Source organism: Macaca fascicularis, chromosome 19 (assembly GCF_037993035.2).
Source record: "Macaca fascicularis isolate 582-1 chromosome 19, T2T-MFA8v1.1".
NCBI classification, from domain to species: domain Eukaryota; kingdom Metazoa; phylum Chordata; class Mammalia; order Primates; family Cercopithecidae; genus Macaca; species Macaca fascicularis.
Window position 1 is genome coordinate 41,257,029 of NC_088393.1, and position 144,179 is coordinate 41,401,207.

Below are 144,179 nucleotides of genomic sequence, written 5' to 3' on the forward strand. Positions count from 1 at the left end.
TGGGTGACAGAGCAAGACCCTGTCTCAGTAAGTAAGTAAATAAATAAATAAATAAATAAGCAAGCACAAGATAATACTCAATCAGCCTGCTGCAGAATATCTGTTCTCGCAGGTAGAAATTCCCCAGGGCCTAAAAGTCACCTCAGACCATGCCAGCTCTGCCCAGGGATGGTTCATATTCTTAGGACAGAGCTTTTCTGGTGCTGTTAGGGACCAGGTCAGTTGCTATCAACCTCTTGCATGCAGCATTCCCTGGTAGAAAGTCTGGCATGGGGTGTGTTTGTTTCCTAGGGCTGAAGTCCCACAGACTGGGCAACTTGAACAACAAGGTATTGCCTCCTGGTTTGGCTCCTCGTAGGCAGCTGCAAGTCCAAGACCAAGTTGTCGGCAGGGTGGGTTCCTTCTGAGCGCTGTGAGAAAGTGAAAGATCTTGCATGCCTGTCTCCTTGCTCTTGGTAGCCTCAGGTGTTCTGTGGCTTTTGATGGCTTTCTTCCTGGTCTTTAAGTGCTCTTCCCTGTGTACCTGACTGTCTTCATGTCCAAATTTCCCCTTTGTTTTCTTTCTTTCTTTTTTTCTTTCTTTCTTTTTTCTTTTAAAGACAGGGTCTTGCTCTGTCACCCAGGCTGGAGTACAGTGGTGTGATCAAAGCTCACTGTAGCCTCAAGCTCCTAGGCTCAAGTGATCCTCCTACCTCAGCCTCCCAAGTAGCTGGGACTGCAGGTGCATGCCACCTTGCCTAGCTAATTTTATTTTTATTTTTTTGTAGAGACAGGATGTTGCTGTGCTGCCCAGGCTGTCCTAGATTGCTGGACTCAAGCAATCTTCCTTCCTCAGCCTCCCCAAATGCTGGGGTTACAGGCATGAGCTCCAGCGCCTGGCCAAAATCCCCCCTTTCTATAAGGACAGCAGTCAAATTGACTTAGGACCCACCCTAATGAGCTCATCTTAACTTGATCATCTGCAAAGATCCTATTTCCAAACAAGGTCACCTTCAAAATATATTCTTTTGGAAGACAATATCTTTTGGAAGACACAGTTCAACCCATAATACAAGAAAAACTCTGCCCATAGTCATTTGTTTACAAGCAAACTCTCCAAGGTTCTGGCTGGGCAGGGAGCTGCCCTGCTCAGGGTGACCAAAGCCTGTGGCTGGTGTGCTGTCACCACTCACCCATCCTCCTCCTCTCTGATTTCTCCACACACACAATAAAAAATAGGCTTGGCCCATGATCAATAACACACATCTCCATTTAAATAAATGATCTCGGAATAAGAAAGTATTAATTGCATTGATGTGCTCCAAGTTAGTAAACCACTTTAAAATCAGCATTCAAAATGGGGAGTGGAGACCTTGGAAATAAATAACTGCAAATTTCTTACTAAATAGGAAATGATCCCCGAATTTAACCTCTGTTTACTCCGTGTCTTAATAAGAGGGAACATTTTGATCTTTACCGTTTTGCTGAATACAATTAACACCTTATTCCCACTTTGAAGTTCAGACTAATTTCCCGTTTCTACCTCTCACACCTCCCTCAGCCTAGTTGACTTGTCTGACACATTCACCAGATACTAGGAGGACTGCCAAAGAGGGATTTGCTACCCTTACCTTTTGGGGACAGTAATAGATTTTTCACGAGGCTTGACATGTGTTTAGAATCTTTGGCAAAGAAAGAGATGTGAAAAGTGCTCAAAGTAGAATTATCACTAGTTTTAATTAAATTTTTTTTTTTTTTTTTGAGACGGAGTCTCGCTCTGTCACCCAGGCTGGAGTACAGTGGCAGATCTCGCTCTGTCACCCAGGCTGGAGTACAGTGGCACGATCTCACCTCACTGCAGCGTCCACCTCCTGGGTTCAAGCAATTCTCATGCCTCAGCCTCCCGAGTAGCTGGGATTACAGATGTGCACGACCACGCCTGGCTACTTTTTGTATTTTTAGTTGAGACAGGGTTTTCCCATGTTGGCCAGGCTTTTCCCGAACTCCTGACCTCAAGTGATCCACCTGCCTCAGCCTCCCAAAGTGGTGGGATTACAGACATAAGCCACCACACCCAGCCAAAAAGGAATATCTTAAGATCCCACAGATATTGGTACATTTGAAGGTTTAAAAAAAGTGTGTCTATGATGTTTGTGTGGAACAGCAGAAACTGCACGAAAGATAAAGATCCCTTCATCCTGCCCCAAATAAAGAATTCTATGCCCAAGACAAAAGATTCAGAGCTAAGCATTAGCCTCAGCAACGAAAATTGAGAATCCAGGGGGATCCCACTTGCGAAGGGGCCAACAAAGGACTCTGAAATCAACCAAAAGGCCTGGGCAGAGGTTAAGAGAACGGGGCTTGCGAGTCACGCAGCCCTTGGTGTGAACTCCAGCGTCTGCCTTCCCCAATTAGTGCTTCCTAATTACTTTCACCTTCAGTTTTCTCATCTGCAAAATGGGACTAATGATAGTGCTAGTGGAGGAATTAAATGAGGCAATGCATCCGGAGTGCTCAGTGTGGTTGCCTGGCCCACAGTAAATGTGCAAAAGTCTTTGGTCACCATCAATTGCATCATGAAAGATATTAATATGTTCTGTTTGTCTGTAATGGTCAAAGTCAACTGCAGTGAACAAATCCCAGGACACTGGCCTGGGCCTTGCTCTCTGGCTGTGGGGCCCAAGACTCAGGCCAGCAGGGCCTTGTCTCTGTGTGAATGTTTTAATTTTTTTTTTTTTTTTAGATGGGGTTTCACTCTGTCGCCCAGGCTGGAGTGCAGTGGCATGATCTTGGCTCGCTGCAACCCCTACCTCGCGAGTTCAAGTGATCCTCCCACCTCAACTTCCCAAGTAGCTGGGATTACAGGTACCCACCACCACACCAGGCTAATTTTTATATTTGTATAGAGACAGTGTTTCACCATGTTGTCCAGGGTGGTCTTGAACTCCTGAGCTTAAGTGATCCGCATGCCTCAGCCTCCTGAAGTGCTGGGATTACAGGTGTGAGCCAACATGCCTGGCCAATTTTTAAAATTAATTTATTTTATATATGCATTTTTAGAGACAGGGTCTTGCTCTGTCGCCCAGGATGGAGTGCAACAGCACAATCATGGCCCACTGCAGCCTCCAACTGCTGAGCTCAAGCAATCCTCCTGCCTCAGCCTCCCAAAGTGTTGGGATTACAGACATGAGCCACCAGCCACTGTGTGAACTTTTAAACTTTCTCTGTCTTTCCTGCTTCTCTGACTTTCTCATATCCCTCCATTCTGTTATATAAATGCTACATTCCTACCCACATCTCCATTGCATGTGTAATAGTCAAGTCAAGTCAAAATGAACAGGTCTGAGGCCAAGTCCCTGAAATTATCTCTCTAACCTTGTCTGCTCACAACTTCTCCATTTCACTTAAAGGCAACTCTCTTCTTCCGGTTGCTCAGCTGGAAAAGCTTGGAGCCACTCTCAATTCTTCGTTACCTCGCACTCCATGTCCATCAACAAACACCGTCCACTTGGCCTTCAAAATATATCCAGAATTCTGTCCAGGCATGGTGGCTCATGCCTGTAATCCCAGCACATTGGGAGGCCCAGGTGGGTGGATCACTTGAGGTCAGGAGTTCGAGACCAGCCTGCCCAATATGGTGAAACCCCATCTCTGCTGAAAATACAAAAATGAGCCGGGTGTGGTGACACGTGCCTGTAGTCCCAGCTACTGAGGAGGCTGAGGTGGGAGAATATTTGCTTGAATGTGGGGGGGCAGAGGTTGCAGTGAGCCGAGATCGCACCATTTGCACTCCAGCCTGGGTGACAGAGTGAGACTCCATCTCAAAGCAAAGCAAAACAAAACAAGAATCCAGAATTCGACCACTTCTCCCTCCACCGCACCACTTCCAGCAAGTGCAAGCTGCCATCTTCTGCCCCCAGGTAAGTGCAAGGGCCCCTGATCAGCCTCTCACCTTCCACCCTGACCTCTATGGTCTGTTCTCCACTCAGCAGCCTGAACGGGCTGGTGATCAATTGGGTCAGGTCTTGACCACTCTATGACTCAGACCCCTCCAGTGATTCCCCATCCTACTCAGAGAAAAATCTGTCCATGTCCAAGTCTTAGATGTGTTTTTTATGTTGTTACTGTTTTCAGCTCTCTGCTATGTTTTGTGAGAGGTGGCTTGGACTGAATGGCAGTGGTAAGGATGGAGAGGGGATGAAACAGGAAAAGGGGGAAAAAAGCAGGTAGTCACATCTAACACAAATTTTCATTTTAATAGTTTTTCCACCACTTCTTAGCTTAGAAAGTCTCCCTTTCTCTAGAGATTTGATGCATAGTCAGTTAAAATTTTCATGTGCTTCTTTCTTACAGAGTGAACTTTTTTCTTTTTTTTTTTTCTTTTTTTTATTTTGGCCTGCTGTTATCACCCCTAAGCTGCAAAGATCTTAGGAACTTTTGCTTCTGTTGAATGAAATGGCTTTGGAGAAGACAGGAGAGCAAGAATGAGTGCGGGTCATTTCCTTCTTTCCTTTTTTTCCTTTTTTTTTTTTTTTTTCCTAGACAGGATCTCACTCTGTCACCCAGGCTGGAGTGTAGTGGCACGATCTTGACTCACTGCAATCTCCATCTCTCGGGTTCAAGCAATTCTCCTTCCTCAGCCTTCCGAGTAGCTGGGACTACAGGCATGTGCCACCACGCCTGGCTAATTTTTGTATTTTTAGTAAAGACAGGGTTTCACTGTGTTGGCCAGGCTGGTCTCGAACTCCTGTCCTCAAAAGATCTACCTGCCTCAGCCTCCCAAAGTGCTGGGATTACAGGCATGAGCCATGACGTCGGCCTCATTTCCCCTTTTTGATGCCAACTCACTTTTGTGTGCTCAAATAAATCCTATTACACTATCAACTGGCTTTTTCTTTACATTTATATGGAATCAAAAAATACAATTAGTGAATATTTATTAATCAATAGAATTATCTTCCTTTAGCCAGAGTCAAGATAAACACTCTATAACTATCAATGACTTTTAGAAAGATATTCAGCAATATTCAAATTTATCAGTTCATTTTGAACATCTCCAGTATCTGATCACTAGAAAGACTGATCATATTTTAACTACTTTATAAGTCTCACAGAAAAATCCTAATTTAGTTAGTAGACCCTCTCGAATATGTAAGAAAAATTCCCTTCCAACTCTCGTAAGTTACAAACTCACTCACTATTAAGAAAGACAGCTTTACATAAGAATGGAAATAATGGCACTAATTTCTGTTTAAGAAATGTAACTAGGCCAGGTGCGGTGGCTCATGCCTGTAATCCCAACATTTTGGAAGGCTGAGGCAGGTGAATCACTTGAGGTCAGGAGTTCAAGACCACCCTGGCCAACATGGCAAAATCCCGTCTCTACCAAAAGTACAAAAATTAGCCAGGCATGGTGGTGCGAACCTGTAATCCAGCTACTTGGGAGACTGAGGCACAAGAATGGCTTGAACCCTGGAGGCAGAGGCTGCAGTGAGCCAAGATTACACCACTGCACTCCAGCCTGGCCAAGGAAGGAAGGAAAGAATGGAGGGAGGGAGGGAGGGAGAGGGGGAGAGAGAGAGACATGTCCCTAGAGGGATAATGTGGTTTGGCTCTGTGTCCCTGCCTAAATCTCCTATCGAATTGTAATCTTCAATGTTGGAGGAGAATCCTGGAAGGAGGTGATTGGATCATGAGGGTGGACTTTCCCCTTGCTGATCTCATGATAGTGAGTGAGTTCTCAGGAGATCTGTAAATGTGTGTAGCGCTTCCCCGCTCCACTTTCTCTCCCCTACTCAGCTATGTGAAGACGCGCCTGCTTCCCCTTTGCCTTTCGCCATGATTGTAAGTTTCCTGAGGCCTCCCCAGCCATGCTTCCTGTACAGTCTGTGGAAATGAGTCAATGAAACCTCTTTTATTCATCAATTACCCAGTCTCAGGTAGTTCCTTATAGCAATGTGAGAACAGACTAACACAAAAGGGGGAGCACATTTTTGAACAACATGCTAAGCATCATCTCATTGTTCAATTGCAATGACATCCTTGTAAATCAGAAAGCTCTTTAATAAGCTGAAAGATAAGGTATTTCCCATGCAAGGTATTCCCATGCAAAGATATTCCCATGCAAGGTATTCCCATGCAAAGAAAGGTATTTCCTATTTTTAATAGGAAGTTAAAAATAGATCTTCAAACAAGGCTGGTCTCAAACTCCTGGCCTCAAGTGATCTGCTTACCTCAGCCTCCCAAAGTGCTGGGATTACAGCTATGAGCCACCGTGTCCGGCGGCTTCTCTTAAATATTCATATTCTATATTCAAGGAACATGAACTTTGGAACCACAGGTTCAGCAACCCTCATCAGATGTCCTTGAAGCTTTGCCTTGTCTGTTCCAGGCCTGCCACGCGAGCTGTCTTCCCTCAGTATCTGCCAAATGCAAGTCGCCCCTCAGCTAGTGCTCCCAGCTTGGTCCTTGATGGCACGCCAGCCTGGGACGACTGATAAGAGCCAGACCTGCATCCCTTTGGTGGGCCAGCATCACTCAGACCCCACTTGGGAGAGTTCAGGTGACTCTCCTCTTGCCCACCCATTCTTGGCCTTCTCCACAACCCAGTGAAACCAGCCTGAAATCTCACACCTGTGAAGGGCTTGGTATCCTTTTCAAGTCTAATTTCCCGTGCTCTGTGACCTCCAGATTATGGATAAAGATGTCCAACAAGGGTGAGTCTCCTGTAGTTCCGAAGAATCTAATATCAGTAAGGTTCCAGGTCATTCATCTCTATCCTGACGTTTCTTTCAGCCCTCTGTGCACACATTCCAACCATCATCCCTCACCCACAATGGAGCTACCTTTTTTTTTTTTTTTTTTTTGAGACAGAGTTTCGCTGTCTTCCAGGCTGCAGTGTAGTGACACGATCTTGGCTCACTGCAAGCTTCGCCTCCCGAGTTCACACCATTCTCCTGCCTCAGCCTCCTGAGTAGCTGGGACTACAGGCGCCCGCCACCACGCCCGGTTAATTTTTTGTATTTTTAGTAGAGACGGGGTTTCACTGTGCTAGCCAGGGTGGTCTCAATCTCCTGACCTCATGATCCGCCCACCTTGGCCTCCCAAAGTGCTGGGATTATAGGCTTGAACCACCGTGCCAGGCCTGGAGCTACTTTTTAAAAAGCATCTTCTATATGAAATGTTGTCAGTGTCCCCACCGTTAGCCCTGCAGATGCTTATGACACTTAGGGACATCACTGGGTCTGATTTCTTCTTTTCCTCCATCGCTCCATCCCTCTTCCTTTTTTTTTTTTTTTTTTTTTCCCAATGCTTTTCATGCATTGGGAACTGTTACATACTTTATTATTTTATTTTATTTTATTTTATTTTATTTTATTTTATTTTATTTTATTTTGAGACAAGGTCTTGCTCTGACACCTAGGCTGGAGTGCAGTGGCACAATCTCAGCTCACTGCAGCCTCAACCTCGCAGGCTCAAGCAATCCTCCCACCTCAGCCTCCTGAGTTACTGAGACCACAGGCATGCACCATGGTGCCCGGGTAATTTTTTTGTATTTGCAGAGATGGAGTCTCATTATGTTGCCCAGGCTGGTCTCAAGCTCCTGAGCTTAAGTAATTTGCCCACCTTGGCCTCCCAAAGTGCTGGAATTATACGAGTGTGCCACTGCACCCAGCCTCTTATATGCTTTGTTTAATTAAATTTTTAACTTAACAAAAACGTTAGCATTATTCCATATTTGTTTTAGGTTTATCTTTTGCTTTTGTTGTGTAAGAAATAAAACATTCCACTGGAGGTGAAGACCCCATTTCTTTCCTCTGTCCCACAGCTTACCCCCTAGAAGTAACTGAAAGTTGGTGTGTATTCTTTCCATAAAGATGTTGTTATATCTTTACAGCCTCTGTATGCATCTTAAAAGAAGTGATAGTATTGTTTTCCTTAGTTTTAAGCTTTGGGCCAAGCACAGTGGCTCACACCTGTAATCCCAGCACTTTGGGAGGCCAAGGCAGACGGATCACTTGAGCTCAGGAGTTTGAGACCAGCCTGGCCAACATGGTGAAACCCTGTCTCTACAAAAATACAAAAAATTTGCTGGGCATGGTAGCATGTGCCTGTGGTCCCAGCTACTTGGGAGGCTGAGGTGGGAGGATCACCTGACCTCGGGAGGCGGAGGTTGCAGTGAGCAGAAATCGTGCCACTGCACTCCAGCCTGAGCAACACAGCAAGACCCTGTCTCAAAAAAAAAACCCCACAACTTTGCATTATGTCATACTGTACTGTACATGTCACCACTCAACATGTTCTTTTCCCATTAATATGGTCTCAAGATTTATCCATGTTGATGCACATAGATCTAGTTCAATAATTTTTGCTGCTCTTTGTTAATTCATAATATAAATGTATCTCAGTTGTCTTAATCCATTTTCCTATTGATGGACACACAGGTTGTTTCTCTTTTTTTTTTTTTTTGTCATCACTATAGTGCCGTAATAAAGACTCTATAGAAGTCTCCTTTGTACACATTCAAGAGTATCTCAAGGATATATAAGTAAGTTTGGAATGACTGGATCAAAAAGAATGCATATAGTCAACTTTCAGTAGATACTGCCATCTGAAGCACAATTGGCTGTTCTAATTTACACTCTGGCTTACATGGTGGCTTCCTGGTTCTCCAATCGGTTTCAAACACTTGTCAGGTTTTTTTTTTTTTTTTAATTTTGGCAGTAGAATGGGCATGAAACATGTCATTGTTTTAATTTTGAGTTCCCTAACTACTAGAGAGTTGGGCATCTTTTCATATGCTTATTGATTACTAAAACATCCTCTTCAGATCATTGTCTGTATCTTTAGCCATTTTTATTGAGTTGTTTGTGTATTATGTTTGTTCCTTTCTCTTTTTTCTTTTTTTTTTTCTTTATTCTGGATACAAATATTTGGTCAATTATAGATATTTTTGAAAAATCTTTTCCCAAATAGGCTTACATTTTAATTTTAGTGTTGATGACTATTGTCATTAAGAACTTTTACATTCTATTCTGGCCTAATTTATCAATTATTTCCCCTAGATATGCTGTGTGACTACTTCTATCTTAAGAATGTCAAGATAGGATATTCTATTTTCTTATAAAGTTTTCTTATTTAAGCCTTTAATTTATGTGGAATGTATTATTGTATATGAAGCAGGTAGGAATTCAATTTTCTTTTTTCAAGACAAGTCAATTTTGGAAAAACAAGAACAAAACAAGCACTTCTACTTTGAGTAATGCAGAACCAGTTTCCACCAACCCTACAACTAAAAACAATTAGAGAACCTGGAAAAAAAGTAAAATCTGCTTGGAAGCACCAGAGAAGTCCACCATGATAGTGAAGGATTACCAGGCTAGGATCTGGGAAAGGATGGAGACCCCAGGCGTAGAGAATAGCATTTGGGGCCACTTTCCCCAAGAAGGCATCTGCCGATTCTGAGGTGGGAAGTCTGAGAAGCCAAAAGTTTAAGCTACAATGTTGACATCCTTGAGGGTGAAAGGGATTGGTATTCAGGCCTGCCAAGTAGGGAGATGACTAGTGAGCCCCCAACAATTTTGCATAGAGCCACAAGTCTGTATCCTGGGAATAAGGAACCACAAGTAGGCTCTTGCAGGGACTGCAACTCAGTTACAAATCATCTCAAGCCCCAACACTGCATTAAAGTAGTGCTGGATGGCTAATGTCCTCAGCTGCTTGGCAGAAGCAAAAAATCTATTCTCCAGGAAGCTAAATGATCCCAGGCCTCAAGACTTTCTGTGAACAATATTGTACATACAATGTCCAAGGCACAATAAAAACCAACCAGTCCACCAGAAAATATGAATTAAAATCAACAGAAGTAACAGTCAATAGACACATACACACAGAGGCACCAGATAGTAAAGCTATAAGACACATACTTTAAAACAACTACACTTGCTGTGCTCAAGAGATGAAAGATTATATCGGGGAATTTCAGCACTGATCTGGAAACTAAAAACATAAAGAAATAAAACCCAACTAGGTGGAAATTCAAAAAGTGAAAAAAATCAATCACCCAAATTAAGAACTCAGTGCTTTTTTTTTTTTTTTTCCCAGCAGGCTATACACAGATGAAAAGATAATTAATACACTGGAAGATAAAGCAGAAGAAAATATTCAAAAGTAAGATAAAGTGATAACAGGCTGGAAAATTTTGAAGAGAGGATTAGAGATATGGAAAATAGAAGAAGAAGGTCTAACATACCAGTGATTGAAGTCCCGGAAAAAAAGAGAGAGAATGATGACAGTGACTGAGAATTTATCAAACTGTTGAAAAACATTAACCCATCAACTCTGTGTCACTTCAACCTGGGAGGTAGAGGTTGCAGTGAGCCAAGATTGTGCCACTGCACTCCAGCCTGGGCAATAGAGCAAGACTCTCAAAAAAAAAATAATACATTTAAAGCAAATTTTGACAGACATCAAACAACAGAAACCATAGATGTTAATTTATTACAGTGTAATCAGGCTATTAATAAGAAGAACTAATAAATTCCTATGTATTTGAAAATTAAAAACCCATAAGTCATAGGAGAAATTACATTGTAAATTATAAAATCTTTTGATTAATGAAAATATTACACACCAATGTAGTGGGGTACACATGAAACCATGTTTAGAAGAAAATTTTATTTAAATGCATGTATTAAAGAAATGATATCTAAAAGTGAATGAACTAAGCATTCACTTGAAGAAGATAGAAAAAATTAAACCAAAAAAAGTCAAAGGAAATAAACAATAAGAAAAAGTGTAGAAAATAAGGAAATATAGAGCAAACATGCAATAAAAAAATCAACAAAGGTAAAAGTTGTTATTTGAAAAGACTAATAAAATGGAAAACCCCTAACAAGACAAAAAAGAGGGAAAGTGAGTGAAAGTGGCACATTACTATAGATCCTACATTTTAAAGAGGATATTAATACAATGTGAATAATTAAATTTCTAAAATTATGGAAATTCTTCTAGTTATCCTTTTAAAAAATTGAGTTCTAGCTTAATTGCACTGTGTCTCTAAATGAAGTGAATCCCTTGAAATTTATGGTCAAGTTTCAACATATTGCAAGTATGCTTGAAAAGAATGGTTATTCTGTAGCTGCTGGTGCAAGGTTTTATATAGGCCAATTAGGTCAAGTGTATCAATCCTATTTCATATCCTTGTTGATATTTTTGTTTACTGTTCTATTAGATACTAAGAAAGATACCTTAAAATCTCCCGTTATGAATTAGGATTTATATATTTGTACTCATAGTTTTGTCAATTTTTGCTTTATAGATTTTAAGTCTGTGTTATTAAATACATATATGTTAGAATTGTCATGTCTTGATGAATTAAAACTTTTGTCACTAGGAAGTGGTCCTCTTTGGCTCTGTTTCCTTAAAGTCTATTTTATCTGATGTTAACGTATGGCTGTGCTTTCTTTCTTTTAGCGTTTGTATGGCATTTTTTAAAAATCCAGTGTTTGTGTGACATTTTTTAATCCACCTTTTGTAAAAACATTTTTTCATAATTTTTTGTTAATACATAAAGCTTGTACATATTTCTCAGGTACATGTGATATTTTCATACATGCATACAGTGTGTAGTGACCAAATCAGGGTAATTGAGCTATTCATCACTTCAAACATTTATTATTTCTTTGTATGAGGAACATTCCAAATCTTTCTTGTAGCTATTTTGAAACACACAATAAGCTATTAAGTATAGTCACAATAGGGTGACTATACTTAATAACCAATAGCTAATGAGCACTAAAGCTTATTCCTTCTAACTGAATTTTAGTACTCATTAACCAACCCCTCTTCATCTCCTCCTTGCTACCCCTTCAGCCTCTGATAATCACCATTCTACTATCTCCATGAGCTCAATATTTTTGGCTCGCACATATATGAGTAAGAACATGCAATATTCATCATTCTGTGCCTGGCTTATTACACTTAACATAATGTCCTCTGGATTCATCCATGATACTGCAAATGACAAGATTTTATTATGTTTTATGGTTGAATAATATTCCATTATGTATATATACCACATTTTCTTTATCAATTCATTCATTGATGGGCACTTAGGTTGATTCCATATCTTGACTATTATGAATAGTGCTGCAATAAACATGTGAGTGTCAATATCTCTTTGATATATCGATTTCTTTTCTTTTGAATATTATACTCAGCAGTGGTATTGCTGGGTCATATTGCTGGTAGTTCTGTTTTTAGTTTTTTGAGGAACCTCCATACTGTTTTCCATAGTGGCTGTAGTAATTTACACTCCCACCAGTAGTGTATGAGAGTTCACCTTTCTCCACATCCTCACAAGCATCTGGTTTTTTGTTTGTTTGTTTTGTTTTGTTTTGTTGTTGTCTTTTTGATAAGAGCCATTTTAGCTTGGGTAAGATAATATCTCATTGTGGTTTTAATTTACATTTCCTTGTCATTCTTTTATTTTTAACCTTTATGTTCCTTTATATTTTAAACATGTCTCTTGTAAACATCATATAGATAGATTTAAAAATCCATATTCACAGCATTTAGATTTTAGTTGGAACACATTTCATTAACATTTAGTGTATTTATTGATACATTTGGGCTTAAATCTAAAATAGAATATTTGGCTCACGTGTTGTATATTCTTTCCTTTCTTGCCTTCATTTGAATTGACACACACACACACTTTTTTCTTTCTTTTATTAGCTTAAAAATTATACAATCTTAAAACTCTTTTAGTGATTACCCTAGAGATCAAAATAAGCATCCTTGATTTATCAAGTTCTATATTAATTTATATTAAATTAGCACTTTTACTTCTTTCCATATAATTCAAGAACCTTGGAAAACTTTAACTGCCTCCATCCTTCTCTAGACTTATGTGTTATTCTTGACATGTACTTTATTTCTCTTTATATTTTAAACCTTAGGAGACATTATTATAATTGTTTAATACAGGTAAAGTTTATTTATATTTACTCTCATATTAGTCCCTTTTTGTTGTTGTTCTTCATTACTTCCTGAATGACCAAGTTTCCATCTGGGGCAATTTTTTTCTTTTAGCATGTCCTTTAGTGAAAGTCAGTTAGTATTTAATTCTCTCCATTTTTTGTTTATGTAAAAACATCTTCAATTAATCTTTATTCTTGAAGGAAATTCTAACTGTGTATAAAATTCCAGGTTGACAGTTTTTTTTCTCCCCAGCATTTTGAAGATATCATTCTAGCCCAGTTCAATTTTTTTTCATTCCATGATTGACAAGTCAACCACTAGTCTAAGTGTCACTCCTTTGAAAGTAATCTTTATTTTTTTCTAGAGCTCCTTTTAAGATTTTCTCTGTCTTTAGTTTTTAACAGATTAGATAGATAGATAGATAGATAGATAGATAGATAGATAGATAGATAGATAGATAGACAGACACATAGATAGATAGATAAATCAGAGGGTGTAGTTTTAGTCATATTTTCCTTTCTTAAAGTTTCAGACTTCATGAATCTGTGGCTTGATGTCTTTTTGACCAATTCTTACCTATTATCTTTTCATATATTATTTCTATCATATTATTTCTCTCCTTTCCTTGGAATCTAATTACATATATGTTGAACTTTCTTACTATATCCACATTATCTCTTACCCTTTCTTCTGTCTGTCCCATTCTCTTGTTTTTATAATTCATTTTGGATATTTTATCCTGGCTTAACTTCTAGCATCTTGCTATTCAGATGGTCTATGACAATATTGGCATATCTGGGAGCTTGTTTGAAATGCAGCATCCTAGCCCCACCAAAGCCTACTGAATCTTTGATAAAGGAATATTAAAGTCTCCTACCATATTGCAGATTTTGTCTATTTCTTCTTGCAGTTCTATCATCTTATGTTTCATGTATTTTGAAGCTTTGTTATTGGGTGCATAAACACTTAGAATAGTTATTTATTCTATCATATTTATCATTGATAAATGAAAATGATAATGATAATCCCTGTTTTTCTAAAATCTATTTAATCTGATGTTAATATAACAACTAACTTTCTTTTGACTAAAGTTAGCATAGTAAATCTTTTTCCATTCTTTTACTGTTAACCCATTTGTCTCTTTATATTTAAAGTGTGTTTGTAGTAAACAGCGTATAGTCAGGTCTTGCTTTTTTAGCCAATCTCGGAATCTCTGCCTTTTAATTGAGGTGTATAGACCATTTACATTTAATGTCATAATTGATGTGGTTAGATTTAAGTCTATTATCTTGCTGCTTGTTTTTCACTTGTTTCTTCTGTTCTTTGTTCCTCTTTTTCTAACTTCTTTTACATTAATTGAATTTTTATTCCATTTTTTTGGCTTATTAGACACAACTCTTTGTTTTATTATTTTCACAGTGGTTTTTGAGTTTATAATACATCTTTAACATATCACAATCTACATTTAAATAATATTGTACCACTTCACATATAGTATAAGAGCCTTACAATAGTATATTCCCATTTTTCCCATCAAGGCCTTTATGATGTTGTTGTCATACATTTTATACAAGTTTATATTACTCTGTAATATTTGCTTCTTTTATTCTGTAATGTATTTTTCTGCTGGTTCTTTCTCATGATGCTTTGAGTGTGTATGTATTTTTTTGTATGTTTTTATTTATTCATTTTTATCCATGTGCTCCTTTTTTTAGAACTTTATCCAGGCAAATTCTTGAGATTGTAATGAAGGTGGGTTCCTTTAGAAAGAGAATTTCCATTTGTTTCTGTCTATTGCACTGGAGTACTACCAGTATGGCAATACTTTATATTAAAACTTCAGATTAAGATTTTTTTGGACCATCTAGACAGTGTGAATTTTGGGTGCAAACTAGCATGAGAATCTGTTTGTTATGGCAAATTTTCAAAGGAGACTGAACCCTGCCCCAATCCTATACTAGCACCATTCATATTTTTTCATAAAATTCCCTGAGGATAGCAGGACCAGTTTATTTCTAGTTTGTCCTTGCTTTAAGGATATAATCTTGAAGTCTCAGCTTTATGATGGATGTCTTCCATTAGACTCTGTTTTGGATAGGCCCCAAGCTTTGTGTCCTGCATTCCACAGCCCAGAAGGAAATAAAACCCAACTTCAAGTTCATCTTATCTGGTAAATACTCTCAAGGTAAAGAGGCAGCATCTATGCTTCCTTTTCTGAGTTCCAGTCTTCACTCGATTTTTGGTTTGAGTGCTTCTTACTTCCTTGCCAGATCATTGATTCATTTAATAATTTATTAAACGTTTTTTTCTTCATCTGGCATTTCTAGTTGTTTTCCACTGGGGATGTTGGCCAGGGTCCCTCATCCACTGAACTGCCAATAATGGAAGTCCTTCATAGCAATGTTTCTGAGACGCCAACCAGATCACTTAATTTTACTCCTTATACATCTTTAGTAGCTCCCCAATGCTCGCGCAATCACACGGAAACTCCTTAGCTTGATACCCAAACCTTTCTGATCTGGCCTCTGCTTGCCTCTCTAGCCTCTCTGAAAGTCATTAAGAGACACATTGTACCCTGCACTGCATTCTCACACCTCGTTGCCTTTGTGTGCATACTCTTTTGTCTACTGCAACTTTATGGCTCAGCTTAGGTACCATTCCTCAAGGAATCTACCCACAACTCAGTCTGGGTTTGTGCAGTCATGGTCTGTTCACATACACTACCATGCTTACCCTTACTGCGCTGCAAACCAATTAAGTGCTAGATCAGCCCCTACAGAAACCACATAGGCTAGCCCATAATAGGTATTGCTCTATTTTGAAGGTTTGTCCCCTAAACCTCTTGTGGAAATTTGACCCCCAGTGTTGAAGGTGGGGTAATGGAAGGTGTTTGGGTCATGGGGGCAAATGCTTCACAAATGACTTGGTGCCATCTGCGTGGCGGTGACTGAGTTCTCACTGTATTAGCTCCCATGGGAGCTGGCTGTTTAAAAGAGCCTAGGACCTTCTTCCCCCTCCCCTGATTCTCCCCTCTCTCCTGCTTCTCTCATCATGTGGTCTCTGCACACACTGCCTCCCTTTCCTCTTCCACTACAAGTGCAAGCAGCCCGAGGCCTCACCAGGAGCAGATGCTGGCACCATGCTTATTGTACAGCCTGCAGAACTGTGAGCCAAATAAACCTATTTTCTATCTCAATTACATAGTCTCTGGTTTTCCTTTTAGCAGCACAAACAGACTAAGACAGGTATTTAACAAATATTTCTTGAATGAATGAAGAAATGAATGAATGAACAAACAAACCATTATTGCCATGGTACAGATGATACTGAGTGTTAGAGTGGACTAAGAAGAGTTTATAAAGGATAGGGGATTTGGGCCAGAAAACTTTATAATATTTAAACTTAAAGAAGCTGTAGGTAACCTTAACTAGATACTAATTTTCAAAGAAGTTCGATGTCTTAAAATTTCTCACCAGTCATATGTTCTGAACCCCGTCTGCAGGAAAACCTTAGGCAGTTAAATTGAAGAAGCATTGTCTTCACAGGCTGCCATCTTCCTAACAAAATTCTGAGTAGCACAGGATGCCCATTTCTGACTTGCTTAAGAAAACAATACATGCAAGTCAGGTCTTACCAAGCACAGCAAAAATGAAACAAGAATTGCTGTTGGGGAATAGGGTGGAATTGGGACAAGTAGGAGGAGATTTGGCCCTTTTTCATAAATAAGGTGGTTGATTTTGTACTGGAACTGACCTGAATATAATGCCGTTAGTAGTGTTGATCTTTACTCACATTGGCTGCAGAGAACTGTCGTTGCTCTTTCTTTCACCTCACAGAACTGTCTACCAGCTGGACTTTTACCATCCAAAACAGTCCAATCTGGAATATAAACCCAGGAAATGTGAAAACATCAACTGGGACAAGAAATCATATGCAAAGACATTAATTTTCACTTTTATTGATCCAGCTGTTTTATTGTTAATTGATACAACCTATTTATTCATAAATAAATGTATTCACAACAAAAATCTAGATAATCAAACCTGATATAACCATCTGCCTCAAGATTTAAATTTCTTCAACCTTAGAAAATTCTTAAATGTAATGATTATTCAGTGGCTGGAAAGGACTCCTCTTAGCTTATAGTACTTTCTGCAGTTTGGTGAAGATAAGATTTTTTAATTTGGTAATTTGGAGTAGATTAGTGTGTTTTCATAATGTCAAGCTGAAGGGTCACAATTAATTAAGGATACAAAGTATTATTTAATTATTATGCTAACACATGTATCTGGTGAGTACTATGAAGAAAAAAAAAAGCTCCATACATTTGATGGCATTTGCAATTTTGTATATTAAAGCTTATGGTTAGTTACTATGTTGCTACTTACTAAAAACCAATAGCAAATAAAGCAATCTCAATATTCAAGAAATGAGCATGATAAAATGATGTGATTAAAGCTAAATGGAGGCCAGGTGCGGTGGCCCACACCTGTAATCGCAGCACTTCGGGAGGCCGAGGTGGGCAGATCACCTGAGGCCAGGAGTTTGAGACCAGCTTGGCTAGCATGGAGAAACCCTGTCTCTGCTAAAGATATAAAAATTAGCTGGGCTTGGTGGTGTACATCTGTAATCCCAGCTACTTGGGAGACTGAGGCAGAGGAATTGCTTGAACCCGGAGGCAGAGATTGCAGGGAGAAAAATCGTGCCGCTGTACTACTGGGCGACAGAGCGAGAGTCCATCTCAAAATAAAGAAATTCACAAATGAGTAGAAACTTACAAATGTATAAAATAAATGTTAGTTAAATGCTCCAGTTATGTTTGGTTGCATAACAAATTACCCCAAAATTTAGGAGATTAAAACAACAAACATTTGTTATCTCCTACAGGTTCTGAGGATGAAGACCCTAGAAGCAGCTTAGCTGGACAGTTCCAGCTCAGAGTTACTCATGAGGTTGCACTCAAGCTGTTGCCTGGGGCTGCAGTCATCCCGAGGCTTGACTGAGGCTGGAGAATCCACTTCTGAGCTCACTCACATTCTGTTGTTAGGCTTCAGTTTCTCACTTGCTGTTGGCTAGAGGCTTCCTCTTGGCGTAATACTCTGCTTAGGACTGCCCACAACACGGCAACTGGCTTCCTTTGGCCTAAGCCGAGAGACAGCCCCCAAGGTGAAGCCCACAGTGTCTTCTATGAACTAATGTTGGAGGTGATACAACATCGCTCCACCAAACGTCACTGGCCACACGGACTAATGCCAGTACAATATGAGAGACGACTACACAGGGTGTGAATACTGGGAGTAGGCGTCATTGGGAACCCTCTTGGAGGCTATCACATCAAATGAATAAATACATCCTTTAGGAAACTTGTGTAGCCTATTTATCTGGTTCCCCTGAGGAATTTCCCCCCAAGATACTCCTGGCCCCTTACCCCTTCTCCCACCCTTTACTACTCAAGGGGTACCTGGATACTGGGTCATAGGCACTGGTCCATATTTCTTGCCTGGGTGGAGGTCATCTATTAAAATTTATGAGTAAAACTACCTTCTTCTCTCTGAGCTAGTTCACAACAGAAATCTTGGTTAAGTGAATCCACTTTGCAGACCAAACTTGCCTTCAGATGGAGAGTTCCAAGGTCTAAACTGCCTACAGAAAGTCAGAGAAGCCATCGGCCAGGATGTCTGGCCAATCTTTTCAATATATTGTTGTGATGGAGATGATATTTAATCTCCAATCATCTGATTCTCATTTCTTCCCTTGGTTGGTTCTGAACTCAGCTAGGGAACAAAGGCATTCTTTATCAGCAACTCAGACCCCAACTACAAAGAATGCCTTGACAGAATGAGAAGACATCATCCAATGGCACTGGGACATTTTATATAATTGCAGTTGACTAGATTCAATCATCAGCTTAGGAATTTTTTTCATTGATTGTCCTTACTGACATGGAGGAAATTTTTAATATATTAATTAGGCTAACTTTTTTTCTGGAGATTTAAATCCTTAAAATTGTCCTTTATTTTTGTAGAGGTGCTTTCTCCCTACGGGATGCAAAATTGGAAATGAAGCCATGGCATTGTAATGCATGCAGTTTTAGTTATTTGCACTCCAATTGCCATGGAATAATCAAGAGGTGCAAAAGGATTGTTACTTTATAATATTCAGTCACTTCTGCTTCTGTTTTTGCATAACACTGGACTCCAGCTGAACCTACCTTTGTGATCTGTTTCGTGGGTTCCTGTAAGATGTTAATGTAATTCCTCAATTTAAAATACATTTCCTCCTACCTCTTAATGTTTCTGGGATCAAGATGTCAAAAGAAACTTGCCAGTGCTTTGTTTCACTATTAGAGGTAGGATGTATTCTAAAACTAGTGATGTTTTGGAATCAAAGAAATGTAAATGTAAGGCACCTGGGCTGATGGCAATCTTGCAGCTTGAACTGTCTAAGTGAGAGTTGTTCAACAATAACATTTGGTATGTTTTATCTGACGGTTTTTGATATGTAACGTGGCTGTATCTCCTGACAATCTTGATTGGCTTTTATTTCTAGGAGGGTTGGGGGTTTCTTGGGAAATTTGGAGAATACTAAATCGAGAACTTGTCTAGCTGGATAGGCCATTCTCACAGACATGGGTGGGAAATTCATTGGAGGACAACATGATACCTTTGGTTCCTAGGCTGTCCTAATTCCTGCAGGGGCTATCTAAAGAGTGGGCCTTTCATTTTGTGTCTCTGAGCCCTCAAACTTGACCTTACTGTACTTCCTGCTAAGTGACATAGAACCAGGACCCCCCAGAAAAGTGTTAGAGGGAAGAAGTTGCTTAGGATATCTAAAGCCTAGAAACACAGCCTGGAGGAGGGCCTTTGGTTGGAAAAATGGAATATGCTGTAATATGTCTAATAAAGCAGCAGTGAGAGATCCTACCTGTGAAACAGGATGGAAAATGAAAAGTTGCAGCCCTTAGGAATTAAGCATAGTATGTATGTCGGAGGCATTTGAACCAGAGAAACTCCATCTTTAATAGGAGCTGGGTAAAATGAGGCTGAGACCTACTGGACTGCATTCCCAGACGGTCAGGCATTCTAAGCCACAGCGTGAGATAGGAGGTCGGCACAAGATACAGGTCATAAAGACCTTGCTGATAAAACAGTTTACAGTAAAGAAGCTGGCCAAAACCCCAAGATGGCCACAAGAGTGACCTCTGGCCATCTTCACTGCCCCATGACAGTTTGCAAATGCCATGGCAACGTCAGGAAGTTACCCTATACGGTCTAAAAAGGGGAGGCATGAATAATTCACCCCTGGTTTAGCATATCATCAAGAAATAACTGTAAAAATGGGCAACAGCAGTCCTCAAGGCTGCTGTGTCTATGGACTAGCCGTTCTTTTATTCCTTTACTTTCTTAATAAACTTGCTTTCATTTTATTCTATGGGCTTGCCCTGAATTCTTTTTTGTGCGAGATCCAAGAACCCTTTCTTGGGGTCTGGATTGGGACCCCTTTCCTGTAACATGTATACATTTGTGTATAAAATAGGGAATGAGGCAGAAGCAAGCAGGTGACATTCCCAACTGCACCAAGCATTACTACACCAATGCAAGAAAAGGAAAAAGTCAGAAAAGAAAAAGGGTGGGGGAGAAGATTGGATTCACCCTGGAAGAACAGTATTCATAGCTTTATGTTGCTGGCTAGGAAATATGCTCCCCTCATTGGAAAGTATTTATATTCAAAAGAATTTCTGTATTGGATTTATCTAGAAGCCCAGGCAGAGGTGAAGGTGAATATAAATTAGAGACAAAGAGTCTGCTATAAGCCATAACATGACCCAAGGCAGAGCAAAGGATTCACTAGCAATAAGACAGCACCACCAAGCACAGGGAAGGGCACAACCCCAGGCCAAATATTCTCATGGCAATTTACAGAAGCTTTAATTTGGATGCGCAATGTAAGGGCAGTTATTCTGAGCAGCTCTATTGTCGCATGCGTAAAATGATCCCTTACGTGGCCTGTGTAGATTTATGTTATTCCTGCATAATCAGATAGCATAAAGAAAATACCCACTCCATCTTTTGGAGTGTTACCCACACCCAGTATAAAGGTGATTCCCTACCAGCCATGTTTATATCACATGATCGGGCTCTCTGGCCACAGCTGGCTGGACCAGGAGCAGACAAGTGTCTGGCTGAGCCGCTCTGATAATGAGAATGACGATCTGTGATAAAGAAGAAAACAACTTGCCGGGCGCGGTGGCTCACGCCTGTAATCCCAGCACTTTGGGAGGCCGAGACGGGCGGATCACGAGGTCAGGAGATCGAGACCATCCTGGCTAACACAGTGAAACCCCGTCTCTACTAAAGCGACAAAAAATTAGCTGGGCGCGGTGGCGGGCACCTGTAGTCCCAGCTACTCGGGAGGCTGAGGCAGGAGAATGGCATAAACCCGGGAGGCGGAGCTTGCAGTGAGTGGAGATCGCACCACTGCACTCCAGCCTGGGCGACAGAGCGAGACTCCGTCTCAAAAAAAAAGAAAACAACTAATATGCTTTTTTTTTTTTTTTTTTTTTTGCCTTATTCTCATACTCAACAATCAACACAGGATACTTTTGTGACTAGGTACATGGGGGTATTTCCCCACACACCAAGCAGCCAATTTTGCAGATTCTCCAGCTGACACCAGCTGGTTGTCCTCTAATTCAGTTCAATTCCATCCCAACTCTATCTACCTAGAGATAGCATCAGATCCTACAGGGTGAGGACTCAGTCCCACATGACAGTCATAGCCAGGAAGATACCAGTCACAAGCACGGGCTGTGCCCTGTGCTTCTCACCAATGAGCTATAAGTCAGAGCTCCCACAACTCTCTTATGGGATTTGATTAATTTGCTAGAGTGGCCCACCAAACTCAGAGAAACACCTTCCTTACTTTTACCAGTTTACTAATAAAGGACACAGGCGAACAGCCAAATGGACAATGCCTTTCCATAAGGCAAGGTACAGAAGGACAGACATGGAGCTTCCATGTCCTCTACAGATGTACCACCCTCCAGGAGCCTCAGGTGTTCCACTATCTGCAAACCCATCTGAACCCTGTCCTTTTAGGGCTGTATGGAGACTTTATTACATAGGCATGATTGATCACATTGTTGGCCATTGGTGATTAACTCAACAACCTTCAGCCCCTTTCCTATCCCCAGAGGCTGGGGGTAGGGCTGAAAGTCACAGCTCTCTAATAGCGCCTTGGCCTACCCAGCGACCAGCCACCATCCTGAAGCTACCTAGTGGCCCCCAGCCACCAATCATCACATTAGCATACAGAAGATACCCTTATCATGCTGAAGATTCCATGAGTCTTAGGAATCCTGTGTCAGGAAACAGGAAGAAGACCAATATATATAGATTGTATAATTCCCGATATCACAAAGGAACCACTTCTACCTGAATTGTCTCCTTAAATGACAAGACATGAGGCCAGGCATGGTGGCTCATGCCTATAATCCCAGCACTTTGGGAGGCCGAGGTGGGAGGATCACTTGAGTCCAGGACTTTGAGACCAGCCTGGGCATCATAGTAGACCCCATCTCTATATAAAGAAATTTAAAAATTAGCCAGGCATGGTGGCACACACCTGTGGTCTCAGCTACTCTGGAGGCTGAGGATGTTAAGCCCGGGAGGTGAAGGCTGCACCGAGCCATGATCACACCACTGCACTCCAGTCTGGGTGACAGATCGAGACCCTGTCTCAAAAAAACAACAAAAAAGACAAGACATAAACTTGGAACTTGGGGTGTGTCTATCTCAGCCTCTGCGGCAGGAAGAGAGGAATGACCACACTCTCCAGGGGAAGTAGAGGCTAGAGACCTAGAGAGGGGGAAAGAACACAGGTAGGAAGGGTCCTGGTGGATCCTGGCTCCAGTCCTTTCTGAAGCTGCATGGCCATCCCTGGACTCTCTTAGATGACCTCACATCTGTACAATGGACGTAGTTCCCGCATTTACTTATGCTAGCTTTAACTTGTCTATGTTACTTGTCACCAAGAGACTAAGATTCTTAACTAAGACAGGCCACAGGACTTACTATAACTTAATACACCTCATATTCTCCTTGTCTAACTTCGATCCACATGTTCCTTCCTTTCTTCCCCTTACTCCTCTCCTAGTCCAGAGTGGGTCAGCAGGATGAAAGAATGGTAGATTCAGTGTTAATATAGAAACGGATCTTGTAGGCCGGGCGGTGGCTCATGCCTGTAATCCCAGCACTTTGGGAGGCCAAGGCACGCAGCTCACCTGAGGCCAGGAGTTCAAGACCAGCCTGGCCAACATGGTGAAACCTCGTCTTTATTAAAAATACAAAAATTAGCCAGATGTGGTGGTGTGCACCTGTAATCCCAGCTATTTGGGAGGCTGAGGCATGAGAACTGCTTGAACCCAGGAGGCAGAGGTTGCAGTAAGCCAAGATCACACCATTGCACTACAGCCTGGGTGACAGAGTGAGACCTTGTCTCAAAAAAAAAAAAAAAAAAAAAAAGATCTTGTAGTAGAAAAGAAAGATAGCTTTCAATATAAGAGAAAACTAGTATGACCTCATTTCCTGCTAGCTATATTTCAGCTTCAGAGCAATCACTTATACATAGTGGTACTACTAAATATTTATTCAACTGAATTTAATGTGACTGAATTTAATGTCTCAAACTAATGTCCAAAGCTGAGCAACATATTTCATAGGATAACATTAGAGGCATTCTCAGTGAATAAGGAGAGAGAAAAGAATAGTCATTATTCCCATTATTTAATGCTGTCCCAGAAGCACCATTTAGTACACTAAGCAAGGAAAAGATTTGAAGTAAAATACTGTATAAAGTTTCAGAAAGATGGAGTAGATGTACTTTTCCTTACTTCTTCAGCTAACTACAACTAAAAACCCATGACATAATATATAAAATGAACAGAAGAAAACTCCAAAAGGTGGAGAGAGAAAAAATAGACTCTCTAGGGACCTCAGGACCCAAGGAATAATATAGTAACGTGTTCTTTGAATTTTGTTTTACCTTAAATATCCTAGACATGTAGCTAAAGAACCCAAAATCCAGAAACACCAAAATGCACACACACACACACACACACACAAAAAGTTCCAACAAAACATCTGCTTTTTCTAGCCAAAGGACCAGGAAAGAGACAGCCTAGCCAGACAGAAAACTTTTAGACAAGAACTGCTCTACTCCAGCCACATACCACAGAAAAAGCCTGACACTGCCTGGCCAGCAAAGTGTGAAGGAGAGCCTAGACCTCCACCACCACCAGGCTGTAATGGGGTGCCCCAAACCACCTGCCAGGGTGATATTAAAGAAGACTGAGTAGGGAGCTGATATTTTCATCCCCATCTGGCAGTAATGAGGCACTTCTCAGTCTCCCCACTGGAGTGGTATCAGACAAGACCTAAAGAAGAGTCAAGACTTTCAAGACTGCCCAGCAGTAATGAGGCCACCTCAACCTTTCTCTCATGGTGTCAGAAGAGGTCACATGAAGAGCAGTAATGAGACACCTTTATCCTTCCCCAGCTCGTGAGAAACTTGAACTCTCATCCCCAACCAACAGTAATGAGGAGTCTCTCTATCCTTGGGTGTCAACAGAGGTCACATAGAAACCTGCACTTTGACCAATTTTTGGTAGTAATGAGGCAGCATCCCCTTTCTCCTGCTGGAGTGTTGTCAAAAGGGACTGTCTAAAATAGAAGGTTTAAATAAGACCCAGATTCTCATAACATAATACTCAAAATATGCAGGTCTCAATCAAAAATCACTCTTACCAAGAACCAGGAAAATCTCAACTTAATGATAAAAAGACAATACGTAGATGCCAACACTAAGAAGACAGATGTTGAAATTATTTGACAATCGTTTTAAAGCAGCCATCATAAAATGTTTCAACAAGCAATTATGAACAAGTTTGAAATAAATGAGAAAATAGAAAATCTCAACAAATAAATAGAAGATATAAAGAAGAAGCAAATGGAAATTTTAGAACTGAAAAATACAATAACTGAAATTTAAAAATTCAATGGATGGTCTCAACATGAAGGGGACAGAGGAAAAGGGATACAAGAAGGAATCAGTGAACTTGAAGTTAGAACAACACAAATTACCCACACTAAACAATGCAGATAAAACAGACCAAAAGAAGAAAAAAAGACCAGAGACTTAGGGACTTTTGGGACCCTAACAAAGATCTAACATTCATGTCATCAGACTCTCAAAAGGAGGGGAGAAAGAGGGTGAGACTAAAAAGTAGTCAAATAAATAATGGCCAAAAATTCCAAATTTGGCAAATAGCATATGCCTGTAAATTCAAGAAGCTGAGCAAACACCAAACAGAACAAACTCAAAGAAATCCACACCAAGATACATACCAGTCAAACTTCTGAAAGCTAAATGCAAAGAATGTATCTTCAAAGCGGTGAGAAAGGACAACTTACCTATAGGGGAATAACAATTTGAATGACTGCAGATTTCTCCTCAGAAACAATGGAGGTCAAAAGAAAATAACACGACAATTTTCAAGTGCTGAAAGACAGGGACTGTTAACTCAGAATTCTATATCCAGTGAAAATATCCTTTAGGAATGAAGGAGAAATCTGGACATTTTCAGATGAGGAAAAGCTGAGAGGATGTCTTGCTAGCAGGCTAATATGAAAGAATGGCTAAAGAAAAATTTCCAAGTAGAAATGATACGATAAAATAATGAGTCTTGGAATATCAGGAAGGAATAAAGAAAAAAGTAAAGAGTGAAAATCTGGATCAACACAATACATTTCCCTCACCTCTTGAGTTTTCTAAATTCTGTTTGATGGTCGTATAAGAAATGTAACATTGTCTAATGTTATAACTGAGATGAGAGTTCCAGTTCCCCACTGCTTTTAAATGTGTGTACAGCAATATTTAAGACAATTACAAATAAGAGAGGGCAAAGGGACATAAAAGAAGATAAGGTTTCTATGCTTCACTTGAACTGTTAAAATGTCAACACCAGTAGACTGTGCTAAGTTCTGTCTATATCATGTAATACCTAGAGCAACCACTAAGAAAGCTACACAAAGAAACATCCTGAAAAATCACTATAGATTAATCAAAATGAAATTTGAAAAAATTCCACAGGAATACAGGGGCAAAAAAGAGAGAAAGGAAAAAACAGAAGGAACAAACAGAAATTAAAATAGCAGACTTAAGTTCTAATATGTCAATAATTACAATTAATGTAAGTGACCTAAACATACCAATGAAAAGAAAGAGATCAGCAGAATGGGTTGAAAAATATGGCCCAACTATATGCTGTCTACTAGAAACTTACTTCAAGTATAATAATGTAGGTAGGTTGAAAGTAAAAGGACATAAAAAGATATATACCATCCGAACATTACTCAAAAGAAAAAAGGAATGTGTATAATCATATCAGAAAAAGTAGACTTCAGAGCAAAGAAAATAACCAGAGATAGAGAGGTACAATTACATATTGATAAAAGGGTCAATCCACCAAAAGGACATAGCAATCATGATCATGTATGCACCACACAAAAGAGCTGTAAAACATGTGAAGCAAGAATTTATAGAACTGAAAGGAGAGATACAAAAATTCCCAATTATAGTTGGAGATTTCAACACTTCCCTCTCAACAATTGATAGAAAAACTAGACAGAAAATCAGCAAGGATATGGGAGAACTGAACAATGCAATCAACCAACAGAACCCAGACAACATTTACAGAACACGTAACAACAGCAGAATACACATTCTCTTCAAGTGTCCATGGAACATATTCAAGATAGACTATATCTTGGACCATAAAGCAAACTTTAACAAACTTAGAAGAACTGAAATCTTACAGAGTATATTTTCTGGCCACGATGGGATCAAACTAGAAATTAACAATGGAAAGATAATAGGAAAATCTCCAAACACTTGGAAACTAAACAACAAACTTCTAAATCATCAGTGGGTCAAAGAAGTCTCAAGATAAATCAGAATGCACTAAAAAATAACTGTTAGAATGGATAACAACGGCCGGGCATGGAGGTCATGCCTGTAATCCTAGCACTCTAGGAGGCCAAAGTGGGCAGATCACTTAAGGTCAGGAGTTCGAGACCAGCCAGGCCAACATGGTGAAACCCTGTCTCTTCTAAAAATACAAAAATTAGCCAGGTATGGTGGTGGGCACCTGTAATCCCAGCTACTCAGGAGGCTGAGGCAGGAGAATTGCTTGAACTTGGGAGGCAGAGGTTGAAGTGAGCCAAGATCGTGCCACTGTACTCCAGCCTGAGCAACAGAGCAAGACTTTGTCTCAAAAAAAAAGAACTGATAACAAAATTTTGCAAGGTAATCAGTTACAAAATAAATACAGAAAAAGTGATGGCTCACACCTGTAAGCCCAGCACTTTGGGAGGCCAAGGTGGGTGGATCACTTGAGGTCAGGAGTTCAAGACCAGCCTGGCCAATATCGTGAACCCTCATCTCTACTAAAAATACAAAAAATTAGCCAGGCATGGTGGCACAGACCTATAATCCCAGCTACTCAGGAGGTTGAGGCAGGAGAATCGCTGGAACATGGGAGAATCACTGGAACCTGGCAGGCAGAGGTTTCAGTGAGCAGAGATGACACCACTGCACTGCAGCCTGGGAGACAGAGCGTGACTCAGTCTCAAAAAGAAAAAAAAAAAGAAAATATGAAGGCACAACAATCCTAGTTACATCTTCTGTATAGCTATAGTACCAAGTCTGTATAGTATTTTCTATATTCTTGAATAGTAAATGTAATATGGGAAGAAATCCATTAATCCTCAGATAAATCTGTAAATATAAAGCAATTCCAATTAAATCCTTACGGAATTCACCTGGAAAAGAAACACCTGATTCAGGCATGAACATTATGCAAAATGGGGTTAGAGTCACCATATCAGATATAGACATGACATAAAGTTTCAATAATTAAAGTATTTTGCTGAGAAAGGATTGAACAGACAGGCCAGTGGAACAGATTAGAAAACCTAGAATCAGGTCCATGCATATGTATGAATCTAGTATGCATTTAACTACATAAATGTTTCATATATTTTGACTGGTTTTCTAGTTATTCATAGCAGAAGGGTAAATCGGGCCTCTTTATCTCCCTTAGGCCAGGAACAGACATCCCTGGCTGCTTTCAGAGAGTAGACTGTAGAGGGCCTGGCACATAAAGGGGAGACCGCCTGTGGGGCTCTGTGGGGATTCAGGGGAGAGTTGACCATGGTTTGGAACAGGAGAGTAACAGGTTTCAACAAAAAGTGCTTAGATTCCAAGTGAGTTTGGAAGACAGAAAAGACAGAGCTTGCTGATGAATTACATAGATATGGGGGTGAGAGAGAAACCGTGGGTTCCAGTGCAACAGAACTACTGGAAGAATAGAGGCATCTAGTCCTGAGATGGGCAAGTCTTAGGGTGATTCAGGCCAGCACCTATTAGACATCCAAACGAAGACATGGGGTAGGCAGAAAACACAGAGCATGCAGATGAGCAGGCACATCTGTTTTTCCAACTTTCCATCATGCATTATTCCATTTTCATATGATTTTATTATTTGAAAAAGTTACCCAAAAAGCCATTGTCTATATTTCACTGAATTCAGAACTTCAGGATTATCCTCATTTCTCAAGTTAGCAGATTTGCCCTTTAACAGTTCGAAAGAGATTGAGAATGGCTCATGCCTGTAATACCAGCACTTTGGGAAGCTGAGGCGGGTGGATTGCCTGAGCTCAGGAGTTCAAGACCAGCCTGGGGAACATGGCGAAACTCCATCTCTATGAAAAATACAAAAGATTAGCCGGGCATGGTGGCAGGCACCTGTAATCCCAGCTACTCGGGAGGCTGAGGTGGGAGGATCACTTGAACCCAAAAGGCAGAGGTTGCAGTGAGCCGAGATCATGCCACTGCACTTCAGCCTGGGTGACAAAGTAAGACTCCATCTCCAGAGAGAGAGAGAGAGAGAAAGAGAGAGAAATGCATGTGAATGTATGTGAGGAGGCAGACTCAGAGTTCAGAGTCCTGGAGAAAACCCTCCCTGGGAGCAAGTGGGGACAACGTAACACATCTGACAGGCCCACACTCCCACTAAGGAAGACCCCCACTCTCCCAAGTTTTCCTTTTTCTCCTTCTTTAAGTGCAGAACCCAAAGAGGGAGAAAGACTTTCCCTCATCTGCTCACAAAGACAAAATGGCGGCTTAAACATGGAAGAGACCTGGTTAGACCAAACATTCCAGACAAGGAAGTGGGTTGAATTTCACAAACATTTCTTGAGCCCTTGCTACTTGCCAGGTATAGGAGCTACAAATAGGAATATAACAAGGAATTTGTAGTGCAGTGGGGAGAAAAATTACAATCATGAGCAAGAAGGGGAAAGGATTTGCAACTTTATCAAATGTGTAGCTTTTAACTATCACCACTATTGAGAACCAAAACTTCTTCATTAACAAGGTTATCTCATGCCTCCTCTTTAGAGCCACATCCTAACCCTTGATAACCACTAAGCTGTTTTGTTATTTCAAGAATGTTATACGAATAGAATGATACCGTATGTAACCTTCTGAGACTGGATCTTTACATTTACCATAGTTCCCCTGACATCCACCCAAGTTCCAAGTTGTTGCATTAACAAAGGTTTCTTTTTTAAAAAAAATTTCTATCTGTATTTTAGATACAGGGTACATGTGCAAGTTTGTCATATGAGTATATTGTGTGATGCTGAGGTTTAGGGTACAGATCCCATCACCCAGGTAGTGAGCGTAGTACCCAATAGGTAGTTTTTCATCCAGCGCTCTAGTAGCATCCAGTGTCTATCATTCCCATGTTTACGTCCAGGTATGCTCAATGTTTAGCTCCCACTTACAAGTGAGTGCATATGGTATTTGGTTTTCTGTTCTGCATTAATTCACTTAGGATAATGGTCTCCAGGTGCATCCATATTGCTGCAAAGGACATGATTTTGTCCTTTTTCGGGGCTGCATGGGATTCCATGGTGTATGGGTGCCATATTTCCTTTATCCAATCCACCATTGATGGGCACCTGCATTGATTCATGTCTTTGCTATTGTGAATAGCACAGGGATGAACATACAAACACATATGTCTTTGGCAGAATGTCTGTGTCTTTTAATTACTGAGTCTCTCACTCGGCCTTATGCCCCTCGAATGAATTCTTTCCTTCAAGGAGGCAAGAATCAAGTTGCTACAGACCTGTACGGATTTGCTGCTGCTAACAGTAGGAGTATGCCTGGATAATTCAGATTTAACTCAGTGTTAACTACAGCGTCTCATATTGGGAACCCCGCTCTCTAAAGGCCTCCAAACTCACAAATATTGTGAAATTATAGGGAAACTCCAAGATCCCCTAAATAACGGGGAAGCACAGTGGCAATAGAGGATTAGGACCTAAAAGTTTCACATGAGCTGCAAAAGACAAAAACAGTCTACATGAAAAAAAACTATCTGCTTTAAGAACTACCTAAGATTCCTGTGCCCAATATAGTGGACCAGGCAGTTATGATTTATGTTCTCTTTGCCTTAGCCAGAGATCCAGAAGGAAATGGAAAGATACTCAAATTGAATCACTCAAGGAGAGTTTAATAAAGGAATTACTTACAAAGATGTGGGCAGGGTATGGAGAAACATAAAGCATGGGCAGTACCCCAGGGCCAGAGAAAGCAGGGGCCCTTTGCCATGACTGGCCTGGAAAGGTGAGGCTGCTGCCATCTCAAGCCTGAAGGCTGTGTGAAGAGGCCACCATGAAAAATCCGTGGCCCTTAGTAAGGGACTCAACCAGCCTGAGACAACCTCACAGGGAGGTTGCTGAAGGCATAAATGCCCTGGCCTCACTATTTCCTCTGTCTGACCTTCTGCGGGGACTCCCCATTGGCTGAATCCAACCAGAAGGCAAAGGGAAGGAAGCTGGTTAATGTGTCTATATGGTCAGCCTCCTTAAAGATAACGGTGGGAAAGGATGAAGAAGAGATGGGAGGAGCAGCAAATGGAAGACACCTGGCATACCCTTCCTCCTGACACCCAGAGGAAATGATGGTAAAAGAATAGAAAACATTCACTCCCACACTATGAGAACAGGAAAGGGATCACTGGTGGGTCACTGAGTTTCCCCAAAGATTTAGTTGAAAGGTATAGACAGGTGTGAATTAACTGGAGAGGGAAGGCAGAGAAAGCCACAGCTTGAACACAGGTGAGGGTCTGCATCTGAGAGTAGGAAACTGTACATGAGAGGTTCTAGTTTCAGAATTGTCAAGCTTGACAACCACAAAGTGAGCAGTGGGGCTGGAAATAGGGGAAATAATTAAAGGGTCTGTATTCTGAATTATCAACCCTGCCATATGCCTCCTCAATTCCAAATGCTAAAAAGGCCAGCAGCCAGGTAGTAATTCTGCCCTTGGCAAATGGGCATAACATCAATCTTCAAGGTAACAGGGGCTCTCTGATATCAAAGGCTGGGCAAGCTGAATGTAGAAGGTCCAACCTGAATTCACCATTGTGAAATTTCAGAATACCAAGGAAAGACTCCTGAAAGAAAAAGTCAGCTATGCAAAATAAAAGAATCAGAGTCAGGTTACATTTCCTGTGAGCAATACTAGATGCTAGAGGACAATGTAGTGTGGCCTTCAGATTTCTGAAGGAATTTATTTTATACCTAGAATTCTATACCCAACCAAATTATCCACCAAGTTCAAGGAAAAAATAACAGTAGTTTTCAGACATGCCAATACTCAGAAAATTTCTCTCTCACATAACTCTTCTGGAAGGGTTACTTAAGGATTTAGTCTTGCTTCACAAAGATCTAGCTGGCATGGAAGAGGATAAGAAACTTGGAGAGCAGGGAGGAACCCAAATGTCAGTTGTATGGCAGCCAGAGGAGCCACCAGCCCTGCCTGGAGCAGCAAAACAACAGGCTTCAGATGGGAGATGTCCAAGGGAAAAAGTGAGTGAATTCCATGGGAGCCTATGACTAGGCTTTGTAACAGTTGAAAATGTGAAAAATGCATAGAATGCAAGGCAAAAAGAAAGAAAGAAAGAAAAAAGAAAGAAAGAAAGAAAAAAGAAAGAAAGAAAGAAAGAAAGAAAAAGAAAGAAAGAAAGAAAGAAAGAGAGAGAGAGAAAGAAAAAGAGAAAAAGAAAAGATAGCTAGAGTCTCTAGGAAAATCTAATAGATGCACAATAAAGTTGTAACAAAATATTATGAAATCAGGACAGATTTGAGCAGAAGTCAGTGGAGTTGAAAAAAGAATACAATACCAGTAAATATGGAATTTACTGGTAATAGGAAAAAAAACCTGGAAGGTATTAGTGACACAATGGAAAAAAAACCCGTTTCTTCCCTCATCAAGAGCAAAGAAGGGTGACCAGCAAAGGGGATGGGGGAAATTATACAAGAAAGGTGTCATCTAAACATGATGTAGAAAACATATCATGAATGTGAGCAATTAATCAGGTGTAAGAACAAATTCTTTTGGACATTCTTCTGCGCGTAGCACGGAAGTGGGAATATTGAGATAGCTGGGAAGAATGTAGTCATCCATTCTTCTTGGTTCTGGAGCAAACAATACTGTTTATAAAATATATGTACTTCAATGGCCCACCAGTGATCCCTCTTCTGTTCTGGGAGTGAATCTTTTCTATTCTTTTACCATCATTTCCTTCTGATGTCAGGAGGAAGGGTATGCCACATATCTTCCATTTGCTGCTCCTTCCATCTTCTCCTCATCCTTTCCCATCATTATCCTTGTTCCAGGAGGCTGACCATATAGACACATTAACCAGCTTCCTTGCTGTGTGCCTTCTGGTTGGATTCACCCAATGGAGAGCCCCAGCAGATGATCAGAGAGTGAGACCAGGGCATTTACTTGCAGCCTGGAACTCTCCCCAGATATCCTCATGTCTTATTCCCTTACCTTTTTCAGGGCTTTCCTCAAATATCACCTTTTAGAGAGAGCTTTTCTGACTATTCTATACAAATTGTCACACACACACACATTCCCTATACCCCTTATAGCTTAATGTTTTTCTAAGCGCAGCCAGTATACTACATATTTTGCTTCTTCATCTTGTTTTTTGTCTCCCCCATTAGAAAGTAGGTTCCATAAGGACAGATATGTTCTACTCTTACGTTTATTGTGATTTCTCCACCACCAGGGACAGGGACTTGCTCATGGTAGGAACTCAATAAATACTTGTTGAATTAACAAATGTTGAATAAAGTTATAGGCAAGTTACATAAGGCAATTTGGGTTTATGTGACAGAAAGTAAATGTCATTACACTTGGCAATGTAAAGGTAAAAGCATAGCCGGGCATGGTGACTCACGCATGTAATCCTAGCACTTTGGAGGCTGAGGTGGGCAGATCACCTGAGGGCAGGAGTTCAACACCAGCCTGGGCAACATGGTGAAACCCGGTCTACTAAAAGTACAAAAATTAGCCAGGCATGGAGGTGCACGTCCACAGTTCCAGCTACTCGGGAGGCTGAGGCACAAAAATCACTTGAACTCGGGAGGCGGAGGTTGCTGTGAGCCAACATCATGCCACTGCACTCAAGTCTGGGCAACAGAGTGAGATTCTGTCTCAAAAAAATAAGATAAAATATAATAAAAGAAAGTCACAGCTCACAGAAGTTGGGGGATGGGAAGGCAAAAAATGCAAAAGGAAGAAGGTTAGAAGTGCTAATACTCTCAATTTATTATGTGGACAATCAAGATACTGTTGATGAAATAAAAAGTAGAGATTTAATAAGGTTACTGAACCTTATTAATAATCTTATAAAGGTAGCAATTAAAATATTCAAACCTAATAATGTAATCTTATTGGTATGACTGAGCTAGAGAAGGTGAAAGACATAAATCGAGTTAAGTTTTATCCAAATTTCAATACAACATAGCGAAAAATTACTAGCTAATTTTTAAGTTGAGACATCCAGAAGTATAAGCATAAAAGTAGTATTTAGAGTATGGTAATGATCTTAACAACCTTATACTAGAAATAGTTAAACACAGTTAAGCTGTGATATGGTGGTTTTAGTAATGATAGACTACATTTTATCAAACTAATACTTCTATAGATAATAATTATAAACTCTGTACAAAATGTAAAAACACTATCTGAAGGCATTAGAAAGTGACCCAAAGCACATATAAAAATGGGAACTGCAATAGTGAAGATCAATGTCCTTAAATTTTCCCTGAAGGCACTCCCTAGTCTGCAAGAGGTAGAGAAGCTAAAAATGAAACAGAAAGCCTGAGCAGCAAGAGACGCTGAAAATTGAGGGGGAGAAAACCCAGAGAAAAAAAAAAGAATCCAAATAAAGAGTCCCTAAATTTGCATATAAACTCCTCTCAAATCCTTAGCTGAACTGTGCACATTCAGGGAAACTCTAGGAAGCCTGCTGAAAGGCAACAGCTGGGAGACTGAAAAACTTGAGCAGAGATTTCAGTTGTCACCCACTACAGGAGAGACAGTTTGGATTTGGAATCCTACCAAGTTAGAGGGACTTAGTAAACACTCAGGCTTTCCATCAAAGCCACAGAAGGGCTATGATTTAGAAGGTAGAATATGCCCCAAGACTGAGGGCTTATCCAGAGACTAAGAGGAAAATGGAAAAACACTTACCTAACGAAGTCTGAAATGAAGAATCTTCAAGTTTATTGTGACAGGCCACTAATTAGACTGCTTGATAGAACAAAAAGAAACAACCTTCAGAGAAGTATAAAAGAATCTAGAGTTTCTACAGTGTGTCATGCAAAATATCCAGTATACAATTTTTTAAAAAAAGACATATAAAAACAGGAAAATGTGGCCAATAGTCAGAGGAAAAACCTTACTCAATAAAAATAGATAATCTTGTTAAAATGGGTAGACAAAGATGTTAAAGCGAAGATGTTAAATATTCAAAGAATTAAAGGAAATTTCAGCAGAGAAATGTAAAATGCAGAAATTTTAGAACTGAAAAGTATAATATCCAAAATAAAAAATTTACTGAATAATTTTAACAATAAATTAGATACAGCAGAAGTGAGAATAAGTATAGTTTAAAATGGATCAGCAGAAATTATCCAGTATGAAAAACAGAGATAAAAAGTTGAAAGAAGAAAAAACACTAAAGTCTCAATGAATTCTAAGACAATATCAAGTGGTCTGACAACATGTGAAATTCAAGTCCAAGAAGGAAAGGGCAAGGAGCAAAGAAAATTTGAAAAAATAATGCCCCAAATCTCTCAAATTTGGTAAAACAAAAAAACAAACACACAAACAAAGCTTATAAATTCAAGAAGCTCAGTATGTACCAAAAAGAACAGATACAAAGAAAATCACACTTAGTCACTTCATAATCAAACCACCAAAGCTAAACATAAAAAGAAAGGGTTGAAAGCAGCCAGAGGAGGAAAAAAGACACATTATACACAGGGTACAAAGATAAGAATAATCACTGGTGCCTCGTAAGAAATAATGAAGTCCAGTTGACAATGGAATGACATCTCTCAAGTGTTGAAGAAAAATGTCAACACTGGGTTCTATATTCAGTGAAATAGAGATGGAATAAAGTCTATCTGAAAATATCTTTATTCCATCCCCAAAATGAGATTGAGTAAAGATATTTTCAGATAAACACAAGTTAAAAGAATTTGTCACCACTAGACTTGTACTACAAGAAATGCTAAAGGAAGTTCTTCAGGCTAAAGGAAAATGATACCAGATGGGAACTTGAATCTATGGGAATAAAGAGCACTAAAAATGGTAAACAACTGGGTAAACATACCCAGACTTTTTCCTTCCCATAACTTGCTTTTAAAAATGATGATTTAAAGCCAAATAATAGCACTGTAAGGTGGGGCTTATAAAGCACGTGGAAATAAAGGACATGACAACAAGAGAATAAAAGATGGCATAAAAGACTAGATAAATAAAATGAATCTATTGTAATGTTACTATATTTGTGAAGTGTGAGATATGAACTCTGAAGTGGGGATGGTAAGGTATGAAATGAGAAGTGGTAGCTGTGAAATTTTCAGTGAGAAATGATACAATATAAATCTAAATTGGCTTTGGCAAGAATGCACATTGCTAGTTTTAGAGTAAATATTTAAAAATAAAAACAGCTTTAAAAACTGTAGCTTAAAAAAACAGCAAAGGAAATAAAATTCAATTCAGAAAACGTTCAATTAATCCAAAAGAAGGAAGACTAAAATGATCAAGAACAGAGGAAGAAAACAAAACAAATAACAAGATGCTAGACTTACACTCAACTACCCCAGTAATTGCATTAAATGTAAATGACATATTTATTTCAATTAAAAGGCAAAGAATGTCAGATTGTATACAAAAGCAATATCCTATATATATATATCCTATATATGCTACCTATATAAGATGAACTTTAAATATAAAAATAAAGTGTGGCTAAAAATATAAGTGTAGAAAAATATATTCCATGTACATGGTAAACATTAAAAGGCTACCATGCCTATTTTAACATCAAAAAAGTAGACTTCAAGACAACAAGCATTACTAGAGACAAAGTGGCATAATTCATAACAATAAAAGAGTAATTCATTAAGATAGTATAATTGTACTAAATGTGTGTGTACCTAATAACAGAACTTCAAAACAGATGAAGTAAAACCTATCAGAAGTAAAGGGGAAATCAGTGTATCAAAAAGATATTTGTACTCCCATGTTTGTTGCAGCACTGTTCACAATAGCCAAGATTTGGAAGATTTTAAGTGTCCATCAACAGATGAATAGATAAAGAAAATGTGGATATATATGATGGAGCACTATTCAGTCATAAAAAAGAATGAGATCCTGTCATTTGCAATGACATGAAGGGAACTAGAGATCATTATGTTAAGTGAAATAAGCCAGGCACAGAAATGTTATATTGGGTAGCTAGTCTGGTATGAGCAGGGAAGGAGGAGCCTCCCCACAAAACACACATACCAGGAGTGTTAAGCAACTATCGGGTGATGGTCAGGTGGTTGTTAACTGGTCTCTTTAAAGTAATAATTGGTCACAGACAGTGCCAGGAAAAGGCAGTCTCCTAATAGATTTAAAAAAAAAAAAAAAAAAAAAAACACCTGAAAGGTAATCAGCAGCTTCCCGATAAGATCTCAGTAGTTTGGCGAGTGGGGAGAAGTAACATAAGACTCTAGAAGTATGCCAATGTATAAAGTCAAAACGTGGAGCTGTACACTTGCCTTTCAAGTTGCTCACTTGGCCCTCTTCCAAGTAGCCAAGTACTTTTCTTCCTTTCATTCCTGTTCCAAAGCTTTTAATAAATTTTCACTCTTGCTCCAAAACTTGCCTTGGTCTCTCCTTCTGCCTTATGCCACTCAGTCAAATTCTTTCTTCTGAGGAGGCAAGAACTGAGGTTGCTGCAGAACCCCACAAATATGGATTCACCACTGGTAACATATTTTGGTGCTGTGTGATCCAGATACCTTCCACTAGTAACATAAAGACAAACATCACATATTTTCACTTATTTGTGGGAGCTAAAAATCAAAACAATTGAACTCATGGACACAGTGTAAAAGGTTGGTTACCAGAGGCTGGGAAGGTAGTGGGGCAGAGTGGAAAGGAGGTGGGGATGGTTAGTAGGTACAAAAAAAGAAATAGAAAGAAGGAATAAGACCTATGATTTGATAGCACAACAGGATGACTATAGTCAATAATAACTCATTTGTACATTTTAAAATAACTGAAAGAGTGTAACTGGATTGTTTGTAACACAAAAAATAAATGCTCATACCTCATTGTATGAGTCCATTTTTACACTGCTGATAAAGACATACCCAAGACTTGGTAATTTGCAAAGAAAAAGAGGTTTGATGGACTCACAGTTCCATGTGGCTGGTGAGGTCTCACAATCATGGTGGAAGGTGAAAGGCATGTCTTACATGGCAGCAGGCAAGAGAGAATGAGAGCCAAGCAAAAGGGGTTTCCCCTTATGAAACCGTCAGCTCTAGTGAGACTTATTCACTACCACGAGACTTATTCACTACCCCTCCCCGTGGGGAAACTGCCCTCATGATTCACTTATCTCCCACCACGTCCCTCCCACAACACATGGGAATTATGGGAGCTACAATTCAAGATGAGATTTGGGTGGGGACACAGCCAAACCATATCACTCATTCTCCATGATGTGATTTTTATGCAGTGCTTGCCTGTATCAAAACATCTCACGTACCCCATAAATATATACATTTACCATATACCCACAAAAATTGAAAATTAAAACAAAAATTTTGAGAAAAGAAGTAAAGGGTAAAGTCAACAGCCTCTGACAATCGGAGTTGGCTATATTAACACCCTTCTCTTCGTTACTGATAGAACACATAAACTGAAAATCTAAAGAACACTATCAAATAATTTTATCTAATTAACATTTACTGACCACCGTTCTCACCAAATTCAGAATGTACACTGTTTTCAAATGCATGTGCAACATTCACCAAGATAGGACCATATTCTGGGCCTTAAAGCAAGTCTCAATGAATGTCAAAGAGAGGATAGTCTTACCACACAGAATACAATTACGTCTTACAATTACGTCAATAACTGTAAGATATCTAGGAAATCTCCAAATGTTTAAACAGCGTACTTCCAAACAAACTATAGCTCAAAGAAGAAACACAATGGAAATTATAAAGTATTTAAAAGTGAATGATAATTCAAACAACACACAAAGTTAGAAAACATAGAAGAGAGCAATTTACAATGTAAATGTCTATGTTAGGAAAGAATTAATTAAAATCAACATTTAAAGTTAGTATTTTAAGAAACCGGTTAAAGAAGAACAAATACAAAACAGACAAAAAGAAACAAATAACAAATCCAAAAGTTAGTGCCCTGAAGTGATTAATAAATTGATAAAAAATAAGTAGGACTAATCAAGAAAAAAGAGAGAAGACACAAAGTACCAACATCAGAAATGAAAGAGAAAGGTCGGTTATGTTGGCACATGCCTGTAATCCCAGCACTTTGGGAGGCTGAGGCAGGATTGCTTGAGCCCAGGAGTTTAAGACCAGCCTGGGCAATATAGTGAGACATCATTTCTTATATATATATAAAAAAATTTTTAATTAGCTTGTCATGGTGGTGCATGCCTGTAGTCCCAGCTAGTTGGGAGGCTGAGGTGGGAAGATGGCTCCAGCCCAATTAAGTAAAAGGACAATTAAGTAGTGGATAAGTTTCTTTAAAAACACAATTTACTAAGGGACATTTAAGAAGAAATAGAAAATCTGAATTGACTTCTATCTATAAAGGAAATTGAGCTCATAATCAAAAATCTTCCCACAAAATCTCCAGGCCCATGTAAATTTCACTGGTAAATTTTATCAATAACTTCAAAGGAAAAAATAATACCAATTTCACAGAAACCTTTTCAGAAAATGGAGAAGGAGAGAATGCTTTCAAACTCACTTTATGAGGCCAGCATAACTTTTACGTATTTGTAGCCTTGGTAAATATAAGTTCATTTTTCAATAAAGATGCAAATGTTATTCAATGAAGTAAATAAAATAATAATCTTTTCAATAAATGATATGATACAACTGGATTTCTATATCTACATGTCTTTATTTATAAATATGGTTATGGCTTTTTTTGTTGTTGTTTTTTGTTTTTTTAGACAGACACTTGCTCTGTCACCCAGGCTGGAGTACAGTGGCTCAATCTCGGCTCACTGCAACCTCCATCTCCTGGGTTCAAGCCATTCTCCCTCAGCCTCCCGAGTAGCTAGGACTACAGGTGCCCGCCACCACGCCTGGCTAATTTTTGTATTTTTTAGTAGAGATGGGGTTTCACTATGTTGGCCAGGTTGGTCTCCAACTCCTGACCTCAGGTGATCCACCCACCTCGGCCTCCCAAAGTGCTGGAATTACAGTTATGAGCCACTGTACCCAGCCGGTTATGGATTTTTAAAGAGAACTTCACTTACTTCCTCACACATATGCAAAAATTAATTTGAAATGTATCATAGACCTAAACTTATAAGATAAATTACAAAACTTGTATGAAAAATAAAAAAAGTTCATAATCTTGAAGTAGGCAAAGATTTCTTAGAACACAAAAAGCACTAACTGTAAGGGGAAAAAAATTGATAAGTTGAACTTCATCAAAATTTTACACCTCTACTAAGCAAAAGATTGCCAACAAGACAAAGATGCCGACTTTTATAACTTCACTTCAGCGTTGTACTGGAGGTTCTCGCCAGGGAAGTTAGGCAAGCAAAAGAAACACAAGACACCCAGACTCAAAAGTCCGAAATAGAACTATTTTTATTTTCAGACAACAAAATCTCATATACAGAAAATCCTTTTAAGAATCTATTTTTGGCCGGGCGCGGTGGCTCAAGCCTGTAATCCCAGCACTTTGGGAGGCCGAGTCGGGCGGATCACGAGGTCAGGAGATCGAGACCATCCTGGCTAACACGGTGAAACCCCGTCTCTACTAAAAAAAATACAAAAAATCTAGCCGGGCGAGGTGGCGGGTGCCTGTAGTCCCAGCTACTCGGGAGGCTGAGGCAGGAGAATGGTGTGAACCCGGGAGGCGGAGCTTGTAGTGAGCTGAGATCCGGCCACTGCACTCCAGCCTGGGCTGCGGAGCTTGCAGTGAGCTGAGATCCGGCCACTGCACTCCAGCCTGGGCTCCGTCTCCAAAAAAAAAAAAAAAAGAATCTATTTTTAAAAGATGACTAATAAATGAATTCAGCAAGGTGGCAGGATAAATCAGCATAGAGAAATCAATTGTATTTCTATACATTAACAATGGACAATCTAAAATGAAATTAAGAAAGCAGTTCCATTCACAATATGGAATCAAAAAGAATAAAATATTTAGGAACAAATTTAACAAAAGAAGTGCAAAGCTTACACTCTGAAAACTACAAAACTTTGTTGAAAGAAATTAAGAAGATCTAAATAAATGGAGAGAGACATTACAATTCAAAGGCTGGAAGACTTGGTATTATTAGGATAACAATTCCCCACAAATTGATCTAAGACTCAATGCAATCCTTATTAAAACCTCAGTTGGCTATTTTTGCAGAAATTGACAAACTGATCTAAAATTTATATAGAAATGCAAAATCCACAGAATAGCAAAAACAATCTGGAAATGAAAAACAAAGTTGGAGGACTTATTCACCCTGATTTCAAAGCTTAATACAATACTCCTATATTCAAGACAGTGTGGTGCTGACATAAGGAGAGACATTTAGATCAATGGAAGAGAATTAAGAGTCCAGAAATAACCCTTTACAGTCATCATCAATTGCTTTCAATTGCTTTCAACAAGGGTACCCAAACAATCCAATGGGGGAAAGAATAATCTTTTCAACAAACAATGCTGGGAAAACTGTACAGCCACATGTAAAAGTATGTGTGGACCCTTCCCTCACACCATACACAAAATTAAACCCGAAATGGATCATGGACTATAATATAAGAGCTAAAACTGTGAAACTCTTAGAAGAAAGCATGAGAGTAAATCTTAGTGATCTTAGGTTTCTTGAATAATGATATCAAAAATACAAGAGATAAAAGAAAAAAAATTGATCAATTGGACTTTATTACTCCCTCTAGGGGATCCAAAATATAACCATATTTATAACTATTTCATATTTTAAAAACAATTGTAAAAGATATTTCCATAACAATTCTTCTACTCAATGGTCATTTTCATGGTCATTATGGTGAATTACTTTTGCTTTCCTGTATAGCATGACCAAAGGGCATGAAGGTATTTTCAGGGGTGATAGAAATGATCTGTATCTTGAACGTGGTGGTAGTTACACCACTGCACCAATTTTTATCAAAACCACTTGGCTTGAAGACTTAAAGTCTGTGTACGTATTTCACCATATGTAAATTTTACCTCAATAAAAATTTCATTTTACAAAGTGATCGCTCTGAGGAGTGGAAGATGAGCTTTTCACTACAAGCCTTTCAGTACTTCTTAAAATTTTTAAAAGTGCGTGTATAAATTACCTTAAGCTCTTTAAGTTTTGAAAAATAAAACATGTTTCAATTTGAAGCTTCTTATTATCCTTGCTTCACAGAAAACAGAAGATGAGAAGAACTCTCCTGTTTGAGAGGGTATCATTTAGCATCAATAACGAGGTTTTCCTCTCTTCCTTCCCTGGCGTTCCCCCAGAGTCACAGCACTGGTCCAGGGAGACCACGGGGAGGTCCGGGAGCAGGTTCTGAGTCAGAAGGCTTGCTCTTAAAAGCTGTGATGGAAACGAAGTTGTAATCATTTATTCCCTGTCGTGGAGCTACTGTACCAAACACAGAATCTCTAGGAAATGAAAGTCAGAATCTCAAAAGCTTCAGTTTTTGAATGCTAAAGCTTATTTGCATATCAATATTGCCTCAGGACAATAAGCAGAATTAGAAAATTAAGGAACTACATTAGAAGGGAGAGAAAGAAGTAGGACAAATGCGTGGAAGTATAGAGCTCCCCTCTGTCATCTAGTAAGAGTTGTAAATAAAAAGCCACACTCAACTCCATGGCTGTTGAATTTTGATAATACTATTACCAAAATTTTATTTACGAACTCAATGACAAACAAATTTTTTTCATTAAAAAATACATATCTGTACAGCATTACTCCCTCTAGTGGATCTAAAAAAATAACCATATTGATAAGAATTTCATCCATCTTTTGGGGAACAATAGTAAAAGAAATTTTGATAATAATCATTATGCTGATCAGTGTTTATTTTAATGGTTAATCTGAATTAATTTTTCTTTTCTGTGTAGTATACTTTTTCTTTCCATACACTGTCCTGTAAAAAAAGGTACTTAACATTTACCAGAATAATTAATTACTCATAAATTAGAATATGACAGACATTTCAAACATTACTTACAAGGATAAAAATTTGAAAACGATTGAAGGTAGTATTATACTCAACATAAATCATAAATATTCAATGAATTTCGCAGTCACTTTCAAGTAATGTGCAACTGAGAGGGTCATTGTAATAGCCTATCCAACTGTTCAAAATTGGGTTAGTGATCATTTTTAACCCATTTATGCCAGAGGTTGCAATTTTTTGAATTTTTGCATAAGTGAAAAATCAGACCTTGGCGCTGACCTTGAGCAGTAGGATATAAATAACTCCCACAGGCTTGGTGTTCCAACAATGGAACACTAGGCATAAAATAGTAAGTAATCATTCAAGTTTCATGTCTACTTACTTTATAAAGTAAATTTTCAAATATAATGCAAGTATTCATTAGACCCTCAAGTCTCATTTGTTGCTTAGGGGGTTCTTGTGAACATTTTTTTCATGCCTTCACTATATCTTATATTCAGGAGCAGAGAGGTAACATATAAATAAAAAGATGACGCATGTGTGTTGGCTTAACTTTTGAGTTTGTCACAACTCAGTCACAGATGTTGCTACTAGGGAACAGACACCTATAAAGGGGTAAAAAAAAATGACATTCAGTTCAGCTGATCTCTGCAACCTAATCCAAGTGAAATTTTAATAACTAGACAGCAATCCCTGCTGTTAGATGATCTGGGACTGGTTTTACTATGGCAAATAACTGAATGGAGTTTCACATATCTTTTTAAAATGAAGAATTTGAAATGACAACACCATCTTAGAGGTGTGGGGCTCTCGCAGAAGTGAATTTAGGTAAAAGACTGATGACAAGGTTTCGTTATGTCTGGGAAGTAACATTTAACGGCAGGCAAAGAGATACGTTTCCCACCAAAATTGAATGCCACTACCATCTGCAACCCCACAGAGGCTCAGCTACCTAAAATGGAAATGAAAATATAATGTATGGAAATATTCTCTTAGAAAAACTCCTTAAGGCTTCACATGTATTAATGTATTAGTTTGCAAACATTAAGATCAAAGCCAAAGCAACAAATACATCCTAAAAAGTTTTTCGTCAGATTTTTATTAACGATATACAAGTAGCAGGGCATAAAAAATTAATAGGTCCAAGCCTTGAAATGTCAAACCCAATGATCTCTTCCATGCTCACCTCTTTTGCTTTTTTGTTTCAGTCTTGCTGGCACTGGGTCTTCTTGCCTTGAGCGACTCTACACGGTTAAAAAAAGGAGAAAGAAAGGTTAACAGATGGTTTAAGAGCCCCTCATCTGTTGCAGTAAGTTAAAAAATAGCAAAGGAAGGAGAATAGGATCCAAGGTGTCAAAAACGCTAGGCCTAAATTCATAGACGTGTAATTTCAAGCCTTTAGGCTTACCCAATAAACAGTTAAATATTCAGTTTTAAATAAAATCTACTGTAGGTTTCTTTAAAAAAAAAAAAAAACACCAATTTGCTTATAATATTGCTAACTCAAGTTTAAAATTCAGTTTCTCTTCCTTTTTAAGCCTTTAAAATGCTGTACATTGTCCTTCTACCCTCATTAGCCTGTCTATGCAATTCCATGCACCCAAATCTTTTATTTCCAAGAAGCCTAACTAATCTGTTGGAGCAGCCACCACAAAGCAGAGATAGAAATGTGGTACTCACGTCTGTACTCCCAGCACTTTGGGAGGCCAAGGTGGGCAGATCACTTGAGCCCAGGAGTTCGAGACCTGTCTGGCCAACATGGTGAAACCCTATCTCTATTAAAAATACAAAGAAAATGAGCCAGGCATGGTGGTGTGTGCCTGTAATCTGTGCTACTCAGTAAGCTGAGGCAGGAGAATCACTTGAACCCGGGAGGTGGAGGTTGCAGTGAACCAAGATTGTACCACTGCACTCCAGCCTGGGCGACAGAGCAAGACTCCATCTCAAAAAAAAAAAAAAAAGAAAAGAAAAGAAAAAGGAAAAAAAAAAGTGCCTAACACACACTTCCCACTTCCTGGATTCCAAAATATCCCATGGTGCCAAACTTTTAGTCCCTAAATCACTTAAACAATGAAATCAAACCCCAATTGCTAACAGTTCTTTGCACAACATCTGTCTCAGATATTAGCCAGCAACACGAGGCCGGACTTCCTCCTTCCACGCTGTTTAGCATGTGCTGATATAGGAACGGCCTAAAGAACTATGTGAATGCCGGGCGTGGTGGCTCAGCCTATAATTCCAGCACTTCGGGAGGCCGAGGCAGCCGGATCACTTGAAGTCAGGAGTTTGAGACCAGCCTGGCCAACATGGTGAAACCCCATCTCTACTAAAAATACAAAAATGAGCCAGGCGTGGTGGTGCATGCCTATAGTCCCAACTACTCGGGAGGCTGAGGCAGGAGAATCGCTTGAATCCGGGAGGCAGAGGCTGCAGTGAGCAGAGATCACACCACTGCACTCCAGCCTGGGTGACAGAGCAAGACTCCATCTCAAAATAAATACATTTTGACTTGAAATTCTGGAAGAAAAATTTTGCCTGTCTCTAATCTATATTGATTGCAGTATATTGTAAACAGATCGAATGAAGAATGACCATACTAAAGCCGAAACACTCTGCTTAAAGAGAGAACAATGGTAGACACCATCATCAGAGGGACCTGGATGAGGACACTGACCCCAGCAGGGAGCTGTGACGGGAGAGGAGACAGCTTCACCGTGTGCAGAAGAATAAGCTTCCCCCTACTGGACTGGGGGTGGCTCCCATCCCTGGGACCAGTGTCTGTCTCCGGTCCTGAGCCAATCAAGGTAGAGACACTGAGTATGCCTAGGATTGGATGGTCTGAATAATTCCAGCTGTTTTGGGGCTATAGGAAAGATCCCTGGTTATCCTGTACCTGGCCCTGGGGTGACTTAGTACATGGGGAATATTGGCTTGGTGTGTGAGAGTTTGATAAAGGAGATGGTTGTGGGTTGGGCTCCGGGTTGGTTAGTTTGCACGTTAAAGGCATGCTTGCAGGGGAGTCCTTGGCTATCTCCAGGAATTAGCTAGTGCCGGAAGAGGCAGTCTCTCCAGGATCAAGACCCCCAAATGCTAGAGCATCAAGAATCTAGAAAATGAGAAAATAGAGTCAATACAGAGTAGAAATGGTAAGTCTATCTAACTCTTGAGAAATTTTGTCATAAAGGGGAGCAGGGAAACATGGTTATAGAAGGGGCAGACATGATACAAGAAGTGCTTTTTTTTTTGAGATGGTGTCTCACTGTCACCCAGGCTAGAGTGCAGCGGCATGATCTCAACTCACTGCAACCTCTGCCTTCTAGGTTCAAGCAATTCTCCTGCCTTGGCCTCCTGAGTAGCTGGGATTACAGGCATGCACCACCACACCCCGCTAATTTTTGTTTTTTGTGGTTTTTTTTTTTGGTTTTTTTTTGAGACGGACTCTCCCTCTGTCACCCAGGCTGGAGTGCAGTAGCCGGATCTCAGTTCACTGCAAGCTCCACCTCCCAGGTTTACGCTATTCTCCTGCCTCAGCCTCCCGAGTAGCTGGGACTACAGGCGCCCGCCACCTTGCCCGGCTAGTTTTTGTATTTTTTAGTAGAGACGAGGTTTCACCATGTTAGCCAGGATGATCTCGATCTCCTGACCTCGTGATCCACCCGTCTCAGCCTCCCAATTTTTGTATTTTTAATAGAGACATGGTTTCTCCATGTTGGTCAGGCTGGTCTCGAACTCTTGACCTCAAGTGATCTGCCCACCTCGGCCTCCCAAAGTGCTGGGATTACAGGCATGAGCCACCGTGCCTGGCCAAGAAGTGCTTTTAAGAAGAGAGAGAGAGTATAACATGCTTTTATGCTGCTGGGAAGCAAGGAGTAGAGAGAAAAAGGGATGAGTGGGAGAATGAAGCGATGAGCCACTAAGCGGGAAGAGGGATGGGGCGCAGTGCATGAGCAGGGGCTGCTTGCAGCACCAGGAGAGCCAGGGTGGGAACAGAGGCAGGGAGGCTGGTGTTTTTCATAAGATGGCTGGGTGATGAGACAGTTCTCATTTTACTGCTTCTTGTTTCTCAGTGAAATAGACAAGGTTATCTACTGAAAGGCGAGGAAGGGAAAGGGTGTTGATGACTGAGGGAGATGGCATGAAACAGCGATTTTGGAGAGTGGCAGAGTGAGCCAACTGGGGAGATGGATTTGTGTTGCTGAGCCGTGCTACGGGCCCACGTGTGGTCGGTCTGTGGTCCTAAAGTTAAAGTTGGGCTAAGTTAGGATGGTATTGGTTGAGGGAGTTCTGAGTACTCTAATAAGAGGGTATAGCTCTAAGTATTCTAAGAAGAGGGTAGAACTGTCTACACACATATAGCTAGTTATATTTCTAGCTACCTAAAGAGGACCAGAATGATTTGGCTCAAACGAGAAAAGAAATTGTCTCCATGAAATGAAATTATGGGTAGTCTTTCTTAACCTCTTTACATGTTTCAGAATTTTCATAACATGCTCCAAATAGTATATATTTCAATATATAAACAGATGAAAATAATAAAGCTATTTCAAAAATCAGGGAAAAAAATTTAAAACCCAGCAAAATGAGGTTTCGCTGGGAAAGAAAGCAGCTAACCTAATTTCCTGTAGAAAAACCGCTATCCTAAATGTGAATGCTTTCTTGACTATTAATTTGGATATAATTATAACCCTCTACAACAGGAGAAAGACTAATGAATCACAGGGGAAAAAAATGAAGGAAAAGCACAATACGGGAAAAACACACCAAAGACAAAACTGCAAAGCTACTGAAAACATAAAAGGATGTCTTAACAGGACACTCATGTTCTCTTGGGAGACTTCCAGGTGAATTGATTGAAGATGATTTTTCCAGCCATTCCTGGAAGGTGGGGTAAAGAAAGAGGAAAAATTCCCTGCCAGGTCAGTCTATGAAATAATATAGTGAAATATGAGGGGAATCTTGGACCGGCTGATACGAAGTCAGAAACCCATGTGAGGGTTGCAGTCTGTTTCCTGTTTTCTCTGCAGTCCTACTCTGTTCTGTGATGGCGGGGACAGATGGGGCCCCACAGCCCCTTCCCTGTCACACGGCAGACTGAGCAAAGGGGACTGATTTGGGAGGGAATGGGGCGCCTCCAGCTTTCTGGGCACTGCAGGCCAGCGGGTTATGGAAGGTCTTGCTTGCCCTGGGCAGCCATGCCAGCTGGTGGCTGGTGCTTTGGAAAGGTCCTCACTGTCAGCCACAGTTGCTTCATCTAAAAACCCAATCTTCTGAAAGTGTCAGTGCTGTTGGAGCTCAACGTTTCTAAGCTTGGCCAAATATGTCAAGAAGGACCGACCTGTGGGCTTAGGGGGAAAAAAAAGCAAATGCCTGCTAAGTTTACACAGACAGATCACGTTTTAGTTTAATCTTAGCCTTTCGTTTTGTTGGAAGACATGGAGAAGGCGCACGATGGAAAGACCCTTCACCTCCTCCCACTTTAAATTTTAGGGATGATAAATTACCGTGAAATTAATTTAGCTTTGCTATTACACTTTTACCATGAGTCCCGAGCCAAGGACATTTTTATGTTAAAAGTCTTTGTAGATGTAACATTTTTGTATGCCTGAAATACCTCTGTGTATAATATTGATATTGGAAAAATCTATTAATATTTTATAAAATGATATGTCTGGTACGGCATTTGGCTTCTTCTGGGGGAAAAGAACATAATTCTGCAAAATGTTAGAAATTCTACTAGAGAGGCTGCGCAAGCATGACAGATACAGTAATTCCGGTAAGTGTAGGTAGAGATCTTCTTGAATGGGGAACTACATTTGAAAAGATCATTTCTGATATAATTGGAAACTGGGGGGATTCTTAAAGACTCTCCAAAAAAAAATCCCACTTTTCCTGAGTACTTTGCTTCTTAGGCAGAAAAATAATTAACTCCTAAAGCCATCCCATTGGCACAAAGAGAGTCAGGGGTTCTCTCTGGAATTTTGTTATAATAGGGCTCGGCACATTCTAGCGTGATTGTTGGTTTCAGACACTTGCCACCTGTGTGTGAAAGTAAGAGGAATGCTACTTTGCCTGACCTCATTTAAGAACAAGAACGCACATTCTTTTAGAGTTTAAAACTCAGGACTCATGTTTAATCTTTCAATCTCCCATCTTCCCAGGGCGCCTTCAGCTTTCATCAGTGCTTTTCTCATAGTCATGCCTCTTATAGTTTTATAATTTTTAAAAGGCAATACTAGATGAGTTTAAGGCCCTGGTATCCATTTTCCATTAAATAAAGTGTCAAAACTCCTGATGCTGTACTGTACAGTCACCGCCATGCCAACAGTTTTAATTTTAAACCCATTTTCCCCATTCTGATGATATGAGAACTTCACCCATGGCACTACTACCTTATAACTTTCATTTTTAATTAAAGAAGTTAAATTGGCAACAGAAAACACTTTGCTTTCACATTAGCTTTGTTAATAAAAAGTGAAAGTTTAAAGCAGTGTACTTGTGGATGAAATCAAGTTCCAAGTTCCAGTTTCCCATTTATCTCATGAAAGCATCAAGCTAAAGGTCTATGCTTATGACAATCTTAAAACAAAAGGAACAAGGAAAGATGAAAATATTTAAAACCCAACTATTTTCAGCTGATGGCAAGTCAAAAAACTACACTAGATATTTTAATACAGCAAAGATTCCATCCTTCTAGACACTTTGCAAAATCATATTAGATAACTAGTCATGAGGGGCAGCGAAAATCTCAAAGAAAGTGAAATAAAAATAATTATAATTAAAGCCCAGGCGTGGTGGCTCACGTCTGTATTCCCAGCATTTTTGGGAGGCTGAGGTAGGCAGATTACTTCAGGTCAGGAGTTCGAGACCAGCCCGGCCAATATGGTAAAACCCCGTCTCTACTAAAAATACAGAAATTATCCAGATGTGGTGGCGGGTGCCTGTAGTCCCAGCTACTCAGGAGGTTGAGGCACCAGAATCGCTTGAACCTGGGAGGCAGAGGTTGCAGTGAGCCGAGACCGTGCCACTACACTTCAGTCTGGGTGACAGAGCAAGACTCTGTCTCAAAATAATAATAATAATAATAATAGAAACATGTTAGATATTGGTACATAAGAAGGAAAACCTACAATTATCATCTAATTAAAGAAGTAACATTGAGGCAATAACGAACAATATACAGAGGTAAAGCATTTCCATTATCATAGTAGAAACAAATTAAAATACTTTTGGTTTGGTTAGCTTAAAGGGAGGAAAACAATCTGGATGTCTTTTTTTACCAGCTTATTATTATTAAAGCATGAATACTTGGGGTTTATGTAAACTGGTAAAGAAAATATTCAAATTCCCTCTATATATATCTAAAGATATTTATGTATATTACATATATTCATTATATATTATCACATATTACTATCACTAATATATTATGTATGTATTCATTCATTCTAAAATTGGAAAAATGCTCTATTTCTAATTGAGCTAGAAAAACAAAATACAAGATTTCAAATTATTCCTCTAAACTTCTTCCACTTTTTAAAATAGATACCCTTGTTTATTAAAAAAAAAAATAAAAAGCTTTAAAGCTTGAAATGATACTAAAAACACAACCATCATAATAACCAAGAAAAAATAGTCAAAATTATCTTGACACAATTTTATTAGACTTCATGAAGGAAAACTGGAGGATTGACCATGTGGTCATCTCCCCTCTCTCTCTCCCTCTTAAAACCATGCTAAAATTGTAAGGAACTCTAAACAAATGTGTAAGTTCATGAAGATGAAGAGAACCGAAAAGAAGTACATACCTGTAGATAGATGTGTCAAGTGTGGGCCGGATGTGGTGGTTCATGCCTGTAACCCCAGTGCTTTGGGAGGCCAAGGATCTCTTGAGTCTCAGAGTTTGAGACCAGCCTGGGCAACGTAGTAAGACCCCATCTCTACAAAAAAAAAAAAAAATAGAAATTAGTTGGGTGGGGTGGCATGCACCTGTAGTCCCAGCTACTCAGGAGGCTGAGGCTGGAGGATGGAAACATGGTAGATGTGGATGCAGAAGGAAAATCTACAATTAGGCTGAACTACAGTTAGGTTGAGCCTCCTAGGCTTGAGCCCAGGAGTTGGAGACTGCAATGTGCTATGATCACACCACTGTACTGTAGCCTTGGTGACAGAGGAAGACCCTACCTTTTTTTTCTTTTTTTTTTATACTTTAAGTTCTAGGGTACATGTGCACAACGTGCAGGTTTGTTACATATGTATACATGTGCCATGTTGGTGTGCTGCACCCATTAACTCATCATTTATATTAGGTATATCTCCTAATGCTATCCCTCCCCCACCCCCCACTCCCCACAATAGACCCTGGTGTGTGATGTTCCCCTTCCTGTGTCCAAGTGATCTCATTGTTCAGTTCCCACCTATGAGTGAGAACATGTGGTGTTTGGTTTTCTGTTCTTGCGATAGTTTGCTGAGAATGATGGTTTCCAGCTGCATCCATGTCCCTACAAAGGACACGAACTCATCCTTTTTTATGGCTGCATAGTATTCCATGGTGTGTATGTGCCACATTTTCTTAATCTAGTCTGTCACTGATGGACATTTGAGTTGGTTCCAAGTCTGCTATTGTGAATAGTGCTGCAATAAACATACATGTGCATGCGTCTTTATAGCAGCATGATTTATAATCCTTTGGATATATACCCAGTAATGGGATGGCTGGAAGACCCTATCTTTAAAAAAAAAAAAATTAAAATAATTAAAAAAAGACAGAGAGAGAAAGAAAGAAAAAGTGGATGAAGGAGTTCCAGTTCTACTGTTGAGATGGAGAAAGAACATGCTAGCGTATCCCTCCCACTGAACGGAGCTATAAAACATACACAGAATGCATGGATTAGTTCTTTGAGGATTCCAAAGGGAACATGATAAATTGAAGAAAAATAACATAATTTGAAGTATCATCAAATCTTTTTTTTTCCCCCTCCGGTATCCCCCAGCCTGGATGCGACATAGCTGGAGCCTGGAATGGACACGGAGCAGACAGAGAGCTTTGGGACACACCCCCTCGTTCTGGCTTGAAGAGAGGAAAGGCATCTGCCAACACTCCGAGTTAAGTAGGAGAAATATTGCCCACACCCCATCATCAAATTTTTTGTCATTCATTCCCTCACAGCTCAGCCCAGAGCTACCCATAGGTGCCTAAAATTCTGAGGGAGAGGAAATTTCCTCTCTAATCAGGAGATGTCCCAACAGGAAGGGACAAACCCTGTGTCTACTTGTTCTTCCTTTCTTCTCTTCTACCTTCCCATCTGTCTCTCTTACTCTCTCCTCTCCCTCCCCTTGGCCATGGGAAGTGCATGGCAGAGCGTGATAAATAAAGCCTCCACTTTCTGACCTGAGAACTGAAAATGGAGCACCCAGAGAACATAAAAATACCTGAGAGATTGTGAAGAAATAGGAGTTGGAGACGACCACCCCATAAAGTCATTTATGAACTCCTGGGCAAGCTCCTGAGCTGCAAATGCGTGGATCTAATCCAAAACCACTCACCATAGACTTTGTGAACTGAACAACAGAATAAAGCACAGCCCAGATCCCAGACTGACCACTGGTGGAGCACATCTGGGACAGATCTGATAGCACTGCAAAGACTTTGAAAATCCAATTCACATTGACCTAAACCTTTACATCTGGTTGGAACATGCAGCCTGAATCCAACTAGGTAGGTAAAGGTTTGATATTTAAAAATAACTATAACATAAAGGGCGGGGGCAAGGAAAGTAATTGTAGGACCTATGTGGTGGTTAGGTTTCTTCTCCATTGCTTCTGGCATAGTAAAATATTGATTCTAAATAGACAGAAAAGTTAAGTATGTTTATTGGAATCCCTAGAGCAATGAAACCATACTAAGAAATAGATATCGAAAACAAAATAGATACATTAAAATGGAATATTTAAAACCTTTAAATATGACACAAATATTTGTAGCAATTTTTTTTAGTAGCCAAAAACAGGAATCAGCCTAGATGTTCTTAAATAGTTGAATGGATATCTTAGTCCATTTTGTACTGCTATTACAGAAGACTTGAGATCAGGTAATTTCTAATGAACAGAAATACGTGTCTCACAATTCTGGAGACTGAGAAGTCCAAGATCAAAGGGCCAGCATCTGGCGATCTGGTGGAGGCCTTTTTGCTGCATCATCTCATGGCAGAAAGGCAAAGAGAGAGGGAGAAAGGGAGGAAGAGGGAGCAGAACTTTTCCTTTTATGAGAAACCCACTCCCTTGATAAAACCATTAATGCATTCATGAGGATGGTGTCCCCGTGACTGAAACATCTTTCATTAGGCCTCACCTCCCAACAGCACCACATTGGAGATTGAGCTTCCAACATGTGAACTCTGGGGGGACACATTTAAACCAGTGCAATGGGTAAGCAATCTGTGGTATGTATCTACCATAAAATATTACCCAGCAATAAAAAGAAACAAACTATTGATACACACAACTTAAATGAATCTTCAGAAATTATGCTGAGTGTAAAAAGCCTATCCCAAAAGATTACCAAATATATTATTTCACTTATACAACATTTTTATTTGTTTGGTTATTTATTTATTTAATTTATTACCTTACTTATTTTAGAGACACGGTTTCACACTCTGTCACCCAGGCTAAAGTGCAGTGGCATGATCGTAGCTCACTGCAACCTTGTACTCCTGGGCTCAATTCATCCTCCAGCCTCAGCCTCCCAAGTAGTTGAGACTACAGGTGCACACCATCGTGCCTATTAGAGACAAGGTCTCACTATGTTGCCCAGGCTGGGCTTGAACTCCTGGCCTCCAGGGATGCTCTTGCCTTGGCCTCCTGAAATGCTGAGATTACAGGATTAAGCTACCATACCTGGCAAACATTTTTGAAATGAGAAAATTTTAGGAAAGGAATGAAAGATTAATGGTTGCCAGCAGTTCAGAATGGGGAAACCAGAAGAAAGTGGGTATGGTTTTAAAAAGAAAGTACAAGAGCTTCTCAGGTTCTTTGTGGTATTGGAACTGTTCAGAATCTTGAGAAGGTGATGGGAACACAAACATATACAGGTGATTAAATTGTACAGAACTGAATGCACACAAATAAACACAAATAAAACTGGGAAAATCTGAATAAGATTACTGGATTGTACTAATGTCGAATTCCTGGTTGTGACGTTATATTATAGTTTTCCAAAATGTTATCACTGAGGAAAACTGAGAAAACTGTACGAGAGATCTCTTTGAATTATTTGTTACACCTTCATGTAAAACTATAATTAATTTAATAAAATGTTCAAATAAAAAATTTAAAAATGTTTTAAAAGCCCAAAAGAAGGCAGGAAGAAGTAAACAAAGGAAATAAAAAGAGAGGGAATAAACAGAAAAAAGTTAAATGGTGGGCCAATTAACATATATTTATAATTGATTAAATGTAAACAGTTTAGATACACCAATTAAAAGACAGATACTGTAGAATAGATAAGAGTGGTCGAACTATATGCTGTTTACAAGAAACTTACTTTCAATATAATAGCATAGATAAGTTAAAAGTAAAAGGATGGAAAACGATATACCATAATAATACTAATCAAAAGAAAGCTCAAGTAGCTATATCAAAATTAGACAAAGTAGCTAGTAAGCCAAAAAGCTGGTCCAAAAAACAGAAAGACATTACTTTTTTTTTTTTTGAGACAATTTCACTGGGTCACCTAGGCTGGAGTGCAGTGGTCCAATCTGGCTCACTGCAACCCCTGCCCAGAAAGACATTACTTAATGATTAAAGGATCAATTTACTAAGAAAATATAGCAATCCAAAATATGTATGGAACTAACAATAGAGCTTCAAAATACATGAAGCAAAAACTGAACTCTTGGAAATTTAAAATATAATTATTAAAATAAAAAATTCAATCTATCCCAAAATCTGGAAGTTTAAATCAAAGAAGTTTGATATACTTACAGAAAAATGAAGGAAAGGAGGAAAGAAATTAAAAGAAAGAAAATAGGAGAGAAATTTTAAAAGAATTAGATCAACTAGGGTCGGAAACTATCAAAGAAACAATGCAAGAACAAATTCCAAAACCAGAGACAATGAGTTGCCAAGTCAAAATGTCTCCCTGAGAGATCAGCACAATTAATGAAACAATATTTACTCCAAGGTTCATCTCTGTAAAATTTCAGAATTCCAAGGATTAAAAGAAAATTCTAAGAAAAACAGGTAACATACACAGAAAAAGCTGAATGGTATTAGACTTCTTAATAGCACCATTGGCTTCCATTACTGCTATTGAGAAGTCAGCTGTCAATCTAAATTATGTTGTTTTTATGTAATCTGCCTTTACTCCCTAGATATTTTTAAGATTTTAAAGATCTCTTCACATTGAATTATCTGTTATTTTATCATGAAAGGTCTCAAGGGGAGTTTTATTTTGTTTTGTCCTGTTCTCTATCCTACTTGAGATCATTATGATTCCTGAATGTGAGGTTTCATTTTTTTCATGAGTTCTAGAAAATTCTAGTATATCGCTCTGCCATTTTTCTTTTGGATACTCTTCTTTTTCATTCTATTTATTCTCTTTTTCTAGAATTCCAATGAAATGTATATTAGGCATTCTTACCCTATCCTTTATGTCTTTTAGCCTGTCCTTCATATTTCCTATGTCCTTGTTTCTCTGTACTGGATTCTGGATAGCCGAGCTCTGCCTTCCTGTTTGCTAGTTCTCTCTTCAGCTATGTCTAATCTGCTGTTTAACCATGAGCTTCTTATTTCAATGTTTTTTTTTTTTTTCATTTTTAGAAGTTCTATTTGAATATTTTTCAAAACTACCTGATCTTTTTTCTGAGTTTACAGTTTTGTTTTCTTCTTTTATTTCTTTAGACATGATAGCACATTTATTTTATATTCTATGTCTTAAAATTTATAGTAGCTGAAGTCTTTGGGGACCTAATTTCTACTCTTTGTTGTTTCTGCTAACTTTCATTTGCAATGGCATGTTTGCTTGTGTTTTTCTTGATTTTTCAATATCAGCTTATGTTTATCAGGACTTGTCTGTGGAGATTTCATGAGGCCTGGCTTGGGAGTGCATGCCTCCAGAGAAGATCTGCATTTGCTTATTTCAGGTACCTGAAGATATTCCCAATACAGGACCACTTTACATTACTTTATTGGCTCAAGGATTATGGACTGTGCCAGTGCCATAAATTAGAATGTCACACCTTATGAAGGCTGGCCTGAATTCTAAATTATCAGGGGAAGTTTCTTTTTCTAATTCTGCCCAGGGTCCAAGCTGAGAAAACCATGTTTCCTTACTGGATCATCTCTTTTAACTGCACAGATGTGTCTCTAGATCAACACTGTTCAACCCTCTAAACTTTCACAGGCCAAGGCCCTTGGACCCAGCAGGTAAAACTCAAGACTCCAGATGGTGGGAAATTATCAGGCAACCTTAGATGGCCATTTTGTGACAAAAATATTTTGGGATATCTAGTCTATCATATTGTGAGAAATGGAAATAACCAGTCCTTCTTTTCACTTCCTCTAGATTTTGAGAGTAGAACTTCTGAGTAACCGTAAGTGAGACAAAATCCTCTTCCCACACAGGAAAATACAATTTGGCATTTGAGAAAAGGAATTTGGGCCACCATCTTTTTCTTAGAGGAATCTAATTAAACTACTATCTCTTGTATTCAAGAAACATTTACCTGAAGTTCAATAATTTCTATCATTTCATTTTGTTGTATTTTGAACATTACATTCAAAGAAAATTAAACATATGGCCCATAATTTTTAAAAACAAACTTTATTTTTTAGAACAGCTTTATGTTCATAGCAAAATTGAGAGGAAGGTACAGACATTTCCCGTATACCCTCTACCCCCACCCATGCACAGCCTCCCCTATTGTCAACATCTCCTACCAATGTGGTATGTTTGCTATAACTGATGAACCCACATTGAAACAGTATTGTTGCCTAGAGTCCATACTTTACATTAGGGTTCATTGTTGGTCTTATACATTCTATAAGTTTGGGCAAATGTATAATGACATAAATCCACAATTGTTGTATTATACTAAATAGTTTCATGGCCCTAAAAATCCTCTGTGCTCTCCCTATTCATCTTTTTGTCCCTACTAATCCCTGGAAACCACTGACTTGTTTACTGTCTCCATAGTTTTGCCCTTTACAAAATGTCGTGTAGTTGGAATCACATAGTGTGTAGCCTTTTCAGATTGGCTTATTTTACTTAGTAATATGCATTTAAGCTTCCTCCATGTCTATTCATGGGTTGGTAGCTCATTTCTCTTTCGTGCTGAATAATATTCCATTCTCTGGATGTACTAGTCTATAAAGACTGAAAGAGGTGCCTACTTCTTCAAATGCACAGACACCAACACAAGCCCACAAGGAGCATGAGTAATCAGGGAAACATAGTACCACCAAAGTAACAACATAAAGCATCAGTAACCAATCTTTAAAAAATGGAGATCTATGAACTGCCTGATAAACAATTCAAAATAATCACTTAAAGAAACTCAGTAAGCTACAGAGAATACAGAGAGACAACGAAACAAAATCAGAAAAATAGACTTAGTCGCTTAACAAATAGAATAAAAGCCATCAAAAAGAACCAATAAGAAATTCTGGGCCTAAAGAACACATGACTGAATTGAGAAACTTCATATAAAGTTTTAACAGCAGACTTGGTCAAGTAGAAGAACATATGCAAATCAATAAATGTAATACACACATTAACAGAATACAGGATAAAATCACATGATTATATCAACAAATGCAGAAAAAGCATTTGGCAAAATTCAACATCATTTCATAATTAAAAACTCTTAACAGATTAGGTGAAGAAGGAATATACCTCAACATGATAAAAACCATATGTGCCAAGCCCACAGTTAACAACATACTCAATGGCAAAAAGCTAAAAGCTTTTCTTCTGAGATAAGACAACGATGCCAATTCAATTTAATAAAGGCATTCAAATAAGAAAGGAAGAAGAAAAATTGCCTCTGTTTGAAGAGGTTGCATATAGAAAACTCTAAAGACTCCACCAAAACATGTTCAGGACTAATAAAGGAGTTCAGTGAGGTTGTGGGATACAAAATCAACACAGAACAAGCAGAAGTATTTATATACACTAACAACAAACTATCCAAAAAGAAATCAAGAAAACAATCCCATTTATCATAGCAATAAAAACATAAGATTCTTTATTTATTTATTTATTTATTTTTTTGGTACGGAGCCTTGCTGTGTCGCCCAGCAATATTGGCTCACCGAAACCTCTGCCTTCCGAGTTCAAGCAATTCTCCTGCCTCAGCCTCCTGAGTAGCTGGGATTACAGGCATGAGCCACCATGCCCAACTAATTTTTTTATTTTTAATAGAGACAGGGTTTCACCATGTTGGCCAGGCTGGTCTCAAACTCCTGACCTCAGGTGATCCACCTGCCTTGGCCTCCCAAAGTGCTAGGATTACAAGCATGAGCCACAGTGCCTGGCCAAAAAACATAAGATTCTTAAGAATAAATTTAACTAAGGAGGTGAAACATCTGTACACTGAAAGTGATAAAACATTGATTAAAGAAATTGAAGAAGAAACAAACAAGTGAAAAGATATCCTATGTTCAATAATTGGAACAATTAATATTGTTACAATGTCCATAATACCCAAAGCTGTCTACAGATTCAGTGCAATTCCTATCAAAATTCCATTGGCAATTTTCAAAGAGAAAAAAATACTAAAATTCATATAGAACTGCAAAAAAAACCCAAATAGACAAAGCAATCTTGAGGCAAAAGGAGCAGAGCTAGAGCAAGAACACTACCTGACTTCCAAATATACTACAAAGCTACAGTAATTAAAACAGTATGACACTGGCATCAAAACAGACACACAGACACATAGGAACAGAATAGAGAGCTCAGAAATAAACCTACACATTTATGGTCAGGGGTAGGGTGAGGCAGGGGGATGAGGACATATCAGTCAAAGACTACAAAGTTTTAGCTAGACAGGATGAATAAACACTGGAGAGTTAATGTAAGAATGGTGACTACAGTTAACAGTAATGGATTGTATACTTGAAAATCACTAAAAGCATAGATCTTAAATGTTTTCACCACGAAAAAATCACATCATAACTAAGTGAAAATGAATATGTTAATTAGCTGATTGTGTTAATCATTTCTCAATGTGTGTGTATATGTATTTATTTAAATATCATGTTGTATACTGTAAATATACACAATTTTTGTCAATTATACCTCAACAAAGCTGGAAGGATCCTGGCTAGTAGAGAAACCCCATCTCTACTAATAATACAAAAAATTAGCCAGGCATGGTGGCAGGCGCCTGTAGTCCCAGCTACTCGGGAGGCTGAGGCAGGAGAATGGTGTAAACTTGGGAGGCGGAGCTTGCAGTGAGCCAAGATTGTGCCACTGCACTCCAGCCTGGGCAATAGAGCAAGACTCTGTCTCAAAAAAATTTTAAAAAATAATAATAATAACATCTCCTCTTGCCTGGCATGGTGGTTCACACCTAAAATCCTAGCACTTTGGGAGTCCAAGACAGGAGGATTGCTTGAGACCAGGAGTTCAAGACCAGCCTGGGCAACATGGCAAAACCCTGTCTCTACAAAAAATACAAAAATCAGCCAGGTGTGGTGTTGCACTCCTGTAGTCCCAGCTACTCAGGAGGTTGAGGTGGGAGGATTGCCTGAGCCCAGGAGGCAGAGATTGCAATGAGCCAAGATCGCACCACTGCATTCCAGCCTGGAGGATAGAGCAAGACTCTCTCTCAAAAAAAAAAAAAAATCTTAAAAATAATAGTTTGTACCTATGTATCTACCTTCACTTTATTCCTAAACCTCACTAAAATTATAGTAAAGTTATTTTCTCAAAAAAATAAATATCACCATAAACCTTCAAGAAGAGAAAAAAAACAACACCACCACATTTTTAGAAACTGGAAAGCAGGTGAAGAATGACTTTGCAGATACTAGAATCCAAGTCTTGACCCGAGAACTTACCTAATGTACACCACGCTGCCCTCCAAATCCTTCCATCTGTGCAAATCCCATTCACAAAGTCGTCCTCATTTTCAACATTAGCAAGATTCCAGTCCAACCTCAATTCATTTAAAAATCCTGCCTCCATGACCCCAATAATAATAACAAACCATTACCTATAGAACATTTGCAAAGTGCCCCCATGTAATGACGTAATGACAAGCCTTTAAAAAAACAAAAAACAAAAACAGGATCTCACTGTGTTGCCCAGGCTGGAGTGCAGTGGCATGATCTCGGCTGACTGCAACCTCTGCCTCCCGGGCTCAAGCAATCCTCCCACGTCAGCTTCCTGAGTAGCTAGGACTACAGGTGCATGCCACCACACCCAGCTAATTTTTTTTTTTTTTTTTTTTTAGAGACAGGGTTTTGCCATTTTGGCCAAGCTGGTCTTGAACTCCTGGGCTCAAGCAACCCTCCCCGCTCGGCCTCCCAAAGTGCTGGGATTATAGATGTGAGTCACCATGCCTGTCTTATTTGTTTCTTGACTTTGGTGGTGGTGACTTTTAAATAATTTTTTTTAAATAAAAAAGATGAAAAAAGAGAAAACAATAATGATAAAATGACCAAAATATACCCACAATTTAAATTTATATACTGATTTTGTTCTATTAAGATCCCACGTTGGGGGTTTTCTGAGGTCTAGTCAGATCCATGGCCCCAAATCAGCCATACTTAGCACGACTTACTCACTCTTCCATGCGCTCACCTCTTTACCTCCTTCTGCCATCTAAGGACAACCTGGTGACACAGCCGACGTTCCACCTTTATCAGGTTTCCAGGGGAACAGGACTAAAAAGTTAACCCAAGGTCAAATTTGTTCATAAAGAAAGTGAAGAAGTTTTTATCTCTTTGTGTGCTTTTTAAATCCATTACCCACACCTTCTAAGGATGAGAAGAATAGCATTTATTTGCACAACACCTTTGAGATACTTCATGCATAGAAAATGGCAAGTAAATAAGGTATCAAGTTCTCCTTCAGCACTGATGATATTTGGTACTTGAGGTAAAAGTGTATTAACTTCCTTATTTATATGAAGATGATATGAAACAGAGATGTTTAGTGGTATTCTCTAGGTCACACAGAGGGCTGGATGCTCCTGTGGGCCACCCAGTAAAATTTTCTTTTCCTTTTTTTTTTTTGGAGATAGGGTCTTGCTCTGTTGCCCAGGCTGGAGTGCAATGCCGCGATCTTGGCTCACTGCAGGCTTGAACTCCCTGGATTAAGCCATCCTCCCACCTCAGCCTCCTGAGTAGCTGGGACCACAGGCACGAGCCACCATGCCTGGCTAAATTTTTTGTATTTTTTATAGAGACTAGGTCTCACCATGTTGCCCAGGCTGGTCTTGAACTCCTGGGTTCAAGCCAATCTGCCTGCCTTGGCCTCACAAAGTGCTGGGATTACCGGCATGAGCCACCATGCCTGGCCCAATGAAATTTCTTGCCAGTACAATTCCACTGTTTGCTTTGTTTTCAATGCCATCTTTAGAAATGTGTTTTATTTTAAATTTTCCCTTCTGTTGCCTTTCTCCCTTGGCTTTTTGGCCAGGACCAGAGAAGGAGTACATTGTTTCTGAATTATAGCAATTAACAGTATATTCTGAATGGCGTGTTCTCTCGTTTAAGTTCCTCCCCCCGCCCAAAACCAGAAGAGATTTTGACAGAACTAGGACATGGGAAGCAAAAAAGTCAATTAAAGTGCTTTTTTTCAAGAGCCACATAAACATTATAAAAGTGCCACATACTTGAGCCATTTTAGCAGTTTTCCATCTGGTTTTGTTGTCTCAAAAAGCAGGAAGTTTTTTCTGACATTGCTGTGAATTGTTCTAAGTCGCTTTTAGATCATCACAAGGAGTCGGGTGGTCCTAAATCTCAACGCTTCACTCTGGTGCTGAAGTTCAGAGCGGCATGAACTCATTCATTTGGTTATGTGTGCTCCCTTTTGGCATGAAAGGGAAAAGAGTGTGGACTCTTCCTCAGCAAAGCGGAATAGCACTGTGGATTGTCCTTCAAATACATTTTCCACAGTCACTGATCTCTTCTTGGGCAGAAACAGGCTGAACATCCAGACATTCAGGAGATTATAAATCGAATCTTTCATCTTCTGCTAATACGGCTTTTGGCAATAAAGCCATTATCATGAAGTGCCATAAAAGGCAATTTTTTTTTTTCGTCTGTTGCCTACTCAGCATGGAGTTTATTGCTATAAAAAGTCTGATTGCTAAATGCTAAACCAGGCAGGTCACCCTGCAATATGTGGAAAGATGGGTCTCTGATATGCCACCTGCTGTCATACAGGACAAATGGCACATTTTTTTGGAGGCAAGGCCTAAAAATGGCTACAGAGATTCGCTCCTGTTATTTTTGACCGCTAATTGGACACTAGTTAGTTGCCTGTAATGATTATCAGTAGGTGCATCTTCTAGGAACTGCGGGTACTTACTGATTACCTCTTTGGAGTCTGTTGCTGTGAAAACATTTTAGTACTGGATAAAATAGAAATTCATTTCTTAAGACATTTATGCTCAAACTGGAGAAATGATATTGAACAATAAGAAACAATTTGAGAACCGTCAAATGGTCTATGGCCACACCACCCTGAATGCACCCGATCTTGTCTGAGAACCATCAATGCTAAAGCCAATCCATTAAAAAAAGGATTGATGGCTAGGTATAGTGGCTCACACCTGTAATCCTAGCACTTTGGGAGGCCAAGGATGGAGGATCGCTTGAGCCTGTAGTCCCAGCTACTCAGGAGGCTGAGGTGGGAGAATCACTTGAGCCCAGCAAGTCGAGACTGCAGTGAGCGAAGACTGCACCACTGCGCTCCAGCCTGGGCAGCGGAGTGAAACTCTGCAAAAGAAGGAAAGAAAGAAAGAAAGAGAGAGAGAGAGAGAGAGAAGATGAAACAGTTAAACCAGCCCACCCCAAAATCCCTCCATGTTCCTTGTCCCATTGTCAACACCTCCCACTCCCCTAAAGGAATGAAAGAAATGTCCATCCTGGCTTTTTATAATGATCACTTCCTTGCTTTTCTAGGGAAGAAGGGGGTGATTTTCTCCCTAGGTATGCATCCTAGACACTATAGTCTTGCCATTTTTTAAAATGTTGATGTGTATTTTAGGTGTCTCATCATTTTGCAGGATCCCTCCATCCCTTTCTTTTTACTGTAATTTATCTGTTGAAAACGCTGGGACCTTTGACCTGTAGTTATTCAGTCTGGTTTGATGATTGATACTATTAGTATAATTCAACGTATTCCTCTGTATTTCTTGCAAATTGGCAGCTGGATCCAGAGGCTGGATCAGACTCAGGTTCAGTCCATTTAGAAATACCATAGATGGTGGTGAGTTCTTTCACTAGGAAATAAACAAAATCTGACGATTTTCTTTTTGTGACGTGAGCAGCTGTTAACGCACAATGCCTAAATCCATTAACACGTGGTATTCCAATTCTGTCATTTCTTCTTTATTCATTAGTTGGAATATTTTTATAATTAAATACATCCCCTCTTCTACCTCTGGTTGCTATTGGCCCAGATCACCTAGGAAAGACAGGATGAATGCTTGAATCTTTCCCTTTATTTACTAATTTTAAGATCATGGAAGCTCACACCTGTAATCCAGAACTTTGGGAGGCCAAAGTGGGCAGATCACTTGAGCCCAGCGGTAGAGGACCAGCCTGAGCAACATGGTGAAACCTCATCACTACAAAAAATACAAAAATTAGCCAGGTGTGGTGGTGTGCACACATTGTCCCAGCTACTCGGGAGGCTGAGGTGGGAGAATCCCTTGAGCCCATGAGGTGAAGGCTGCAGTGAGCTGAGATTGCACCACTGCACTTCAGCCTGGGTGACAGAGTGAGACCCCATCTCAAAAAAGAGATCATATATTGGATTCCTATTGTCCTCTGAAGGAGACTAATCCAGTTTTACTTTAAAATCATAATAATCTGTGGATTTAAACGTATTTTGATGTTTTGACATATTACAAATATTTCTCTTACTTTAGCTCGCATGGCCAATTTTAGCTCTCTTTGGCCAATAGAGATCTTTTTCAAATTAACTCCTGAGTCCTTTTGACATGATCTTAAAGTCTCTGCTAACTTCCTCACTATTTAGTATAATAAAATGTTCCTGTTTTATTTTGTACATCTTTCTTTCTTTTCCTTTCTTTCTTTTCTTTTCCTTTTTCTTTTCCCTTCCTTCCTTCCTTTTTCTTTCTTTCTTTCTTTTCTTTCTCTCTCTCTCTCTTTCTTTTCTCTTTCTTTCTTTCTTTCTTTCTTTCTTTCTTTCTTTCTTTCTCTTTCTTTCTGTTTTTGTTTTTGCTTTTTTTAGACAGGGTCTCACTGTGTCATCCAGGCTGGAGTGCAGTGGTGTGATCACAGCTCACTGCAGCCTTGACTCACTGGGCTCAAGACATCCTCCCACCTCAGCCTCCTGAGTAGCTGGGACTACAGGGCACATGCCATCACACCTGGCTAAACCTTTTTTTTTCTGTAGAGATGGGTTCTCACTGTGTTGCCCAGGCTGGTCTCAAACTCCTGGGCTCAAGGGATCCTCTCACCCCAGCCTCCCAAAGTGCTGGGATCACAGGTGTGAGCCCCCCTGACTGGCCCCATTTTGGACATTTTCTACCCCAGATCTGGAATCAGCCATTTATCCAAGAGCTCTGATTTCTTTTAGTGGGAAATGATATTTTAAAACTAAAATCTGGGCACAAGAGGTGCTCATTTCTAGGTCTTTTCATTAGTCAGAACCAGAAATATACATACACACAAACATACACATACATACACATAATATTTTTAAAATAAAATGCCTCGAGTTATATTGATAACTTCTCATTTAAATCAAAGTTTTTAACATCTCTTCTGAATTACATCTATATTTCTTTTCTGCCAGACTGGGAGCTCCAGTTCTCTAAAACACAAAAGATAATATAGTTAGAATATCTCATAATTTTCTTGGATGCAACAGTTTAATGATATTAATACAACCACCTCCAATCTCAAGGGGGTGCTAACCTGGGAACAATTGGTGTAATCACTGACAGAGAGAGGCACCCTGGATGTTTTGACATGGTTCACATGAAAGATGCCAACAGCAACAGCTTTGCCACCCAGCTTTCCAACATTTTTGTTATTGGCAAGGGCAGCAAACCACGGATTTCTCTTCCCCAAGGAAAGGGTGTCTGCCTCACCATTGCTAAAGGGGGAGACAAGAGACTGTGGCCAAACAAAGCAGTGGGTGAAATGGTCTCTGGGTGACATATCTTTGTACATAATTAAAAATAACATGGCATGATTAATTTTTTAAAAGGCTTTAACTGAAAACAGTTAAAAATGTTTTTGTATATGACTGCTCCTGTCTCCCCCTATTTTTTTAAAGCTGTGCTAAATTTACAGTGTCAGAACATATAGCCAGCATACAGCCATTATAAGCCATACTCTTTCTTTTTTCCTCTCATTTAGTCCAAGGTCTATAAGTAACTTATCTTGTTGTCTTTCTAGTCTTTTGGGTTGTCTGAAGCTTTTTTTTCTTGTAGATTCCTCAAGAAAGGTTCATGGAAGCACTATTTTCTGAGTTTCTGCAGATTGGTAATAGTAATCTTTAAACTTAAAAATCAGTTTTCCTGGATATGACATCTTTGCCTCCCACTTTCTTCCCTTGAGTATCTTAAACATATTTCTCCATATTTTTTTTCTAGCATAAAATATTTCTGTGAAAAAAAAATCTGAAAATAATTTAATTGACTTTCTCTTCTAAGTCACTTGTTCATCTTGCTGCAATAAGCAAATGATTTTTTTCTTTCTAGTTCAATTATTTGACTAGAATATGTCTTAGTGTTATTCATTTTGAGTTATCAATTCCGGATCAATATTCTCAAGTCCATGGTGAGCTCTTTCTTTCTTTTTTTTTATTAATCATTCCATGTTATTTTTAATTACATACAGAAATCTAACATGTTACCCAGAGACCACTTCACCATTGCTCTGTTTTACCCACCGTTTCACCCACCACTGCTCTCTCGGCTCTCCCTTCAGCAATGGTGGGGTGGATACCCTTTCCTTGGGGAAAGAAATCCGTGGTTTGTTGCTCTTGCCAGTAACAAAAATGTTGGAAAGCCAAGTGGCAAAGCTGTTGCCATTGGCATCTTTCACATGAACCACATCAAAAGATCCACAGTGCTTCTTTCCGTTGGTGATCACACCAATTCTTCCCAGGTTAGCATCTCCAATCACCATAAACAGGTTACCAGTGTCAAACTTGATGAAATCAGTGATCTTGCCAGTCTCCAAATCAATCTAAACGGTATCATTCACCTTGACGAGGGAATCAGGGCAGTGGATGGTGTGAGCATCGTGAAACCAGGTGAGGGATTCCTTTTGTGCCCACAAAGATTTTTCTTACTTTGCACAACTTGTACTTGGCCTCCTCCAGTATAACACGATGTACAGCAAAGCGACCATTGATGCCACAGATCAGAGAGAAATTCTCTCCCATCTTGTCAATGCTGGTGATGTCTATGAATCCAGCAGAGTAGATTATATCAGTTCGGACCTTGCCATCCATCTTAATGAACCACTGCATGCAAATCTTTACTTCGTCTCCTATCAGGGCGTATTAAAGTATGTTCCTTAGGAAATTATTAGGGGAGACACTCTCTCAGCTTGTGGGAACCAGTGGATGGACAAGGAGCAAACACACTGGTCAATTTATCCAGCATCCAATGCTGTGAAGCTGCTACCTGCTTTAGATGCTTCCTAAGACCATGAGCCATGACTGTATTAGGCACAGAAATAGCATGGTGAGCTCTTTCAACATACAATTCCAAATATTTTTCACTTCAGAAAACTTTTCTGAAACTATAGTTTTCAGTGTTTGTTTTCTATCCTTGCCTTAGTTTTCTTCTTCAGGGACTCTTATTACGTAGGTGTTGGATCTTCTTTGCCTATCTGCAAAACATTTGTAACTTCTTATAGAATTTCATCTCTTTCCTCCTTTATTTTTTAACATTTTTCTCCTTTCAGCTATTTTAAAGACATTATCTATTGTTCTATTTGCATTTGTATTCCTCCTAGTTTAGTCTTCATTTCTGAAATTTTTTTTCTTCTATTTTTAGGGGTTTTTCTCAGTTCCATAAGCTTTCCTGCTGGTCTAATTCTGACTTATGTTTTTCTTGCATTTCTTATATAATTTTCTCAGTGTCTTTTACCTTATTTTGGATGAGAGGATTACAGTGTTGATTTGGTTTGTGAGCATGTTTTGCCATGTGTTTTCTCTGTCTGAAGGAATGTTATTCTGCTCTTTCATCTCTTTTTAAAAATAATAACTTGGTATGGGATTTGACCTCAATTGCTTGCTCATTTTTATGTAAAATTAATTTTCCTGAAATTTTAGAAGGAGGAGTGCCTCCAGGTAGCTTTTCTCATTTCACAGAACCCCCACTTCACTTATGCTGTCTCCTCCAAAATTTGGAGGTTTGCTTTTTGAGATGTGCTGGCTCTGTGCCCCTCCAGCTTTTTCATCTGGACCTTCTTCCTTCATGTTTATTGGCCCCACTCTGCTCACTTCAATTTCTATTCCCAGCAGTTGCTTCTCAGTGTGGGACCCTACCCTGAAAGGGACAATTTCAGAGAGTCCATGGGAGTCTCCTCCAGCCCCTTGAGACCTCACCCCAGGCAGCTTGTGCTCGTCCATGATAAGAGAGGACAAAACCCCTCCCGATTTCAGTGACCATTCCCAAATTAGTCCACTGCACTTTCCAGTTAACACCTGTTTGCTCTTTGAGGATGCTCCTATTCTCTAGTCCGTCAAATACCCCATTAGTTCCCTCTGCATTCTTCCACATAGACACTGATACTCTAAAAGTCTTGTGGCTGTTGTCGGTTTGTCTTTGCCATTTGTGTTTTGAGGTTTCTGGGGATACCTTGTAATTAGTTTTGTTGTAAATGTCATCCATGTGTTTTTGGTTGGCCACTAGTGCTCTATTTTATTTATGATTTTGTAAAAAGTAGAAAGCTCTGCTGTCATCTTCCCAGAATTCCTTGTTTTTATTTTTAATTTAATATGACCATGTAAACAGCTAATAAGAATGCCAGGTAACAGGATGAACACTTAGCATTGTGTTACAATTGCTTACAGTATTCAGTGCAGTAACAGGCTTTGTAGCCTAGGAGAATAGACTAAGCCATGTAGCCTAGGTATGTAGTAGGCTGTACCACCTAGGTTTGTGTAAGTATGCTCTATGATGTTCACTCAATGACAAAATTTATGGTACCATAAATTTATGCATTTATGGTATCAACACAAGAAGTTAGAGTGAACCTAAAATCCCCAGGTATTATAATAGGTATCTAAAAACTGTTCTGACAATTTAATAAAAAACTTAATGTGTGTTTTTTCATGCACTTAATTTCTAGATTTTCTTCAGTGTCCCTGTGAGAGGCTCACATTTATCTTTCCTTTATGCCTTAACTTCATTTCCTGTGTAATGAGGATAATATTTTTAATATTAGAAAGATACAATTTTTATTCCCGTGTAGTCATATTCCACCAAATAGGTAAAGCCGAGATTCGGAGTACTGGGCAAGGAATCAGTCACAGCCAAGAACAGATGGATCCCTATTCAGCTTTCCATCTCAAAACAGGCTTGTTGGAGGCCACGACAAGACCAACACCCTGAAGGCTGAGTTTTCTTGAAAAAGAAAGGCCCCCCCCATCTCCAATCCCAAAGTTTTTCTATAAATATTCATAATCCAAGCTGGGAGGAGGACTTATCCTAGGGAAGACTACCTCCTTGACAGAGAAGACTCAACCTGTGACACAAGGGACATTTCCACTGGATAAGAAAGAAAGAGTTCTTGGCACTAGGGATGTAAGAGAAATTCAGAAGGGACCCATCTTGATCCAGGTTCACATGAACGCACAGCCTGTGGCAGATGTTCATCTATGATCACAGCTGGCAGATGTGCAGGCAGGTTGGCCATCACCTCAGATGCATGGCTCAGTCCTATGGGAACACCCAAGGAGCTTGATGAAATGTGTCTTGGAACCACATGTCACCACCACCACAGGGAAGAAAGGGATGGCATTTACCCATCAGCCTCCATGAGTTAAGGGTTTCCCTAGGGATATTACCTCCCCTACATTTCCAGGTTGCACATGTGTGAGTGCTGAATGGGGACACATGGGAATCCCATGTCCCAGCATCAGAGGTCCCAAGGCAGGAATCAGGAGGCTGCAGGGAGGTACTGACAGGTTTCCCCTGCGCAGTACTGGTCACTGCTACAGCAATGTCTAAAAGAAGAGTTGAGTACACAGGCACTACCCAATATAGGACCCAGTGAAGTTCTTATAATAGAGAAAGCAAACATTTTAATCAGATGTTCTACCTTTCATTACAATATGATTGTGATGGTCAATATTGAGCGTCAACTTGATTGGACTGAAAGATGCAAAGTATTGTTCTTGGGTGTGTCTGTGAGGGTGTTGCCAAAGGAGATTAACATTTTCATCAGTGGACTGGGAAAGGCAGACACACCCCCTATCTGGGTGGGCACAATCTAATCAGTTGCCAGCGTGGCCAAAATAAAAAGCAGGTGGAAGAACATGGAAAGACTAGACTAGCTGAGTCTTCTGGCCTCCATCTTTCTCCTGTGCTGAACGCGTCCTGCCCTCGAACATCAGACTCCAAGTTCTTCAGCTTCTGGTCTCTTGGACCATCGGCCACAGATTGAAGGCTGCACTGTTGACTTCCCTACTTTGGAGGTTTTGGGACTCAGACTGGCTTCCTTGCTCCTCAGCTTGCAGACGGTCTATTGTGGGACCTCATCTTGTGATCACATGAGTCAACACTCCATAATAAACTCCTCTTTATATACACATCTATCCTATTAGTTCTGTCCCTCTAGAGAACCCTGACTAATACAGTGATTAATCACTTTCTGCAAGAAGTGAAGGTATGTACAGAGGCTGACACCAGATTTTCATTCATTACACATGCAACAAAGAACGCATAAAGTCCTGTAGAGATGTAAAAGAATACTTTATTAGTCACCGCTGCAAAGAATAAACCTGTCCCTGCTCTGATGGGAGATTCACATCCCCAGATGATACGTGATCCACACATTCACTTCAGTGTTTTACCTTCAGAGCACTTAGTGAGCTCTGCTGCAGACTAAGTGAACACAGACCAAATTCAGCTGCTCCCCACCTGGCCAAGCAAATGAAGAGCAATTCTTCTTGTTAGATGGCACTGGGCTCACCAAAAACCAGGGAGGCCCCAAACTGCTGCCTTTCACATATAGACAGCTTCTCCCAAGACCAATTCAGGAGCCATTCTTTTCTTTTCTTTTCTTTTCTTTTTTGTTTGTTTGGTTTGTTTGTTTGTTTTAGGAGAGAGAGTCTTGCTCTGTCGCCCAGGCTGGAGTTCCGTGGCACAATCTCCACTCACTGCAACCTCTACCTCCTGGATTCAAGTGATTCCCCACCTCAGCCTCTTGAGTAGCTGGGACCACAGGCATGTACCACCATGCCTGGCTAATTTTTGTATTTTTAGTAGAGACAGTGTTTCACCATGTTGGCCAGGCTGGCCTTGAACGCCTGACCTGAAGTAATCCACCTGCCTTGGCCTCTCAAAGTACTGGGATTACTGTAGGCATGAACCATGGCATCTGACCTCATATCCCTTTTCAATGAATCAACAATGTCATAACTGAATCTTTATGGCTTAATGTAAGTTTTTCATATCTTTTCATATTTCATAAGTTTTCAATATCCTTCAATATCCTCTTCAACCTGGATAATGTTCTTCCAATACTGCTTATCCACCTTGGCACTTTGCTGAATATAATGAAAAGATATACATCATGCACTTGGTAATAATGTATCAGCCAATGACGGATCACATATATGATGGTGGTCTCATGAGATTACAACACCATATTTTAACTGCACCTTTTCTATGTTTAGACACACAAATGCCTACCATTGTGTTCAACTGCCTGCAGTATTCAGTACAGGTATGTGCTGTACAGGTCAGTAGCCTAGGAGCAATAGACTATACCATACAGCCTAGGTGTGGAGTGGGCTACACCAGGGACCATGGGCCGGGCCGTGACCTGTTAGGAACTGAGCCGCACATCAGGAGGTGATGGGCAGGCCAGTGAGTATCACTGCCTGAGCTCTACCTCCTGTCAGATCAGCGGCAGCATGAGACTCTCATAGGAGCACGAACCCTATTCCCTATTGTGAACTGTGCATGTGAGGGATCTAGGTGGCAATCCTTATGAGGATCTAATGCCTGATGATCTGAAGTGAAACAGATTCATCTCAAAACCATCCCACCTCCCTGTCCATGGAAAAATTTTCTTCCATGAAACCGGTCCCTGGTGACAAATAGGTTGGGGACCACTGGGCCATACCATCTAGGTTTAAGTACACTCTATCACACGAGCACAACACCAGAATCACCTAACGACACATTTCCCAGAACACAGCCCGTCGTTAATCATCGTTAATCAACACACAACTGTATCTCCCTGGCTCTAAGTCCTGAGGTCAACCACGCCTTAGTCATCTCTGCACCTCCAGGATGTAGCACATAAAATCACCCAATCAATTTTAGTTAAACTGAAATCTGATTTAATTTTAGCCCTCTTGTCTTAGAAATATCTGAAGCATGGGCTTGGCACGGTGGTTCATGTCTGTAACCATGGAACTTTGGGAGGCCAAGGTGGGTGGATCATCTGAGGTCAGGAGTTCGAGACCAGCCTGGCCAATATGATGAAACCCTATCTCTACTGAAAAAACACAAAACAAAACAAAAATTAGCTGGCCATGGTGGTGTGTGCCTGTAATCCCAGCTACCTGGGAGGCTGAGGCAGAAGAATCGCTGGAACCTGGGAGGTGGAGGCTGCAGTGAGCCGAGATTGTGCCACGGCACTCCAGCTTGGCCACAGAGCAAGACTCCATCTCAAAAAAAAGAAAAGAAAAGAAAAGAAATTTCTGAAGTATGGTTATTGATATGGTTTGGTTGTGTCTCCACCCAAATCTGTAGCTCCCGCAATTCCCACGTGTTGGGGTAGGGACCCTGTGGGAGATAATTGAATCATGGGAGTGGTTTCCCCCATACTGTTCTATACTGTTCTCATGGTAGTGACTAAGTCTCACAAGATCTGATGGTTTTATTTGGGGTTTCCCTTTTCGCTTGGCTCTCATTCTCTCTCTTGCCTGATGCCATGTGAATCGTGTCTTTTGCCTTCCACCATGATTGTGTGGCCTCCCCAGCCATGTGGAACGGTGAGTATATTAAACCTCTTTTTCTTTATAAATTATCCAGTCTCAGGTATGCCTTTAACAGCAGTGTGAAAAAGATACAGTTATCTTTCTTTTTTTTTTTTGAGACAGAGTTTCACTGTGTCGCCTAGGCTGGAGCGCAGTGGCGCAATCTCGGCTCACTGCAAGCTCCGCCTCCCGTTTCACACCACTCTGCTGCCTCAGCCTCCCGAGTAGCTGGGACTACAGGCGCCCGCCACAATGCCCAGCTAATATTTTGTATTTTTAGTAGAGACGGGGTTTCACCATGTTAGCCAGGATGGTCTCCATCTCCTGACCTTGTGAACCGCCCTCCTCGGCCTCCCAAAGTGCTGGGATTACAGGCATGAGCCACCGTGCCCAGCTTTATAATACAGTTATCTTTTGGTAACTGCACATTTAAGGTGTTAATTTCATCCTTCAATTGACAGTCTGGGGTCTTTGGCTTGGTTCATCATTGCTCTAAGTCATCACTGGCCTTGGAGTCAGGAGGCTCATGCCGGGCTCTAAATGGCAAGTACTTACTGGGTACTGGACAGCGCTCTATGTCCTTGATGTGTTTAATTCATTTAATGCCCCTCTCAACCCTATGAGGTAGGTACAATAGCTATCTCCATTGTCCAGATGAGGAAATTGCATAAGTTAAACAACATTAAGCAGCTTACTCAGGTCCCACAGCTAAAGTGGCATCTTTATTTCCAGTACTTAAAATGTATCTTGGCCATTCTTGCTTTTAAGGCTGACTGATATATCTGCCATAACACTTTGTGCTTCTCTTTAATGCTGTCTTCTTTCCTCCCTAAACTTTCCATGATTTCTAACATTCCCCTTTCCGCAACAGACCCTGACTCCTATCTGAGAAATTAGAGCCATTAAACAAAAATAACTACTGTTATTGCTAATTTAACCAAGGATGTGTCCCATTGTCTCATGCAAAGGGTGGTTCCTTCTAGGTCCATGGAGGGGCTGTGCTGGTATTGGGTGTTCACGGCCACTCCTGAGCTCTCACTGAATGCAGAACATGGTGCTCTGCACCAGGTGCTCTGGGAGCTTGGGAAGAAACCATAAACACATGAACACACAGATAATACCAGCCCACAAATGAGCACACCAGCAGAGTTCAGGAAGGGAGAAAGCACGGAGCTGAATGGGAGGGCTTTCTAGATAACATTTGGACAGATGGAAAAGAGAGGAGGCAGCATTTCCAGCAGGGAGACCAACTTCAGAAGAGGCACAGAAGTGGGAATGCAACTGCAATTGCTATTTCTGATTCTAGGCTTGGTGGGAAAAAAAACGCTGGCAGAGACTGCCACTAGGGCTAGGAAAAATATGCAACAGTATAGACCGGCAATCAGCAAAGTGTGGCCTTCATGTTGCTTTTTTCTCAAATATAGTTTTTTCTTTAACTACCATGTCTATTCATTTTCAATCTTCTGTGCCCGCCACTAAATAAGACCTAAGGGAGGCATTGTTTTGAACTGAACCCCAACAGAGGCCCCAACAGACCAAACCAAAATGGAGTCACTTGTGTTAAGTGCCACATCATCAAACTGAAACTTTAAGGAAGCAGGATAATTCCCAAACAGATCAGTTTTCCCCGAAAACCAGGAGATTTGCAGCAACCAATCAGAAAGGGCAGTTAACTCTGCCCTTTAACTTTGCTTTAACCCTTACAAGGAAAGTAACCTTAAAGTAACCCTGTCTTGGCCGGGTGCGGTGGCTTATGCCTATAATCCCAGCACTTTGGGAGGCCAAGGTGGGCAGAACAAGGTCAGGAGATCGAGACCATCCTGGCTCACAGGGTGAAACCTTGTCTCTACTAAAAATACAAAAAACTAGCTGGGCGTGCTGGTGGGCGCCTGTAGTCCCAGCTACTCGGGAGGCTGAGGCAGGAGAATGGCATGAACCTGGGAGGCAGATCTTGCAGTGAGCCGAGATGGCACCACTGCACTCCAGCCTGAGTGACAGAGCGAGACTCCATCTCAAATAATAATAATAATAATACTTTTTTTTTTTTTTTGAAACAGAATCTCGCTCTGTCACCCAGGTTGGAGTGCAGTGGTGCGATTTCCTCTCACTGCAACCTCCGCCTCCTGGATTCAAGTGATTCTCCTGCCTCAGCCTCCCAAGTACCTGGGACTACAGGCTCACTTCACCATATCCAACTAATTTTTTTTTGTTTTTAGTAGAGATGGGGTTTTGCCATGTTAACCAGATTCGTCTCACACTCCTGACCTCAAGTGATCCACCCAGCTCGGCCTCCCAAAGTGCTGGGATTACAGGTGTGAGCCACCAAGCCCGGCCCCTATCCTCTTTTTTGTATTAAGCTGTTCCCTTGTTCCTGCTCAAGCTACTTTACAAAAATAAATTGTCCTGCCACACCTAATGCAGCACCTTCTATTTTTAAATGGGATGCTGCCCAATTCATGAGTTGATGGTAAAAGCCAATTCGATTATTAAAATCAATTTAATGAAGTTTTTATTGACACTGCTTTCCCATTACTACAGGAGAGCTGAGTGAGAGACCATATGACCCACAAAGTCTACCTAGCCTTACAGAAAAGGCTTGCTGGCCCCTGGTCTAGAATATTAACGTTCCGAAAGAAAAGCTGCCAAAGCCAACCAGTTGGCACTATGGGTGTAAATTACTCACACCCATTTATCCTAAGTTTAAATGAAATTCAAGATACCCAAGCTAATTGCATTCTCAGAAAAAGTTATCAAAGAAGATAAATTGTAAAAAAACAAAAAAACAAAAAAACCTGACACTACACATTCAAATGTAACTACTTTCCATATTTCAAAAGATTCTGGAGCACACTCCAATCTGGACAGATTCTACAGGTAGGGACTGAGACTCCCAAAGGAGTTGGGATTGTAACAAGCCAATTCTCTCCTTCATTCATAGCAATAAATACAAAAATGTTCAAAGAGCATCTGTATTGTATTTGTTAAGAACATGTTAAATAAAAGAAAATATACACAATCCATTAATGTGAAATAACTTGAAACAAAAATTCAGTTAAAGAAGTGGTTTTATAGGGATAAAGACCACCAAGTTAAAATACATTAACTCCAAGATCATTTTACCAAAAGTATCACTGAGCAAGATGATTCCCCATCTCCCAAAATGATAATTAAAGGAGAATGTGGATGTCCGTGTATGCTTAGATATTTATAGGAATGGGGGAAAGACGTGATGGACACACAGATCAGAGGCATGGTAGGAAAAGCCCAGCATTGAAAGACACAGGCCTTGGCCAGGCGCAATGGCTCATACCTGTAATCCCAGCATTTGGGGAGGCCGAGGCAGGTGGATCACCTGAAGTCAGGAGTTCAAGACCAACCTGGCCAACATGGTGAAATCCCATCTCTTCTTAAAATACAAAAATTAGCTGGCAGTGGTGTCTTGAGCCTGTAATCCCAGCCACTCAGGAGGCTAAGGCAGGAGAATTGCTTGAACTGTAGAGATTGTAGTAAGCTGAGATCACAATACTGCACTCCAGCCTAGCCAACAGAACGAGACTCTACCGCAAAAAAAAAAAAAAAAAAAGAAAAAGGAAAAAGAAAAAGAAAGACACAGCCTTAGTCATAACTGCCGGGAATGAGTCGTGTGTCCAAACACAAGACACTTAGCCACCCTGGGACTCCCCTGCTCCAGTGAAGGAATCCTGCTGGATTATTTCTAGGGGCTTTTTCCATTTTGAGATTCATAAAAATTAACAGAACATAAGAGTCTATTTTTGAGCAAGAGAAAATTGATTAATTTAATGAACGTAAACAAATAGAATCCTTTCACAGCTTTCTGATATCTTGTGTTTACAGTATTTAAATAGACTTTGTATACTTGAAAGAATACGATTACTTCATGTAAGACCTCATACTATCTAGGCTTCTAAGAACCTTAATGTGTTGGACGTCTCAGATCAGAAAGAAAACTGTAGAGAACAAGCAAGGAATAAACACAGAAATCCCCTGAGAAGAGTAACGCGGTTAAGAAACAGCCTGTGGCCTTGAGCAGCTGTGTGATCACCCACTAACGGTGCTCACTTTAAGAGTGTGGCACAGAAACGAGGGGACCGCACACATCAACACCCCCTTCTAGCACTCATCAACAGCAGTAATGAAGGCCGCCCTCCAGGGAGAATTAGAATGAGATTTGGGAAATGGCACCAGGCACATAAGAAAAGAACAGGAAACATGTTCAAGAACAGCTCAATGTTGCCAAAAGAGCAAAGATCATAAAAGTGGGGTGGGGAGCAGAGAGGGAAGACTGTTTCCTGACTTTCTCCTAACAGAGGAAAACATTCTGGGGACACAGATCCTGGGGAATAATAGGAACAAAAACACCCGGGGCTGGTGAGTGTGTGAGGAAGGTGATGGACCCCATGGGTGTTCAACCAGAAAGCTGGGAGCATGTTCCTACGTGGCCACAAAGCTGGGCCAGGAGTCAGACCCCTCCAGGGGCTGTCGGAGAGAGCGATCAGGAGCTCGGAGATGTGGACAGGGATGCTATTCAGGCAGCCGCACGCGTAGGAGCAGGTGCAGGAGATCACCCAGAGAGAAGGTGAAGGCTGGGGCCTGGCTGCCTTGAGGGAGAGGAGGCTGCCAAAGATCACAGGGAGAACAAATGCCAGGCCTGGGAGTGACATAGGAGGCAGGACTGGACTCAGGAGGTGGGGCTCAGACATATAACCAAATGGAAGACTAGCTAAAACAGGGCTGTGTGCAAAAGCACCTTTCCGTAAGACACACCCACCAGTGCACCATGTCAGTTTACCATTGTCATGGCAACACCCGCTAGTTACCGCCCTTTCCATAGCAACAACCCACTGACCCAGAAGTTACCACCCTATTTCTAGAAATTTCTGCCTAATCCACCCCTTAATTTGCATATACTTAAAAGTACATATAGCCAGGCACGGTGGCTCACGCCTGTAATCCCAGCACTTTGGGAGGCCAAGGCGGGTGGACCACAAGGTCAGGAGATCGAGACCATCCTGGCTAACACGGTGAAACCCCGTCTCTACCAAAAATACAAAAAATTACCCGGGCGTGGTGGCGGGCGCCTGTAGTCCCAGCTACTCGGGAGGCTGAGGCAGGAGAATGGCGTGAACCCGGGAGGCGGAGCTTGCAGTGAGCCAAGATCGGGCTACTGCACCCCAGCCTGGGCGACAGAGTGAGACTCTGTCTCAAAAAAAAAAAAAAAATGTACATATACATGTGACTGCAGCACTGCCTCTGAGCTGTTCCTCGGGGCACACTGTCTATGGGGTGGCCCCGCTCTACAAGGAGCAGCCTCTGCTGCTGCTGTACACGGCCATTTCAAGGAAAGTTGCTGTCTAACACCACCAGCTCACCCTTGAATTCTTTCCTGGGCAAAGCCAAGAATCCTCCCCAGTTAAGCTCCAATTTGGGGGCTCACCTGCCCTGCGTCAGGAACACACAACTGAGCTGAATGCTGCAGAAAGAACCGGGAAGAAGGGGCCTGAAACCAACCACCAGAATTAATGACAAGGTTGTCATTTGTGACCAAAGCAAGAGCTGTGCCAGGGCGGGGCTGTCCCAGAAGCCAGGCAGGGCTGAGTGAATGGAAAGGAGATGGAGCGAGGAGGACAAGGAACGATGTGTGTAGACAGCTGTTCCCACAATGTGGCTGTGAAGCAGGGTGGGGGTGGGGTTTGGCTGGAGAGGGTTTATTTGAAAAGCCAGACAGATGTGAGCTAGTTTAGCTTGATAAGAGAAGGGTCCAACTTAAAGAAAAAAGTAGAATATGCAAGAAAAAGAAGGGATAGTCTGCAACCGTATTTTATCAAATTGTGAGTCAGGATCTACTAGTGCTTTGTATTGTCAATTTATTAGCCAGTGTTTTGTTGTTGTTGTCATCATTGTTATTGTTGCTGTTGTTGTTTGAGACAGGGTCTCACTCTGTCACCCAGGCTGGAGTACAATGGCACGATCATAGCTCATTGCAGCCTCAACTCCTGGGCTCAAACGATCCTCCCGCCTCAGCCTCCCAAATAGTTGGGATGACAGGTGAGTACCACCACATCCAGCTAATTTTCTTTATTTTTTGTAGAGACAGGGTCTCATTATGTTGCCCAGGCTGGTCTCAAAATCCTGGGCTCAAGTGATCCTCCCACCTCAGCCTCTCAAAGTGCTGGGATTACAGGCGTGAGCCACCATGCCCAGTCTATTGGCCAGCATCTTAAAAATTAAGTGGAATAAATAGGAAATAGAATACCACAGAACACAATAGAAGATACCAGAGAACATCCAAATAATAAGTATTGCTTCCAGAAACATGTAAGATACGTGTGTCTGTGACCTGGAATGCGATAGGAAATGCAGGTCTCAATTTCACTAGGAAATTGAGTGGTGAAGTACATCAAAAAGTGGGGAAGTCACGACACAAAGGAGAGGCTGGAGAGGATGCAGGAGGCAGGGCTGGGGTGTGGGTGAAAGAGTGTCAGAAAGAGTAACAGGAACAAAGGAGGAGAGGATAGGGTATTCTCATGGGGTCTTGCTATGCTGCCCAGACTGAACTCCTCTGTTCAAGCAATCCTTCCACGTAGCTGAGACTATAGGCATGCCACCGCTGGCCAGGAGGCGCATTCTTATAAGCAATGAATCAAACACTTGGAATTCCTCCAGATTCAGTCCCTCCTTTTTTTTTTTTTTTTTTTTTTGAGACTGAGTCTCTCTCTGTCACCCAGCCTGGAGTGCAGTAGCACCATCTCGGCTCACTGCAGCCTCCACCTCCCCAGTTCAAGTGATTCTTCTGCCTCAGCCTCCCAAGTAGCTGGGATTACAGGCATCCGCCACCATGCCTAGCTAATTTTTGTAATTATAGTAGAGACGGGGTTTCACCATGTTGGCCAGGCTGGTCTCAAACTCCTGACCTCAAGTGATCCACCTGCCTCGGCCTCCCAAAGTGCTGAGATTACAGGTGTGAGTCACATCACCTGACATCATTCCCTACTCTCTTTCTCTTCCTCTCTGTCACTCCCTACCCCTTACATCCGCTCCATCATGAAGGATTGGCCACTAGGCTGCAAGTGAGGAAAATACAATTCAGAATACGAAATAGAAAGTCAAACATCAGCCCCTTCTAGTTCCAAGGAATTGGAGGGTGAGAGTATGCGAAGGAAAGGAGGGGACTGAAAGATGAGGAGAAAGCCGGGTAGTCAATGGCCTGGAGGATGCAATCAAGGAACGACACTGGCAGGGGCAGCTTCGCCAGAAGGGCGTGAGGTTGCATGCAGGATGTAACGTCCACAGAAGTCAACAGGTCCCAGTGATGACCAGGCTAAGGTGCATTGGCTAAAGTAGGTAAGGGACAGGTGCATTGGCTAATGTAGGTAAGGGACAAGGTCAATGAAACTTCAAGGTCAAGGTGCTGCACAGGTTGTACACGTGCATCCCAAAGTCCTCCAAGGTGGTTGCAAGGCTAGATGTGCAGAGAGATCATGAACCAAGTCCTGGGTGAACAAGGCTGTCAGTGGTCATCTCCCTAATAACAAAATTGCTGCCCTCTGTTGATACGGAACGAGGGCGGGCCTCCGGGAATGCAGAGGCGAACTGAGGGTCTGGGGCTCTAACTGGCCCTTAGTACATAGCTTTTCACATAATTTTCCTATTTTTAGACCCACCTTCAACTTCAGTCTGTCTATTCCTAAGTCTTTTGGGGATTTTGTCAAATAAATTGGGATGCTTTTTGGCTTTTCTCCCAGCAGCTTGGAATACAGCTTTCTTGTGTCTGCTAAGTCAGCTACCTCTCACTCAAGTGCTTTCTAGCTTCCAAAATGTTGTCACTATTTTTCTTCTTTCTTCTCCTTTTTGTTCTAATGGATTTTTCTTTTTAAAAGATCCTTTTACTCTTGCTTTGGTTGGGTTTCAGGAAGGACCAAAAGTAAACACATGTTGAATCCACCATCTTTACTCTTGAGCTACTTTTATGACTGTAAAAAACAACAGTACTATATTCAGGCCAGGCACGACAGCTCATGCCTATAATCCCAGCACTTTGGGAAGCCAAAATGGGCGGATTGCTTGAGCCCAGGAGTTTGAGCCTGAGCAACAGGGTGAAACATTATCTCTACAAAATACCAAAAAATTAGCCGGACATGATAGCATGTACCTGTAGTCCAAGGTACTGAGGGGGCCAAGAGAAGAGGATCACTTGAGCCTGGAGACATTGAGGCTGCAGTGAACTGTGATTGTGCCATTATACTCCAGCCTGGGCAATACAGCAAGACCCTGTCTCTCTCTTTCTCTCTCTCTCTCTCTGTCTCACACACACACACACACACACACGCACATGCACAAAACCAATAATACTATATTCATTTTCACCCACAAAAGTATGTGCTACCTTTGATGTGTGAACAAGATACCCCAGCCTCCTGCCTCAGGGCAGCCTGATGGAGTTGGCTAAGGGGTGTTCAGTCACACAGGCAATTTACCCTGAGCCAAGCGCATCCTCCCAGCCAGACCCCTACCACCCATGGGACTGTGTCTCTCAATGACAGTTACCAACCCACTGGGAAGAAAATCACCAAACCGTTCTCTATGAGCCTTGGGGTAGGGTGGAATCGTCATCCATGTAAATCAAAAGTTTTAAAACATCCCTTCACTGTAATGTACACATATGGAACCCAGATATATGATTTAAGAAAATCGTTTCGTAAGAAAATATAATTTCTTCATGATTAAATACAATGCCATCTAGTTACTCTTTCCTAAAGCTTTGATTGCAAAGAGTAGTTTCAGATGTTTCACCATTATATTCAAAAAACCAGGAGTGAATTAAGACAGGCAATCACAGAACTGAAGGGCTTCAGAGGTAGAAAGAGCCTTAGCTACACGGTCAAACAGCCAGCTCTAACCAGGAAAACATGCCACCCAAGGCTTTATAGAAATGTGTGTGTTGGGGCCATGCCCAGACCTTAGGGACCAACACACCAAGGACAGGGCCCAGGCATGTATACATTTATGAAACATTCTAGATGACTCTGCCAGGTACCAGGCACCCCCAGGAAACCACGCCTCCTCTATCCTCATATCCCTCCATGCACAGGGGCTGAACAATGGCTCTGAGAATTTGTGCAATGCACCAATTCTCCTGGCAGAAGAGACACTGAAAGCCAGGCTGACACATGTTCTGGGCATTTTTACGACCTGCTTTATTCTTTCATTTGCTCATTTATTCTTTCAACAGCAATGCATCACGATCTTCTATGTCCTAATTATAGCAATATTTATTGAGTGCTTACAATCCGCCTGGCGCGGTTACCACTTTACAGGGGTTATCTCATTTAATCCTTACGTTACCAGAAAGGGGTCCCGAACCCGACCTCCAGAGAGGATTCTCAGATCTTGCCTAAGAAAGAATTCAGGCACTTTGGGAAGCCAAGACGGGCGGATCACGAGGTCAGGAGATCGAGACCATCCTGGCTAACATGGTGAAACCCCGTCTCTACTAAAAAATACAAAAACCTAGCCGGGCAAGGTGGCGGGCGCCTGTAGTCCCAGCTACTCGGGAGGCTGAGGCAGGAGAATGGCGTGAACCCAGGAGGCGGAGCTTGCAGTGAGCTGAGATCCGGCCACTGCACTCCAGCCCGGGCGACAGAGCAGATCCCTGTCTCTTCAAAAAAAATTTTTTTTAAAAAAGAAGGATGACTGGGCTAGGAAAGTACAAGATGAACCTGAGAAACTTAGAATATCATATTCCAGAAGGTAAGTGTGTACTCCAAGAAGGATGGAGACAAAGTAATGCCTGAGGGCAGTTTGGAGGTTGAAGGTGAGATAGGGGTTGGTTAGATCGGATCTCTTTCACTGTCGTAATTTTCTCACTGTTATCATTTTTGCAAAGGCAGTTTCAGATGCACAGCCAGTAAGTGGTGGTACTCAAATACAACTCCAGAACCTGGGCTCCTTCCTAACTGCTAGGATCAAATGCCTCTCAGGTGCTCTGTTTCCAGGTATCCCGTTCGTTAAGAGGCGTAGAGAGAAGGAGAGATGAGTGAGCAGTATTACAATCCAACCATCAGTAGGGCAGAGGTGGTCACCCGGGGCCATCAAAAGATAGAGGGTGTTCTTGCCTCAGAGGTTGGGGCCAGTGAGCTGAGTCTTGAATGACTGAACATAGGAGGGGATGAGGGTGAAGGAGGAGGTCAGGCAGCAGAAATCACAGAGGAATACCATTGGGAATACCACAGTAGTGTAACAGATCCAAATTTCAGTGCCTGCACTCAGGTAGCAAGACAAACCATTTCCTCTTTTCTTTGAGACCTTAATGTCTATTAGGATCCCCCATTCCTTTGGGTGTCAGAAATAGTTTAATTCAGAGGCAGGGTCCACCTTTGCCCTCAGACCATGTCCTCAACTGGGGGCTCCATGGAGCCATGCACAAATCTATCCTTACTCATCATCCATCCACAGTGTTCCTACTGAGGCTGCCCACATGGGGTCCTTGACCAAGAGGTCTGTGGTTTGTCCCATCAGAATACCTACTTGCCTTAGTGAACTCCAGCCCTCCTGTCCCTCTCTAGCGAGAGTCCTCTGTCTCTCTTCCTTCACTGACATGCTTCTCCAAAGATTCTCATCACCAGGTCTCCATGTCTTCACCTCTCAGCCTTCATTCACTACTCAATACCTGGTCAGAAGAATTCTGTTCCCACAACCCATCCACATCGTTCTGCCAAGATCGCCTATGGGCTCCATGTTGCTAAATCTAGCAGTAGGTCTTCTCTTCATCTTGGCTGACTTCTCAGCTATACTCACATTCCATGATAGCACAGTCTCCTGCGTTCCCTGCTCCTACTTTAACCACACCTGAGCATAACCTTGATTTTTCTCGTATTGTCTTGATTTTACCTTCAGCCTCCCCCAGCGCCAAACGTTTAATCCATCAATACGTTCTATCAATTCTATTGTCAACAAATATAGGTCAAGTCCATGGACTTCTCTTCGGTGCCACTGTTAATACCCTGACACGAGCTCCTTTTCTCTCTCACCTGGATTCATGAAACAACCTCTTTACTTGGTCTCTCTGCTTGTACGAAATGCAGTCCCCACAAAGCAGTCAAAGTGATCTTCGCACACACACATCTGATTATGGCCAGCCAGGTGCAGTGGCTCACATCTGTAATCCCAGCACTTTGGGAGGCCGAGTCAGGTGGATAATTTGAACCCAGAAGTTCAAGACCAGCCTGGGCAACATGGTGAAACCTTATCTCTACCAAAAAAAAATAATAATAATACAAAAATAAGCCAGGCATGCTGGCACGCACCTGTAGTCCCAACTACTCGAAGGCTGAGGAAGGAGGATTGCTTGGGTCCAGGAGGTCAAGGCTTCAGTGAGCCATGATTGCACCACTGCACTCCAGCCTGGGTGACGGAGCAAGACTCTCTCTCTAAAAAAAAAGAAAAAAAAAGAAAAGAAAAAAAGAGTCAGTATAATGTTTCATCACACTTGAATACTTTACTGTACAGTTCTACAAAAAAGATTATTCTCACATAAAACCACAGGACAAATATCAAAGACAGAAAATTAACACTGATATATTATTCCCATTAAATCCTTAGACCTCATTTACGCTTTGTCCAATAATATCCCTTGTAACAAATAACGTCAAAATTACCTGTTGTACCAGGTTGTCATGTCTCTTTAGCCTCTTGCAGCTTGGATCAGTTTCTTAGTCTTCCCTTGACATCCATGAAGATTACAGGCAAGGCCAATTTGAATTCCTTGAGCCCAGGAATTCAAAACCAGCCTGGGCAACATAGCAAGACTCCGTCTCTACAAGTAATAATAAAAAATTAGGCTGGGTGCGGTAGCTCATGCCTGTAATCCCAGCACTTTGGGAGGCCGAAGTGGGTGGATCACCTGAGGTCAGGAGTTCGGGACCAGCCTGGCCAACATGATGAAACCCGGTCTCTACTACAAATACAAAAAATTAGCCAGGCTTTTTGGCGCACACCTGTAATCCCAGCTGCTTGGGAGGCTGAGGCAGGAGGCTCTCTTTAACCCGGGAGGTGGAGGTTGCAGTGAGCTGGGATTGTGCCATCACACTCCAGCTTGGGTGACAAAGCAAGACTCTGTCTCAAAAAAAAAAAAAAAAGAAAAAGAAAAGAAAAGAAATTAACTGGGCGTGGTGGCATGCACCTGCGGTCCCAGCTACTCAGGAGGCTGAGGTGGTAGAATCACTGGAGCCCAGGTGGTTAAGGCTGCAGTAAGCTGAGATTGCACCCCTGCACTCCAGCCTAGACAACAGAGCAAGACCCCATCTCAAAAAAAAAAAAAAAAAAAAAATCACAGGCAAGTTAAACTGTAGGCTGTCCATCAATGGGTTTGACTTTTCAGATTCAGGTAATGCATCCTTGGCATACAGTTATTTCATGGCATCTTATTAAGTAACACATAATTTCGGTTTGCCCCTTTGCTGATGATGCTCAGTTTGGTCACTTGATTAAGGGCTGGGGTGAGGGGAGGTCTTCCGGACTTCTCTACTGTAAAGAGACTTTTTTCCCTTTATAATTATTGAGTATTTTGTATGGATGTACTTTAAGACTATGTAAACAATCCTACTCCTCATCAAACTTTCAGTTCATTCATTCATTCACTTACTCATTTAACCAACGTGATCCATGGATTTCTATCTTTTTCAGTCCATTATTCTCATTAATCGAATGCTTCGGTTATCCCAGTTTGGGCCAGTGGAAACCATTTCAAGATGGCTTCTGTGTCTTGTTTATTTGTCTCCATCCTTCTTGGATCACACACTTCCCTTCTGGAATATGATGTTCTAGGTTCTTCAGGTTCATCTTGTACTTTCCTAGCCCCGTCATCCTCCTTTTTAAACAAGATTTTTTTGAAGAGATAGGGGTCTGCTCTGTTGCCCAGGTTGAAGTGCAGCAGCACAATCACTGCTCACTGCAGCCTCGCACTCCTGGACTCAAGCGATCCTCCTACCTCAGCCTCCCGAGTAGCCAGGACTACAGGTGTGCACCACTACCTGGCAAATTTTTTTTTTTTAATTATGTAGCTGTGTTGCACAGGCTGGTCTTGAACTCCTGACCTCAAGCAATCCTTCCCCATTGGCCTCCCGAAATGTGGGGATTACAGGTGGAAGCCACCAGGCCCATGCCTAGCCCCCAGCCATCCTTCTGCCACTCATATTTTGACACACCATGCCAGGTGGCACTTCCACCCCCACATTCACTCTGCCCAGGATCTGACACCTCCACCCCACATACCGGGCCACCCACCATGTGTGGATGCCCTCTTTACCCTGGTAGAACTCTAACACCCCATGCCAGGCGGCGCTCCTAGGTGGATGCCTGCCTCACCTTGCTTGAATTTTTTTTTTTTTTTTGAGGTAGATTCTCACTCTGTCACCCAGGCTGGAATGCAGTGGCACAATCTTGGCTCACTGCAACCTCCGCCTCCCAGGCTCAAGTGATTCTCCCACTTCAGCCTCCCGAGTAGCTGAGACTACAGGTGCCCGCCACCACTCCCAGCTAATTTTTGTATTTTTAGTAAAGACGGGGTTTCACCATGTTGGCCAGGCTGGTCTCCAACTCCTGATCCACCCGCCTCAGCCTCCTAAAGTGCTGGGACTGCAGGTGTGAGCCACCGCGCCCGACCTCTTGCTTGAATTCTGATACCCGCTGCATGGATGCTCTCACCTGGTCAGGCTCTGATGCCTCACATAGGGTTGTCCTCTTATGCGGAGCACTTCTTTACCTCCTCATGATCAGACACCCCACACTGGCTGTCATCCTACACGAATGCTTTCCACACTCCAATGCTCCGATACTCCAAGCTGGGCTGGCCATCAGCAGGGAGGCCCTCTTATCCAACTCAGGTTCCAATGCTGTGCATCAGTCACCAAACCTCACCCTGGCTATCTCTGACATCCCAGGCTAGGCCATCCCCACCCCTCCCACGTGGATGCCCTCCTCACCTGCTTCGGGATGGCAGGGCTTCCCTGCTGCTCTGTGTGGATGTCCGCCTTGCTTGGTCCCACCCAATGACTTTTAAATGGATTTGTTCAGGAAGAGAAAGAAACGGAAGAAGTGGGGAAAGAGAAAGAAATAAGGAAGACTCTTATTTTAGAATCAAGGGGTGAACGTGCAGGTTTGTTACAAGCCTTCCATGATGCTATGGTTTGGGGTATGAATGGTCCTGTCATCCAGGTAGTAAGTATGGTACCCAATAGGAAGTTTCTCAGCCCTTGCCTCCCCACCTTTCTCCCCTCTCTGGTAGTTTGCATTGTCTATTTTTCCCAGCTTTATGTCCATGTGTACCAAATGCTTAGCTCCCACTTACAAGTGAGAACCTGCATTATTTGGTTTTCTCTTTCTTGGTCAGTTGGCTTAGGATAATGTCCTCCAGCATTTTTTTTTAATGCTGCATAGTATTCCATGGTGTGTATGTACCACATTTTCTTTTTTTTTTTTTTGAGACGGAGTCTCACTCTGTCGCCCAGGCTGGGGTGCAGTGGCACGGTCCCAGCTCACTGCAAGCTCTGCCTCCCAGGTTCACACCATTCTCCCACCTCAGCCTCCTAAGTAGCTGGGACTACAGGCACCTGCCACCATGCCCAGATAATTTTTTTTTTTTTTTTTTTTTGTATTTTTAGTAGAGACAGGGTTTCACCGTGTTAGCCAGGATGGTCTCCATCTCCTGACCTTGTGATCCACGAAGTGCTCGGCCTCCCAAAGTGCTGGGATTACAGGCATGAGCCAGGCACCTGGCACATTTTCTTTATCCAGCCCACCACTGATGGGCACCTGGAAAAGCCCATTTTCTTATAAACCCATTCTAATCAGACTTTGTCCCATCCCTCCACCAAAACTGCTCCCAGCAAGTTAACTATGACCTCCGCAATGGTTGATTATCACAGCTCACTCAACAGAGCTCTTCCTCCTATGCCCGGTTCACTTGGGTTTGAGGATACACATTCTCCTGGTTTCCTTCCTGCCTCGTGGAACTGCCTAAGTAGAGAAGCCACCTGCCCGTTAACCTAAGACACTAAAATCCTGAAGTGTGTGGACTGCATTCCTGAATTAAAGGCTACCAAAAATGTCACTGTCATGACATACCCACCCCAGATATATACAAAGCGGTTAGATGGGAACAAAATTAAAGGGATAATTATTCGTTATAAAACTACTACCTTCACCAGAGGCCAAGGTTAAAATAATCATCTAAACACTAATCTGGTTCTTAGTTTTAATTAATTTTCTTTAAGATGCTCGTCACCATTTAGAAACCTTCACAAATGAATGTTAATTCATATCACTGAAGTGAAAGAGAAAGGGGCTTTTTTGTTTTAAATGTTTTTCTGTTTTTTTTTTTAAATTAACACTCCTAACCTATTTCATGTTTAAAATCTTCTCTGCTGAGGCCCAGGTTAGGTTTCCCAATGGAACAAGAATACAGCTCCTGGGAATTAGGGCAAAATGGCTTGTTAAATGAACAAAGACAGAAGCTGAAATACAAATATTTTGTGAAGTGTTCATATTTTATCAGCCAAAGTGAGCTATAGCAAATCATCACATGTCTAAAAAATGTAGAGATTACTGGGAGCTGCTCGTTTTACATCGAGTCGACCTTCTGTTGCTTTAATGACCTGATCTGAAATAACCTGGCAGGCTCAGCATCAGCCCCAGGGTCCGTGTCAGCAAAGGGACCCACTCTGTCCGTCACTGACAGGACGCACGCGCCTGGCTGCCACTCACCAGCAGGGGGCACTGCGCTGGGGCCTTTCTGTAGGCAAAAGCACTCAAAAGCTGAAGATTGAGAAACACGTATTCCGGGAGACTGAAAAATGTGCGTCACTGTCACCATCTCTGACAAACTCATTGCCACACAATCGACAGGACATCTTCATGTGTGCCTTCATAACAATATCCACTGTAGGGTGTTCTGAGGCCCACAGCCTATCCCAGAATTACAAATAAAATAGCATCATAGTGAAGCCGCAAATATTGAGTCTATCTGAAACCCTTTCAGTGAACATGATTTTTATTTTATTTTATTTTATTTTATTTTATTTTATTGTACTTTATTGTATTTTATATTTTGAGATAGGGTCTGTCTCTGCCACTCAGCCGGGAGTGCAGTGGCACAATGATAGCTGACTGCAGACTTGAACTCCCAGGACTCAAGTGATCCTCCCACCTCAGCTTCCTGAGTAGCTAGGACTATGGCATGCACCTCCATGCTCAGCTGAATTTTTTTTTTATTTTATTTTTTGTAGAGACAGGGTCTCACTTTGTTGCCTAGGCTGGTCTGGAACTCCTGACCTCAAGCAGTCTTCCTACCTCAGCCTCCCAAAGTGCTTGGATTACAGGCGTGAGTCACTGCTCCCGGTCAACATCTACATTTCATATTTGGGGAAAGTGGGGCCCATACATTACGTATTTTGTGATATATGAGAGACAAAATAAGAATTTTAATTGCATTGAATATTTAAAAGACTGTAATGGCTGACCCATAAAACAGGATTTTATCAATTATTTCCTCTCTAGTGAGCCACTCCTATCAGCACAAATTTTCCCCATGTCAAAAAAAAAAATAAGTTTTGGCTAGGTGCAGTGGCTCATGCCTATAATCCCAGCAGTTTGGGAGGCCAAGGTGGGAGGATCACTTGAGGCCAAGACTTGAAGACTTATCTGAGCAACATAATGAGACTCCTGTCTCCACCAAAAGAAAATTAAAAAATCAGCTGGACATGGTGGCATGCACCTGTAGTCCCAGCTACTAGGGAGGCTAAAGGGGGAGGATCACTTGAGCCCAGGAGTTTGAGGCTGCAATAAGCTGTGATTGCATCACATCACTCCACTCCACTCCCTGTCTCCAAAAAAAAGAAAAAAAAAAGTTTTATCCTTTCTTTCCCTTCTCATCACTACCCCATTTCTCTCTCTTTCCCCATATAGGGAAGTTGTGTGGTAAACACACTCTAAGATGAGTATTCACATCCTTGAATAAACTCCTCCCCTTGAAGGAGGACATATTTTGCTTGAGTGTGAGCAAAGCTGTGACTTGCTTCTAACCAACTGTATACAGCAAAATCAATAGGATGTCATTCCCAAGATTACTTTACATACTATTAAGACTCCATCTTGCTATCAAACTCACTCTAACACTGTCTCTCAAGATAGTTCTGAAGAAATGAGCAGCCAAGATGGGAGGCCAATCTACCAAGAAGCTAAAGACAACCTGTAAGAGCTGAAAGCAGCCAGCAAGAAGCCAGGACCCTCAGTCCCACAACCACAAGGAAATGAGTTCTATCACCAACCTGAGTGAGCTTGAAAGAACCTTCTTCCCCAGCTGAGCCTCCAGATTAGAACACATTCAAGCCAATCCCTTGACAGCAGCCCTGTGAGACCCTAAGAAGAGGATCCAGTTAATCTGTGCCCAGACCCTTGTGAGATAATAAATGCATGTTTTCTTTTAAGTCACTAAGTTTTTGGTAATTTTTTATGCAGCTGTGTTCAGGGATTTCCCAATACCACTCTCAGCTTCAGTGATCACTAGAAGGACTCATAGAATTCAGCAGAGCCATTACACTCATGGTTACAGATTATCACAATGAGCAGATATAGATTAAAATCGTCAATGAAAAAAAGATGCATAGGGCAGAGTCGGGAGAGACCAGGCATCAGTTTCTAGTTGTTCTCTCACCGTGGAGTCATGTAGATAGCACTTAATTCTCTCAGCAATGATGAATGACAGCTCCCACAGAGTATTACCAAACAGGGAAACTCACTGAAGTCTTTATGTCCAGGGCTTTTATTGAAGGTTGGTTACCTAGGCATGGCTGACTGCCTGCATGGCTGACTCTGGTCTCCAGCACCTCCAGAGATTGAGATCATACTGGGTAGTACAAGGCCCCTGCCATCAATCACATTGTTAACATGAACTATCTTACATGGCTCAAGGCCTCAGATAAACAAAGACACTCCTAACAGACAGGAGATTCCAGGAGATTAGAGGTTGTCTCCCAGTAGCCAGGCAAGGACCAAACCTTTCTTTGGAATGTGGAAGAATCAGACTACCTAAACCTGCTGAATCCTTTATAGCACAGCAGAAATAGATAACTAATAAGGATTTTGGTACCTAGAAATAGGGTGCTGCTGTGGAAGTGGTTTTGGAATAAGGTAGTGGGTGGAGGCTAGAAGAATTGTGATGAGCATCATAGAAAAAGTATAAATTGCTTTAAACAAGCCATTAATAGAAATCTGGACTTGGAGAATGCTACCGGTGACAGTTCAGAAGGAAGTGAGGACCATGTTATTAGAAAATGAAGGAAGGAAAGGCTGGGTGCAGTGACTCATGACTGTAATCCCAGTACTTTGGGAGGCCAAGGCAGGTGGATCACTTGAGGTCAGGAGTTCGAGACCACCCTGGGCAAAATGATGAAACCCCATCTCTACCAAAAAAAAAAAAAAGAAGAAGAAGAACAAGAAGAAAAAAAAAGAAAAAAAATACAAAAATTAGCCAGGCATGGTGGCGGGTGCCTGTAATCCCAGCTACTCAGGAGGCTGAGCCAAAGGAATCATCTGAACCCAGGAGGTGGAGGTTGCAGTGAGCCAAGGTCGTGCCTCTGCACTCCAGCCTGAGTGACAGAGTGAGACACTGTCAGGAAAGAGAGAGAAGAAAGAAAAGAGAAGAGAAGAAGAAGAGGAAGAAGAAGAAGAGGAAGAAGAAGAAGAAGAAGAAGAAGAAGAAGAAGAAGAAGAAGAAGAAGAAGAAGAAGAAGAAGGAGGAGGAGGAGGAGGAGGAGGAGGAGGAGGAGGAGGAGGAGGAGGAGGAGGAGGAGGAGGAGAAGAAGGAGGAGGAGGAGGAGCAGGAGGAGGAGGAAAGAAAGAGGAAGGGAGGAAGGAAGGAAGGAAGGCAGGCAGGAAGGAAAGGGAAGAAAGGAAAGGGAAGGAAGGGAAGGAAAGAAGGAAGGAAGAGAGAGAGAGGAAGGAAGGAACAGCAACAGTAAATAAAGTAGAAATCAGGAGACATTCATGGGACTGGGGCCAATCAGACATCAACATGGTGGATTAGCATCCAAGATGGAGCAATATTTGTCTCCACAGGAAGAGGTGTGAATCACTGGGGATTAGACTGTGGTATACAGACTGTAAGATCATCCTTAATAATCCCCAAATTCTAGTATTAATACACATTTAGAATCCCCTTCCCTTGAGTATGGGCAGGATCTGTAACTTGCCTTAACCAATAGAACAGGACAAAGGTGATGTGACATCATTCCCAGTACCATGTTACATTACACCATGGTACCACGTTACATTGAATAAGATTCCATCTTGCTAGCAGACTCACCCTTGGAACTCTCTCCCTTGCTAGCCATGAGGAAACAGATGACTATGTTAGAGAATCGTTAAGTTTCAAGAAACTGCAGGTGTCTTCTATTAGCTGAGGATGCCTCACAGTGTCCAGATGTTTAGTCAAACATTGTTCTGGTTACTTCTATGAAGGTGTTTTTGTGTGAGATTAATGTTGAAATCGATGGACTTTGAGCAAAGCAGATTGCCCTCCATAATGTGAGTGTGCCTCATCCAATCAGTTGAAGGCCTAAATAGAACAAAAATACTGACCTCCCCCAAGCAAGAAGGAATTCTGCAGCAGATGCCTTGACTTGAATTGAAATGTTAGCTCCCTCTAGGGCAGGGGGGTCCAATCTTTTGGCTTCCCTGGGACACATTGGAAGAAGAACAATTGTCTTGGGCCACATATAAAATACATGAATGCTAAGGACAACTGACAACCTAAAAATAAAAATCACACAAAAAAAACTCAAAATGTTTTAAGAAAGTTTATGAATTTGTGTTGGGCCTCACTCAAAGCCATCTTGGGTCGCATGCCCCATGGGCTGTGGATTGGACAAGCTTGCTCTAGAGGGTCACTGTCCTGATGACCTTTGGATCTGAACTACAGCACTAATTATTCTCTGTGTCTCTGTGCTGCTGGCCCACCCCACAATTTTTGGACTTGTCAGCCTCTATAATCATGTGAGCTAATTCCTTAAAATAAATTTCTCTCTCTCTCTCTCTTTCTCTCTTTCTCTCTCTCTCTCTCTATATATATATACACATACACACACACACACATACACATATATATATACATATACATACATGTATACACACACACACACGCATCCTATTGATTCTGTTTCTCTGGAGAACCCTGAGTAATAGAGTAAAGGAACAACAAATTGAATGACTGTGAATTTCCCATCAGGTACCACAGAGGCCAGAAGGCAGTGGAAAAACATTTCTAAATTGCTGAAAGAGGCTGGGGATGTGGCTCAAGCCTGTAATCCCAGCACCTTGGGAGGCCGAGGTGGACGGATCACTTGAGGCCAGTAGTTTGAGACTGGCCTGGGCAACATGGCAAAACTCCATCTCTACTGAAAACACACAAATTAGCCAGGCATGGTGGTGCATGCCTGTAATCCCAGCTACTCAGGAGGCCGAGGCACGAGAATTGCTTGAACTCTGGAGGCGGAGGTTGCAGTGAGCTGAGATCATGCCATTGCACTCCAGCCTGGGCAACAGAGTGAGACTCTGCTTCAAAAAAAAAAAAAAAACAAAAGTACTGAAAGAAAAGAACTGTTAACATAGAATTTCATATCCAAAGAAAATGCCCTTCACAAATGAAGGTACAATAAGAACATTCTCAGATGATGGAAAATGCAGAGAATTTGTCACCAGCAAACCTGTTCCAAAGAAATGCTGAAATAAATTCTGGCAGAAGGGAAATCAAACCAGTGGGTAACATGGAGCTTGAGGAATGAGGAAGAGCAACATAAATGGAAAATATCTGGATAAATATAGTAGGTTATTTTTCTCCCTTTAAGTTTCAAAAAACTATGTGTGGTGGCTGGAAGCAAAAATTATAACATCATCTGGTGGGGTTTTAAAATTGTATGTACATACAACCCACATGGCAACTACAACATAAATGAGGGCAAGGGGTCCTATCTGGGAATAAGGTTTCTCTGTCCTCCATATTGAATTGGTAGAAGCTGATGTCAGTGAAAACAGCAGAGTGAGAACATCCAAAGAGCCTCTCCTCCATAGAAGCAGTGAGAACATGGGTGAAATTTTTTAGAATCTGCTTTTTCAGGACTGTGGAAACTTACAGAACATTTTTTTTTTTAAAATGACGAATCTCAGAGAGAACAGTGAGTTTTGTGGTGATTTAATTTGCCCTGTTCTCATCCCCCTGCCCTCACTCCATGGTAACCTTGAAAACCGGCAGATTGTTATCATGGTGAAAACCAGCACACTGGCAGTCACTGGAGGGGGCAAATGGAATTGGAGCTCCTTTAAAGTCCCCTTCTCAGAGAAGTTTCATTATTTGACCTATCTCGTGGCTCCTTAAAAGACCCCAGTCTTAGGCTATCTTTATTTGACTTGACTGGGATCCCAGGACAAATAGTTCTCCTTGCTATGTTGCCAGGCTGGTCTCAAACTCCCAGGTTCAAGTGATCCTCCTGCCTCAGCCTCCCAAAGTGCTGGAATTACAGGCACGAACCACCATGCCTGGGCAGATTTTGCACCTTGAACTGGTTTAGATAGTGATCAAATGCCTTTGCTATCTATCGAGATGATCACACGGTTTTGCTCCTTTAGTGTGTCTATATGATGAAGTACACTGATTGGCTTTCAAATGGTAAACTAACTTCATGTTCCTGGTATAAATTCTACTTGGTCAGATGCATTGGACTAAAGGCTCTTTCTTCCCTTGTGCTGCTTGTACTCCATTAAGCCTCATGTCTTCTATTTCTGATTCACTTTTTTCACCCACATAATTGAGACACATCAAAATTTAGTGAGTTATGCAAAGTACAGTGAACATGATGAAGTCTTTTGAGAATTAAACTCATGCTTTACAAAAAGAAATAATGTAGGCAAATAATACAAGGATATATGTTATCATACTTTATAAGATACTGACAATTTCTTAAAGATATTTGAGAACAACACCCTTTACTGCCACAGCCAAATAAATGGCACTTGACAAGTAAAGTGAGATATTTGAAACAGACTGTGACTACAGCACCCCACAAAATAACAAAGCTATGAACAACATTCACTCTAAAGCTACTTCTGGACCAGATGCAGTGGCTCACACCTGTAATCTTAGCACTTTGGAAGGCCAAGGTGGGTGAATCACTTGAGGGTCAGGAGTTCAAGACCATCCTGGCCAACATGGTGAAACCCTGTCTCTACTAAAAATACAAAAAATAGCCAGGCCTGATGGTGTGCGCCTGTAATCTCAGCTACTTGGGAGGCTGAGACAGGAGAACAGCTTGAACCCAGGAGACACAGGTTGCAGTAAGCCAAGATTGTGTGCACTCCAGCCTGGGTGACAGAGTGAGACTCTGTCGAAAGGAAGGAAGGAAGGAAGAAAGGAAGGAAGGAAGGAAGGAAGGAAGGAAGGAAGGAAGGAAGGAAGGAAGGAAGGAAGGAAGGAAGGAAGGAAGGGAGGGAGGGAGGGAGGGAGGGAGGAAGGAAAGAAAGGAGGAAGGGAAGGAGGGAGGGAAGGGAAAGAAACAGAGAGAGGAAAGCAAGAAAGCAAGAAAGAGGAAAGAAAGAAGGAAGGAAAGAAAGAAGAAAAGAAAGAGAGAGGAAGGAAGGAAGGAGAAGGAAGGAAGGAAGGAAGGATGGATGGATGGAAGGAAGGAAGGAAGGAAGGAAGGAAGGAAGGAAGGAAGGAAGGAAGGAAGGAAGGAAGGGAGAGAGGGAGGGAGGGAGGGAGGGAGGGAGGGAGGGAGGGAACTACTTCTGAACTCAAGCCCAGAACAAAATCTGTGTACCAGGCAATTCTAGATCATGATGCTACTAAAAGTATCACTGTTAATTAATAAAACAAAACTAAAATAAAATAAAGTTATAAATGTGTAAAGGGAAAAAGGGCAAAAACATGAAGAAAGAAGCAGGTTGCTTGTTTTAAACGTGAGTATGCAGCACCGAATTGGGCTTTTTCATAGTAAAACGCTGCGACATGATCACCCCGAAATAAAACACACATGAAAATGAATGTGCCTTTTTATCAGATTCTGAAAGTCCTATTTGCTTACCATTTTCCTTATAAGAAAGCTGAGAGCTCGCTGCTCACTGATGTGACTTTCTGCTCTGCACACACCTGAGGCATGAATGAGAGCCAAGAATCTATTCCTTTCGAATAAGAGGACTCTCATTCCTGTGGAGCATGGGTCTTGAAAGGGCTCTTTGAAGCCCTAACCAAAAAGTACACAAAGATGGAAAGAGTCTAGGCTGGGGAATAGGCAAAAACAAGAGACAAGTAAAATGAAAGTGATGATGGCACAGTTTTGTAATCTCCCCCAACCCCGTCATAAAACAGGGAGATCAATTAGGATAGCAAAAGACAAAACCCACAGAGAATGCCATCAACCAAAGTAGGTCACGCACTGTTCAAAAGGAGACATACATACAGTCAACAAGCATATGTAAAGAAGCTCAACATCACTGATCGCTAGAGAAATGCAAATCAAAACCACAATGAGATACCATCTCACATCAGTCAGAATGGCTGTTACCAAAAAGTCAAAAAATAACAGGTGCTGGTGAGGTTGTAGAGAAAAGGGAGCCCTTATACGCTGTTGGTGGGAGTGTAAATTAGTTCAACCATTGTGGAAAGCAGTGGGACAATTCCTCAAAGACCTAAAAACAGAACTGCCTTTCAACCCAGCAATCCCAACGTTGGGTATATACCCAAATGAATATAAATCATTCTACCTTAAAGACACATGCACTTGTATGCTCACTGAAGCACTAGTTACAACAGCAAAGACATGGAATCAACGTAGGTGACCATCAATGACAGATTAGATAAAGAAAATGTGGTACATATACATCATGGAATACTATGCAGCCATCAAAAAGAACAAGGGCCAGGTGTAGTGGCTCGTGCCTGTAATGCCAGCATTTTGGGAGTCCAAGATGGGCAGATTGTTTCAGGTCAGGAGTTTGAGACTAATCTGTCCAACATGGCAAAACCCCATCTTTACTGAAAATACAAAAATTAGCTGAGAGTGGTGGCACATGCCTGTAGTCCCAGCTACTTGGGAGGCTGAGGCAGGAGAATGGCTTGAAACTGGGAGGCGGAGGTTGCAGTGAGCCAAGATCACACCACTGCACTCCAGCCTGGGTGACAGAGTGCGATCCTGTCTCAAAAAACAACAACAACAAACACAAGATCATGTCCTTTGTGGGAAAACAGGGGAGCTGGAGGTCATTAACCTTGGCAAACTAACGCAGGAACAGAAAACCAAATAACGCATGTTCTCACTAATAAGTGGAATGAGAACACATGGACAGATAGAGGGAAACAATACACACTAGGGGGTCTACTTGAGGGTAGAGGGTGGAAGGAGGGAGAGGATCAGAAAAAAATAACTCTTGGGTGCTAGTATCTGGGTCACAAAATAATCTGTACAACAAACCCCCACGACACAAGTTTACTATATAACACACCTGCACATGTACCCCTGAAGCTAAAAGTTTAAAAATACATATACATATAAAAATATAATCACACACACACACACACACACCCCACAGACAGCAGTCAAACCCACAGGGAATGACACCAGGCCAGGGGCAGAGGGAAATGAGGGTCTTAAGTGCTGGGGAGCTAAGACTGCCAACAGGTGGTCAGACCCACAGGAGGGGCTCCCACCCAGACACAGATCTAGGCACAGCAGGCAAAACTGGGCAGGGTTTCACTGCAAAAAGGCAGTTGACCATCAAGACACTCAGGAAGCAGGTGCAGTGGCCCACACCTGTAATCCCAGCACTTGGGGAAGCTGAGGTAGGAGGATCGCTTGAGGCCAGGTGTTCAAGACCAGCCTGGGCAACATAGTGAGATGCCCATCTGCAAAAAGTTTTCAAAAAAATTTGCTTATGCTGGCCTGTAGTCCCAGCTACTCAGGAGGCTGAGGCAGGAGGATCACTTGGGCCCAGGAGTTAGAGGTTTCAGCGAGCTGCGATGGCACCACTGCACTCCAACCTGGGCAACAGAGTGAGATCTTGTCTCAAAAAAAAAAAAAAAAAAAAAAAAACAGAAAGACTCTCAGAAACACCCAGTGGGCTCCCTCCCCTTCTGGAACTGGAGAGCCTACACTGAGGAGAAATTGCTGGGAGGAGACCCCAACTTGATCAGGGCCAGGCACCTGGGAGTAAAGGAAAACATTTAGATGCTAGTCGGAGAGGAGACCAGAGAAAGCAAATAGCAGAAAGCACTGAAGAGATGACTGCACATATTTTCTGAGACTTTGTGATAAAATGAGAAAAGAGAGGAAGACATTCTGGCCCATCCTCAATATAGAAATTTCCTTCTAAAAATACAACTTCAACCCCAGAAAAAGATTATGGTCGATCCTCACTCAAAAATAGAAAAAAGAAAGAAAAATCATCCAAATAACATATATTTAGAAGATAATATTCACCAGAAAAAAAATGCAACTACAGGGTATATGAAAATGTTAAACTAATATTTCAAAATGAATTACAGAAAATTAAGAAAATAGGAGAAGCTGTGAAAGGAAGGCATAAGCACAAGCTAGAAAACTCAGAAATGAGACGGTCAGACAATAGGCAGATGTGAGAACAGTTTACAGAACTCAGAAACGATTGGCAGAAACAAGAAAAAAAGGAAGAAAATAAAACAGAAATGAAGAAAAGGATAGAAAGCATTAAGATAAAAATGATAAAAGTAAGCAGGCCAGGCATAGTGGCTCCCACCCATAATCCCAGCACTTTGAGAGGCTGAGTCAGGAGGATCACTTGAGCCCGGGAGTTCCAGAACAGCCTGAGACACGTAGCAATACCCCATCTCTACAAAACTTAAACAAAACTAGCCAGGTGTGGTGGCTCATGCCTGTAGTCTCAGCTACTCGGGAGGCTGAGGCAGGAGAATCACTTGAGCGAGGGAATTCAAGGCTGTAGTGAGCCGTGTTCACACCACTGCATTCCAGCCTGGGTCCCAGAGAAAGATCCTGTCTCAAGAGAGAAAAAAAAAAAAAAAACGTAAACAAAAGAGAGTCAATATATGTATAGAAAAAATTAGAGCCTTCGTCCTTGCCAATCAAAGTCCTGGCACATTGGTTTGTTTCCAACTTTTTATTCCCAACAGACATTCTGAATGGTGTTTTGTTTTTTGTTTGTTTGTTTGTTTTTTGGAGACAGAGTCTCGCTCTGTCACCCAGGCTGGAGTGCAATGGCATGACCTCAGCTCACTGCAACCTCCGCCTCCTGGGTTCAAGTGATTCTCCTGCCTCAGTCCCCCAAGTACCTGGGATTACAAGTGTGCGCCACCATGCCTGGCTAATTTTTATATTTTTGGTAGAGACAGGGTTTTGCCATGTTGGCCAGGCTGCTCTCGAACTCCTGACCTCAAGTGACCCACCCACCTCGGCCTCCCAAAGTGCTGGGATTACAGGTGTGAGCCACCGCACCCGGCCCTGAATGGGTTTTGAATGATCTTACACAGAATATATGATTTGGACCCTAGTGCAGTGGAGTCTTACATTGAAACAGAGTATTGGGTTACTGAAGGAAAGAAGGCAGAAGATGGAATTTGAGGTAATCAGCTTGAGAGAAAGACGTATCTGCAGCTAACCTGAGTACAGCTGAAATCATCCCTTTCCTATGGAGTGCCCTAGTCTATGTCTTAACTGCAAATCGTAGATGATCATTTCAGGAAGGCAAAGGTTTGTCATCTTTTTTTTGTTTTTTTGTTTTTTGTTTTTTGTTTTTTGTTTGTTTTTCATTTTTGAGACGGAAGTCTCGCTCTGTCGCCCAGGCTGGAGTGCAGTGGCCCGATCTCCACTCACTGCAAGCTCCGCTTCCCGGGTTCACGCCATTCTCCTGCCTCATCCCGTGCAGCTGGGACTACAGGTGCCCGCCACCACGCCCGGCTAATTTTTTGTATTTTTCGTAGAGTCGGGGTTTCACCGTGTTAGCCAGGATGGTCTCGATCTCCTGACCTCGTGATCCGCCCACCTCGGCCTCCCAAAATTCTGGGACCGTGCCCGGCCTGTCATCTTTGTTTTTAATCCCAAAATGGTGCCTACCATCAGTGATGACCTGCTGCGATATCCTCATTCCAGTAATCAGTCCCTTAGCAGTGCGATTGTGATGACCGAAAGGAAGCCTCTGCCATTGTTTCTACTACGAGCTTTATCAAAACCAAGACATGGACCAGGTGCGGTGGCTCACGCCTGTAATCCCGGCTACTCAGGAGGCTGAGGCGCAAGAATCGCCTGAATCCAGGGGGCGGAGCTTGCAATGAGTAGAGATCGTGCCACTGCACGCCAGCCTGGGTGACAGAGTCAGACTCCGTCTCAAAAGAAAAACAAGACATAGTCTTCATAATCTACAGAGACTCCTCACTTGCGTATGTTGCAGGGAACACTCCTTGCAGATCAGAAAAACTAGACCGAGATAGCTCATTTTTGGAAACTGCCCTTAAGAATGTCATCGAGGCCGGGCGCGGTGGCTCACACCTGTATCCCAGCACTTTGGGAGGCCGAGGCAGGTGGATCACCTGAGGTCAGGAGTTTGAGACCAGCCTGGCCAACATGTGAAACCCCATCTCTACTAAAAATACAAAATTTAGCAGGGCGTAGTGGCGCATGCCTGTAGTTCCAGCTACTCAGGAGGCTGAAGCAGAATTGCTTGGACCCAGGAGGCAGAGGTTGCAGTGAGCCAAGATTGCGCCATTGCACTCCAGCCTAGGTAACAGAGTGAGACTCTGCCTCGAAAAAAAAAGTCATCGAAGTGAATTTTAACTAGACACGATGATTGTTTTCATGGTTACCCTTGGACTACATTTTAGGAGCTGGAATGAGTGAGACATGATTGAACAGAGAGGCCAGGATGGTGGCATTAAAAGGGCTGCATCTCAGTTCTTTGCAAGTAGGAAGTGCATATATTTATGATATTCACTTATCAGAGTAAATTTAAAACTGAGTCATTAAAAGATGATCTTTTTCAAGAACTCAAAGGACATAGAATTTTGAACAGAAACAGAAAGGGACAGAAAAATTCTTTTTGTTTTTTTTTTGAGACAGAATTTTGCTCTGTTGCCCAAACTGGAGTGCAGCGCAATCACAGCTCACTGTAGCCTCAAACTCCTGGGCTCAATCGATCATCTCATCTCAGCCTCCCAGGTAGCTGGGACCATAGGCACATGCATGCCCAGCTAACTTTTTGTGTTTTTCATACAGATGGGATTTCACCATGTTACCCAGTCTGATCTCGAATTCCTGGGCTCAAGTAATCTGTCCACCCTAGTCTCCCAAATTGCTGGGATTACAGGCATAAGCCACCACTCTTGGCCTGAAAAATAATTTTTTTTAATTTATTTTTTATTATACTTTAACTTCTAGGGTATATGTGCACAACATGCAGGTTTGTTACATATGTATACATGTGCCATGTTGGTGTGTTGCACCCATTAACTCGTCATATACATTAGGCATATCTCCTAATGCTATCCCTCCCCCCTCCCCCAAACCCACAACAGGCCCTGGTTTGTAATGTTCCCCTTCCTATGTCCAGGTGTTCTCATTGTTCAATTCCCACCTGTGGTGTTTGGTTTTCTGTTTTTGCGATAGTTTGCTGAGAATGATGGTTTCCAGCTGCATCCATGTCCCTACAAAGGACATGAACTCATCCTTTTTTATGGCTGCATAGTATTCCATGGTGTATATGTGCCACATTTTCTTAATCCAGTCTGTCACTGATGGACATTTGGGTTGGTTCCAAGTCTTTGCTATTGTGAATAGTGCTGCAATAAACATACGTGTGCATGTGTCTTTATAGCAGCATGATTTATAATCCTTTGGGTATATAGGATTATATATAATCTATATATTATATGTATATAATATATATTTTATGTGTGTATATATATATATGGGATGGCTGGGTCAGATAGTATTTCTAGTTCTAGATCCTTGAGGAATTGCCACACTGTCTTCCACAATGGTTGAACTAGTTTACAGTCCCACCAACAGTGTAAAAGTGTTCCTATTTCTCCACATCCTCTCCAGCACCTGTTTTTTCCTGACTTTTTAATGATTGTCATTCTAATTGGTGGGAGATGGTATCTCATTGTGGATTTGATTTGCATTTATCTGATGGCGAGTATGAGCACTTTCTCATATGTCTGTTGGCTGCATGAATGTCTTCTTTTGAGAAGTGTCTGTTCATATCCTTTGCCCACTTTTTGATGGGGTTGTTTGTTTTTTTCTTGTTAATTTGTTTGAGTTCTTTGTAGGTTCTGGATATTAGCCCTTTGTCAGATGAGTAGATTGCAAAAATTTTCTCCCATTCTGTAGGTTGCCTGTTCACTCTGATGGTAGTTTCTTTTGCTGTGCAGAAGCTCTTTCATTTAATTAGATCCCATTTGTCAATTTTGGCTTTTGTTGCTATTGCTTTTGGTGTTTTAGACACAAAGTCCTTGCACATGCCTATGTCCTGAATGGTATTCCCTCAGTTTTCTTCTAGGATTTTTATGGTTTTAGGTCTAACATTTAAGTCTCTAATCCATCGTGAATTAATTTTTGTATAAGGAGTAAGGAAGGGATCCAGTTTCAGCTTTCTACTTATGGCTAGCCAGTTTTTCCAGCACCATTTATTAAATAGGGAATCCTTTCCCCATTTATTGTTTCTGTCCAGTTTGTCAAAGATCAGATGGTTGCAGATGTGTGGTATTATTTCTGAGGGCTCTGTTCTGTTCCATTGGTCTATATCTCTGTTTTGGTACCAGTACCATGCTGTTTTGGTTACTGTAGCTTTGTAGTATAGTTTGAAGTCAGGTAGCGTGATGCCTCCAGCTTTGTTCTTTTGGCTTAGGATTGTCTTGGCAATGCGGGCTCTTTTTTGGTTCCATATGAACTTTAAAGTAGTTTTTTCCAATTCTGTGAAGAAAGTCATTGGTAGCTTAATGGGGATGGCATTGAATCTGTAAATTACCTTGGGCAGTATGGCCATTTTCACGATATTGATTCTTCCTATCCATGAGCATGGAATGTTCTTCCATTTGTTTGTGTCCTCTTTTATTTCATTGAGCAGTGGTTTGTAGTTCTTCTTGAAGAGGTCCTTCACATCCCTTATAAGTTGGATTCCTAGGTATTTTATTCTATTTGAAGCAATTGTGAATGGGGGTTCACTCATGATTTGGCTCTCTGTTTTTCTGTTATTGGTGTATAATAATGCTTGTGATTTTTGCACATTGATTTTGTATCCTGAGACTTTGCTGAAGTTGCTTATCAGCTTAAGGAGATTTTGGGCTGAGATGATGGGATTTTCTAAATATACAATCATGTCATCTGCAAACAGGAACAATTTGACTTCCTCTTTTCCTAACTGAATACCCTTTATTTCTTTCTCGTGCCTGATTGCCCTGGCCAGCACTTCCAACACTATGTTGAATAGGAGTGGTGAGAGAGGGCATCCCTGTCTTGTGCTAGTTTTCAAAGGGAATGCTTCTGGTTTTTGCCCAGTCAGTATGATTATTGGCTGTGGGTTTGTCATAATTAGCTCTTATTATTTTGAGATATGTTCCATCAATACCGAATTTATTGAGAGCTTTTAGTATGAAGGGCTGTTGAATTTTGTCAAAGGCCTTTTCTGCATCTATTGAGATATTCATGTGGTTTTTGTCTTTGGTTCTGTTTATATGCTGGATTACGTTTATTGATTTGCATATGTTGAACCAGCCTTGCATCCCAGGGATGAAGCCCACTTGATCATGGTGTAAAAGCTTTTTGATATGCTGCTGGATTCGGTTTGCCAGTATTTTATTGAGGATTTTTGCATCATTGTTCATCAGGGATATTGGTCTAAAATTCTCTTTTTTTGTTGTGTCTCTGCCAGGCTTGGGTATCAGGATGATGTTGGCCTCATAAAATGAGTTAGGGAGGAGTCCCTCTTTTTCAATTGATTGGAAGAGTTTCAGAAGGAGTGGTACCAGCTCCTCCTTGTACCTCTGGTAGAATTCGGCTGTGAATCCATCTGGTCCTGGACTTTTTTTGGTTGGTAGGCTATTAATTATTGCCTCAATTTCAGAGCCTGTTATTGGTCTATTCAGGGATTCAACTTCTTCCTGGTTTAGTCTTGGGAGAGTGTATGTGTCCAGGAATTTATCCATTTCTTCTAGATTTTCTAGTTTACTTGTGTAGAGGAGTTTATAGTATTCTCTGATGGTAATTTGTATTTCTGTGGGGTCGGTGATGATATCCCCTTTATCATTTGTTATTGCATCTATCTGATTCTTCTCTCTTTTCTTCTTTATTAGTCTTGCTAGCAGACTATCAATTTTGTTGATCTTTTCAAAAAAACAGCTCCTAGATTCATTGATTTTTTGAAGGGTTTTTGTGTCTCTATCTCCTTCAGTTCTGCTCTGATCTTAGTTACTTCTTGCCTTCTGCTAGCTTTTGAATGTGTTTGCTCTTGCTTCTCTAGTTCTTTTAATTGTGATGTTAGGGTGTCAATTGTAGATCTTTCCAGCTTTCTCTTGTGGGCATTTAGTGCTATAAATTTCCCTCTACGCACTGCTTTAAATGTGTCCCAGAGATTCTGGTATGTTGTATCTTTGTTCTCATTGGTTTCAAAGAACATCTTTATTTCTGCCTTCATTTCACTATGTACCCGGTAGTCATTCAGGAACAGGTTGTTCAGTTTCCATGTAGTTGAGTGGTTTTGAGTGAGTTTCTTAATCTTGAGTTCTAGTTTGATTGCACTGTGGTCTGAGAGACAGTTTGTTATAATTCCTGTTCTTTTACATTTGCTGAGGAGTGCTTTACTTCCAACTATGTGGTCAGTTTTGGAATAAGTGCGATGTGGTGCTGAGAAGAATGTATATTCTGTTGATTTGGGGTGGAGAGTTCTGTAGATGTCTATTAGGTCTGCTTGGTGCAGAGCTGAGTTCAATTCCTGGATGTCCTTGTTAACTTTCTGTCTCATTGATCTGTCTAATGTTGACAGTGGGGTGTTAAAGTCTCCCATTATTATTGTGTGGGAGTCTAAGTCTCTTTGTAAGTCTCTAAAAACTTGCTTTATGAATGTGGGTGCTCTTGTATTGGGTGCATATATATTTAGGATAGTTAGCTCTTCTTGTTGAATTGATCCCTTTACCATTATGTAATGGCCTTCTTTGTCTCTTTTGATCTTTGTTGGTTTAAAGTCTGTTTTATCAGAGACTAGGATTGCAACCCCTGCCTTTTTTTGTTTTCCATTTGCTTGGTAGATCTTCCTCCATCCCTTTATTTTGAGCCTATGTGTGTCTCTGCATGTGAGATGGGTCTCCTGAATACAGCACATTGATGGGTCTTAACTCTTTGTCCAATTTGCCAGTCTATGTCTTTTAATTGGAGCATTTAGCCATTTACACTTAAGGTTAATATTGTTATGTGTTAATTTGATCCTGTCATTATGATGATAGCTGGTTATTTTGCTCGTTAGTTGATGCAGTTTCTTCCCTACATCGATGGTGTTTACATTTTGGCATGTTTTTGCAGTGGCTGGTACCAGTTGTTCCTTTCCATATTTAGTGCTTCCTTCAGGAGCTCTTGTAGGGCAGGCCTGGTGGTGACAAAATCTCTAAGCATTTGCTTGTCTGTAAAGGATTTTATTTCTCCTTCACTTATGAAACTTAGTTTGGCTGGATATGAAATTCTGGGTTGGAAATTCCTTCCTTTAAGAATGTTGAATATTGTCCCCCACTCTCTTCTGGCTTGTAGAGTTTCTGCTGAGACATCTGCTGTTAGTCTGATGGGCTTCCCTTTGTGGGCAACCCGACCTTTCTCTCTGGCTGCCCTTAACATTTTATCCTTCATTTAACTTTGGCGAATCTGACAATTATGTGTCTTGGAGTTGCTCTTCTCGAGGAGTATCTTTGTGGCGTTCTCTGTATTTCCTGAATTTGAATGTCGGCCTGCCTTGCTAGGTTGGGGAAGTTCTCCTGGATAATATCCTGCAGAGTGTTTTCCAACTTGGTTCCATTCTCCTTGTCACTTTCAGGTACACCATTGTTTGTTTCTTTTTACTCTTTTTTCTCTAAACTTCTCTTCTCACTTTATTTCATTTATTTGCTCTTCAATCACTGATACCCTTTCTTCCAGTTGATCAAATTGGTTACTAAAGCTTGGGCATTCATCATCTAGTTCTCGTGCCATGGTTTTCAGCTCCATCAGGTCATTTAAGGACTTCTCTACATTGGTTATTCTAGTTATCCATTTGTCTATTCTTTTTTCAAGGTTTTTAGCTTCTTCGTGATGGGTTCGAACTTACTTCTTTAGCTCGGAGAAGTCTGATCATCTGAAGCCTTCTTCTCTCAACTTGTTAAAGTCATTCTCTGTCCAGCTTTGTTCCGTTGCTGGCGAGGAGCTGCGTTTCTTTGGAGGGAGAGAGGCGCTCTGATTTTTAGAATTTTCAGCTTTTCTGCTCTGTTTTTTCCCATCTTTGTGGTTTTATCTACCTTTGGTTTTTGATGATGGTGACGTACAGATGGGGTTTTGGTGTGGATGTCCTTTCTGTTTGTTAGTTTTCCTTCTAACAGTCAGGACCTTCAGCTGCGTTTGCCTGGGCATCAGCAGCGGAGGCTGTAGAAGAGTGAATATTGCTGAACAGAAAATGTTGCTGCCTGATCGTTCCTCTGGAATCTTCGTCTCAGAGGGGTACCCGGCTGTATGAGGTGTCAGTCTGCCCCTACTGGGGGGTGCCTCCCAGTTAGGCTACTCAGGGGTCAGGGACCCACTTGAGGAGGCAGTCTGTCTGTTCTCAGATCTCAAACTCTGTGCTGGGAGAACCACTACTCTCTTCAAAACCATCAGACAGGGACATTTAAAACTGCAGAGGTTTCTGCTGCCTTTTGTTTGGCTATGCCCTATCCCCAGAGGTGGAGTCTACAGAGGTGGTCAGGCCTCCTTGAGCTGCAGTGGGCTCCACCCAGTTCGAGCTTCCCAGCCTCTTTGTTTACCTACTCAAGCCTCAGCAATGGCGGGCGCCCCTCCCCCAGCCTCGCTGCCACCTTGTAGTTAGATCTCAGACTGTTGTGCTAGCAATGAGGGAGGCTCCATGGGTGTGGGACCCTCTGAGCCAGCCACAGGATATAATCTCCTGGTGTGCCATTTGCTAAGACCCATGGAAAAGCGCAGTATTAAGATGGGAGTGACCCGATTTTCCAAGTGCTGTGTGTCACAGTTTCCCTTGGCTAGGAAAGGGAATTCCCTTGCCCCTTGAGCTTCCTGGGTGAGGCAATGCCTCGCCCTGCTTCAGCTCTTGCTCAGTGGGCTGTACCCACTGTCCTGCACCCACTGTCTGACACACCCCAGTGAGATGAACCCGGTACCTCAGTTGGAAATGCAGAAATCACCCGTCTTCTGCATCACTCATGCTGGGAGCTGAAGCCTGGAGCTGTTCCTATTCGGCCATCTTGGAACTGCTGAAAAATAATTTTTTAAAAAAAAATTGTAATTCAAAAGTCTCCCCTGGAATTAAAAATATGAGAAAAGACTTGAACCTTCATACTTACAGGGCACACCATATACCTGGGAAAATCAGTTCAGCATGGCCAGCATTGAGACATATTTTAGTAAAACGATGGAAATTTAAAGAAAAAAATCCTTTGGGCATTTGGGCAAAAGGACAAAGTAACTTTTTAAGGAGAAGAAAATCAGTTTGGCATCAAACTTTTCAACAGCAGCCCTCAAAGGCACAAGACACAGGAGTAGCATATCTAAGATCCTCAAGGAAAGAAAATGTCCACTGAAGATCTTATCCTGAATAACTCTTGTATAAATTCATGGACTAACTCTATAAGCACACAAGATGCCAGATAAGCTCTTCCTTCTTCCTGTTTCCCCATGCCTTCCTGAGAGAGTTCAGTCCTAACTCAGCCATCAGGTATGGGAGAGCAAGGTAGTTGCCTGCACAGGAGGAGGGCAGTAGTGCAGGTGAAAAAACAGAATGATTGTACGAGTACTCAAAGTATGACTTCTACTGAACGAGGATCACTTTTGCGTCACCGTCAAGTCAAAAAATTTGAGTTGCTCCAACGTACGCCAAGGACCTTCTGAATATGAAAACAAAGAAAAGGGTCACTGCACTCAGGCCAGCACCTGTCTCAAGTGAGACAGGACAACGAAAAATCACTGCTCACGTTCTTCCAAAGCACCACCCCAAGTGTGCCCGACATACCACCAAAGCCAGGTGCCCTGGGAAGTAGGCCGTGTGACACACAGCAATGGCAGGAAGAAAAAAGTCCATGTCTCTTTTCAGGAACTAGAGAAAGACTAATCTTCAAAATCAAAACGTTGTAAAAGTTTGGTAAGACTTTTCTACGCAGTTATGATCTATTTTAGGAAAAACACCTTTTCAAGAGAATGCTTTCCAAGGAAAGAAGCTGATAGAAAGGGCAGAAATCCTCCTAGGAGAGGATCACAAAGGACCCATATAAAAAGTTCTTAAAGGAAAGTGACGTCACCTTTTCTCTGCCAGAAGGATCCATGCTCTGAGGCTTGTGATGATGTCCAGGTCACCAGAGTATATGTTCACAGTAGTCTTGGCAGACAAAGAAGTTGCAAATTATTTATCTCGGAAACCAAAAAATAATATTCCTAAAAATACTGGTTAGACTGCTAGTTATTTAAGTCTATTTAACAAACCCGTTGCTCTTTATATTTTCTATTTAGGTGCTAACGTCAACTATTTACATACAGCTGGAAATCTTTTTGAAGAATTAATTAAGAGAGGGAAAAAGGAAAATAATTTCCTCCCACATTTAAGCAACTAGTATCTTCTCTTCCCCTCTGGTGACCTTGAGGGACAGAAGTTTCCAATAATCTCTGCAAGTGGCCATTCCAGGCACTGACAGGCTCATGTGCTGTGATCCGGTGTGACCTCACGGAAGCAAAAGGCTTGGCCCTTGCTGTTCACACCTGTCTTTTGTCCTAGATATTCCAGATGAATACAAACAGGACAAGACCAGCGAAAGACCCATCAAGAGATTACATCAGTGCTACAGGATGGCTAGATAAATCAGCTTTGGGAGTCTGGGGCCCTGGATGGGAGTCCAACACGTCCTAAGTGTGAGGCCTTCTCTGGCCTTCACTCTGCCTCAGATTCCTGACCTCGAGACCAGCAACTCGCACAATCACACACGGCCTGTCACTTAGAAGTACCCATCTATGGTGGTTCATGTCTGTAATCCCAGCGCTTTGGGAGGCTGAGGCAGGCAGATCACCTGAGGTCAGGAGTTCAAGACCAGCCTGGCTAACATGGCGAAACCCCGTTTCTACTAAAAATACAAAAAAATTAGCCGGGCATGGTGGCACATCTGTAATCCCAGTTACTTGGGAGGCTGAGGCAGGAGAATCGCTTGAACTTGGAGGTAGAGGTTGCAGTGAGCTGAGATAGTGCCATTGCACTCCAGCTTGGGCAACAAGAGCAAAACTCCGTCTCAAAAAACAAAAAAACAAAAAACAAAAAAAAGTACCCATCTAATCTCATCTTTTCAGTCAGGTAATCCAGTAGAACTCTGCCTCTATCACAAACAGCCATTGCCCTCAACTCCTTCCCTAGTCCCATTAAACTATCATCATATCCTACTTACACCAGTCCTGATTTTAAGTCACACAATTAGCATTGATCTAACACATGCCCTTTGCCAAGTCCTGGAGTAAGTACAGAGGATACAAAACTAAACAAGACAATGTTGGCTGAGTGCAGTGGCTCACACGTGTAATCTACACATTTTGGGAGGTCAAGATGACAGGATCACTGGAGCCCAGGAGTTCAAAACCAGCCTGGGCAATATAGCAAGACCCATCTCTACAAAAATAATAATAATAATAATAATGTGACTGGCATTGTGACATGTGCCTGCAATCCCAGCTACTTAGAAGTCCAGGCAGGGGGATCATTTGAGTGCTGAAGGTCAAGGCTGCAGTGAACTATGATCACACCACTGTGCTCCAGCCTGGACAGCAGGGCAGTACCTTGTCTCTAAGAATAAAAAAAAAATAAAATCTAAAAGATGTTGCTCCTGCCTGTGACTAGCTCAGTAGGAAAGACAGACATGAAAAACAAATGGCCGGGTGTGGTAGCTCACACCTGTAATCCCAGCACTTTTGGAGGTCGAGGCAGACAGATCATTTGAGCTCAGAAGTTCAAGACCCAGCCTGGGCAACACGGTGAAACCCCATCTCTACAAAAAATACAAAAATTAGCCAGGCGTGGTGGCATGTACCTTGTAGTCCCAGCTACTCGGGAAGCTAAGGTGGCAGGATCACTTGAGCCTGGGAGATCCAGGCTGCAGTGAGCCAAGACTGCACCACTGCAATCCAGCCTGGGTGACAAAGTGAGATCCTGTCTCAAAAGTAAATAAATAAAAACAAATGACTATCACATACTGCAGTAACCACCTAAACAGACATGACTTAAAGATATTGATGGCACAGAGGAGGAAAGGGCCAACCCTGCTAGAGTGATTCAAAGAAGCTTCAGACCGAAAGAAATGGTATTAACCAGGATATTCAAGAGTGATTATAAGTCTGCTAGGCAGTTGGGGTGGGGTGGCAGGAAAGACTAGCATAGGAAAAACCAAGAAGGCATGAAAGAGCGTCCCGAGGCCGGGCTCAGTGCTCACACCTATAAACCCAGCACTTTGGGAGGCCGAGGCAGGCAGATAACCTGAAGTCAGGAGTTTGAGGCCAGCCTGGCCAACATGGCAAAACCCCATCACTACCCAAAATACAAAAATTAGCCGGGCACGATGGTGCATTCCTGGAGTCCCAGCTACTCAGGAGGCTGAAGCAAGAGAATTGCTTGAACCTGGGAGGCACAGGCTGCAGTCAACTGAGATCACGCCATGGCACCCCAGCGTGGGTGATGGAGTGAGACTCTTTCAAAAAAAAAGAAAAGGAAAGAAAAAGCATGTGGAGATTGTCAAGCTGGTCAGGACAACCAAAGCATGTGAACGGTGCACATGGGAAGGATCTGAGAGAGTGGGCCCTGACCATAAGACTCGGGTTCTGTGCTAAAGAGCTTAGACTTCATTCAAAGGCAGCAGCAGGGAAGAGGTTTCCAACAGAGGAGAGTGCTGTGGTCAGATTTCAGTTTTAAAATGATCGCTCTGCCAGGTGAGGTGGTTCACGCCTGTACTCCCAGAACTTTGGGAGGCCGAGGCAGGTGGATTACCTGAGGTCAGGAGTTTGAGACCAGCCTGGCCAATATGGTGAAACTCCATCTTTACTAAAAATACAAAAAAATCAGCCAGGCGTATTAGCGTGCTCCTATCGTCCCAGCTACTCAAGAGGCTGAGGCAGGAGAATCGCTTGAACCCAGGAGGCGGAGGTTGCAGTGAGCCAAGATCGTGCCACCATACTCCACCCTAGGAAACAGAGAGAGACTCCATCTCAAAGAAAAAAATATAATAAATAAATAAATAATAAAAATAAAAAGATCAGTCTTGGTTGGATGGAGTAGAGCAAGACCAGCGAGAGACCAGTCAGGAGATTACAACAGAGCTAGCTGCAGCCTGGCCAGACAAGTCGGCCCTGGGGGTCTGCAGCCCTGGATTGAATTCAGGTCCATCATATCCTAGGTGTGAGGCCTTCCGAGGTCTCCAATTCCTGACCTTGGAACCAGCTTCACGGACATGTGACCTGCACAGTCACACACAGCCTGGCACTTCAAAGGGCTCTGGTGTCCCTATCTTAAAATTCTTAACAATTTTTAAACAAGAGGACCCACATTATCAATTTATAGTAGGCCCTAAAAAGTATGTAGTTGGGCCAGGCGCAGTGGCTCACGCTTGTAATCCCAGCACTTTGGGAGGCCAAGGTAAGAGGATTGTTTGAGCACAGGAGTTCGAGAGCAGCCTGGGCAACATAGTGAAACTCCATCTCTACAAAAATTAAACAAAATTAGCTGGGTGTGGTGGCGAACACCTGTAGTCTCAGCTAGCCGGGAGGCTGAGGTGAGAGTATCGCTTGAGCCCAGGAAACAGGTTACAGTGAGCCAAGATCGTACCGCTGCACTCTAGCCTGGGTGATTCAGTGAGACCCTGTCTCCAACAAAAAAAAAAAAAAAAAAAAAAAAAAAAAGGGCCAAATAAGTAAGTTGTAGAATTATTACTAAAGGAAACAAGAGGTTGAACTATTTGAAATCACCATTTCTGTAGTCAAAAATTGCCAAGTATCAGCCATTTCATATGGCTCAACTCAACATTTCTTCAAAATATAGGTAGTTATTAAAAAGGCAACATTATCCAAAAACATGACAGTGGTAAAAAGAACATTACTCATTTTAAAAAAAAAAAAAAGCAAGCAAATTTAGGAACCTTAAAAGGGCATCGTTTATTACTCTTGTGATGAGAGAAAAATAAATAAATATTAATTTTTAAATGCAATAATTCCAGAAAAAAGCAAACATTTTACGAGAAGACATCACAAGAATGGAACAAGAAAAGCAATAAATGAACAAACATCCTCACAAAAGCCATAGCTGAAGAACATATGTATGGGTAAAGAAACAAACACTATAATAAAGATAGTTTTATGTTTGAATTACAGGCATATTATAGCACATGTTCAATAAGACAAAATGGCAATTTATTAAAACATGAATTCTCCTTGATAAAAAAGCAAATTAGTGACGGGGTAATTCCTCTATTTATTATTTATTGAGCTAATAACAAATGCACAAAGAAATGAGACAGAAGGGTTTAAAGCCTATTGGAGCCCTCTTTGTGGAACTGGGCCAATCAGATCTTGCAGGCAGTTCTAACTCACGATATAAAAAGCCCTCTGGAGCAATCAGATGGGCTTTTTAAAAAATATACACAGCTGCTTGACACCAGGACGCCACGATGGGGTCGGTTAAATGGCTACCAACAGATACAAAGCCCCCAGCACTTTTTAATTCCTTAATCTTTTTCATTCTAGGTCTAATGATACACTTAGAATGGATGGGAGTTGAGGGATGGGTTTTGATTCCCTCCCCCACCTCAAGAATATTAGCAGATGCAGGAGACAACAATTAAGGTGTCAACATAAGGAAAATCAAAACTACAAAGTAACCAAAGAGTTTAGATGATTTGGGTGTATCCTCAGAGCTCAACCCCGTTTATCAGAAGCATTTGATGCAGTGATTGTTCCTTTCTTCTCAAAATACTGTCTCCCTGTGACTGCTGGCTCGCCATACTCACCTGGTTTTATTTCCGTTTTCAAGGACCTCTACCTCTCTGTTTTCCTTGCTGAATCCTCTTCCCCTTCGCAGCTTCTAACTGTTGGAGCTCCCCAAGACTCAGTCTGAAGACCTCTCATCACTCTCCAACACCTGGGGGATTTCATCCGGGCCTGTGGCTTTAAATGCTACCTCTACTCTGAGTACTGCACATGTATCTGTCCAGCCCCTCCTGGTACCCTGAGCTCCACACATGCCTAGCAAGCCACAGACGCTGCATTTTTACTTGCATGTGTGATACGGTTCGGATGTGTGTCTCCTCCAAATCTCATGTTGAAATGTGATCTCTCACGTTGGAGGTGGGGCTGGGTGGGAGGTGTTTGGGTCGTGGGGGTGGATCCCTCATAAATGGCCTGGTCCTATCCTTGCTGTAATGAGCGAGTTCTCACTCTGTTCGTTCACGTTGACGTGCAGACATGCAGGTGCCAATGGACTGAGCTGATTGTTTCAAGGAGCCTGGCGCCTCCCCCCACTCTCTTGTTCCTTCTCTTGCCTTGTGACACATGATATAAAAAGCCCTCTGGAGCATTCATATGGGCTTTTAAAAAAATATACACAGCTGCTTGACACCAGGACGCCACAATGGGGTCAGTTAAATGGGTGGAAGTTTCCCAAGGCCCCACCAATAGCCAAGCAGATGCTGTGCCATGCTTGTACAGCCTGCAGAACTGTGAGCCCAAGAAACCGCTTTATCAATTACCTAGTCTTGGATATTCCTTTATAGCAACACAAAATGGACTAATACAATGCCTAATGGGTATTTCAAATTCCATATGATTAAAACAACGCTCGATGCCCCCTCATCCACTTCTCCAGTCTTCCCCATTCACTGATGAGACTTAACACTGGGAGCCATCCATCACAGCCCATCTCCAATTCATTAACAAGCTCTATGACCTCTACCTTCAAAGCGAATCCTGAATCCCACCTTGTATCACCATCTCCATAAAGATCACCCCCTTCCAGGCATGACTGTCTGTCACCCGCATCTCTACAATAGCTTCATGACTGTTACCTGCTCCCTGCTCACCTCCTCTAGGTTCCGAGAAAGCAGCCAGAGTTTTTTCTTTTTCTTTGTTTTTTTGTTTTGTTTTTGAGATGGAGTCTCACTCTGTCGCCCAGGTTGGAGTGCAGTGGCGCGATCTGGCTCACTGCAACCTCTGTCTCCAGGGTTCAAGCAATTCTCCTGCCTCAGCCTCCCGGGTAGGTGGGATTACAGGTGTGCACCCCCACGCCCAACTAATTTTTGTATTTTTCGTAGAGACGGGGTTTCACCATGCTGGCCAGACTGGTCTCAAACTGCTAACCTCAGGTGATCCACCCACCTCTGAGCCCAAAGTGCTCACATTACAGGTGTGAGCCACTGCGCCCGGCATCCTTTTTATAATCAGATCACATCATCATTCTCCCACAGAAGCCCTGCAATGGTCTCCCACCACCCTTGGAACAAACCCCACTATGTCAAGACATGGGAGCATAAACTGTTATGATTACATTGGAGGATGATGCGGCAATGCCGAGTAAACCTGAAGATTAGAACACCTCCTGGCCTCGCTATTCTTTATCCCGGTATCTCCCTGAGAAAAACACTTGCACAGATTCTATACAGAGGCACTCACTGCAGAACCATTCATCAGAGTGAAAAGGTATAAAACACTGATTGTTCCTCAGTAGAGACATTGATACGAAAATTAAGTTTGTTCCACATGGTAAAATGCTGGCACTAGTCGAAAGAAATAAATTAAGTCTACGCATAGGGTGCTAGAGTTAATGATTTTTGATGTTTGGCCACTGACAGCTTCCAAGCCACGTCACTGGCCCTTTCCCTTTTGCCCACACCCAGGCAAACCTATAAGAAAGCTTGTGTTCTCTATCCCTTCGCATGGGCAGGGAAGTCTAAAGCATGCACCCTCCTGCGTGGAGCCCTCCCACCCCACTTCTAACCACACTAAAAACCAGAGCCACCGCCTCCCACCCTCACTCTTTCACTCCAAACCAAAGTCGAAGCCCTTCAAGAAATATTTGTGGTGTTGACTATGTGAGCAATAAATTGCATTCCATATCCATTGGTACCTGTGTGTCAACGTAGGCACCCTGACATCCATACATTCCAGGAGGTGGGGGCGCTGGGGGATTGCCCAGCGTCCAGCAAGAAATGCTAAATGCCTAAACAAAACATATACCAGGCCAGATGAGGTGGCTCACACCTGTAATCCCAGCATTTTGGGAGGCTAAGCCAGGGAGATTGCTTGATACCAAAAGTTCAAGACCAGCCAGGGCAACAGAGCACGACCCCATCTCTACAGAAATTTTAAAAAGTAGCCAGGCATGGTGGCATGCACCTGTAGTCCCAGCTGTTCAGGAGGCTGAGGTAGGAGAATGGCTTAAGCCCAGGAGTTCAAGGCTGCTGTGAGCCTTGATCATGCAACTGCACTCCAACCTGGGCAACAGAGCAAGATCCTACCTCAAAAAAAAAAAAAAAGAGTTAGATAAGCCTCAAAAACACAATGTTGATTGGAAAAAAAAAAGTTGTGACAGGATACTGTATGGTATCATTTGTGTAATAATCTGTTCTAGTTCTAGGGGTTCTGTTTGCTTTAAAGTCTATTTTGTCTGCCATTAATCTTTCCTTCAGTGAGAATTTGTTTTAAGTATCCTGCATCATCATTGTATTTTCAACCCTTGTGTATACTGAGACTTTAGATGTGATCCTTGTAATTGGCTAATTTTTAAAATGACTTTATTGGGTTTGTTTGTTTTTGTTTTTTTGTTTGTTTGTTTTTTCTGAGACAGGGTGTCACTCTGTCACCCAGGCTGGAGTGCAGTGGCAAGATCTTGGCTCACTGCAACCTCTGCCTCCTGGGTTCAAGCAATTCTCATGCCTCAGCCACCTGAGTAGCTGCGATTACAGGGATCCACCACCACGCCCGGCTAATTTTTGTATTTTTAGTAGAGACAGGGTTTCACCCTGTTGGCCAGGCTGGTCTCGAACTCCTGACCTCAAGTAATCACCCACCTCAGCCTCCCAAAGTGCTGGGATTACAGGCGTGAGCCACCATTTTTGTTTTTCAACTGGAATATTTATTCACATTTAACTGTAATTTTGTATATAGATACATTTATTCCCACTATCATCCTATCAATGCTTTTTCTCTTCATTTTTGCCTTTTGAGGGGATCTATTTCCTATCTTCTCATTCCATTGTTTTCCTCTACCAGTTAGGCAATTATAGACTATGTTCTTTTAGAAGTAACCCTAGAAATTTCAACATCCACAACTAACTTATTCAATGTTAACTTGATCTATATATTTACCCTCCTCCCAAATGACACAGAACTTCAGATCACTTTAACCTTAATTACTCCTGTGCCAGACGTATAAGCTATTGCTGTAATACATTTTTATTTTATTTATTTATATTTTTTTAAGACAGAGTCTCACTCTGTTGCCTAGGCTGGAGTGCAGTGGTGCAATCTAAGCTCACTGCAACTTACACCTCCCAGGTTCAAGCGATTCTCCTGACTCAGCCTCCTGAGTAGCTGGGATTACAGGCGCATGCCACCACACCCAGCTAATTTTTGTATTTTCAGTAGAGACGGGGTTTCGCCATATTGGCCAGGCTGGTCTTGAACTCCTGACCTCAGGTGATCTGCCCACCTCAGCCTCCCAAAGTGTTGGAATTACATTAACCCCAAAGCCCTTACTATTGTTGTACACAGGCGTGCTTGTCTGGGTTTACCCACATATTTATTATTTTCCTCATTCTTCCTTTCTTCTTATACGTCAGACTTTCAGCTGGGATCATTTTACTTTTATCTAAAATTCATTCTTAGATCGTTGCTGTTCAATAGAAATATAACATGAGCTCATGTGTAACTTTAAGTTTTCTGGTAGCAAAATTTCAAAAAATTTTAAAGAAACAAGTGAAATCAATTTTTTGCATTGTCTAAGGTAAATTTATTTTACTGTTTTAAACCAAGCATGCATTTCCAGTTTCCAATATGACAACGACAGGCACTTAAAATACACACTCAAAGTTAATTTTGAGTCAGGCAAAATTAATTTTAATAAAACAAAAATATCCCATGACAAAAGCTTGACTCGATGTACTTTTTCTTAATTAAAACAAAAGTGTCTATGAATTATCTGTGCTCAAAGATTACTCTGTCATTGCTAACAAATTAGTATGCCTCAATTTCCAAGATAAAACAAGAAAGAGTTCTCTTGGGAAACTGTCATATTAACAGACAGCTGTGTGTGAACATAATGAATGCTGAATTCTGAAGGATTCAGGTCAACCTGACAACTGAGTTTCACTTATGCTAATCAATTTCATGTCCACTCTCTTTATAGGCTTTTAAGTGGTACTATTTACTGTACTGTTTATTATTGTATGTCTCATGAGCAGTCCTCAGGTTTTCAGAGGAACCTTTCTGACATCAGAGCTCCAGCTTTTAGCCTATTGGTGCGCTAGAGGTGGTTAGCATCAATGTGCATTGTTAAATATCAGGAAGTTTGTGAGTTCAACCATTGGCATGAGGTTGATGCAAAAGTCATTGCGGTTTCTGCTATTGAAAGTAATGGCAAAGACTGCAATGACTTTTGCAGCCACCTCAAATAGCTTGAAAGTGGCCATGGTGGGAGTATTTCCCCCACGGAACCAGTGAACACTGCCAGTCAGGGCTTGTTTTTTGATTACACCACTGGCACCACTATTTTAAATCCCTCCCTATTTGCACTGCCGGTTTCCCATTTCAACTTTTTTTTTTTTTTTCCTTTTTTTTTCTGAGACTTGGTTCTGTTGCCCAAGCTGGAGTGCAGTAGAGAGATCTCAGCTCACTGCAACCCCTGCCTCCTGGGCTCAAGCCAACCTCCTACCTCAGCCTCCCAAGTAGCTGGGACTATAAGCATGTACCAGCACACCCAGCTAATTTTTGTATTCTTTGTTGAGATGGGGTCTCACTATGCCGCCCAGGCTGTCCTCAAAACTCTTGAGCTCAGACGATCCTCCCACCTCGGCCTCCCAAAGTGCTAGGCTAACAGGCATGAGCCACCACTCCTGGCCAGTTTTTCTTTTTCAATATTATTTTGGCTATTTCAATATCTCACACTTTCTGATTTCAAAACTACTGGAATCAAAACAGTGTGGTACTGGCATCAGAACAGACGTACAGACCAATAGAACAGAATAGAGAGCCCAGAAATAAACCATATATGATCAACTGATTTTCAGCAAGGGTGTCAAGACCATTCAATGGGGAAAAGACAATGTTTTTAACAAATGATGCTGAGAAAACTGGACATTCACAAGCAAAGAATGAAATTAGAACCTTACCTTACATCACATATAAAAATTAACTCCAAATGGATCAAAGACCTACATGTGTGAGCTTCAACTATAAAACCCTGAGAAAGAAACAGGGACCAAAAGGAAGAAGTAACCCCAGTATCCATCAATAGATGAAAGGATAAACAAAATGTGGTCTATACGTGCAATGGAATATTGGTTGGACATAAAAAAGAATAAAGTTCTGATACGTATTTTCAACATAGATGAACATTAAAAACATGCTGAATGAAACACAGCAGACATACGAGGACACATATTATATAATTCCACTTATTTGGAATATCTAGAATAGGCAAATTCATAGAGACAGAAAAACAGGGGCTATGGTGATGGGAGAATGGGGCAGCATTGCTTACTAGGTACAAAGATTCTACTGAAGGTGAAAAAGATGTTTGGAAATAGTGGTTATGGTTGCACACATTGTGAATGTAATTTACGCCACTGAACTGTACACTTAAAAATTGTTGAAGTAGCCAGGCGCAGTGGCTTACACCTGTAATCCCAGCACTTTGGGAGGCCGAGCTGGGTGGATCACCTGAGGTCAGGAGTTCGAGACCAGCCTGAGCAACATGGTGAAACCCTGTCTCTACAAAAAAAACACAAAAATTAGCCGGGCGTAGTGTAATGCCAGCTACTCAGGAGACTGAGGCATGAGAATCGCTTGAACCCAGGAGGCAAAGGTTGCAGTGAACCAAGATTGCACCACTGCACTCCAGCCTGGGTGACAAAGCGAGACTGTCTCCAAAAAAAAAAAAAATTGTTAAAGTAACAAATTTTATGTTATAAATACATATATATCATGCATGTATATATATATATATTCATAGAATCTTTATGTAAAAGCTTATCATTCTTTATTATTAATATTATTTATTTTGATGCTCAAATTCTCCCAGATGAGGCCAGTGGCAACTCTGCCAAACTGGTTCCTGCATCCTTTGGACATGCCTATATCATCTTTGAGGACTTCCTTATTTTCTTCTTTCCTTTTTCGCAGCTATATGTATACATACACGTACACACACATATCTATATAATGGTTCTTCAGGCTGTACAGGAGGCATATATAACATTTTATATATGTACATATATATACTTAGATACATATATATGTACAGGAGGCATATATAATGTTATGTATTATATATACATATATGTTTTATATATACATATATGTATATATACATATATATGTACAGGGGGCATATATAATGTTATATATAATATACATGTACGTGTGTGGGTGTGTGTTTATTGCAAAAAAGGAAAGAAGACCATAAGGAAGTTCTCAAAGATGATATAGACATGTCAAAAGGACACAGGAACCAGTTTGGTGGAGTTGCCACTGGCCATATATGGGAGAATCTGAGCATCAAAATAAATAACATTTATAATAAAGAATGAGAAGCTTTTACATAAAGTAAGATTCTATGAATATACACTGAATGATGTGGTTTAGATCTGTGTCCCTGCCCAAATCTCAGGTCGAATTATAATCTCCAATGTCAGAGGTAGGGCCTGGTGGGAGGTGATTGGATCAAGGAGGTGCATTTCTTATGAATGGTTTAGTACCAGCCCCTTGGTGCTGTTCTTGTGATAGTGAGTAAGCTCTTGTTAGATCTGGATGTTTAAAAATATAGCACCTCTTCTCTCGCTCCCCCTCTCTTGCTCCTGCTCCTGCCATGTAAGACGTGCCTGCTCCCCTTCACCTTCCACCATGATTGTGAGTTTCTTGAGGCCTCCCTGGAAGCCAGGAAGACGCCAGCATCATGCCTCCTGTACAGCCTGCAGAACCATGAGACAAGTAAACTTTCCTTTATAAATGACCCAGTCTCAGACATTTCCTTATAGCAATGTGAGAATGGACTAATACACTGATAAAAATAAATAAACAGCAGAAATGCATCTAATACACATAGAAAGAATGATAGAATTAGAAAGCCACCATGTGAGGGGCTTAACACTAACAATTGATTCAGGCAAGAGTGATCAACAGCCTAAAACGAGTAAGGAAAAGTTTGAGTAACATAATATTTACGGAGCCTCTATGTACTCCCCAGAAGATACTTAATCATTAGAAAGAATGCAGTTACAGTGGTGTGTGTATGTGTGTGTGTGCGTACATGCACACAGGCACGTGTATGTACACAGTCATGCACAACATGCAATGTTTTAGTCAATGACAGGCCACATTTTTACTGTAACTGCTATGTTTAGATATATTTACATATATAAATACTTACCATTGCGTTACAGTTGCCTAAGCATTCGGTACAGTGCCATGCTCTACAGGTTTAGAGCCTTGGAGCCATAGGTTATACCATAGAGCCTAGGTGTGGAGTACTCTCTACCACCTAGGTTTGTATAAGTCCACTCTATGATGCTCTCACAATGATGAAATCTTCTAATGACAGATTCCTCAGAAGGCATCACTTTCATTAAGAGAAGGTATCCCGGCCGGGCGCGGTGGCTCAAGCCTGTAATCCCAGCACTTTGGGAGGCCGAGGTGGGTGGATCACGAGGTCAGGAGATCGAGACCATCCTGGCTAACACGGTGAAACCCCGTCTCTACTAAAAAAAAAAAAAAAAATACAAAAAAAAAAAAAAGAGAGAAGGTATCCCTAGCCACCTACCCACTAAACTATATCCCTGCAAAACCCTAACCCCCGAGCCTTTGGGAAGACTGATTTGAGTGCTAGCTCCAATCTCCCACGTGGCCAGCCTCACATTAATTAATTTAAGCAACACATGACTAGATATCCATCAGACAGAGAAAGAGAAAAGATAAAATAAATGTATTAGCCTGGCACAGCGGCTCACACCTGTAATCCCAGCACTTTGGGAGACTGAGGCAGCAAGATTGTATTTATTTATTTATTTATTTATTTATTTATTTATTTATTTTGAGACACAGTCTCACTGTGTTGCCCCAGTCTGGAGTGCAGTGGTGCAATCTCAGCTCACTGCAGCCTCCACTTCCTGGTTTCAAGTGATTCTCCTGCCTCAGCCCCCTGAGTAGCTGGGATTACAGATGTGTGCCACCATGCCCAGCTAATTTTTGTATTTTTAGTAAAGATGGGATTCCACTGTGTTGTCCAGGTTGGTCTCGAACTCCTGACCTCAAGTGATCCTCCCACCTCAGCCTCCCAAAGTGCTGGGATTACAGGCATGAGCCACCATGCCCAGCCATTATTATTATTATTTTTTTTTTTTTTGAGACAGCGTCTCGCTCTGTCACCTAGGCTGGAGTGCAGTGGCACAATCTCAGCTCACTGGAACCTCCACCTCCTGGGTTCAAGTAATTCTCCTGCCTCCGCCTCCCAAGTAGCTGGGATTACAGGTGTCTGCCACCATGACCAGCTAATTTTTGTATTTTTAGTAGAGATGGGATTTCACCATGTTGTCTGGATAGGTCTTGAAGTCCTGACCTCAAGTGATCCTCCCACCTAGGTCTCCGGAAGTGCTGGGATTACAGGCATGAGGCACCATGCCCAGCCAAAAGTGTATTAAAAAAAAAATTAGTTGGGTGTGGTGGCATACACCGGTGATCCCAGCTACTCCAGTGGCTGAGCGGTAAAGCATATTGGAGATTTTTTGTATTAATCTTACAACTTTTCTGTAAGTCTGAAATTATGCCAAAATGAAAAGTTCAAAATAAAAGATAAACTTCAAATAAAGCATTTTAGATAAACATAGACGACAAGATTTCAGGATCAGCAGACTTAACCAACGAACATTTTAAAGTACGTATTTTAAGCAGAAAGAAAATGATTCCACATGGAATGTCAGAGATACAAGAAGGGGTGAAGAGGAAAGAAAGTGGTGAGCAGGTTGTCAGTATAAATGAATGCCAACTTCATAAAATACAGCCTGTTCTCAAATCACGTTGTTTCATTATAATGATGAGAAAAAATAATCACTTCCCAGCCAGAGCCACTGTCAGTGTGATGTCTACACACTCTCCCCTTATCTGCGTGGGTTTTCTCCGGGTCCTCTGGTTTACTCCTACATTCCAAAGATGTGCATGTTAGGTTGACTGGCATGTGTACAATGTCCCAGTCTGAGTGAGTGTGAAACCACCTTTGCAAAGATGATGGCAGTGACAGAAGTCTAGCATGGCTGACTCCATGTTGCCTCCAGCCTCACAGGCTGGCTGTTCTCACTCATTCCTGGGCAGAAGCCAGGCTAACCGCAGGAGGAATTTATCTATAGTTTAACTTTAAAGCGAGGATGATAATAGCCCTTCCCAAAACTAAACCGCCTTTATAAAACTAATGAAAGACCACAATGTTAGGATTATGGGAGGAGCCCAAATTCTGCTAAGATGTAGGTATACTTAAACAATAGCCAGCCATTGTTTTGGAGGTCACAAGATTCGTGCAAGATTTCACAAGATTTGAGTGACTTCCCCAGTTACTCCTATAGATAAGGTCACTGTTGTAGAACCTAAAGTTGGCCTTTCCAGATGCTTTTTGGACTTTCACATTTCTGACAACCCGCTGACTCACCCAGATGAGGACTCATGACTCAACTGGTTCTGTGGCCCCCACCCAGAGGTGGACTCAGCTCACAAGGACTGTTTGCCACACTCCTATTATTTCATCCCCAACCAATCAACATTCCCCATTCCTTAGCCCCCTGCCACCAAACTATCCATGAAAAACTCTAATCTCTGAGCCTTTGGGGAGACTGATTTGTGTGATAACTCCCATTCTCCTTGTGACTGGTCTTATGTTAATTAAATTCTTCCTTTACTGCAATACCATCGTCTCAGTGAACTGGTTTTGTCTGTGCAGGGGGCAGGAAAAACGCACAGGGTGATCACAAGTATGGGTGTCTGTGTGAGCATGCACCCCAGCAAGAGGGCATCTTGTCCCGGGTTGATTCCTACTTGTGTCCTGAGCTGCTGGGATAGGCTCCAGCCACCGAAACCCTGAACTGGAATAACTGGGTAAATATTATCTTACTTGTTTTTATTAATCTTTCTCAAATGTATGTATAGCTCACACTTATTTCCATGTTTAATATTAAGAGTATTTTGGTCTTTACTTAAAAGTTTTGTTATATTTTCGTGACCGGAAATATGCCATAGGAACTTAACTCTTGTTTAGATCAATTAGCCCATGGTAAAATTAGTTTCGTCATACGTCATTTCGCTAAAGATAGAAGTTTCCAAGAATCTGTTGAAGACGTTAAGTAGGGACTTACCATAATTATAAAAATGCCTCTGGGGGGATTTAAATATATTTAAAGTAAGACAGACAATAATAATAGCATGTAAGTCATAATGGGAAATAAATGAAGTTAATGTGCTGGAAGGTAGATATATTTGTTCAGGTGGATAGTAAAGGATTTGACTAACATTATACTTTCATAAATTTTCAAATAATGTATAATTCTAGGGTAACCACTCTAGGAGAGTGGAGGAGGGTGACAAAAATCATTTTTTAAAATCCGTTCAAAAGAAGTCAAGAGAAAAGAAAAAAAAAAAAATCCAAAAGAAGAGAAGAAGGAAAATGAGACATAGGAATCTTCACTCTACAACTTCCCAGGTGATTCACTGGTATACTAACCCATCGTGATGACTTCATGAGATGTGCTACAATTCTGTTGTTACTAATAATAGCTGTAACTGTAATAGATCCATTGCCCAATGCACCCAGCGAGTCAATACACACAGACATCAGGTTGCAGCAGAGAAAAAGGTTTAATGGTAAGGTCACAAAATGAGGAGATGGGAGGAAACCTCAAATCCATCTCCCTGAAGAATTTGGGGTTAGAGTTGTGGAGCAGGCTAACGTGTGCAAATTGCTGATGGGTGAAAAAGTGCAGGGTGAAGTCCTGGGGCAGGGAGAGGAAGAATCTGTGTTCTCATGCTTATCCCAACCCTTTGTGAGGTCTTCAAACTGGTTTGCTAGAGTTTCGGGTCTGAAACATCATAAGCCATCCTTAAACAAAAGCCTTATGAGTCTAACGTCAGAGGTCCTGTCTATAGGAGCAATGGGGTGCCAATGATCAGGATCTGGCACCACATGATTTTCGGCTACAAGGAAGTGGGGCAAAGTGCAGCCTGATTGATGCTTAATTATAACTATATTTCTGTCCATAACCAGACATGCAATTCTTGCCACCCCTGTGAGGATGGTTATATAGTTTGGCTCTGTGTCTCCACCCAAATCTCATGACAAATTGTAATTCCCATGTGTTGAAAGTGGGACCTGGTGGGAGGTGACTGGATCATGGGGGTGGTTTCTAATGGTTTAGCATCATCTCTTAGTGCTGTGTTGTGATAGCATTCTCACGAGATCTGGTTGTTTAAAAGGGCATGGCAACTCCCCCCTCAAGATCACTCTCTCTCCTGCCTCCATGCGAAGAAGGTTCTTGCTTCCCGTTTGCCTCCTGCCATGATTGTAAGTTTCCTGAGGCCTCCCAGCTGTGCTTCCCGGTAAGCCAGCAGAACCGTGAGCCAATTAAACCTCTTTTCTTCATAAATTACCCCGTCTCAGGTAGTTCTTTATAGCAGTGTAAGAATAGACTAATACAGATGGTTTCATTAATTTCTCAGAAATGTTACTAAATATTATCAGTCCATTTCAAGCCAATAGAAGAAGAAGCTCCTGCCTTCAGATCCAAATCCATCTCATTCATAAACAGCATATTTTAATCTCTCTGTTTTTGAAATCTCCCTCTTACTCAATTAATTTCCCTGGCCCCTCTGATGTAAACACAGCAGAATGTCCACAAAGCATAGATTCAAGGTAATACTTCATTTCTCACCCAAAAACATACAAAAAATAAAAATAGTTTGCAGTGTGATTTATTGTGTCTTCTAATAATATGCAACATAACAAAAAAAAAACTCAACTACTAGAATTATTAACAGAATGGCAATGTAATGTTATCCATTCCTTACACTTTTTTTTTTTTTTTTTTTTTTTGAGACAGGGTCTCACTCTGTCACCCAGGCTGCAGTGCAGTGGCACAATCACAGCTCACTGCAGCCTTCACCTCCCAGGCTCAAGTGATCCTCCCACCTCAGCCTCTCGAGTAGCTGGAACTACAGGTGTGTGCCACCATTCCTGGCTAATTTTTGTATTTTTTATAAAGACAGGGTTTCATCATGTTGCTCAGGCTGGTCTCAAACTCCTGGGCTCAAGCAATCTATCTGCCTCAGCCTCCCAAAGTTCTGGGATTACAGGCGTGAGCCACTGTACCCGGCCATTCCTTATACTTTAAGTGAAATCTTTTAGCTCATTGTAACAGCAAATTGAAGTTACCCCTTAAAAAAAAACCACAAAACAGCTAAGATCACTTGCTGCTAATCCTGATGTTTGGCCTAGAATAGGTGATCAATTCCCACTTTAAAAGTACAGGCAAATAATTAATAAAGAAATTTAGAGAGTACAGGCTGTGTAATGAATTTAACTATGGCAAGACACTGACCTCGAGGGCAGTATTATTGTAACTATTTTTAAGAATTACAACACAGAGCTCATTATGTGTCAGTCACTTTTCAACTTACAAAATAGCTAACAATGGGTTTGAGATTAACTTTATAATAAATTTAATCATCATCCCTACAGACAAGGATCTAATTTTACTGCATGTAAAAGGAAAATATACATTGCCTTTCTCCTAAAGACCTGATGAGTTATGAGTCTTACATTTAAATTAGTTTTAGAAAATCATGTCCCATTGCTCCCATACACTTGTGCCAGATGAAGTGAATAGCAAATTATTCCCCAAAGGACATGGACAGACACAGACAGACAGACACGCATAAACTCACACACACACTCCTTTACAGCCATGACAAATATAGCTACATTGTTAAAATGTCACCAATTTTTTTTTTTTTTTTTGAGATGGAGTCTCTCGCTCTGTCACCCAAGCTGGAGTGCAGTGGCACGATCTTGGCTCACTGCAACCTCCGTCTCTTGGGTGCAAGTAATTCTCCTACTCAACCTCCCGAGTACCTGGGATTACAGGCACCCGCCACCCCACCCAGCTAATTTTTGCATTTTTAGTAGAGACGAGGTTTCGCCACGTTGGCCAGGCTGGTCTCGAACTCCTGACCTCAGGTGATCAGCCTAACTCGGCCTCCCAAAGTGCTGGGATTACAGGGGTGAGCCACTGCGCCTGGCCAATGCCACCAATCTTTTAAGGCTCCATCTTCAATGCTCTCTGGCCCACAATTTCTCAAACTGGATGCTTTCACTGATAAGTTAGTTTTCTGGCATTCTCCTTATTTTACATCTGGACCTTGAACTCCTGAGAACAGGAACCAGTTTTTACTTCACTTTGGGCCATGCCCTGCCTTCCCCACTAGCAGCAAAAAAGGAGATTCTCAACAAATTACTATCAGGGACTCTTTAAGCCAATGTGCCAATTCATCAAATTAGTTTGGTTTTTCTACCCAAACAGAACTCACACTTCTACAATATGTTTCTTCACTAAAAGAATAAAGAGCCAGTTAAGAGAATTCATTTATTTGGCCCTAAAAGCAGGCATAAAGATCACTTAAACTGTTAAGAGAAATAAATCTACAGCCCAAAGCCTTGCTGTTCCTATTATAAGAGCTACAAACCTAAGCTGTCGCCCTCAGTACCTGCCAAAACTTCCAACTGGGCCCTGATTTGTGAAGAGCAAAAGCCATACAGGGCGTCTTGTGTGGAAGTCACCAGGTCTTCCCTACTGCGGGGGAGAGATATCTGAGCCAACCACCCATGGCTGGGTGTTTAAATGATAAAGAAGAAAAAAAAAATAAGAAGAACATTTTGAAAAAATCAAGTGACCAAAACTTGAGAGAATATTATGAGAATATCAAACACAATGGAGCTATTTGAAAAGAAAGCGGAAATCTGGAATAATGAAATCGGCAACAAGAAAACACTAAGAGCAAAAATACATTTATACATAAGACAACTATTTTTCAAAATTCTTGCTCGGCTTTGGATGTTCTGTTTGCCTCCCAGCTACAAACACATTCTTCACACACGCTGGGAATGCTGCTAAAAACTAGTCAGCATTCAGAGGCTTAATCCACAGTCCCAGCGCTGTGCCTGTGGGCTTCATCGTCAGACAGCCATGTGTCCTCAGGAGAGGTTAGGGGTTGAAATGCAAATATGCAAACAACTGAGTTCTTGCCCTAAAATAGCTGGGAAAAGCACGATCCCTTACGCTATCTTTTAAAAACTGAAAAAGAAAAAAAAAAAGCTTGCAATCTTAAGGATTTGTTTAAATACCTTACTATGTTGCAATTTTGAAGGAGAAAATGATGGAAAGGAAGAAATACACTTGTCCTGGGTAAAATCCATACTCTGGAGAAAAGGTTGACATACGTGTGACACTTGATTTACCAGACCCACTAAAGATGTATTGATTTGTCAATCACTGCCTCAGGCACTTGGTTTCCCCCAAGGGAGAATTAACAATTCCAGCCAACTGCTGTATTCTATTGTGAACTAAAATGAATGCAAGAATCTATCCTGTCCCTGTGCACAACCTCCAATTACCAAACAAACAGCAAAAAAAAAAATGTCTCTCTCTGTTTGGGGAATCCTTAAAATTAAAAGTTATTTAGCAAAAGAAATACTGTATTAAATCATTGTCATTGGACCCGGGGCAGTGGCTCCCACCTGTAATCCCAGTACTTGGGGAGGCTGAGGCGCTGGTCCACCTGAGGTCAAGAGTTCGAGACCAGTCAGGCCAGCCAGGCAAAACCCTATCTCTACTAAAAATCCAAAAATTAGCTGGGCATGGTGGCGGGTGCCTGTAATCCCAGCTGCTCGGGAGGCTGAGGCAGGAGAACTGCTTGAACCCAGGAGGCAGAGGTTGCAGTAAGCTGAAATTGTGCCACTGCACTCCAGCCTGGGCAACAAAGCAAGACTCCATCTGAAGAAAAAAAAAAAAAATTGGGAGGGTAGCATTAGGAGATATACCTAATGTAAACGACGAGTTAATGGGTGCGGCACACCAACATGACACATGTATACGTATGTAACAAACCTGCACGTTGTGCACATGTACCCTAGAACTTAAAGTATAATAAAAAATTAAAAAATAAAAAATAAAAATAAACAAAAAATAGCAAAAATAAATAAAGGGAAAAAAATGTATTTGATGCCAATAGGCATTTTTAAAAGATGGCTTTAACAAGCTCTAACGGAGATACGGGCATCACAGAAATGTGATTTCATAACACGGGTAGGAACGTGATCTTTTAAGTTAAACTACCAAGATTGACTATAGCCTCCACCACTGACGAGATGTGTTATCTTGGGCTCCTTTAAGTCTCAGTTTCGCCATCCATAAAATGAGGAGATACACGTGTCCTTAGGAAAATGAGTAGTGAGGATGAATAGAATGCATCCGGCCTAGCCTCTGACATGCGGTCAGCCTTCCATCTGGCAGCTCCATTCCCATTACTGTCACTCTAAAATCATATGAAGTATAACACTATGAAAAGCCACACAGACAGGCTCCAGGGCTGAAACAGTTCACAGAGTATGACAAAGCGCCTTTAACGCTTTCGCAAGGGTCCTTCAGTGTCAACTAAGTGACAGCTTGAAGAGATGTACTCATTAACTCATATATGGATTAAGCTTTCTTTAATATTACCCACGAATCAGAAAATCTAAATCTATCAGAAGATTCTAAAGCAAGTATGAGTAAACTATAGCCCAGGTGTCAAATCCGTTCTACCACGTATTTTTGTAAATAAAATGTTATTGAAAGTGTAGGGGCAGAAAGGGGGTAATCCCCTATAACAAAAGGCAGGTTAACAAGAGAAAAGTATAGCAAATTTATTACATGCACACTTATGCAGGGATGTCACAGAAAATATGAAAACTCAAAGAAGAGCCCAATGAGTGATTGTAATTATTATTATCATTTTTAGACAGGATCTCACTCTATTGCCCAGGCTGGAGTGTAGTGGCGCCATCTATGCTCACTGCAGCCTTGATCCCCTGGACTCCAGTGACCCTCCTCCCACCTCAGCCTCCAGAGTAGCTGGGACTACAGACATGTGCCACCACGCCTGGTTAATTTTTGTTGTTGTTGTTGCAGAGATGGAGTTTTGCCATGTTGCCAAGGCTGGTCTTAAACTCCTGAGCTCAAGCGATCCACCTGCCTTGACCTCCCAAAGGCAGGAAAGCCACAGTTGTACAGGCGTAAAGCCACAGTTGAGTGGAATTTTACACTATCCTGAGGCTACAGAAAGAATAAGAGGCTTGGGGCTTCCAGAAGAGGGTAGCACACAGGTTATGGGAGAAGGAAGGAAAACTCGTCAAAGTGGTCTTGTCATGCACATGAAGCGTCACAGGTAGCAGCTCTCAGAAAGAATAGAAGTGGACTGTGGCAAAGTTTCTCTGACAGATCTTAAAAGGTGTTAGGCTGTCAGTCTCTCTTTCCTGTGAGCTCATCTTTCCTAGATATGGAGAAAGGGGTGCTCAGAGAAAGCCTGGCTGCTTATTTCACTAGTGTAGATTTTCTCTACAGATGCAAATCTCCTCCACCAAAGACAGCTTTTCAGGGCTATTCTTGTCTACAGTTTCTCTGAATAATCATCTCAAAATATGCCAAAGAAGTCTATTTTTGGGGTGAAATATTCCGGTTTCCTTCAGAACACATTCCTATATTGTTTATGGCTGTTTGGATCCTACAAAGACAGAGCTGAGTCGCTGTGACCGAAGCCATAGGGCCCACTGTTCTCCCCACAGTGAGTGGTAAGGGATGGTGAGGGACAGGAGGCCTTATGCAGATCTCAGGAGAAACTGGAAAAAGGGTTGAGTCTTACCGCTTTCTAACTGACAGTTCAGCCTCCCAAAGTGCCAGGATTACAGGCGTGAGCCACGGTGCCCAGCCAAGAAGTATGACTTAACCAGCTGCCTAAGAAGGGGACATGACCAGCCTCTAGCCAGGGCCTCAAAACCGTGTCAAGGCAGCATTTTAAAAAAAATATATTTCACCTGCAAAGCCAAAACTATTTACTATTTGCTGATCCATGGTCCAAAAACGAAGTCTAGATATCTAGTATCAGTTGGAAGTCACAACCCACATCTTAAATGTGCTTTCCACAAATGTTTATGGAGATAATTCAGGGAATGTAAAATAGGTTAAATTTTCCCACATTGAGAATGAATGAAATATGTCCTAGAAGTCATGGGGTCGGTTCTCAGCCCCACTCTCAGTCCTGCAGACCACGGCAAGCCCCACAACTCAGTGGCAGCTCACAACAGGCCAGGGTTGAGCAGAGTCAATACTGTGGCTGTCACCACAGCAATGGAGCCCAGTGGTCTGAAGTCAGACAAGCCCATGTTCAAATTTTAGTTCTACCACTTATCAACAGCATGATCTTGGGCAAGTTACCTATATTGGTTATCTGCTGATGCATAACACACTATGTCAAAATCTAGCAGCTTAAATAATTATCATTTATCACCTCCTACAATGTCTAAGGATCAGGAATCCTGGAGCAGCTTAGTTGGGTGGCTTGGGCTCAGAGTCTCTCCAAAGGTTGTAGTCAAGGTGCCAGCCAGGGTACCACCATCTAAAGGCTCAAATGGTGTTAAAGAATCCACTTCCAAGCTCATGCATGGGTAGTTGGCAGGTGATAGGGTTTGGCTGTGTCCCCACCCAAATCTCATCTTGAATTGTAGGTGCCATAATCCCCACGTGTTGTGGGAGGGACCAAGTGGGAGGTAATTGAATCATGGGGGTGGGTCTTTCCCGTGCTCTTCTCATGGTGGTGAATAAGTCACACGAGATCTGATGGTTTTATAAACAGGCGTTCCCCTGCACAAACTCTCTCTTGCCTGCTGCCATGTAAGACATGCCTTGCTTCCCCTTTGCCCTCTGCCATGATTGTGAGGCCTCCCCAGCCATGTGAAACTGTGAGTCAATTAAACTGCTTTCCTTCATAAATGACCCAGTCTTGCATATGTCTTTATTAGCAGCATGAGAACAGACTAATATAACAGGTCTCAATGCCTCACTAGCTGTTAGGCAGAGGTCTCTGTTTCTTATCCCATGGGTCTCTCCATGGGCTGCTTGAGTATCCTCTCAATATGGCAGCTGACATTCCGTTAAGACAAGTGATCTGAGGGAGAGAGAGAGAGAACATGCAAGACAAGACAGTGCTCAAGAAGGAAGCCAGTCTTTTATGCCTAATCTCAGAAGAAGGACAGCCTCACTTCTGCTGTATGTTATTGATCCCACAGGTTAACCCTGGTACAAGATGGAAGGGGACTACATGAGTATGGGAGTACCAGGAGGTGGGGATCATTGAGGGGGACTGGCTGTGCATTACCTTTATTTAAGCTTCAGGTCAGGCTGGGTGCAGTGGCTCAGGTCTGTAATCCCAGCACTTTGGGAGGTCAAGGCAGGCAGATTGCTTGAGCCTAGGAGTTTGAGACCAGCCTGGGCAACATCTTGAGACCCTGTCCCAGAAAAAGAAAAAAAAGCTTTAGGTCTTCCATCTAGATTAGAATGATCTAAGTTAGAATGATAATGATAATAGCACCTGGTTTATAAGGTTTAAATGAGAAAGTGCCTGTCAAGCCCTCTGGCAGGGCTTGGCACTCAGTGAAGGATTCCATAAATGCTTGCAATTATTATCTACCTCACTGTGGCTACTCCTGCCACTACCACTTCCATAATAATAACAAAAGGGTAAGAGGAACCCTTCAACATCACAGGGAAATTCCCTGTCCTTGGCCACTTCCAGGTGAGTTCTCTTTCCACTTTACAACGGCAACTGTAACTGTCTGAAAAAAATAAACCTCCAGCAAATTCAAACTAGTCTCTTTTTCTCTCACCTTGACCTAAAATCTTTGAAACACCCACATAACTCCTCTAGAGAGGCAAACCCAAAAATTGTCGGAGTAAAAAATTCAATGACTTAAGATAAAGAGGATTATCTCCTTAGAAAGAAACTCATTTAAGAAATTGTAGAAACTTCAGACATATCAATTTCAATATTCAAGAACATCACTCATTCAACAAATATTTACTGAGCATGTGTTATACACCAGGCATGGCTCTAGGAGCTGTATAAACCACCTGGAATTTAACAGATGAAATCTCTGCCCTTAGAAAACTTGCAGGCTAGTGGGAAATAAACAAAAAAAAATAGGTTTTAAAAAGAAATGAAAAATAGAGTATGTTAGCTGGTATTGAGTTAGAAGCTGGTAATGAGTTAGATAAAAAGTAAATAAAGGCCGGGCAGGAGGCTCACTCCTGTAATCCCAGCACTTTGAGGGGCCAAGGCGGGTACATTGCTTGAGCTCAGGAGCTAGAGACCAGCCTGGGCAATATGGTGAAATCCTGTCTCTACAAATACATAAATAAACTCATTAAGTAATTAATTAAAGATGGGAAGTGGATAGGATGATGTTACAATTATCAATAGAGGATCAAAAAAAGTTTCACTGTCATTTGCACAAAATCCAAAAGGAGGTGACAAGATGAACCATGAGGATATGTCCCGAAAGGGTCACATGCTTGGCCTTCAGAGAAGAGCAAGGAGGCCAGTGTATCTGGAGTCCAATAAGGCTAGGGTAGAAATGGTAGCAGAGAAAGTTAGAGAAGTAAATTGGGGGATGCAGAATCAAGCGCAGCCTTGTAGGCTGTTGTAAGGACCTGGACTGCATCCTTACAACAAAGAGGCGTCATTGGGTTTTGAGCAGCAATGTAACATAATGTGATTTACATTCTAAAAGCGTTACTCTTAGACTCCAAAGGGGAATGAGGACAGAGGCAGAGAGAGCCATCAGGAGGCCATTATGAAAATCCAAGTGAGGAATCATGGCAGCTTGAAGAGGATGGCAAGATGGAAGTGGTGAACATCAGTCAGATTCTAGATTTGAGTAGCAGAGTCCAGAGTCTGTTAATGAAGTCTATGTGAGCTGTGTGGTAAAGAGAAGAGTCTCGAATAGCTTCGAATTTTTTGTTTGTTTGCTGATTTGTTTTTTTGAGACAGTCTTGCTCTTTCTCCCAGGCTGCAGTGCAATGGCATAATTATGGCTCACTGCAGCCTCGACCTCCCTGGCTCAAGTCTTCCCACCTTAACCTCCCAAGTAGCTGAGACTACAGGCGTGTGCCACCACGCCTGGCTAATTTTTATTTTTTGTATTTTTTACAGAGACAGAGCTTCACTGTGCTGCCCAGGCTGATATAGAACTTCTGGGCTCAAGCCATCCTCTCACCTCGGCCTCCCACAGTGCTGGAGTTGCAGATGTGAGCCGCCACACCCGGCCACTTTGAAGTTTTTGACCTGAGCAACTGAAAGAATGTAGTTGCCATGTACAGAGGTATAAAGAGGCATGGAAAGAGCAGTGTGGTGGCATCAGGAGTACAGTGTGGGACATACTGAGTTTGAGATAACTGTGGGATATCCAAGTGGGATGTAAGGAGACAAGTGATCGACAAGCCTGGAGCTCAGGGGAGAAGTCTGAACAGGGGATATACAGTTGAAGTTTCTATGATTTGAGAAGATATTTCCATCATTAGAAATGATAGCTAAGGCCAGGCGTGGTGGCTCAAGCCTGTAATCCCAGCACTTTGGGAGGCCTAGACGGGCAGATCACAAGGTCAGGAGATTGAGACCATCCTGGCTAACACGGTGAAACCCCATCTCTACTAAAAAATACAAAAAACTAGCCGGGCAAGGAGGCGGGCGCCTGTAGTCCCAGCTATTTGGGAGGCTGAGGCAGGAGAATGGCATAAACCCAGGAGGCGGAGCTTGCAGTGAGCTGAGATCTGGCCACTGCGCTCCAGCCCGGGCAACAGAGCGAGACTCCGTCTCAAAAAAAAAAAAAAGAGAAATGATAGTTAAAGTCTCGAGGCTAGGTATGATCACCAAAGGAGTGAGTGCAGACGGAGAAAAGACCTAAGGTCTAAGCCCTGGGGCACTCTGGCAGTTAGAATTGGGGGAAAGATGGCCAGGCATGGTGGCTCACGCCTGTAATCCCAACACTTTGAGAGGTCAGGGTGGGCAGATCACTTGAGGTCAGGAGTTCAAGACCATCCTGGTCAACATGGTGAAACCCAGTCTCTACTAAAAAATACAAAAAAATTAGCTGAGCATGGTGACACGTGCCTGTAATCCCAGCTACTTGGGAGGTTGAGGCAGGAGGATCACTTGAACCTGGGAGGCGGAGGTCACAGTGAGCCCATATCATGCCACTGCCCTCCAGCCTGGGTGACAGAGCGAGATTCCATCTGAAATAAATAAATAAATAAATAAATAAATAAAATATATTTGTGGGGAATAAAGAGAAAACAGCAAAAGACTCTGAGGAGTGATCAGTAAAGTTGAAGGAAATCCAAGAGAGTGGCCTGTGTAAAGCCAAGTGGAGGGAGTGACGAGCTTCGTCCAATGCTATTGGAGTGTCAAGTATCATGAGCAAGTGAACTGAACACTGGGTTCAGGTGCAGGGAGGTCACTGATGACCTTGACATGAGAGGTATTGGAGGAGTGGTGGAGGTGATGCCCCACTGGAATGGAAAGAGAACTGGAAACAGTGAAGATGGTTAACTCAAGGATTTGGGCCATAAACAAAGCAGAGAAATGGATGGCAATTGGAGAATATGGTGCAATGAAAGGAATTCACTCATCATCCATGTAAGCTAATGGCAATATTCCAGTAGAGAAGGAAATATCCGTTGATGGTGCAGGAAAGAAAAGAGGGAATTGCTTCAGCAGGTCCTTGAGAAGGCAAGAGGGGAAAGGATCTAGTGCCTGGTCAGGGGCGGCCTCAGACAGGAGCCAGAAAGTCCATCTAGGGCACAAAGGCAGGAACGTGGGTAGATGTGTCCCATCATGCTCTGGCCCTCCCCGCTGCACTGCTGATCAGGCAGGTTGTAATTACCACTCTGTGTGTCTGCATGTGTCTCCAAGACCTATGAGAGAGAAAGACCATGTAGGTCAACATCGCACCTTCAGTGCCCAGGACAAAGCCTGGTGCAGAGCAAGCACTCAACAAGTATGGTGAACGGCTCCATGCAAAACGAGATAATATTGATTTTACCTGGCAGACATTAAAAAATCATAAAAGTAGAAATTGTAATGCAATGTGGCAATGGCACAAGACAAGACAGACAGATGAATGGAACAGAATTTAAAAACTAAAAAATGCCGGATGCAGTGGCTCACGCCTGTAATCCCAGCACGTTGGGAGGCCAAGGTGGGTGGATCACTTGAGGTCAGGAGTTCAAGACCAGCCTGGCCAACATGGTGAAACCCTGTCTCTACTAAAAATACAAAAAGTAGCTGGGCATGGTGGCACATGCCTGTAATCCCAGCTACACGGGAGGCTAAGGGAGGAGAATCACTTGGACCCAGGAGGTGGAGGTTGCAGTGAGCCGAGATCACACCACTGCACTCCAGCCTGAGATACAGAGTGAGACTGTCTCAAAAAAAATTAAAAATAAAAAATAAAAAACAGGCCCAGCACAGTGGCTCACGCCTATAATCCCAACACTTTGGGAAGCTGAGGTAGGAGGACTGCTTGGGCCCAGAAGGTGGAGGCTGCAGTGAGCCGTGATTATGCCACTGCATTCCACCCTGGGTGACAGAGTGAAACCCTGTCAATAAGCAGTAATGGCATAAAATGCTTAACAAATGCTGTCAATACAACCTGATACAATAATACAAATATTCAGGAAAAATAATGTTTGCTATGTCATACCACATGCAAAAATGAATCACCAGCCGGGCATGGTGGCTCACGCCTGTAATCCCAGCAATTTGGGAGGCCGAGGATCACTTAAGGGCAAGAGTTCAAGACCAGCCTGGCCAACAAGGTGCAACCCCACCCCCAACCCATCTCTACTAAAAATACAAAAATTAGCTGGATGTGGTGGTGGGTGCCTATAATCCCAGCTACAAAGTGCTGGGATTACAGGCATGAGCAACTGCGCCCAACCAGAAAGCGGTTTCTTGAGATGGAATCTGCTCCTGGTGAAGATGCTATGACATTGTCAAAATGACGGCAAAGGATTTCAAATATTCTATAAACATAGTTGATGAAAAGGTGGTAGGGTTTGAAAGGATCAACTCCAATTTTGAAAGAAGTTCTATATGCAATGCTATCACACAGCATTGCATGCTACAGAGAAATCTTTTGTGAAGGAGTCCATCGATGAGGCAAATTTTGTTGTCTTACTTTAAGAAATTGTCACTCTAGCCTTGCGACAACTGCCCTGATCAGTCAGCAACCATCAATCTGAAGGCACGACCCTCCACCAGCAAAAAGATTATGACTCACAGAAGCCTCAGATAGATCGTTAGCACTTTCTAGCAATAAAGTATTTTTACTTATTTTTTAATCATGCCATATTAATTTTAATTACATACAAAGATCTAACATGCCACCCACAGACCATTTCACCCACTGCTCTGTTTGGCTGCAGTCTCTTGTCTCTCCCTTCAGCAATGGTGAAGCGGACACCCTTTCCTCAGGGAAGAGAAATCCATGGTTTGTTGCCCTTGTCAATAACAAAAATGATGGAAAAGCTGTTGCTGTTGGCATCTTTCACGTGAAACGTGTCAAAAGATACAGGGTGCCTCTCTCTGTTGGTGATCACACCAATTCTTCCCCAGTTACCACCTCCAGTCACCAAACACAGGTTACCAGTGTCGAACTTCAAAGCAGTGATCTTGCCAGTCTCCAAATCAATCTGAATGGTGTCATTCACCTTAATGAGGGAATCAGGGTGGCGGACAGTGTGAATATCGTGAATCACCAGGTGAGGGATTCCTTTTGCGCGCACAAAGATTTTTCTCATTTTGCACAACTTGTACTTGACTTCCTCAGGTGTAATACGATGTAGAGCAAAGCGACGATTGATGCCATAGATCAGACAGAAATCCTCTCCCATCTTGTCAATGCTGATGACATCCATAATCCAGTAGGGTAGGTTATTATCAGTTCGAATCTTGCCATCTACCTTAATGAACCACTGCATGCAAATCTTCTTTACTTCGTCTCCTGTCAGGGCGTACTTAAGTCTGTTCCTCAGGAAAATATGAGGGAGACACTCTCTCAGCTTGTGGGGACCAGTGGATGGACGAGCAGCAAACACACCAGTCAATTTATCCAGCATCCCATGCTGTAGAGCTGCTACCCGCTTCAGATGCTGCTTGGGACCGAAAGCCACAGCTGTAATAGGCGCAGAAAGAGGACCTCCCATCTTCTAGTGCACATAGAAACCGGGAACCAATAAAGTATTTGTACATCAAGGTATGTAGGCCAGGTGTGGTGGCTTACGCCTGTAATCCCAGCATTTTGGGAAGCCAAGACGGGTGGATTACTTGAGGCCAGGAGTTTGAAACCAGCCTGGCCAACAAGGCGAAACCCCGTCTCCACTAAAAATACAAAAATTAGCCAGGCGTGGTAGTGCACACCTGTAGTCCCAGCTACCCCGGAGGCTAAGGGTGGAAAATTGCTTGAATCCGGGAGGTGGAGGCTGCAGTGAGCCAAAATCACACCACTGCCCTCCAGCCTGGGTGACGGTGAGAGACTCCATCACAAAAAAAAAGAATAAATATATGAAAGAACGTTTAGCTATTGTATTAGTCTATTCTCCTACTGTTATAAAGAAATACCTGAGACTGGGAAATTTATAAAGAAAAGGGGTTTCATTGGCTCACGGTTCTGCAGGCTGTACAGGAAGCATAGCAGCCTCTGCTTCTGGGGAGGCCTCAGGAAGCTTCCAGTCATGGCAGAAGGCAAAGGGGGACGGAGGCATCTCACATGGTGGCAACAGGAGCAAGAGTGAGGCTGGGGAGGTGCCACACACTTTAAACAACAGGATCTCCAGAACTCACTATCATGAGGACAGTATCAAGAGGAAATCCATCCACATGAGCCAATCACCTCCTACTAAGGCCCCACCTTGAACACTCATGATTACAATTCGACATGAGATTTGGGTGGTGACACAGATCCAAACCATATCAGCTATAGTAATAATAAAATTGCAAATTCAAATAATTTGATTCCAGTCTTGCAATGCCGCCTTCTCAATTAGGCTTGCCTTGATTTCTCTAATTAAAACTGCAACCCTTGGCCAGGCACAGGGGCTCACACCTGTAACCCCAGCACTTGGGTAGGCCAAGGCGGGAGGATCGCTTGAACCCAGGAGTTCGAGACCAGCCTGGGCAACGTGGTGAAACCCTGTCTCTACAAAAAAAAAAAAAAATAATAATAATAATAATAATAATAAATAGCTGGTCTTGGTGTCATGGGCCTATAGTCCCAGCTACTTCGGAGGCTGAGGCAGGAGGATCACTCGAGCCTGGGAGGTGAAGGTTGCAGTGAGCTGAGATCATGCCACTGCACTCCAGCCTGGGTGACAGAGCAAGACCCTTTCTCAAAGAGAAAAACATACAAATGAAAACTGCAATCCTTGGCCAGGTATAGTATCTCACACCATTAACCCCAGTATTTTGGGTGACTGAGGTAGGAAGATTGCTTGAGTCTAGGAGTTTGAGACCAGCCTGGGCAACATAGGGAGATGTCACCTCTACAATACATTTAAAATAAAAAAACTACAATCTTCTTCACTTCCTGCTCCTTTAACTTGCTCTGTTTTTTCTTAACTATAGCACTTCATGCTTTCTAATATACTAAAGGATTTACTTATTTATAATATGTATCGTGTATGTACATGTCCTCCACTCAAATATAGGTTTCATGAGATCAGAGGTTGTTTTTTTCAGTAATCTATCTCAAGCACTGAGAATATGCCTAGTACATGGTTAGCAATCAATATCTATGTGTTGAATGAACGCAGCAGATTGACAACATAATAATACCCACAGTAGGCAAGAGTATGAACAGTCAGACTCATGTACTGTTAACAAGAGGGTAAACTGATTAAATGAACTATATACATTCATACTCGAAAATACTAAACAACCACTGAAAGTGATGTTGTGCAGTTTGGCAAAATACAGTTACACTCTGTTGCCCAGGCTGGAGTGCAGTGGCACAATCACCGCTCCCCACCGTTTGGACCTCTAGGCTCAGGTGATCCTCTCACGTCAGCCTCCTGAATAGCTGGGACTACAGGTGCAAGCCACCATGCACTGTTAATTTTTTTCATTTTTTTGTAGAGATGGGGCCTCGCTAGGTGCCCAGGCTGGTCTTGAATTTAGAACTTTTTAGTAAAGTTCCCATGATATTACCATGGGAATAATACAAATTGTAAAATAGCATGTACAGTCTGTTTCCAAGGAAAAAGTGCATACAATAAAATCTTATCTATGAGGTGAGATTACAAGTTGCTGTTGTTGTTGTTGTAAGACAGAGGCTCGCTCTGTGGCTCAGGCTGGAATACAGTGGCACCATCCTAGCTTGCTGCAGCCTCAAATTCTTGGGCTCAAGCAATTCTCCTGCCTCAGCCTCCTGAGGAGCTGGAACTACAGGTGTGCACCACTGTGCCCAGCTAATTTTTTTATTTTTTGTAGAGACAGGATCTTGCTATGTTGCCCAGGCTGGTCCCAAACTCCTGGGCTCAAGCAATCCTCCCACCTCAGCCTCCCAAAGTGCTGGGTTTACAGGTTGGAGCCATTGCATCTGGCCTGTCATATTTATTTTCTACAATGAATATGTATTAGATGTATAACAAGCAGGGGAAACATTTTTTAAAAGGAGAAAATAGAAACTACCTGGTTAATACACATAGGCTTTCCTGTTTTAAAAAGGATATCGGAAGAGTAAGAACATATTTTAGAAGATTCACTCTGCAGTTACATTAAATGGAAACTAGCAAGCAAAGAGAGATGGGTAACCAAATGTAGGCTATTTAAATGTCCTCTCTATTGTCTGTAGTTTTTAAATTGCAAAAAGTAAAAGTGTGTATAAAATAAATTATATGAAAGTTTCTAGATTAAAAAGCCCATTCTCAGCAAGACCCGGATATTCTTCTGGAACGAAATTCACAAATTCTGACCATCCTTGAAGCCAAACTCAAGCCCGCTGGCCGCACATGAATCTGCCTGTTACCCCTTAATAAGACAGGACTTCCTTTGGGCTTGGGCTGGGGTCAAATGGTGCTGTGTGAAAGCCACCCATTCCTGCCAATCACACAACCCCTGGAAACAGCACGGCTTATTGTGAAAATTAATTCAGGGAGCTTAAACACCACCAAACAGAATGGTTTAAAAAGAAAAGAAAAAAAAATCCCTGCGGTTTAGAAAATTCTAGATGCATTATGACTCTTCGGTATGAGTCCCAGGCTATACGCATTATACCGGCAACACCCGGGAAAACATAAGATGTTTTTTTTAATCCATCAGATAATTACACCGACTACAAGGACATTTTGGCAACTACTAGAAAATACTGCCCTCTGGTGTTAAGGTCATTCCACACTGATTAACATAACAAAAAGGAAAAAAAGAAAAGCCTTTCTTAAATACAAAAACCACTACCTTCAGGGACTTACATTTTTACTTGCAAAAAATCTGAACACAAAATCCCAAAGGATTTTACGGGTATATATTGTGGACACCTTCCCCACTGTGCCTGGAAAATACCTACTAACGTTATTACAAGCTGTCTCAGTCAATTCACGTCAGAGGATCTCCTCTCCAAGAGCTATATTCAGCTGTCTCTTGAACAAAACAAAACCAAAAAGTACTTTCAAGAATTTCTGTGGGGGAGAAGTTTCTGCAAAATAAACTAAAGATTATTTTCACAGAAAATTTTCTACTAATCCTGGTAGGAAGAATAGAAAGAAGAGCAATATTACGATATTCTATGTATTATAGAAGTCTTTAAAAATGTGAGACAATTTTTATGAAAAACAAAATAGCCACATGAATAAAGAAGCTGGCAATCACTGGTTATATATTGATCATCTTATTCCTGCTTAAAGGTACTTCAAGAATAAGATAGAAAGGAGGTTCTGTCATAGCTCTCCGCTATAAGAAAATAAAACTTCACAAGGGCAGGGCGTGCCGTTCTGATGGTTACACACACAACAATTGCATGCACAAATTCAGCAATCTTGGCTGGACATGGTGGTTCACACTTGTAATCTCAGCGCTTTCAGGCCAAGGACACCATGCCCAGCTTTTTTCTTTTTTTTTCAGATGGGATCTCATTCTGTCTCCCAGGCTGCAGTGCAGTGGCGCAATCTTGGCTCACTGCAACCTCCACCTCCTGGGCTCAAGCAATTTTCCCACTTCAGCCTCCCTAGTAGCTGGGACTACAGGTGCCCATCATCATTCCTGGCTAATTGTTTTTTGTATTTTTTTTGGTAGAGATGGGGTTTCACCATGTTATCCAGTCTGGTCTCGAACTCCTGAGCTCAAGAGATCCGCCTGCCTCGGCCTCCCAAAGTGCTGGGATTACAGGCGTGAGCCACCAGGCCCAGCCCATAATCTTTTGTAGAGATGGAGCCTCACTGTGTTGCCAATAAAAGAAACCAAAGTTCCATGGAGAAATGGCTGATTCTAAGACTAGGGCAGGAAATACACAGGATAAGCCCGGAGCACCTACTAGTACCAGAAAGTAGGAAAGTGCTCAAAATAAACAAACCAAAAAAAAGCCCACATCAGTGGGGAGATGTCAAAGGGTCACAGGATCCAACTGAAAGAGATCCCAATAGTCAAAGCTGGAACAACTTGAGTAACAAAATAAAATAGATTGGATCATAACCCAAAGCATGGAATAAACACTCATGAGTCCACACTGATATTAACAATTGAATAAAAAAATGCAAGTCTCCTTCTGCATCCACTGCAAATTGGTTCCAGGACCCCCGTAGATACCAAAATCCATGGATGTTCAAGTCCTTTATATGAAATGGTATCACATTTGCACATAACCAGCACACATCCCCCTGTACACTCTAATTATATTTAGATTACTTATAATACCTAATACAATAGAAATGCTATGTAAATAGCTGTTCTACTGTGTTGATTGTTTTATTTATTTATTTATTTATTTATTTATTTATTTATTTGGTGTTTTTGTTTTTTTGGGGTGGAGTTTTGCTCTTGTCACCCACGCTGGAGTACAATGGTACCATCTTGGCTCACTGCAACCTCTGCTCCTGGGTTCAAGTGATTCTCCAGCCTCAGCCTCCTGAGTAGCTGGGATTTCAGGCACTCACCATCACGCCTGGCTAATTTTATATTTTTAGTAGAGACGGGGTTTCACCATGTTAGCCAGGCTGGTCTCAAACTCCTGACCTCAGGTGATCCACAGGCCTTGGCCTTCCAAAGTGCTGGGATTACAGGCGTGAGCCACTGTGCCTGGCTGGTTTGTATGATTTTTTTACTGGGTTTCTTTCCCTAATATTTTTGATCTGTGGTTGGCTGAATCCATAATGTGGAATCAGAGAATACAGAGGGCTGAGTGTAGAAGGGGAATAAGAGACCTGTCTCCCACAAGGAAGAAGTTCAACGAATTCTCACAGATACTCCACCCGCACAGAGGTGGAGCATAACTCCTCACTCCTGAAGTGTGGCCTGCATGTAGTGACTTCCTTCCAAACACGGGAGAAGAGTAAATTTACAGTGGAGAAACCTGACCAACGCTGCCTCTGGCAGGTGATCAAGGTCAATGCCAACAGTGATAAGTTATATTGATAGTATATTGTAATATATAGTATTATAGTATATATAGTAATATATAGTATAGTATATATTGATGCACTACATCATGACATGAGTTATATCATTATAATTATGGTGAGTTGTATAATTATTTCATCATATATTGCAATGTAATCATAATAGAAATAAACAGCACAATAAATACAAAGCGCTTGAATCATCCCCAAACCAACCCTCAACCCCCACCCTAGTCTACAGAAAAATTGTCTTCCAGTGCAGCATGGCTCACACCTGTTATCCCAGCACTTTGGGAGGCCAAGGTGGGCAGATCACTTGAGGCCAGGAGTTCAAGACCAGCCTGGCCAATATGGCGAAACCCCTTCTCTGTTAAAAATACAAAAATTAGCTGGAAGTACTGGCGCACACCTGTTATCCCAGCTACTTGGGAGTCTGAGGCACAAGAATGACTTGAACCCAGGAGGAGGAGGTTGCAGTGAGCCAAGATCTACCACTGTACTCCAGCCTGGGTGACAGTGACACTGTGTCAAAGAAAGAAGGAAGGAAGGAAGGAAGGAAGGAAGGAAGGAAGGAAGGAAGGAAGGAAGGAAGGAAGGAAGAAAGAAAGAAAGAAAGAAAGAAAGAAAGAAAGAAAGAAAGAAAGAAAGAAAGAAAGAAAGAAAGAGAAAGGAAGGAAGGAAGCAAAGGGAAGGGAAGGAAGGAAAGAAGGAAGGAAGGGAAGGAGGGAGGGAGGGACAGAGAGAGAGAGAGGGAGAGAGAGAAAGAAAGACAGAGAGAGAGAAAGGAAGGAAGGAAAGAAGGAAGGAAGGAAGGTTGTCTTCAGTGAAACCGGTCCCTGGTGCCACAAAGGTTGGGGACTTCTGTGTTAAGGGGTCTGCTTCATTGAAAGCGATGAAACTAACAAAAATTCATGAAAGTTCTCTATCAGATGTGGAGAAACTTCTGATGACCTAGATTGAAGACCAAACACAGAAGCGTATCCCTCTCAGCACCATGACAATCACCACCAAAGCAATGTTTGTTTGCAAGGCTGAAAGCAAAGGCTGGACCTGACTGTGGGGTTGAATTTACTGCTCCAGGTAGTTAAAACGATTCAAGAATCCTTACTCCTTACATAAAGTGAAAGTGAGTGGTGAGTCCGTGGGTGCTGTTGTGAAGGCAGCAGAATTTTTGGAAACCCTGGATGAGCTGATTGTGGAGGAAAATTACTTGTCACAGCAAATCTTCAAAATGAATGAAAGAAATCTTCCCATTTTGGAAAGGAAGGCCTGAAAGGACTTTCATTCATAAGGAAGCCAAGTCAATGTCAGGTTTGAAGCCTTTTAAGGACAGGGCAACAGTCTTGCCTGGCAACAATGTTGCAGATTACAAACTGAAACCCTTTGTGAGGACCCCAGGGCCTTCAAGCCTGTCAGTCAGCACACACAACCAGTGCACTGCAGGAGCAATAAGCCATGGATGACCCAGCTCCTCTTCCAAGAGGCCCTCCTGAATTACTCTGCCAGTGAAATGGAGAAGTACTGTTTGGAGAATAACGTATCTTTTAAGATCTGGCTTATTGATAATGCTTGTTTTTCTTTCTTTTTTTTTTTTTCTTTTTTCTTTTTGTCATTTTCATCTCAATATCAAAGTGATGTT

General features: G+C 41.7%; 1 protein-coding gene, 1 long non-coding RNA gene and 1 pseudogene across 3 annotated transcripts; all 3 read right to left on the minus strand.

Annotated features, from left to right (window-relative positions):
* Positions 1 to 40,706: 40,706 nt before the first annotated feature.
* On the minus strand, positions 40,707 to 107,939 carry LOC123570321 (uncharacterized). Of its 2 annotated transcripts, XR_006694417.3 has the most exons (6): positions 107,831 to 107,939; positions 106,697 to 106,786; positions 83,571 to 83,693; positions 50,663 to 50,794; positions 44,044 to 44,101; positions 40,707 to 42,265 (listed from the first exon to the last, which is right to left on the minus strand). It is a non-coding gene; the product is annotated as an uncharacterized lncRNA (long non-coding RNA). The 2 variants fall into 2 exon arrangements; XR_012427430.1 differs by lacking the exons at positions 106,697 to 106,786; positions 107,831 to 107,939 and adding an exon at positions 83,922 to 84,079.
* LOC123570242 (small ribosomal subunit protein eS4-like) lies at positions 65,941 to 66,739 on the minus strand (annotated as a pseudogene).
* A 28,346-nt stretch (positions 107,940 to 136,285) lies between the features above and the next one.
* On the minus strand, positions 136,286 to 138,123 carry LOC102122273 (small ribosomal subunit protein eS4, X isoform-like). Its single transcript, XM_015440968.3, has one exon. The coding sequence runs from the start codon at positions 137,138 to 137,140 to the stop codon at positions 136,406 to 136,408; it is 735 nt and encodes a 244-aa protein (XP_015296454.3). The 5' UTR covers positions 137,141 to 138,123; the 3' UTR covers positions 136,286 to 136,405.
* Positions 138,124 to 144,179: the final 6,056 nt, after the last annotated feature.

Excerpts from the sequence above, each read along its gene's own strand:
- LOC102122273 (XM_015440968.3), bottom strand. The coding sequence starts at position 137,140 with ATGGGAGGTCCTCTTTCTGCGCCTATTACAGCTGTGGCTTTCGGTCCC.